The following is a 130,806-nucleotide window of genomic DNA, read 5'->3' on the forward strand; positions in this document are numbered from 1 at the left end:
TTTATGAGCCATATGTTCTTTGTCACAACTAATTTGCTGCAGCCTCAGACAATACGTTTTAAAATATATGTCTGTTTTCCAATAATAATTTATTTACAAAAATAGGTGGCAGGCCATATTTGGTCTACAAGCCATACTTTACCAATCCTGCCAATAGCCAATGAGAAGAATCATTATTACGAGCAAGAGAAATAAGATAGGCTAAGTCAGAAATGCAATACCATAAACCAGTAAAGGAGAAAAGTATTATAATATGGCAAATTTGTCCCTACTGTGATGGACTGTTTTATGAATAATTTTGGCAGATGTCAATCTGAGATTTCCTATAGTGCTGTAAGATCTGTTTTTGCCAGACCTTATCGTAGTGAATTTCATAACAGATCATATCCTGTGTTTCTATTAAGAATATGAGGGTGTGGGTGCAGATTTTGTGTATCTCTTATGGAATTCTTGAACTTCCCCATGAATTCATTATTATTTTATTGTTCTTTTTCTATGAGGCCTAGGTATGAAAACTTTAGTCAATCTATTTAATGTGTTATTCTGTTAAAATATTTCAATAGTAGACTTCTGGCCAAGATGGAGTTATAAATAGACACACTGTGTTTCCCTCACAACTAAGAAGAAACTTATAACCACTTCAAAACTTAAAAAACCCAGAAAATTGAAACTACAAGGAAGTTCGGCAAAGAAATAAAGAAGAAATATTCAGCCAGAAAGGTGTAACAGATCTACTAAGACACAGAGGCAAACACAGAAAGCTGTCAAGATGAGGAGACAGAGAAGTATGTCCCAAAAGGGGGGATCAGATCAAGGTTCCAGTGGAAGAACTAAGAGACAAGGAAATAGCAAACCTAACAGACAAAGAGATAGCCAAATTAACACATGTCGAGTTCAAAGTACTGGTGATAAAGATGCTCACAGACCTGACAGAAAAGATCAAATGAGACAGGGAAGAAATGAAGGCTATACTAAGTGAAATAAAGAAAAATCCACACAAAACTAGTGGCAAAGGGAAGGAAACCAGGGCTCAAATCAACAAATTGGAACATAAGGAAGAAATAAACAGTCAACCAGTACAGAAGGAGGAAACAAGAATTTTTTAAATGAATAGGGGCTTATAAACCTCTGGGATAGCTTTAAACATGCCAACATCTGAATCATATGGGTGCCAGAAGGAAAAGAGAAAAAGCAAGAAATTGAAAAACTATGTGAAAAAATAATGAAGGAAAACTTCCTAATTTGGGGTAGGAAATGGACATACAGGTCCAGGAAGCACAGAGAGTCCCAAACAAACTAGACCCAGGAAGGACCACACCAAGACATATCATAATCAAAATGCCAAAGTTTAAAGATAAAAAGAGAATCTTAAAAGCAGCAAGAGAGAAGGGGAGAATTACCTACAAAGGGGTACCTATAAGACTGTCAGCTGATTTCTCAAAGAAACTTTGCAGGCTAGAAGGGACTGGCAGGAAATATTAGAAATGATAAGAGGCAAAAACCTACAACCAAAAATTACTCTACTCAGCAAAGCTATCATTTAGAATGGAAGGGCAGAGAAAATGCTTCCCAGACAAGGAAAAGCTGAAGGAGTTCATCATCACCAAGTCATTATATGAAATGTTAAAGGGACTTATTTGAGAAAAATAACATCAAAGCTATCAACAACAGAAGCTAGGGAATGGAAACAAAGGCAAACTAAGCAGAAAACCAGAGTGGGAACAGAATCATAGGTATAGGGAACATGTGGAGGGGTGTCAGCTGGGAGGGGGACGGGGGAAGAAGGAGGGAAATGGTGCAGGAATTAAGAAGCATAGAAGGAGAGTGCAGAATAGGCAGGGGGTGTAGAGAAGAGCTTATATGCATGGCCCATGAACATGGACTAAGGGGGTGAGACTGCTGGAGAGAGGGGATGTGCTAGGTGGAGGGAAACAAAGGGAAAATAAATTGAGACAACTGTAACAGCATAATCAATAAAATATACAAAATATTTCAATAGTATTTCTAAAGTGTTTCTGTAGTAGCTGCAGTATGGTATGCTAGCTTCCATGGTACCTCTTTTACTGTAAGTCTCCTTTTATTGGCAATTATTTTAGATATCATGTAATAAATGTATTTGTTTGTTTTTAAGAGTACTGAGTAATACTTTTAAATTATTTTTTTCTATAGCAGTTTTAAAAGTGAATTATTTTTAAAGAACACCAGCTATTAATTTGTATATTTATTATTTCATTTTTGTAATTTGAAATGCCCTAGAGAAGACTACAGTTCAGTCTTTTGAACAATTCGAACAATTTGGTGAGGTATCAGATTTTATAAGAGAAATAGTTTACTTGTTGTAAAACAACCCTAGGTGTTTTTATGGTAAAAAAGAAAACTACATAACATATAATTTAACACCTTAGCCATTTTTAAGGGTACAGTTCAGTAGTGTTAAGTATATTCATATTGTTGAAAAACAGATATCCAGAACCTTTTATCTTTCAAATCTGAAATTCTATTCCCATTAAACAACAGTTCTCCCTTTTTCCTCTCCTCTCAGTCATGGTAACCACCTTTATACTTTCTGTTTCTATTAATTTGACCACTTTTGATCTCACAAATGCAATACAGTAATTTTGTTACTGGCTTAGTCCATTTAGTATAATGCCTTCAAGTTTCATTCATGTTGTAGCATGTGATAGGATTTCCTTCCTTTTTAAGGCTAAATAATATTTCATTAGATGTATACACTACATTTTGTTTATTCATCCATCAATGGACAGTTGAGTTGCTTGCACTTTTTGGCTATTGTGAATAATGCTGTTGTGAAATGGGTGTGCACATATCTCTTTGAGATCCTGCTTGCAATTCTCTTTAATATATAGAAGTGGGATTGCTGGGTCATATGATAGTTTTATTTGTAATTTTTTGAGGAATCTCCATACTGTTTTACCATTTAATTTTACCATAAAAGTACCATTTTACAATCCCACAAACAATGCACTAGGGTTTCAGTTCATCCACATTCTCATGAACACTTGTAATTTTCTTTTTTATATATTAGCCATCATAATGGATGTGAGATGATATCTCTCTGTGGTTTTGATTTGCATTTCTCTGTGATGATCATAATTAATAATATTGAACATCTATTCATATGTTTGTTGGCCATTTGTATATCATCTTTGGAGAAATGTCTATTCAAGTCCTTTGACCATTTTGTAATTGGCTATTTGATTTTTGTTGCTGAGTTGTAGGAGTTCTTTATGTACTATGGATATCAACTTATCAATGATACAATTTGCACGTGTTTTCTTTCCCTTTTCACTTTGCTGATGTATTCTTTGGTGCATAAAAGTTTTTAAGTTTGATGTATGTCCATTTGTCTATTTTTTCTTTTGTTGCCTGTGCTTTTTCTTGGGTTGTGTCCAAGAAAACATTGCCAAGTCCAATGTCATGAAGCTTCTCCATATGTTTTCTTCTAGGACTTTACAGTTTTAGGTTTTAAATTAAAGTCTTTAAACTATTTGTTGAAGAGACTGTCCTTTCCCTATTGACTTGTCTTGGCAACCTTGTTAAAGCTGTTTTAATCACATAAATAAGAGTTTATTTATAGGATCTCTATTTTAGCCCATCAGTCTGTTTGCTGGTCTTCTATTTTAAATATAAGACCCCTCAACAAACAATATTGTCAGCATTTAGTATTGGAGCAACAAAGAATATGTCATAAATTGGTAATAGAGTGTCCAAAAATTCTGTTTTGGCCATAAATTATACAAACACACGAGGAGATTCTCTTCTATTGGGTAAGAGTAATAGAGTTAGTATGGGAAGTTCAAGCAGACGACCGCCTAGCCTGGAGGCTCGCGGTCAGGCAAGGTACGTCACGTGCAGAGGCTGCGCGCAACGAGGAGGCAGTCCAGAAAAGATCAAGGCGGAAGCAGCGTCAACAGCAGCAACAACAGCCATCTGCCTTCACCTGTAACAAGTGCGGCAGGGATTGTCACTCCCGAGTCGGACTGCACAGCCATTCTCGGCGGTGCAGATAGACTCTCGAGAAGCTACACCATCGTCTCTCGAGACGGACGGCTGCCGACGACGACGACGACGACGAATAGAGTTAGTGAAATAAAAATGTTTCATCTGTGGATGATAATGTGAGCACAAAATATCAGTACTTTATAATTAATTAATTGACTAGGACAAAAATGGTAAGTGCTTTTCATTAGCAATAGGAATTCATATATAGGATAAGATCAGATTTAAAGGTGATTACAGTACAAGATCCAAAGATATTTTAACTTATTTAGTTGAGGCTCATAATTGTTCTGAGGCAACTATGCTAAGCTTTGGCTACTGAATAAAGGGATCAGCTTTAACAGGTCTTAAGTGTGTGCCATATTGATGAATTAAGACCTTTACAGTGTGGCCTAACTTTCTCATGTTTGCACACAAAAAAGAAAAGTTTATATAATTCTGGAAGAGTTTTTAAGAGCTCTGTTCTAATTAATCTGTCTGTATCTATGGAATCTTTTGCCTATTATAATTCTGGGACCATTATTTTTTCAGTGATTTCTTGAGTCATACATAGTTTAAATATATTATTAGTCATATCAGGTATAATTTTATTGTATGCATGAAAATTTCTGTGATTTTAATCCTTTTGCAGTACACTTTATCTGGCAGTTCCATTTGCCAAATAAACCCTACCTATTAAATCTGTAGGAACTGTGTCACAGAGAATAAAGGAATGTTTAAAAAATGATTCCAAAGTATCAATTACAGGTTGAGACTTGAGAATGGTCATAGGATTTTTAGAAATTTTCATTATTTTAGTGCTTCTGGTAAACCAAGGCAAATAAAGCTTGTTTTTTCTCACGCCTTCCACAATTTACTGTATACCCTCAAATTTGCCTTTTATAGCTTCATTCACCATCTGGCATACTCATTTTTACTTTAAGATAAAATTTCTCTTTCTCTTTTTTGTTATGGAAAGTCTTGCTTTGTTTTCAAACAAGTTTAAAATTTTACCCTGAGAGATCTGATGTTGTACAGTAAAGAGATTCATGGCAGATATTGTGGCTCCCATAAAAAGAAGAAAACTGTATTAGTTCCTTGGAGCAGCACCAATAGACACATTTTGGATAATTGTTCCTCTGTTTATTAGCCAGTATGAAACATTCATTCTTTCAATTACCATTGTACTCGCAATATCTACATTTATCCTATTCATCGACTCCCAATTTTTAAATGAGACTTTTAAAGTTATTTTTAACTAGTGAACCAAATACTCTGTTGAGTTTCAGTTTATTTACTTCCAAAGGCCCTGGAAATATCTAGCCACACATGAATATTTTCTAAATTGGCAATTTAACATTTTGATATATTTTTTATTATTAAATTCCTATTTCAGATTTAAGCCCACTTACAACAAGAGAAGACACATCTCTCTATCTTAGCTGTGGGTTTACTCCAGCTTTCAGAATATCTTCTAGAGCCTATTTCTCATCTTTGCTTTTTTTTACAACTTGAACCTTTTTACATTTTTTCCTTAAAATAACTGCTTCTGAAATTGCCTTATTATAATTAATTTTTCATTTGTATTGCTTTCTTAAAATAATGTTTTTGAAGTTCATATAACTGGGTGATGTTTTTCTTACTTATATTTCTGCTTATTAAGCATTTTCCCTATCTGAGATGTTAAGCGTTAGCTGAACTATTGGTACAGATTGTAGTCAAGGAAACAAAATATTAAATTCTGAACAAAACTTTTGCCTGCCAAAAGTGAAGGAAACTCCTTAATTATGTCCTTTAACTTGTCTCCAGACAAGAATTTTAATTCAACCTTCTGATCTAGAAATTTTCTAATATAATTGTTCTTTTCCTGTGAAAACACAGAAAAAATAATAGCTCATTTAGGTTAGATAAAGTGGGGGTAGAAAACAAGAGAGAAATGCAAACCAAATAGGTTTCAAAAGGTTACAAAGTCTTTGAGAGAGACTGTCTTGAGTTAGAATATTTTTGAGGCATTAGCATATCAATTACATTAGCTGACTAACAGCTAACATATCAATTAAAGAAAACTATCGATTATTTGGTATGTTGTCTTCTAGTACTTTTAGAGATCCTCTAATGATAGTATTAATGTGATGATTTAGACATGTCAAACATGACATTATCAATTTAAGTCAAAAAATTATTTTGTCATTTACCAAGAAGTGCAAAAGTCAGAATTATGTTGTTTCAGAAGAGAATAGTAGCTCTTCTAGGAGGAAGAGGAGACTTTAGCATAGACAAACCTATAATACACAGGAATGAGAGGCCACTTCAGTCAATCTATATATGGGCTTTTGAAGAGTATCTGCTTCCCCAACCAAGTAGAGACTAGGAAGAAGCCATATAGTCAACAACCTGATAAGCCTTGACACTTTAATGTGGACACAAAAAAAAAGTGAGCTTCTTTCACAAATTAACAAGAAAGAGGGCACCCTCATGAAGGTTTTTATAGGGGGCCCAATAAAAGACAAAATTTGACAAGCCCTATTTTCATAAGTTAATTGATGGTCTAACAGACCTCCAACCATTGGACCTCAGGCTGGTTTGCATTGTGTTGAAAATTTATCAGGCTTATGCTTCAATTTTGTTCCCTATGAAACACTCCCTTATACATTCAAAAGAAACAAAACAACCCAGAACAAAGCAAAAACTCATGAAAGAGACTTTCAACAAATAGACAAATAGCAGCAAAAGCAAGGGAAGCAGCAGGAAAATAAAGAGGTTACTGGCAATAACATTTCTAAATAGCATACTTCCAAAACAAAAAGCCTAACAATCTTATACAAAGACCTAGATCTAATCACTTACCAAATGATGCACCTCTAAACCAAAAGAAAATTATTGCTCTATACAAAGACCTAGACCTAAACGAAGTCCAATTGGTTACAAATCCAAGAATAACAAAATAAATTGAGCAATATGAATGCAATGAAACTACTCAGAGATCAGATTATTGTTGCAATCAACTCACTTGATGACATATCTAAAGAGTAGATAGAATGTTGACACAAGGTGCCCAGTGACTGTACCTGTTGGCCTGAGGGTCCCCTGGAATGCTGCCAAATGAAGGCCTTTAAACCAATCTTAGTGGAACATCCAAAACTGTTCAATGAGGCCATCACTGAACATCTGAAATAAAAAGACAAAGCTAACTTAATGTTTGTTATAGTAAGAGATGCTGGTCAGACACAACCTTTTCAAATGTAACAAATTGCAGATCTTATCTAAGGTTTTGAGGAAGCATGAAGTTCAGGAACTGGTGGACTCTCAGAGGCGTAAGTAGGTTGACATCATCTGTAGCAGCATGGCTACTCATGTGAGACTGTTGTTGGTTGGGTACCACTCATCGGCATGCAGCTGGAGTGAATCTGTCACTGACTGGCTGACTTTTCAGAAGTAAGAGAGTACAACAGTGGTTGGCTTGTAAAAGCGTTTAACAAGGCAAGTTACTGCTTGACAGAACAGGTGTAAAACAAGTTATGGAGGCTACTTATTACATGGCTTCAGAATAATCAGTCTTTTCCTATATTTGTAAGAACATTTTTTATGCTTAAGTTCAAAAATAAGGTAAGGAAAGACAAAAAAGTAAGAGAAATACTGGAAGCTACTCATGGTATCAAAAATGTTAGAATTTACCATTCTGGAACAGGTGCCAGCCTTTGAGTTAGATGACAAAGTCTTTGGCATAAGTGAGCTTTCTGTGTGTGTGGTTGTATTTTATATGTTGGGCATAGAAGAAGGGAAAAAGAGATGCTTCTAGAGGAAGAGCTGCAGTTGAAATCAGTACATATTTAGATAATTTCAAAATTTCATTCCCTACTGGAATTCATACTTATTGTACAAAATATTCCTGTTAGGGAATATATTTGTAAAATGTACATATAAATTTGTTGAGCAGGATTTCCATATTCCAAATTTACATCCCCTGATTTGGTTTTTCTTCCTTATTTCATCAGTAGAAGATTTTCATCAAAGAACTTCAAAACTTCACTTTTTGTCATACCCAATATTGTAAGCCCCTTCCAGTTTTAAGATACCCTGTTCATTTGCATGGCAATTGGTTATAATGTCATTTGGAACCACAGAGTTAGAACTTGATCATACAAGTAATCATTAGAGAAAGTAATACTTAATTTATTTTTGGAATAGTGTCGGTATGGTTAACAGCTTGATCTCTGGATTCAGACAGATCTGGGTTTAAGTCCTGACTCCTTCATTTATGAATTGTGTGACCTGAGGCAATTTACTCAACTTCTCCAAGTTTCTGCATTCTCATCTGTGAAATGGTGACAGAAAATGATAACTACTTTCCATGGCTACTGAGTGGATTAAAAGCAATAAATTACATAGAGAGTTTAGCGTAGTTCCTGACATATAGTAGACATCTAATAAATTAAGATATATTACTGTTTTAATTAATTAAAAAATATGAAGAAACATGCTAAAATATAATTTGTTTTTCTCATTTGTTTATGCATAAATATTGCTTTTAAAATTTTAAAATTATTTTCCTGACTTTTACAACACAAAACTCTACTTAGATCTTCACAACTATTAAGGTAAGAAATATGTTGATGACTTTTTTTACATATTTACAATAAGAAGCAGCCTTACTTAGGTATGGTAACAGGGTGAGAATATGAGGTCAAAGAAATGTATGACTTCATTAAATGTGACTAAAGTATCCATGGAATGTAGTAATTTATACTCCTAAAGAACTTTCATTCCAGCTATACCCAGTCCACTTAATGACATAATATATGGATTCACAGGCTGCTGCAGCAGAAAATAATGGTGTGCCCAATTGGGATGGGGTGTCTTCATCCTTACAAATGGCTCAAAGATATTAGAAACATAGAGAAGGCTTGCAAAAGGACAGGTAATACTTTTGTGAATATCATGGCCCATACCATTTCAGCCTGGGAAAACAAAAGTTCTGAACAGCTCTGATTGAATAATTATTTATTAAATGAATGTACTATATTTAACCATTCCCCCCGAAGAACATGTAGTTTTCCCCTAATTTTTAAAAATGTTATAAATGATGATACTACAAACATCTTTGTATAAGAACTTTGTTCTTCCATTGAAGCAGCATGATGCAGTGATTGTGAATCCAGATTCAGGAGCTTCAAATCTCAGCTCTGCCATTGGCCAACTATGTGATCTTAAGCAATTTATTTAACCTAACTGTCCCTCAGTTTCCTCATCTGTAAAATGGGGATAATAAAAGTACCTACTTCATATGGCTGCTATGGAGATTAAATGAGGTAATTACTGTTGATAGTGAAATCTTGTCTTAGGATGAAAAGACATTCATATATAGATATATATATATATGTATTTTTTTTTTTTGCTTACTGAAAATGCATTTCTTTTTCTTTAATGTATACAATTTTTATTATTTACTTATTTTTAAAATATGTTCTATTGATTATACTATTACAGTTTCCCAATTTCTTTTCCCTCTGCTCCCCTACACCCAGTGACCCCCCCTCCAGTTGTTACCCCCCCTTAGTCCATGCCCATTGGTTGTGCATATAGTTCTTCTCAACATCTTCCTGTCTACTCCACACCCTCCTACTATGCTTCTTAATTCCTGTACCATCTCCATCCCTTTTCCCCCTTCCCCTCCCTGCTGACCTCCCCCATTTTATATTGTTCATGATAGTTATCACTATCTGCCATTATCTTGTTATTTGTTCACATGTTTATTGTCTGTCCCCTATTCATGGGGCCTTTACTTGCTACTTTAAAATCCTAACTGGTTGGATCATCATTGCAATATTAAATTGTGATATACCCTGATCTAGAGTTACAGTACTATCTTGAGCTGATAGAATCCAAAGCTGCTTCCTAAATCCTGGATTTCCTGCAGACCTACATGCAAGTCATCTCTGTGCAAGAAGTGGCCTTTCACTCAGGAGAGTGCACTGCATGGAACTGACATTTCTCCATTTCTGAGCTAAAGTTCAGGCCTGCTGTTAAGTCTTGCCGTTGGACACAGTGAGACCAGGGATTCATATATATTTCTATTCAGAGATTGTACAAATAAAAACCCATCATTCTTCAATTGTTTTAGCAAAATATAAACTATTTATAAGAAAATAATAAAATCAAGATATCAGCACTAGATAAGAAGTAACACTTGGCTTCCAGCCCAGATGTTTTCACTTATTTACCATGTGACCTTCAAGTTATTTACCCTCTTAGGGGTCTCCACTGTAAAATGAGGAAACTGCATTAGATTTATCAATGTCTTCTAGCTATAATTCAAAATAAATATTAGGAAAAAAGTTATAAAATTTATATTAATAAAGAACTCCTTTTTATATCTAAGTCATTAAAATAAACTTTGGTAAACCTTCAGGTATGGCTATCATACCAAAATATGAGAGTAGCTTAGTGGAGCTGTGCACCTAAACAACAAATCATCTCTTCCAATTAAGTCTCATGAATCAAATTATTTGGAGATGTACTTCTGCAGTGGAAAACTCTGAGGTCGTCACTCTAGTCTTCTACTTATTCTAGAAATTGCTCCTCCCTCTCTCTTTCCCATCCCAATACAATACAGCCACAGCAGGGCAGTCCTATTGCACTGTGACCCATCCTTCCTGCCGCAGTTAATCACCTGTGTTACAAGCTGGGCGCCTTATTCATTGAAGGCCAGAAAGTTTCATCCTCAGGACTTTGGGTCTTAGATAGGAAAGAAGATGGGGATTTGGTCCCCAATGCTTGAAGCCATAAAATGTAAACCTTGGTTACCAGACAGCCATATTTTCTATGGGAAGGATGGTCTACAGATACAAGAGGCAAGCAGAGAATCTGACATTGCTGGTCCATAGATAAGCTGTATTTTCTTATCCCTAGATGAGGCTGTTAGACAATTCTTTGAGAAATATACCAGTTTACATTCAATAAGTTCTTTTTTTCCCCTTAGCTGGTCAGGATTTGGTATTGTTACCTTATACCCGCCACGCCCCATCCAAATTTAAAGTAACACAACTTTTATCCAAATAAATTAAAATCTTTCATCTTCAGATAATCTCCTTGCCAGGGATGAGTATTTCTCTCTAGCCCTGTCCATCTTTATGATTTCTATAATACTGCTTTGAATTATCTCTTCACATTACTCCTTCATTTTAAATTGAAAATTTTCCATTATTAACTAGTAAAATGTATTTTCTTTAGCTAAAATTGACCTATATGACTTAGAGATAGTTTCACCTTGTTTCTTCACCCCTGAACCTTTGAATTTTAGATTCTGTTGCACAGAATATTATAGTTTATATATATATATAATTATGCACTCCATATACTGGACATACTTGTGAGGAAGGAACTCAAATTATATGAGCAAAAATATTACTAACTAGCACAGAAAAAAAGGTCAATGAGGAAATAGTAAAGATGTTAAGTGATATAAATTAATAGTTTATCCACAACAATTACTGAAATTTTCTTTTGTTTTGATTTTTTTAGCTGTCTTATCATCTTATATATTCTTAATAAAACTCCCAAATGTTGTTGTGTTTTTTTTTTAGTTTATGTGAATATATACCCCTCAGAAAAATCTGATGCCAAGATTAGAAAGCTTTCCTTCTGTTGAGTCCTAAGAGACCATGAGATGTTTTCCCCCATAGGCAACACAAGTCCTGTGAAATGGAAGCAGAGCTACATGCCTTGAAATTCAATTCTCTGTACAATCACTACCACTATAGGTAAAGCAAATCCAAATTGCCACTTCCACTTCAGGCCAACTAGAGAAGAGACAGCCCTCAATTTAGAACTCTTTAAATCTTCCTTGACAGGAGTGCTAGGAAAAGTATACAGATTACAAACTGGTCTTTTGACAAACTTCCAACTTAGTGGCTCTTAAAGGAAGGACAAAGAACACTAGGACAAAATTAATAGCTATGAAATGCAGTTGAAAATTGAGCTAAAAATCCAGAGGAAGGGAGGGAAAAAAAAGGACCCAGTCTAGCATACATGTAACTTCAAAGGCCCACAGGAAAACTCCATAAGGAAATCTCTTATTGTTTTAAAATTTATGAGTAAATATCTTTATAGCAGAAAGCCCTGTAGATTTGGCAGAATGCTTTGACTGCTTAGATATTATGATCCAAAAATTTCTAGTGCAGAAATTAAAAGTTAGAAAAAACTTTACTTTCTACCTCCAGGGGTGATTTGAAAAGAGATGCATATATATTTAATCTGCAAGATTTGCTATTACATACTGTATTTAAAATTATAAATCTTTCTGGACACAATGTCTTTGTTCTATGAAAGCTGCTGATTTATTTGTAAATTAATTTTGTGAAGGATTTTCATGGCATATAAAACATGAAAAATTATATGACAGTTTACTTGGATCAATTTCATGTAATTCCCCATGGGTTATAATAAAATAGAACACTAACACCTAATACATCAGTAGAATTAAAACTAAAATCAATTTTTTATTGAATTTATTGGGGTGATATTGATTAATATAATTATATAGTTTGGGGGTGTACAATTCTATAATACGTCAGCTGTATATTGTATTATGTGTTCACCACCCCAAGTAATATCTCCTTCCATCACCATATATCCCCCACTTACCTGCTTCTACCTCCCAACCCCCTTTTCCCTCTGATAATCACCATACTGTTATCTGTGTCTATGAGGTTTGTTTGGGGTTTTTTTTGCTTAATCCCTTCACCTTTTTTCACCCAGCCCTGCATGCAACTACCTTCCCCTCTGACAGCTGTCAGTCTGTTCTCTATAAATCTGTTTCTATTTTGTTTGTTAGTTTATTTAGTTCATTAGATTTCACATATGAAGGAAATCATATGGTACTTGTCTTTCTCTGGCTTATTTCACATAGCATAATGCTTTCCAGGTTCATCCATGCTGCCACAAAGGGTAAGGTTTTCTTTTTTATAGCCAAGTAGTATTCTATTGTGCAAATGTAACATGGCTTTTTATATTCATTCATCTATTTATGGACTCTTTAGTTGCTTCCACATCTTGCTGATTGTAAATGATGCTGAATGATAGGGATGCATATATTCTTTTGATTTAGTGTTTCAGGTTTCTCCAAATATATTCCCAGAAGTTGAATCACTGGGTCATAAGGCAGTTCCATTTTTAATGTTTGAGGTAACTCCATACTGCTTTCCATGGTGGCTGCACCAATCAGTATTCCACCAACATTGCACAAGGGGTCTCTTCCCTCCACAACCTTGCCAATACTTGTTGTTTGCTGATTTATTGATGCCAGCCATTCTGACAGGTGTGAGGTGACATCTCTTGGTGGTTTTATTTTGCACCTCTCTGATGATCAGTGACATTGAGCATCTTTTCATAGGTCTATTGGCCATCTGTACGTCCTCTTTGGAGAAGTGTCTATTCGGGTCCTTTGGCCATTTCGTCTCTGATTGCTGTGGCTATGACTTCCAGTACTATGTTGAATAAGGGTGGTGAAAGCAGATTTCTCTCTCTTATTCCCGATCTTAAGAAAATGCTTGTAGTTTTTGTCCATTGAGTATAATGTTGACTATGGGTTTGTCATAATGGCCTTTATTGAGGTATGTTCCCTCTATTCCCAAGTTGCTGAGAGTTTTTATCATAAATGGGTGCTAAATTTTATCAAATGCTTTTTCTGCATCTGTTGATATGCTAATTTTATTTATGTGGTGTATGACATTTATTGATTTGCAGATATTTTACCAAACTTGCATTTGCAGAATATATCCCACTTGGTCATGATATGTGATCTTCTTATTGTATTGCTATATCAGGTTTGCTAATATTTTGTAGAGGATTTTAGCACCTATGTTTATCAGCGATATTGGCCTTAATTTTCTCTTTTTTTGTAGTGTCTTTATCTGGTATTGAAATTAGGATAAAGCTGGCCTCATAAAATGAATTTGGGAGCCTTTCCTCCTCTTCAGTTTGAGAAAAAGAGGTGTTAGTTCTTCTTTGAATGTTTGGTAAAATTCACCTGTGAAGTCATCCAATTCAAGGCTTTTGTTTGTTGGGAGTTTTTTTATTACTACTTCAATTTAACGAGTTGTAATTTGTCTGTCCACATTATCTGATTCTTCCTGATTACGTTTTGGAAGATTATATGTTTCTAGAAATTTATCCATTTAATCCAGATTGTCCAATTTGTTAGCTGGTATTCATAATGTTTTCTTACAATCTTCTGTATTTCTTTGATGTCAGTTGTTACTTCTCCTCTCTCATTTCTGATTTTATTTACTTGTGTCCTCCTTTTTTTTTCTTTATTTGTCTGGTTAAAGTTTTGTCAATCTTGTTTATCTTTTCCAAGAAGCAGATCTTCATTTTATTAACCTTTCATATTTTCTTAGACTATATTTCACTTATTTCTGCTCTGATCTTTATTATTTCCTTTCTTGCACCCACCTTGGGCTTTGTTATTCCTTTTCTAGTTCCTTTAACTATGTTCCTCTCTTTTTTCTCCTCCTTCTTCCTCTTCCCCTTCCTCTTCCTCCTCTTCTCCTTCTCCTTCTTCTCCTCTTTCTTCTTCTTCTCCCCCTCCTTCTCCTTCTCCTCCCCCTCCCTCTCCCTCTTCTTCTTCTCCTTCCTCTCCTCCTCCTCCTCCTCCTTCTTCTTCTCCTTCTCCTTCTTCTAGAAGGCCATTTGCCCTGGCTGAGTGGCTCAATTGTTTGCATCATCACCTTGTGCACCTAAAAGGCCACAGGTTCATTCCCCATGTCAGGGCATATGTGGGAGGCAACCAATGGATGCTTCTTTCTCACATTAATGCTTCTCTCTTTCTATCTCACTTTCCCTCCCCTCCCTCTAAAATCAATGAACATATCCTTGAGCGAGGTTTTTTTTTTTAATTTTTAATACTTTAAAAGGTCGGTTGGGGGGAGGCTTTAATATTTTTTTTTTTGTAATACTGGTAACAAACTCCTTTAGCTTTTCCTTGTCTGGGAAGCTCTTTATTTTTTTTTTAATTTTATATGATAGCCTTGCTGGGTAAAAAAGTCTTGGCTGTAAGTCCTTGCTTTTCATCACTTTGAATATTTCATACTAATCCCTTCTGGCCTGAAATGTTTCTACTGAGAAATCAGCTGACAGACTTATGGGAGCTCCTTTGTAGATAACTACCAGTATTTCTCTTGCTGCTTTTAAGATTTTCTCTTTGTTTTTAACTTTGCCGTTTTAATTTTTATGTGTCTCAATGTGGGCCTCTTTGGGTTTATCTTTTTGAGGAGTCTCTGCACTTCCTGGACTTGTGTGTCTTTTTCCTTCACCAGGTTAGGGAAGTTTTCAGTTATTATGTCTTCAAATTAGTTCCCAATCCCTTGCTCTCTCTCTTCTCCTTCTGGTAACCCTATGATGTGGATATTGTTACGCTGTGTGTTGTGCCAAAGTTTCCTTAAATTATCCTAGTTTTTAAAAATTCTTTTTACTTTTTGCTATTCTGATTAGGTGTTTTTTCTACTTTTTTTTTCTACCTTGTTTTTAAAATCCCTGAGTTGATCCCCTGCTTTGTCGAACCTGCTGTTTATTCCTTCCAGTGTATTCTACATTCAGATATTGTAGTCTTCATTTCTGACTGGTCCTTTTTTATGGTTTCTATGTCCTTTATCATGCTGTTGCACATCCTTATTACCATTGCTTTGAAATCTATATCTGATAAATTGCTTGCCTCCATTTCACTTAGCTCTTTTTCTGAGGATTTTTCCTGTTCTTTCATTTGGGGCCTGTTTCTTTGTCTCCCCACTTTGGCTGCTTCTTTGTATTTGTTTCTGTTTATTAGATAGATTTGCCATGACTCCCAGTCTTTGTGGGGTAGCCTTATGTAGTAGGTATCTTATGGACCAGGTCCAATGGTGCTGTCTCCTTGATTATCTGGGCTGGATGCTCCAGGAATGTCCCTTGTGTGAGTTATGCAGGCCTTCCTGTTGTCATTGGGACTTGATTGTTATTGGCCTGTTCACACACAGGATAGACCCTCAGGCCAGCTGACTGTGAGGCTTATCCTTGTCCATGACATGCAAGCTGCTGTGCAGGTATTGACCACATGAAGCAGAATATGCCTCAGCAGGGTCTGGTGCCTGCCGATATCTCCCCTTCTATATGCCATTTGTGAAGCTTATTGGGTCCTGCTCTCATGTTGTTTGAAGCTGCCCACTGCGTGTGTTGGTTCTGGGCCTCTTGGGAGGAACTCTGATGTTGGCCAATGTCAGATGCTGCCTATGACTAGTGCTGGGCAACATGTTTGGAGCTATAAGTAATCCAGTTTGTGGCTGCCTCTGCTGGGCCTGTGCATAGGCAGGAAGAACCAAAATACACACCAAAGCTGGCTTTTACCAGCACCGGGCCTGGGGACAGATTAACAAAAGTCCCAAGGCACATCAAGATCCATCTCCACCTGCCAGTACCTACTAACTGCATGTTAGGCTCAGTCACGGAAAGAACCTTTGGCAGTCCTTGAGTTGCACGAGGCAGGTTCTCAGTGAGACACCAGGTAGGGCAAGTGGTGTTCACCAGACTGATACAGGGTCAAACTCAGTGTAAATGCTGAGTCTGAGGTCACTCAGCAAATGTCCCCGAGTATAGCAAGTCTAGCTGCCACCTGCTGGCTGCTCACACACTTTTGTGTTGGGGAGAGTTCTGAGGGAGTCATCAGGGTGAAGCCATCAGAGCTTATCATGTCCAAATGTACCATGATTTGGCAGTGTGAATGGAGAGATCCGCTCTGCTTGCACACATGTGAGGGAAAATGGCCCCTGTCCTAGAGCCACACAACTCTGTTCCAGATTCTGCCAGGAGCCTGATATCAGCAGAGTGGGGTCTCTGGACGTCAGAATAATGAGCTAGTGGAACTCCTGTGAGGGGGAGGTGCTGGTCAGACTTTGGGAAAGGTGGGGGGATGGTCCTCACCCCAGAACCACACAACTCAGTCTGTCCCAGATTTTCCCCAACCTTGGCAGAGCAGAGCCACTAGGCGTCAGGAGGGTGGAGCCACCTGAGCCAAGAGGTTAGGTCTGCTGGAAGCCCGGAGGTGGTTTCTAGAGGATCTCCCATGAGAGGGTAGTACCAGTCAGGTTCATGGGAAAGTAGGGTAAATGGTCACTGCCCAAAGCCACACAACTCTGTCACTAATACTTCCTGAGTGTGCCCAGACCTCTACACCCTGGTTAAGGCAGCTGACTCCTCAGCAGCGCATAAGGTCTGTAGGATGGGGCAAGAGGGAGTCCAGACAGAAGGCCTATTGCTTTCCCCCTGGCTGATACCACACAGAAGGGAGTACTTTTCCCTAGAAAGTTGGCATCTGTGGTATGGGAGAATGACTCAGCACAGGAATCCTGGTAGTTGTCCCTTCAGCTCTCTCCCAAAAGCTACAAACCCCAGACTCTCCCCATGTGACTCTAGTCCACTGCATCCTCCCTCTGCCAGAGCCCAGGGTGAGTGGCTGAAATGAAATTTTGTGTGTTGGCCCTTTAAGAGGATACCTGTGTCTCTAGCAGACTACCATCTCTTCCTGATGGACAGAAACATTGCTGCTTTTCACAGACAGATGTTATATGGGTCCCTCTTTCCTGCTCTGGTACTCTGGGCTGGGACCCCAGCATGAGGTTGAGACCCTGCACTTGTTAGCTGAGATATGCCTCCAAAACCTCAGCTACCAACCATGGGTGCAAGGCCAGCCCTTTATGTGTCTCTGCCTTTCCTACCAGTTTCAGTGTGGCTTCTTCTACAAATCCTTGGTTATAAGACTTCCCTTCAGCTAGTCTTCAATTGGTTATTCAGGATGATTGATCTATAATTTAGTTGTAATTCCAGTTTGGTGCTGGGAGAACGTGAGTGTAGTTTCCACCTACTCTGCTGCCATCTTGGATTCTTCCTAAATTTAATTTTTAAATATTTAATACCAGTTGCTAACCTACTGATGCAAAAGTACACACATCAATGCCCTGGCTGGTGTGGCTCAGTGGATTGAGCGATGGCTTGTGAAATGAATGGTTGTTAGTTTGATTCCCAGTCAGGTCACACACATGGGTTGTGGGCCAAGTCCCCAGTTGGGGGCGTGCAAGAGCCAGATGATCGATGTTTCTCTCCCTCCCTTCCCCTCTCTCTTAAAATAAGTAAGTAAAATCTTTTTTTTAAGTAAATAACTTGAAATACTTTCTTACTCAAAATTAAAAATGAAGCCATGTCCATTATATCACCCAACAGCCACTTTTTAAAAGTAGAATAAAAATATCTCTGGTGTAACCTGCTAAATGTATTTTTTCTCTTTTCTCTTTTTTGAAATCCCCTGAAAATGACAGTAAAAAAAAGCCTTTTTAAAGATATAAATCCACAAGCACAAAGAAAGCAGGAAAGACACTACAGCAGACACGGAATGTTATATCTGTGAAGATGGAAAGCAGATGAAGTGAAAACTAACTTAAAAGAACAGAGAAACCTGAAATCAAAGCATCAAATACTAAACTGAAGCAAGATGATTCTCTCCATAGAGCCCAGGAAGGATTCAGGAATTGAAGGTACTAAAAAAAGCAGAGGTGCAGAGTAGGAATGACAACAGGAGAACCAGTTGAAAATAACTCTGGAACCCTACCCCATGAAGCCAGATAACTACTCTTGCCTCAGCTTAGGAAAATGAGAGGTTTATTTCCTAGTAATCAAACCAGAAAGGCCCAGACTTAAGGACTCCAGGCACAGCAGAAGGCAGGAATATGACACCAAAGTGAAAAATAAAGGACTACTCAGAGTTAGGCATAATGAACAATGAAAACTCCCACTTCCATCCCTATAACCCTTTCCAGGTGACAGAACACCAAGAACCATCCTTATTCTTCTCAATCAAGACACCACAAAAGGCCCCACCACATTACAAAGATGCCCTCTGGTATACAAATTCCTCCATCATAACAGAATTTCCAATCTGCTGTTCAGTCCCTTACTCTTAAATACGTCTGAATGGAGAACCAAGTCCCACCAGACATTTAAGGAAAACTCCGAAATGAAAGGCAGAGAGACAAAAACAAAGAAGTTATGGCAGGCAGGGGTGGGAGGGCTACAGGCAGGAAATAAAAAATAACTTTGTTTTTTAACTCTGATTAATATCCTCTAGGAGATAAGATAAGACTCAGTCTTTTCCTCTCATGACCTACATAAAAGAGCTGAATTTGAGATCCTTTTAGGTACCATTCTCACTAACTTTTGCCACTATTTATGCTTTGTTGGAATTAGACAATCTGCCCAACATATCTTTATCTTTGGTAGAGTATAACACAAACACTCAAAACATTTATCAAAACAACAGGTCTAGGGAGCCTAAGGTAGAGGTGAGCTCAATCTGTTGGAGGGACAGTATGGATGGAGCCCAGTCAACAAGTGGGAGAAGAGATCAGAAAGTAGGCAAGGGCCTGACCCTGTAGGCTCTCATAGCTATGATATGGCTTTTATTCTAGGAGTTATTGGAAGATATTGAGGAGGTTTTGAGAAGAATAACAATCCATTTCTGAAGGACAGGCCTTGGACTGGAGTGAAGGGAAACTTGTGGGAGTGGAGTTAGGTTGAGATGCTAAGTTGGGGATATGACGTGTGACAAGTGACAGTGTTCTAGCTAATGACAAATGAAAGTGGTATGTACAACCTCCTTAAAGTGCGGTGGGTCATGTACCTCCCCTTATCTTTTCTTCTTCCCAGTGACTGTGATTTGAGTGTAAACGGCTAAGCTGAAACCTGAGAATTCATATTGCAACACGAGAAAAAAGCTCCATATTAAAGAAAGAAGAGCCTACATCTAATAATTATCAATCTTCCAGACTAGCTGTGAACTGCCCATTGTTTACATGAGAGATAAATTACTATCTTATTATGCATTTCCTGTCATTTTCAGCTGAATCTAATCATTACTAATACACCTCATTCTTAGCTTGCTTGAGACTGCATAATGACTAGAAATTTTGGGCCAGGACATTGACTGGAGTTTTCCTAGCAACAGTGATGAAATATACTGGAACCTATTCATTTCTTATAATGGGGACTTCATAACATGGCAGATTGCTCATGTGGCACACCAACTCCACTTAATAGTCAGCCCTGATCTATTCACTGAAATCTCTATCTTTTATTCTGGTGGATCATTTGATCAGATGTGTTTCTTCAGCTCTTAAGACATGCAGGGGCATTCTCCCTCCAACCCTAAAAAAAAACTTTTGAACTTGATGGGATCTTCCATTCCTTCTCAACTTAGGACCTCACAACTCTTACAAATATTTAAATCATATCTAGTTTAATTCTGGAAAAGTTTTGGATCCAATGGGGAGAGAGAGGCTGAAGATATAGGGGAGAGAAGGCTAGGGGGAGATCAAGCAGAGGGAATGGCTTTTGCTAGAAGAAATCAAGGGTTGGCTTCTTTCATTCATCATTCTTGGTTATTGTTGTATAAACAGTTTGTTTCTTTTTATGGCTGAGAAGTATTTTATGGTATGGATGTATCACAGTTTCTTCAACCATTCATCCATTGAAGAATATCTGGGTTGTTTCCAATTTGGGACTATTACAAAACAAAGCTGCTATAAACATTCGTGTACAGGTTTTGTGTGAAAACAAGTTTTCATTTCTCTGGGATAAATGCTCAAGAGTGCAATTGCTGGGTCATATGGTAGTTGCATGTTTAGATTTTTAAGGAAGTGCCTAACTGTTTTCTAGAGTGGCCATACCATTTATATTCCCAAGAACAATGCATGAGTGATTCCAGTTCTTTGATTCCTTGTCAGATTTTGGTGTTGTCATTACTCTTCATTTTAGCCATTCAGACAGGTGCATAGTGATATCTCTTATGGTTTAATTTACATTTCTCTGGTGGCTAATGATGTTGCCTGGTTTTTGAATATCAAATCAGCCTTGTATCTCTGGAATAAATCCCACTTGACCATGGTATATAATTCTTTTTAGACATTGATATTTTATTTGCTAATATTTTGTTAAGAATTTTTGAGTCTATGCTAAGTCTATATTTGAGTCCATGAGAGATAATAACTTGCATTTTACTTTTTTATACTATCTTTGCCTCGTTTTGGTATCAGGGTAAGAGTAGCTACATAATATAATTCATTATTGAGAAGTGTTCCCACCTTCTCTATTTTTCTAGAAGAGATTGTGTATAATCTATATTAATTCTTTAAAAGTTTGGTAGAATTCTCCAGTGAAACTATCTGGGCCTGGAGATATATTTGGGGGAAGTTTTTAAATTATGGAGTCAATTCCTTTAATAGTTACAGGGCTATTCAAATTATCTACTTCATGTTGGGTAAGTTATAGTAAATTTGTAGCATTCAAGGAATTGGTATATTTCACCAAAGTTGTCAAATTTATGTGTTCAGAGTTGTTTATAATATTCCCTTATCATCCTTTTAATATTTGAAGAGTCTGCTGTGATAGTCCATTTTATTCCTGAGTTTCATAATTTGTGTCTTCTTTCTTTTATCAGTCTTGCTGAAGGTTCATCAAGATTTTTCCCCCCAAGAAGCTTTTTGTCTCACTGGTTTTCTCTATTGTTTTCCTGTTTTCGCTTTCAGTGATTTCTGCTCTTATTATTTCATTTTATTTTTAACCTGTTTATATCATTTTATTTGAAGTGAGTTTCTTGTAATCAGCATATACTGGGGTCATGTTTTTAGTTTACTCTGCCAATCAAAATACAATGATGTAAGACCATTGTGGACTTCCAGCCAAGATGGAGGCCTAGACTGACACACTATGTCTCCCTCCACAACTAGGAAGGAATACATCTATCGCAGAACCAGAAATAACCAAAAGTTCCAGAAAATAAAGCTACATGGAAGTCCAACATATGAAGTTATAAACAAGTGGTGCTTGTCTGGACGGGTGGGACAGGCAAAGCCAGGGTGGAGAGGTCAAGCTGTACTGTTGGCGGGCAGCTGCAGCGATGGTGGCAGAATGGGAATAAGCACAGACACCTGTATTTAAAACACCCGGAGAACACCCCTGGCTGCAGACCAGGCTGGTCAGCACACAATTCCAATGCCAGGGAAGGCAGACCCCCCCATTGCCTTGGACTGTGAAGGCTGGAGGGGGTGGGGATGGAGGAAGAAGCGCCCAGTCTCTCAGCGAGAGTAAATGGCAAGAAACCATCTTGGACTCCCGCCCCCACACAAAATGCCACAGCGTGGTGAGAAGGGTCACCCGGTAGTGACAAGTGCATGGGGCTCCGCCCCCTATAGCATAGGAGGTGTGACAGCCCCACCCAGGAAACAAAGGTAAACACAAAACTGTCAGGATGGCACAGATCATGATAGGATCCCAGTCACACAGCTGACCAGCCAGCAAATATCTGATCTAATGGATCAGCAGATAGGAAATCTTTCTGAGACACAGTTCAGAGCTTTGGTTATAAGAATGCTTACAGACCTGACAGCAGATCTTAAAAAAGACAGGGAAGGAATGAAGGCTATTCCTGCTGAAATGAACAAAAACACATATGAAACAAGTGGTGAGGGAAGGAAAACCAGGGATCAAATCAACAAATCAGAACATAGGGAAGGAACTGTCAACCAGTGCAGAAAGAGGAAACAAAAAGTGAGGAAAATGAGAAGAAGCTCAGAAACCTATGGGACAGTTATAAGCAGGCCAACATCCAAATCATAGGGTTGCCAGAAGGTGAAGAAGAAGAACTAAAAATTGAAAAATTATGTGAAAAAATAATGAAGCAGAATTCCTCTAACTGGGGGAAGGAAATAGACTTACAGGTCCAGGAAGCACAGAGAGTTACAAAAAAAACTAGACCCAGGGAGAACCACATCAATGACAGTAACAAACAAGGTTTCAACACTGAATACTGTGATGCAGCAGCAGCAGTCTTAGAGTTGAATCTTAATAAAGAAGCAACTGCATTCCAAAACAGCTAAATATGCAGGTCCAACAAATGAAGGTATTTCTAAACTGCCACATTCACTCTGAAGCCCATTCATCTCTATCAGCATCCCAAAGATCAAGCACAGGCTCTGCTTAGTTGTATAATAAAGTGACAAACACACTGCACCACTGACATCACAGGACAGTTGCCTATAAAACTAGACTTCTGACACTTGTCTCCAGCTTCACTTTCTCACACGTCGTCATCCTCACTCTGGAGAGCGGTGCTCATAATGTGCTGCCAATGCTGGGTCCGTGAGAACCTCTGGTGGGGCAAGAGCAGGCATGGCAACAAACACTAAGTTAGGGTCTCCAATTACTTTTTTAGCAAGACAGAGGAAGGGCTTTTCAAAGTTGTAGTTACTTTTGGCAGAAGTGTGGTAGTACTGAAGATTCTTTTTTCAGTGGAAGACAATTGGTTTTGCCTCAACTTTCCTGTCCTTAATATCCACTTTGCTGCCACACAACATGATGGGGATGTTTTCACACACTCGTACCGGATCTCTACATCAGTTAGGCACATTATTGTAAGTAACTCTCAAAGTGACATCAAATATTATAATGATACACTGGGCTTGGATGTAGTGGCTGTCTCTCAGCCCATTGAACTTCTCCTGGCCTACCATGTCCCACACATTGAACTTGATGAGCCCTCTGTTGAGGTGGAACACCAGAGAGTGGACTTCCATGCCTAGGGTGGCGACATTCTTCTCAAATTCACCTGTCATATAGTGTTTCACAAATGTGGTTCTCCCAGTCCTACCATTGCCCACCAGTACATGTTTGAACTGAACTTGGGTGGCCATGGTGATGTGACTTCCAGAAGCATCTCCTGTCCCATATGACTAAGAGCTGGAAAGATGGTGGAAACGCCTCAGTAGTGTTTTTGAGTGTATCTCTTTATATAGTTTTTTTGCTGGTTGCTCTAGGTATTACATTTTATATATACATATAGTTATATACATGTTATTTATAATATTTGTTTTAAATGTTCCTATATACTATGTATATAATATATATTTTATATGTATAATTTATCCCACTATACTGGCAAATTTTACCAGTTCAAGTAAAGTGTAGAAACATTATCTCCTTTTATGTCTATTTACTTTCTCTATTTAATAATATAATTGTCTTAAATATTTCTTCATCTATATTTAGAATCACATCAGACAATGTTATCATTTTTGCTTCAATCAACTATCAAACATAATTTGAAGACTCGGGGTGAGAAGGAAAATCCATTACATTTACACATATTTTTGCTTAACCAGCTCTTTCTTCCTTCCTAATGTTACTATATTTCTTCTTTTATAATTTCCTTTCTGTTTAGAGAACTTCCTTTACCATTCTTTTAGGAAAAATATGCTAGTGACAAGATCTCTTACTTTTCCTTCATATTATTTTCCCTTCATTCCCAAAGGATATTTTTTCTGGATATAGGATTCTGGGTTAATAGTACTTCACTTTCAACAGTTGAAAAACAATGTTATTTCTTTTTGGCCTCCATGGTTTCTGATGTGAAATCTGTCATTCAAATGTTTTTTTCTTTATTGGTGAGGTGTCACTTCTTTCTCTCTCATTTCAAGGTTTTTTCTCTGTTTTTAGTTTTTAGAAGTTGAACTATGTGTCTTGGCATGGATTTCTTTGGTAACCTATTTGGGTTTCTTTTGTTTTCTTCTTTTTCTAAAAAACAGCTTTGTTGAGATATAATTTACATATCATAAAATTCATCTGTTTAAAGTTTACCATAAAGTGGTTTTTAGTATACAGGGTAGGACAAAAGTAGCTTTACAGTGGTATGGAAAAAGACATACAGGTTATAATTATTAAAATAGCTTTCTAAGCTCTGTTTCGTGTATTCACAACTGTACACCTACTTTTGTTCCACTCTGTGGGTTTTGCAAACTCCACTATCTAATTTTAGACTGCTTTCATCATCCCAAAAAGAAACCCTATACCTACTGGTAGTCACTTTCTATTTCCCCTCCTTCAGTACTTAAAAACTACTCATCTACTTTGTCTCTGTGGATTTCCCTGTTGTGAATATTTCATATAAATACAATCATATAATATGTGGTCTTTTGTAACTGGCTTCTTTCACTTGACATAATGTTTTCAAGATTCATATTGGAGCATGTGTAAGTATTTTATTCCTTTTTAGTAACAATAAATATTATATTGTTTGAATATACTCTATTTTGTTTGTTCACTTATCAGTTGATGGGTTGAGTTGTTGCCACTTTTTGACTATTACAAATAATGCTGCTATGGACATTTGTGCACAAGTTTTATGTAGACATGTTTTCATTTCAATTAGCAGTGGAATTGCTGGATGGTATGGTAATTCTATGTTTAACTATTTGAAGAGATGCCGAAGAGTTTTCAAAGCAGCTGTGGCATTTTACATCTCCACCAGCAATGTATGAAAGTTATAATTCCTTCACATCCTGGCCAATACTTGTTCTTATCTGTCATTATTATAGCTATCCTAGTTGGTGTGAAGTGATATCTCACTGTATTGATTTTCATTTCCCCAAGAGTTCATGATACTGAGCTTCTCATATGCTTATTGGCCATTTGTACATCTTCTTTAAAGTAAGGTTTATATAGATCCTTTGCCCATTTTTAATTAGATCATTAGAGTTCTTTATTCTAGAATCAATTCCCTCATCAGATATGTGATTTGCAAATATTTTCTCCCTCTTCATGGGTAGTCTTTTTTACTTTCTTTCCTGATGGTTTCTTTAAAGCACAAACATTTTAAATTTTGATGAAATACAACTTACCTAGTTTTTTCTTTCGCTGCTTCTGCTTTTGATGTTGTATCTAAGAAGTCATTTCCTAATTCAAGGTCACAAAGATTTACTTTCATATTTTCTTCTAAGAATTGTACAGTTTTAGATCTCACATTTAGTTCTGTAATACTTTTGAGTTAATTTATATATATGATATGAGGTAGGGGTCTAACTTTATGCTCTTGCACATGGATACTCAGTTGTCCTAGCACTATATGTTGAAAACTCTTTCCCTCTTTTCATTGTTTTGGCACCTTTGTTGAGAATTCACTCAACAGATTTTGGAAGTTTTCAGTCATTATTTCTTTTGAGTACTCTTTTGGTCCGTCCCTCTTTCTTTCTCCTTTCAGGATTCTGATGACACAAATGTTAGATCTTTTCTCACTCAACTAATTCCATGAGACTGTTTTCTAATCTATTTTATCTCTAATGTTAGACTGAGTACTTTCTATTGTTCTCTCTACAAGCTTGATGATTCTTTCCTCTATTGTATTGTTGAACACATCCACTGGGTTTTCTGTTTGTCTGTTTGTTTTGTATTTTTTATTCTACATTTTCTATTTGGTTCATTATATCTTCTATTTCATTGTTGAGACTTTCTATTTTTTCCTTTGTTTTCAGTGTTTTTATAATTGTTTATTGAAGCATTTTTATGTCTGCTTTAAAATCTTTATCAGATAATTCTTACATATCTATCATCTTGGTTTTGTCAACTATTAATCAACTTTGATACACAGTTTGAGATTTTCCTATTTCTTGATATTTTTAATTGAAATCTAAACATTTGGAGTAGCACATTATGACATTTTAGATTTCATTTAAAACTTCTATTTTAGAGGACTTCCAGCCCAGATGGAGACCTAGACAGACACGCTGCATCTCCCTCCACAACTAAGAAGGAATACAACTACCTCAAAACTAGAGACAACCAGAAGTTCCAGAAAACTGAGCTGCATGGAAGTCCAACAGACAAAGATATAAAGAAGAAATACTCATCCAGAAATGTAGGAGGGGCAGAACCGGGGTGGAAAGGATGCAGTGTGGTGGTGGCAGCAGTGGCAGGCTGGGAGAAAGAGCAATCAAACATGTAAAAAAGTCAAGAGGGTGACCTGGAGAGCACTCCCAGAACCAGACCAGATGGCACAGCTCATGGCTCCAGCACCAGGGACAATAAAGCCTCATTGTTTCTGACTGTGCAGACCAGTGGGAGTTGGGGCAGAGGAAGAAACTGCCGGTCTCTCAGCAGAGTCCATTTGTTTAAAGGGCCCTCAAGGTCCTAGAACATCCGCAGACCCACCCACTCTGGTAACAACAGCCAGGGCAATAGCTAGAGAGGTGCCAGTCCCATACAGAAGTGTGAGAAGTGCCTACAAAAGGGGTGAGTGCTAAACAAGCGGCATTGTTCCCTCTCAGACCCCTCCCACACACACAGCGCCACAACGTGGTGAAATGGGTCACCCTGTACTGACAAATACCTAAGGCTCCACCCCTACAATGTAACAGGTGCAACACCTCTACCTAAGGCACAGAGGCAAACAAACACAGGAGCCTGTCAAGATGAGGAGACGGAGAAGTATGGCCCAAAAGAGGGAATGGATCAAGGTTCCAGTGGGAGAACTAAGCAATGAGGAGATAGCCAACCTAATAGATGAAGAGTTCAAAACACTGGTGATAAAGATGTTCACAGACTTGACAGATATGCTTAAATACAGCAAACATATAAGGCAAGAAGTGAAGGCTATGCTAAATGAAACGAAGGACAATCTACACAAAACCAATGATTAAGAAAAGGAAACCGGGGTTCAAATCAATTACCTGGAATATAAGGAAGAAAAAAGATTCAGCCAGTACAGAATGAGGAAGCAAGAATTGAAAAAAATGAGGAGAGGCTCAGGAACCTCTGGGACAACTTTAAACGTGGCAACAACCAAACCACAGGGGTGCCAGAAGGAGAAGAGGAAGAGCAAGAAATCAAAAGCTTATGTGAAAAAATAATGAAGGAAAACTCCCCAAATTTTGGTGAAGGAAATAGACATACAAGTCCAGGAAGCATAGAGTCCCAAAGAAACTAGACTCAAGGAGGACCACACCAAGACACATCATAATTAAAATGCCAAAGGTTAAAGATAAAGAGAGAATCTTAAAAGCAGCAAGAGAAAAGCAGCGTTACCGAATAAGGAGTTCCCATAAGACTATCAACTGATTTCTCAAAAGAAACTTTGCAGGCAAGAGGGACTGGCAAGAAGTATTCAATGTGATGAAAAGCAAGGACCTACAACCAAGACTACTCTATCCAGCAAAGCTGTCATTTAGAATGGAAGGGCAGATGAAGTGCTTCCCAGACAAGGTGAAGCTAAAGGAGTTCATCATCACCAAGCTATTATTATATGAAATATTAAAGAGACTTATTTAAGAAAAAGAAGGTCAAAACTATGAACATTAAAATGGCAACAAACTCACAACTATCAACAACTGAATCTAAAAAATAAAAACAAAAACAAACTAAGCAAACAACCAGAACAGGAACATAATCATAGGTGTGGGGATCATTTGGAGGGTTATCAGCTGGGAGAGGGAAGGAGGAAAAATGGGGAAGTGGTGCAGGGACCAAGAAGCATAATTGGTTGGTACAAAATAGACAGGGGGATGTTAATAACAATACAGGAAAGGGTTAAGCCAAAGAATTTATATGCACTACCCATGGACATGAACTAAGAGGGGGTGGGATTGCTGGAGGGAAGGTGATACTGGGAAGAGGGGAGCTAAGGGAAAAGAAATTGGGACTACTGCAACAACATAATCAATAAAATATACTTTAAAAAAGAACTTCTATTTTAACTGGCTTTTTCTGGTACAGCACTGGAAGAGGAAGTGAGAATGGGGAACGGGAGTCACTTCATTGCTGTCAGGTTGAAGGAGAAGTCCAAATTCTCTACTTGGCCTCCACTGACACCCAAGATGGGAGGCTCTAACTGGCAGTGGAGATGAAAGTCCTGGCTCCCTACTTAACCCTCTCTGACAGGAGAGGAGGGGACGAAGGGTTGGGCCACTATGTAACAGCCTTATTATGGTTAGAAGTCTAGGCTCTCCAGTAGGCCTGTGTAAATACTTTCTCCCATCAGCTATGTGATTTGCAAATATTTTTTCTCACTCTGTAAGGGTGTCACAATTTTTTTTTTTTTTTTTCGTTTCTGGCTGGAGTAGAACAGTTATTGTCTAAATGTTTTCTGTCTGCTCTACAGCTCCTTTTCTGGTCCATCAGCTAGAGAAAGCAGTATTGGGGGTGTTGGGGGTGTTGGTGTTGGTAGTGTTTTGTCTGCACCATTGGCATTTCCAGGCTGCCAGCTTCTTCAGTTTCCAGTCTGGGATATATGAGGCAAAAAGAAAACCCAGTGAACTAACCATCATGTTGTTCCTTTGTTTCAAGGGCCCTAGCTGGTCTGTCTTCTCTTCACCTTTAAGAGTTTCCTTATATTTGTTTTATATGTATGTAATGTCTGGGTTTTGGTTGTATTAAGATTAAGGGGGAGGAATAGGGAAAAATAGGTCTATTCCATTTACCCGGAAGTAGAAGTCTAAGTAGGCCCTCTTATAAACAGAACTATATTTTAATCACTAGGATATATTAATAGTTAAAGGAACTATGAAGTTAACCCTGTCCCAGTCAATAATAACTTCTTAAGTTATATTTTTTTGTACAGTCAAACTATATATTGGGTTTGCTTTAAATTAGAAATGCCTATAGATTATTTTCCCATTTCTGAATATTGACAATAATTGTCCTCTTTCAAAATTTGAATTAAATTCTTCCAAATAATTACTTTTAAAAGTATTTTTTCCTTAATGCCAATCTGAAAATGGTTTGATGGACGGAAATTCCTTAAACTGTCAAGTGTTAAAGAACGTAATGAAAATTCCCACATCTTTCCATAAGTATAAAATGGGAGACAACACTTCTCAGAATATTCATTTTAGAAGTTTCTTGTATCTAAAGGATTATTTCACTTCTCTTACTGAGTTTCTATACACTTATCAACAATTTCCTATTAAAGATACTTATTACCAATTTTTAATTTCTAATCTTATTATTTTTAATAACCATTCCTCCTTTTATATGTATTATCATCTAATAATACTCTCATTGCCCTCTAACTATGTGCCAGGTGCTCTGCTATGAGCTTTTAATATAGTTTATCATACTTAATCCTGTTTAAGACAAGGAAAGTGAAGCTCAGGAAGACTGAGCTGAAAGCGTTCATAAATGGTACAGTCAGCATATGCATATAGGTCCCCTGCCTCCCAACTCCATGCTTGTTTTGACAGCGCTGCATCTGACAGAGTAAGCATCTCCCCCTACTAAGGTGAAAGCGTATAGGTATGTTTTCTCCCTAAATGCTACTTTGTAAATTCTACCCTTCTTTAGTTTGTGCCTTAGTCAATTTTTTCCCCTAAGAAAAAAAATTTAATTCAGAAATTCAAAACATAAGATATCTGTAATAGATATTGAGATTAAAATAAAAGTTTATTTACTATTTTTAATTTCAGTATATGCCATTTTAAAATACCCGCAATTCTTCAAAGTTTTGCCATATGAACATTGCTGCATTGTATTTAGGTATAGAGAAAACATTCCTGGGTGGCTACTATTTTATGTGCAAACTGTGCATAGAGAAAACAATTAACAAGAGAAGTAAAATAAAATAAGCTGCTGTCTTAATAAATCCTTGTCAGTGGTAAGATTTACTGTTTCAAATATGTATTTTTAATTTAACTGAGAAAATGAAGACATAAAGGCTGCATGTCTAAGCATCTCTTTAATACAGAACTGTTTTATTTTTAAATTTCAATTCACTTTCATTTCAGTTTTATAAAAGAATGGATATTTGATTTGACTGATCTCAATTTCACAGCATCTGATAATCAACATTTTTTTCTTTCAAAAAATTTTGGCCAATAAATCTTCTTACATACACTAAAAAATACTTGTTTCCAATTCATTTCAATTAATTCCAAACTGTTAATCAGATGAATACCTTATTAATTTGCTTAGTCATTAGTTCTTTACATTTGCAAACTATTACTATTATTTTTCTTTAGCAAAGTAGAATGCAGATATCACACATCCCATGATTTATACAAATCAGGGGCTCCCTATTCCAAGATAGAACCTTGCAAATGCAGCAATAAGTCCAGTTTGTTATCTGGATATAAATTTCCTGCAGCTAAACTAACCTACAATTTAGGAAGGTTTACATTATATATTTTTCCTTAGGAATGTATTCCTCCTGGTTGCGGGGTGGGGGAGCTCTTTTCGCCATACACTACTGTATCCACTTGCTATCAAATTAACATTAGAAAATGATGAAATCATAAGTAACTTAGTTATTTGAAATATTTTTCTTGCTATGTTCAATTTCCTAATGATAAAAAATATCCCTTTATACTCAAAATTTATGTTAAATTAGTTGGTTTTTAAAATAACTTGTTGCAAATGAAATTTATTAACAATTTTACTAACAAACAAGCTATCTCAGTATAAATTTAAAAAACTTTCTAATATTGGTACTATAATTTTATCTAGAATATGCCTGGAAGGCAGGAACTGCTACACATTTTTGTAACAATACATACAGCACTTGCAAGTAGGATACTCAGAATTGCTGGCACTTTTACACATTGATCATGTGAGAAAGAATGTAATCACAGGCATCACACCTTAGGAAATAATGATTATTTATGCAATTTTTAAATATTCGTATGTAGTAAATTTATATATGAGTAACGTGGGATAATGAAATTGATATTTATTCATAACCATCAAAATGATTGAGTATAAACAGTCTACCTCTCCCTTTCCGAATTATTTTTTGTTCAGAAAATAGAAGATATTTTAATTTCTCATGATGGCCGGTTACAAAGAAGAGGACTTTTTCTTTCTAATAGCAAGAAACTACAGTTTTATATTAATACACACCTGGAGACGTAAAATTTAATTTTATAAATCATTTAATGTCACCTACATAGCAATTTATAGTCTAGCTACAGCATACACCCAAAAGCCTATCCTGTAATATTAGCAAGCAGCCGTCCGCCGCTATCTGCTGAAGCCATTTCTGCTTTTTACTAGCGATGTTAGAACTGTACTATTGTGGGATACGGGCATGTTCGGTGTGAAATAGGCTCCGGGGCAGGGCTGTAACTTAGGAGGTTATCCTGGGGTACAGAAGTTAGGAAGGGCTGGGATCAAATGCCAGGAGGGCCCTGGACAGCCCCTCATCAATCACACTTACAGGGCCATTTTGGTGGAGACCTCATGATGCAGTACAGCATTCGCGGCGGCTCCTCCTGCGAGCCACAGGCTCGGACCAGCGCGCCGGCCACAGGGGGCGCGAGCGTGTGAGCGCGGGGCAAGCAGAGGCCCGAGGCCGGAGGCACGAAGCTGAAACGCGGGCTTAGAAACCGCTGCCTCGCGCCGCCGGGTGCAAGTCCGCAGGCCTGTCGGGCCCTGACAGGTTTTCCCGGTCCCGCCGCCGTTGCCAAGGCGACCGCCGCCGAACGTTCCTGCGGTGGGCTCCGCCCCCCGGCCAATCGGACCGGTGCTCGCAGCAGCCCAGATTCTCTTTGTTCCGCAGCCATTTCAGGCCCGGGGCAGGAGGTAGCGCCGCTTCGGCAGAGGGCCCAAGCGCCGGAGGCCTCTGGGATGGTGTGGGACCGGGTAGGTGAAGAGAGGGTGTGCAGCCCCGGACTGGAGGGCGGGAGCGGTGACTGTATGTTCTGAAGCTTAGCTGACAGGCCGCCGGGAGAGGCGCCTGACTCGCCGCCCTCCGGGTCCCCGCCCGGCCGTTTGGAGCCAGGAGGCAGCGGCTGCGGCTGCGCGGTTCGAAGCCCAACAGCTGCCACCCCGCGCGTCTTGCGGGACCAGGGCGGGGAGCGGGCGGCGGCTCCCCAGGTGTCCTAGGTCACGGCCTGGGGCTCTCTAGGCGGCGGGAAGGAAAGGGTGATCCCCGGGGAGTTTTTGCCTCTGCCCATTAAACGGCGGCGTTTGAGGATCCTGGGTGGCACAGTCGCAGCCCCTGGATGGCTATTTCCCGAGGGCTCTGGACACTGTCCGGCGCCGCACCTATGGCCGGTCTTTGTCCCCGCCCGGCCCCATCTGCCTGGGAGTCCAGGGCCCGCACACACCATCGCCTGCACACCCAGTTGGCTAATCGCTTTCTCCAGACGGTTCTTTCCCCTTGGGGCCTGCTGGTGCAGATTTTCTTTTTTGCTCCCATGTTTACATAATTTTAATGTTTATAACTGTATGGGTTTTGCGTGGGTTTGTTTTTTGCCCTTTTGTACTTCTCCCACGCGAATACGCAACAGGGGAAGCTGCTGAGAGGCAAACGGGCTACCACAATCAACTTGTTTTGGGAATGGCTGTCTTCTTTTAAAATGATCGCCTGTTATTTGTTGACAGATTTTCAAAATCAACTGGATTTTGCAAGGATTGCTTACAGTGTGTCCGTTATCTTAATCGCTAGTCACTTGAGTCCATCAGCAGATATAAACGTAGAAATGTAAAGTTGGAGGCTATCCACAAATTGATTTTGACAGTTGTATTAAGAAAATACCAATCCTGCTTTGAAACAGTGATGACTTCAATGATGAATGCATAAATGGCACTTATTTTTTAACACCCTAAAGAAAAGATGTTTTTAAGATACAAGTTGTATCATGTAACAGATATTCTGAAATGTAAAGTTGTCAAATGACTGGCCGAATGTGCTTATTTTCAGGATAAGTTCCTTTTGGATTTTAAGTTTCCCTATTATATCAAAGTTTTAATGTCAGAATGATAAATAAGTTATATTTAGTGAAGCAGGGAAAGATTCAGATTTTTGGGAAACGATTCTATTTTCCACTTTTACCCTGCCCTGCATCCCATTCTTCCTAGAGAAGGGCTCCACCAAGTTGAAAATTTGCAATTACAAAAGGGGAATATAATTTGAAGGTGCCAGTTTTCTTTTTTACTCCCTGGCATATGTAATGCATAAATGTATAACATTTGACAGTATGGTTTTTACTTCTTTTTTAAAAAATACTTTATAATAATTTTATAAGCCAAGGATTTTGGACTTTAAAACAGATAATTTAATGTGAGCCTAATGAACTCCATTAGTGCTCCATTTTCTTTTTCCTAAAAGAGGCCCCACCCACCCACCCACCCAGATCAGGCTTGCTGTGGTCACATCTTTGTCCTAGGTATTCTGCCCACTGATATTTCAGTCTATAAAAATATTTTAAAGTAATCAAGCTTATTACCATTATATAATGTAAGCAGGATAAGATTTTGGTAAAAATGTAACATTCTGATTGTAAATATTTTCGTTGTTAACATTGTTATTGTATTTGTTTTTATGACTAGTTTTTCTTTAATGTTAAAGCTATCACATAAACTGAATTTGTCTAAATACTGTAAATGAACTGAATTGAAATGTAAATGTACTATATGTAGAAGAATTGCTTGCATTTAACCATGTTGGATTTTGCAAATACCGTTTTTAAGAAAAGAAATTTGGTTATAAAGGAAGTTGAACCAAGTAACATATGTAAAGAAAAAATTTATCAACTGTAAACTGCAGAGGAGCACAGCAGTAAGTGGGAGTTATTTTTATTGTCCAAGGTATAAATTCTGAATATTCTTGGAATTGGTATTTGAATATATATTATTGCCAAAAAAGATCTGGTGTCTCCCCCCACCACCACCACCACCAAAAAAGAAAATTTGGTTTACCACCCAAAGGGTAAGAAAGGAGAATCATAGTGATTAACTGATGACATTTTCAAAAACAGTTGAGAATAATGCCACCTTCAAAAAGGAAGGATCAGAAACAGCAAAATTCTCCAGATGCTGGGGATCTTTCTCAGTTGGTACCATTCAGCCAGTGCCATGGTAGATATATGGTGAATGCTGGCAGGTGAGAGTGGTCTCCTGGGTTGCAGAGGGGCGAATTTTACAATGGAAGGTGTTTGCAAGGGTGGTAAATTTAGATTTGCAGTTATGTAGGTGGTTATTAGTGTAGGAGAGTTTCTAGAAGCCAGTTTGGTTGCTCCAAGACCTCCTTACTAGAATTCTTTGAAGTACTGTCAGTAGGTATAATAAGTAAGACTGTTAGAGTTCCAGAAACTCAATGATTAAGTGAGATATTGGAACAGGAAATAGGGGTGTAGATTTGTCGTAGAATTTTCTGCAGAAATGGTGGCATTTTATTTCAAAATAGCACCCAATGACGGCAAATACTTGAAATCAAAGCAATTAGAACAGGAGCTCTAGAGCCGGATTTGGCTCCTTCCATAATTATCTTTGTAACCATGGGCAAGTTACTTAATCTCACTGTGTCTCAATTTTCTCCTCTCATAATGTTACGAGGATGAATTAGTTAAAACAATAAACTCTTTAGAATTGGGCCTGGCATGTAGTAAACACTCTCTAAGTAATAAGTGCTATTATTATCATCATTGTTATAATCATTGGTATTTTAGAAAACAGCCAGAAAATAATAATCACTAATATCAGGACTATGAGATAATTTCTATAAACTCTTTGGTGCATTTCATGCCAATATTTTTTTTCTTAGCTTATTCGATTTTTTACACAGCAGAGACATTACTATATACATAATTTCTCATTTTGCTTTTTACACCTAGCATAATAAGCATTTTCTCATGCTATTAAACTATTTTGTCAGCATCTTTTTAAATAACCACCTAATGTCTGTGTGATTTCTCATTATTATAAACATTTTTCTGTTGGACAATTAGCAAGTTTCTAATTTTTTTTTGCAGCTATAAGAAACACTTCAATAATATCCTTGTATTGTACCAAAAAACAAAAACGTTTTAGATTATTTCATTAAGATAGATTCCCCAAAGTGAATATGTTGGGTCAGAGTATATGACCTTCAAAGCTCATAACCCATTTCACCAAATTTCTTTTACTTAAGGGAATTTAATAATGGACTTAAAATAATTTGAAGAACACAGCATTTATTACTCTTATTGCTTGAGATGGGAGGGAAGAGGGAGTGAATTAACATTTTTTCTGTGTAATATACTGGGCATTATTTGTAGGCATTACGTGTACTTTTACATATATTATGCTCATCATAGCCCTGTGTTACACAATGTGAGTTATTTCCATTTTACTGATGATGGGAGAACTGAAGTATAGATAGGTAAGTACATTGCCCAAGATCGCAGTGTTCAGAGCTGGATCTGAATCTAAATCTGTCTGATTGCAAAGCTCATGTTCTTTCATTAATAAAGTTTTATGTAATATACATATTCAAATCCTTATAATGAGTACATAACATTGAATGAATATGAAATCTCACAATGACTCTTAACTGTAGATCGTAGACCACATTGTTAAAATAGTGAAACTGAGCTGGAATAATGAATGGATAAGTTAATTAAACCAGACAGAGCTTAACTATCTTTTAAATTTTAGAAAAGGAAAAAAAATAATCCTTACCTGGATGAGATGTAATTGGTAACAAATATATAAAGCTGGTTTCTAGAATTCGTGCAGCAAGCATCTATGGGTGAAACACCTCAACACAAATGGGAGGGGGGGAGTCCATCAAATTTAGGGGTTAAGAGAAATGGCAAAGGTCCTTTAAATATGATAACTAAACTGAAAAATACACTTAGTAAGACTGCTGACAAGGTAAACTAAAGTCTTTATAATAGAGATATAAGCAAAAAACTAATAAAGATGTTCCGGATAAGGAGAATAACACTACTCGCAAAGTGTGGGAGATTAATTTTATACTGAAAACTAAAGCAAAAAACATTTGAGTTGCATTTTTATAATTAACTTTGAAGTACTCTAAAGCCATTAGTAAAATAATTATCAGTGGAACCCCTTAATCCTCGGGTGCAGAAGTGACTGCCATAGATGAAAAGGTTGATCCCAGAAGGGCCAAGGTTTCGTTGTTTATGTCTTTACTAAGGAAGGAGTGGGTGAAGGGGTTTATTTCAGCAAATCATGAATGTACTAAATAGATGCATATAAATTATTAGGAATAGGTGGTTTCCACCAAAATTGTGAAGAAAATAATATAAAAGTTGTTCATTATGCTGCCATTAGTAATAATGTTTTTGAAAAATAATAAAAATATAGTTTATTTTGGTTAGATAACAGGAAAATACTGAGAAAGATGGCAAATTATGAGGGACTTTGTGTGCCATTTATATATTCATTAAATATGTATTAGTGCTGGGATTGTCCCTTGTCCTCAAGAGATTTAAATACTAGTGGAGAAATGAAAACAAAAAAGTATAGTTACAACTTTTATGATATGAATCTTGGTGGCACCCAGGAGGGCTAGTAGTAGATTTCATTATGAGTGGGAAAAATGGTACAGGCAGTTCAAGGGACGAGGGGCCACACTTCAGGGTCTGTCAGTAAAGGTAAGGACCTATTGAGTTCCTGAAACTCAGAGGCCCTAAAAGATACAGAAGAGGAGTCCACAAACCTGTTCTGTAAAGGACCAAACAGTAAGTGTTCTGCTTTGTGGGCCCTACCAGCTCAGCCATTTTAGTGCAAAAGCACTCAGACCTTATTGAAACTAATGGAATAACTGAATTTGAGGAAGAAATAACCAACTGAACCTGTGTTGCCCTAGCAGGAGCCATTGAAAGATTTGAAAGGAATTTACAGCATTAATTTGTATGAATCATTAAGAGCAGAATAAAAACAGAAAATACATCATTTTTAAGTACTGTAAAGCAACAAAATAAAAGACAACTCAATGTTTTAAATGGGTAAATTCACAGAAGAGGAAATATAGTTAGCCAATAAACATGAAATATGGTTCTGCCCCAGTAATAGGGAAATACAATGTTGTAGGGAAACTCATACATTGAATAAATCAGTGCAGCCATTTTAATTTTAAAGTAAAAACATTTTGACCAACAATTGCCATTTCTTAGAGAAACAAGGATGTATCAGGAGTCAGTTGTGTTCAATAAGTCTTTGTCAGTAGCAACAGAACCTCCAGACTTCCAGATCACCTTTCATCCCTACACTCCAGTTCTTAAGTGGGTCTGTATTTGTCTGTTTTATTTTTTAACCCCTTCCCAACTCTTCATGTATTTTTACTGTGCCTGCTGGAATTTACAGTCTATCACCTGCAAATTCCATTCTGAACTTATGTGTAAGACATTCCCTTAACTTTGTTGATCTTACAGAAACCTGAGTTTTTGCACCATGCAGTCTGGCTGTTTCATTTTTTCCATAGCTCTTTTCATTACTGTTCTTATGGGTGGGAAAGCTGTCTGCCATGCATCTCTTTGCTGCTTTCAGACTGTTCTCCCTCCCTTCTTGCTAAAAATCCTCAGTGTTGAGTTATGTCAGCAGACTATGTAATCCACTACCCCTCACATTTGCTACCAACTACTAACCTTGTCTCAATTTTTTTAGCTCTTGGCTCATTGCCCCTGTTCCCAATACCATCTCAATCTTCATATTAAAATTGAAACGAGTATACACAACTGATCTTTCCAGTACCCTGGCCTCTCCAGTGCTCTTCCCATCTACCCTGTCTCTTCTGATCACTCCCATAGTGATGCCTTCTTGCATCAATAACTGCAGCCCCTCTGTAGTTCCCATTTTGTGTATTCTACTATTTGACCCCACTTCCCATTTTTGTGATTCACTTCTTCTAATTAGTATCTCAGTGCCAACCATCTTTTGACCCCAATGGAATCTCTGATACATTCATCCTATTACTGTTTTCCTGCTACTCATCTCTTGATGTTTTTACTCCCTTTCTTACTCCACTTAAATTCCATGTTTAATCATTTCAGTCTCTTCTTTGGATCCATTCCCTTGCTCTTTGCTTCTTTGTGAGACCCACAGCCCTAGTTAAACCAATTCTGCTTTCTTTGTACCTGCTCCTATGTAACTTAATGTGGCTGGAAGCAAGCACACAATCACATGTGACCACATACCTCAAGTGGGTCCTTCATGCTGCTGTTGATTGTACTTTATTTTCCTAGTCTGTTCACTTTCCTATGTGACTATTTCCTATTTTCTTCTCTTCAAATAACCAGTATCTTTCTTCCCATCCTCACTTTCAGTTCATGACATTGGTTCCTACTCTGCTAAAAAAATTGAAGCAATCAGAAAATTTACACAGATGCCCACCACCCTATGTATGTACCAGCATCCAGTCAATGCATGTGCTAGCTTCCTGCTTGTTACATAGGATAGATCCCATCCTATCATCTGCTCAGGTACATTGCCTCAGCTTCTCTTCCTTCCACATCAGTTATTTTTCTTTATTGGATTTCTGTCAGCAACAGACATCATAATATTTCTCCCATCTCTTAAAAATGCAAAAACAAAAAAGACTTGGTTCACTCTTTCGTTCCCCACCTGTTCCCCACCTCGTTCTTTTTTTCTTTTTAATTCCTCAAAAGTTTTGTCTATACTTCTCATTACCAAGTTTTCTCCTTCCATGTCCTATTAAAACCACTTCCAGTAAGGCCTTTGTACCATTCCCACTAAAACAGCTCCTCAGATTCTCTAGTAACTTCCATGTTGCCAAATACCATATAGTGCATTGATTCTGTCCAACCTGAGCTATCCACATTTGACACAGCTGTTTGTTCCTGTATCTTTGAAACACTTTCTTCTTTGCTTTCCAGGTAGACAAATACCCACAGTTATCTCCTATGTCACTGCTGGCTCCTTGTAATTCTCTTGCCTTTCTTCTCACAGACCTCTTAATTTTGGAGAACCCTGGGGTCAGTCCTTGTTTTTGTTTGTCTGTTTTGTTTGTGTATTTTTTTATTTTCCTATCTATATTTACTCCATTGGTAACCTCACTCAGCTTTATGTCTTTAAACACCATTTAAATGCCAGCACTGCTCAAATTAAATCTGTAGCTTCTCTTCCTAACTTCAGTCTCATATGTTCAACTAACTGTCTATTCAACATCTCTATCTAAATGTGATAATACAACACATCAAACTCAGCATGTCCTGAAGTCCTAAATTGCTTCCCTGTTCTGTACGTCATTGGCAACTCCATCCTCCCAATAGTTTTTTCTTTGACTTCAAAAACATTCTCTCAGAATAACATTTTTTTTTCTTTTTAAAAAAAAATATCACTACATCCAGAATCTTGCTATGTCTCACCCTCTCCTCAGCTGCCACCCTGATTCAAACCACTACTGTTAGGCCTCCTTGATTACTTAAATGGGTTACTACTTAGTCTCACCATTCTACCCTAGTCCCTCCTGACAGTCTGCTCTCAATATAGGAGCCAGAGCAAACCCTTTTCAAGTTAAGACAGTACCTGTCACTTCTCTGTTCAAAGCCCTGCAATGACTCCTCCTTTCACTCAGAAATCCTAGTCCTTAGAATGGCCTACAAGGCTCTCCATAGTCTGTCCAACAGCCTCTCCTTTCACCTGACCTCATTTCCCATGACCACTTTAACTCTTTGCCCACTGGCCTCCTTGTTATATCATAAACAGCTCAGTCACACTCCTACGTTAGGGCCTTTGCTTTAGCTAGTTCAGCTGTCTGGAGTGTACTCCCAAATATCTATTAGGCTCACTGGCCTTACCTCTAGGTCTTTGCTCAGATTTCACCGTCTCTAAATACCCTATTTAATACTGTATCCTACCCTCTCCCATCCTCCTTATCCTGGATTCTTTATTTTTTGCATAGCACATACTGCTTTCTAACATACTTATCTGGGGTCATCAATCTAGAGCTACATTGCTTTGTGGCCAGTGTTTATACAGCCTGTGAGCTAAGAATGGTTTTTACATTTTGAAAGGGTTATAAATATAAAATGAAGAAGATATGCCATATCTGCAAAGCATGGAATATTTACTGATGCTTTGCAGGGAAAGTTTGCTCTGAATATTCTGTTTATTGCCTTTCTCCTGGAGGAATATAAGCTCCCAAGAGGGCAATGATCTTTGTTTTATTTATTGCAGTAACTAGAACAGTGCCTAAAATATAGTAGGCACTCAGTAAATATGTTAAATGAATGAATTGCTTATAATGGTGCAAAATTCTGAAGAAGTTAAGTGTTCATCAATAAGCTGTACTGCAATTAGTAATGAAATAGAGCTATACAAGAGGAGACCAAAAAAGAAGAAATTATCTTCTGGAGGGCAGGCCCCTTGTAGTGCAGGCTTCCCCCGCTAAGTGAGTGTTCTAGGAACCCATCTGTATCCGTGTACGAGCTGGTGTTGTTTTGAGAGGCTGCATTCAGCTTCAGTGAATTTTTTTGAAGACTCAATGAGTTTGCCCATTTCATGATGGGTGATTTACGAGTGTACCTACCCACACCACGCTGAGTGTTCAGCAGTTTTTGACTAAAAACAGCACGACCCTCATGTTCCACTCCCCTTATTCACCAGATCTTACCCTTAGCGACTTTGTTTCTCCATGAAAATAGTCCTCAAAGGGAATAGTTTCGCCACTGTGGAAGAGGTGAAACACAAAACGGCTGACACACTAAAAGACATCAAAATCGACAAATTCAAAAACTATTTTGAGCAGTGGAAAAAATGCCTCAATACCTCAATTGGTGTAGTGCATCATATGAGAGTACTTTGAAGGTGACTAAAGTTTAAACATGTAAGAATAAATGCACAATTTTTATAAATACTGGTTTTGAGGGGGTTTCCCCCTCATATACAATGAGTAGGAAAGCTAAGACATTTTGAACAAGTTTTTATAGAACAGAAATAAAACTATTTATTCAGAAACGTATTTAAATTCACAAAAGACAGCTCTATTGGTTATATTAGACTACCTTCAGGGAGGTGACTAGGATTAGGAGAGGTGCTTGAAGGGAGCTTGAATTTCATCTGTATTGTTTACTTTTTTTACATAGATACAATGAGAAACAGTCATATAATTTTTTCTTTAAAAGTATTTTTAATGAAGAGAAAGGAGGGCAAATAAATTTCAAACTAAAACAGAGAGGAAATAGAGAATGATGAGGTAGAGAGAGAGGGAAGAGAACACTGCCTTTCTTAAATATAGCTGGCCAGCAATCTGACTGAGAAGGCATGAACAACATGAATATTTGAAGAAAGAGTATGCAAAAATACTCTTGGGTGAGAACAAGCATAACATTAACAGAGAACTACAAAAATAAAAATAAACAGAATGGAACATAGTGAAAGGGAGGGCTGAGACTGCTAGGAGATTAGTTCAGAGATAGGCCGAAGCCCAAATTATGTGCCACTTCATCGGTTGACGTAAGGATATGAGGTTATACTTTAAATGTGAGGAGAAACCACCCTGATTGGTGTGTCTCAGTAGATTGAGCACCAACCTGCAAACCAAAGGGTTGTGGGTTTGATTCCTGGTCAGGGCACTTGCCTGGGTTACAGACCAGGCCCCTAGTTGGAGGCACGCAAGAGGCAGCCACACATTGATGTTTCTCTCCCTTCCTCCCTCCCTTCCCCTCTCTCTAAAAATAAATAAATAAAAATTTTTAAATAAGTAAATTAATATGAGAAACCATTGGAAGGTTTGACAGAAGACATGATTTAATTGAAACTTTTAACAGGATCATTTTTGTTACTTTATCTCAGAAATTGAACTATAAGGAAACTGAAGGCAGGGAAGCCTCCTGTAGTACACCATACTCTTGTAGCTCATGGTATCTGGACTAGGGTAGACAGTGGAGAGGGGGAGAAATGGTCGGAGGCTGTATTTTGACAGTACTGGCTGATGGTTCGGATGTGGGATATGGGGGAAATCAAGGATGACGCCTTAGTATTTGGCTTGAACAACTGGATATTAGGCATTTAGTGACTTTAGGCAACTAGAGGAACAGATTTGAAAGGAATGGGAAAGAGAATCGAGTTCTTCAGCCAGCAACGATTGAGATGCCCATTTAAGAAACTAGTGGATATGTTTTATAAGACATTGGATACTTGAGTCTGGAATTCAGACTTCTACTCATGGCACAAACATAATGAGATTATGTAGGTACAGAAAAGAAAGGGGCTTAGGATATTTAGAGGTGGGGAAGCCAGCAAAGGAGACTGAAAAAGAGCAGTCAGTGATCAGAGGCAATGATACTCATCAAAAAAAACGGTTTTTAATGTCTTGATCTGGATTATAACTTTGTAATGATGGATCAGGGTTTATTATGTCACCTGTTGAGCATTAGGACAGAAGGAAGAGCCAAAAAAGTGAAGATATTTAAACTTTATTTGTAAAATTTACTAGACTTTGTCAGAAGTGATATGTTTTCAGAGTTATTGGTGTTGATTGTTTGGAAAGATAAAATAAAACACCTGGATTGATTCTTTTGTGGTAGGATTTAGTTGGCAGTATATGGACATGGCCTAAGAATCCTGATCTGTTTCAAAAAAGTTTGTTTCATAAAATGCTGCTTGTCACACCTTTATTAGAAAATGTTATGAAGTATTAGAAATAAACTTAATTTAGGAAAAGAGCATTAAACAGTGAATCATTGAAACCACAAGTGCTCCAGAGCAGGAATTGGGACTTTAAGTTCAATAATATTTTATACAGTTTTTTGTTAAACACAGTTTTAGGGCGATAATGGGTAGAGACTTCTGTTGGATAGAGACCTAAGTTATGATGAAAATTTTTCTAATATTTTCAACTAGAGATTGTTCTTAATACTGAATGTGACTTCTGTAAGAAGTGACCTAAGCCTGGTACAGTACTGTGCCCTTTAACAGGAGCCCAAGTATTTGTCGAAAGAATCAAGTGACATGTAGCTCTCACTTAGGTAACTTAGTAGTCCCAGAACTATACTTGAACAATGGAATTGAATTCAAGTTTCCCTGAAGGCTTGGAGAATTTCAGTAGCAAGTAAAGGAAAAAAGAAAAAGTAAGGCTGGCTTTTATATGTGGAATATGACCAAATTCATTATTTACGGACAACTAAATGTTTTACTTCTAGAAGCTGAAAGGACCATAGTCTTTAGTCACTTTATAGGTGAGGAAATGAACCAAATGAGTATAAGTGATTTGTACAGGGTTGCCCAGCTAGCTATTCTTCACGCAGAGAAGAACTGAGACAAGAGTCCCAGATCTCTGACTCTCCTTTTTTACTGATGTTATTTTGGCTCTTCATGGCACGGAAGACTTTTTAAGAGCTGGGGTCAGAGGCATTTTGTCCTGAAGCCCTATGAAGTTACACTGCACTTGTTAACTTCAGAAAGACTGCGGCAGAGACTTCTAAGTGTCTGGGTTGCCCCCCCAAATAACATTCTTCCCCTGGTCTGACACCCCCTCCCCCACCTATTAGTCAAGAATCAACCAGTGGAGCAACTATAAAGGTAGGAGGTTTTCCTGGAGTCTTAAAAGCTCAGAATCAAGAGAGTGGTATAATTGTTTAAGATTTAATGTAGGAATTTGTTGGGGAAGCTTAAATAAACAGTTGAAGCAGAAAAAGGAAAAGGCTGTCATAAAAACACTAGCTTTATTTTAACCTTATATCTTAGTGGGTTAAAAGCTTTTGTTTTGATGTTAGTACTTGCTGATCAGGTGCACAACAGGCAATTTTTATTTATAAAACAGAATCTACACATTCATACTACAGGCAGATTCTAGTAGAGCTTAAAAATTGCTCAGCAGCCAGGACATAATTGTCATTTCAGGTAAAAGGATCATTTTCCGGTTCTGGAAATTATAAGCACCTATACATCTTAAATGCTTTTGAGTCAAGTTTATCAAATGCCCAGCCACACATTGAATTACTGAATTTAGTAGCACAGATCTTAGGAATTTCCTAGTTCATCCCTCTCCTTCCAGACTTTTATTTTATTATAGTTGTACTTTTCCAGCTTTAAAATTCTGCACATACAAGTGTCTAATAAATGTTTGTGTGTTGATTTAATTTCTGGAGTTTCTTCCTTCTAGAATATGCATGCTACTCTGGTAAGAATGTATAATGACAAGTTGACTGGAGAATGTATTTCATGACTATAATAGTGATTAGTTACTGTATGAAATTTTTTTAATTAAAATATTATTTCACATGACTGTAGACAAAGAACTTGCTTTTTGTGTCTCTAACCCTACTCCAGGAAAATGATTAGAAAATTTTATTTAATAATAAATGAATTTATTTATTTTTCTAAGAATCAGTTCAGTGTAATGGAAATAGTGTGTGCTTTTGAGGCAGTTCATTAGACTCCTTTGTCTACCAATTATAAGTGTACAGTCATAGATGGCATCTACCTCATAGACTAAATAGGCACACAAACTATACCATATGTAAGCATATATTTTCTTTCTATCTCTTCTTAGTTATTGTATTAGCTTCCTTAGAAAAAAAATTTAGAAGAAATCATTGACAATTTTAACATAATTTTTAAATCTTGCACAGTTTTATTTACTATTTTATAATAAATAAAATACTTAATCTTAAATTACTTAAATGACTTATGAATTATTTTCTTGAAAAATAAAATAGCATATGATCCAAATGACTGATGTGCAAAATGAAAAGTACTAGAACTCTAATATTTTCAGTTCAGGATATACTAACTGACAAATTTAAATTATTTGTAGTATGCTCATTTATTTTTGCATTTGGAATTTTCTTATACATTAGTGAGTAATTTTTGCTTAAAATATAGTTATGATTATTGAGAGACTATAGAACTACTTACTGCAGACGTCTCAAGAACCATTGGAAATGAATTATAGAACCTCTTTTCTAAGCTAAAGTTTATTTTAACTTGCTGTTGGCTTTTTTACGTTTTTGTGGGATTCTTTTTCTAGTTCAACATACAATTTAACTGAGCAAGTTAATTATTTTTTCTTAAATGATATTTCTGAAATTATGCACCGATGTTTTGAAAAATTAAGAAGTTCATAAGAGATGCTTAAAAAATCTTAAATTATATATTTAGTTATGTAATAGGTATTTCAAAACATTTTTCAAAACAGTTGCACTAATTTAGAAATTTTTTATAATAAAGAAAGTTGTATTCTTTTAAATTCTGTAGTCTTAATGTGTCTGTATATCTTTAAAGTATTTTGCTTAAACATTTGAATGTCTTAGCATTAACTTGTTATTAACAGCATTATTAAAAATTATTTCCAGCTTGCCTCTCTGTCTCTTTCTCTTTCCTTTTAGGACAGCCTTTTTCTTATGCTAGGTCTCTGGGATTATAAAATAACTTTTCTGAAATAATTCTGTTTTGAGTCAGATTTTTTATTACTATAAAGATTTTATCTTATTTTCAAAATTATCTTTATATAATTATGTCTATTAATTTTAATGGCATAGTCTGGGCAAAAGTTGTTACAAGTACATCAGTTTTCTGTAACTAAAACTTAGCCTTTTAAGTACCATAACCTGTAAGCCTTTTTACAAAAAAAACTTAGCTATATTTCACACCTTCTTGCCGTCTTAAAAAGTAAAATAAAAAGGTATAGTTTAAACTTTTGATTATTCTGTCATTATTATGAGTAGCAAGCATTGTACCTTAATATAGTGAATCCTCTGGGGTCTTTTTCTCTGCCCTATTTATGACTTCAAGCAATTATATTGTTGAAAATGTTCATTATTTATTTTTCTTATAAAGGTAATGTATCTACAATATTGAAAAAAAATTTTTAATGTGTTTTATTGATTATAATGTTACATTTGTCCCAATTTCCCTTCCCTCTTCTCCCCTCCACCTGGTGGCCCCACCTCCCTCCAGTTGTCCCCCCCTTTTAGACCATGTCCATTAGTTGTGCATATAGTTCTTCTCAACCTCTCTCTGTCTATTCCATTCCCTCCTACCATGATCCTTAATTCCTATACCATCTCCGTCCCTCTCCCCCTTCCCCCTCCCTGCTGACCTCCCCCCAATATGCTCCCCATACCTATAGTTCTTTTTCCACTCTCGTTGCCTGTTTAGTTTGCCTTTGTTTCAATTCCCTAGCTTCTGTTGTTTCTTGTGATGCAGTTTTCATTTTAGATTTCATAGTTTTGATCCTCCTTTTTCTAAACCAGTCCCTTTAACATCTCATAACAGTGGTTTGGATCTAATGAACTCTTTCAGTTTTGTTTTGTCCTGGAAACACTTTCTCTGCCCTTCTATTCTGAATGACAATTTCGCTAGATAGAGTATTCGTGGTTGTAAGTTTTTGCTTTTCATTACTTTGAATATTTCTTGCCAGTCCCTTCTTGCCTGCAGGGTCTCCCTTGAGAAGTCAGCTGATAGTCTAATTGGGACCCCTTTGTACATGATTCTTTTCTTCTCTCTTGCTGCTTTTAAGATTCTCTATCTTTAACTTTTGACATTTTGATTATAATGTGTCTTGGAGTGGTTCTCCCTGGGTCCAGTTGTTTTGGAACTCTCTGTGCTTCCTGGACCTGTAAGTCTATTTCCTTCCCCAAGTTTGGGAAGTTCTGCTTTATTATATTTTCACTTAATTTTTCAATTTCTAGTTCATCTTCTTCGCCCTCTGGCAAACCAATGATTCTTATGTTGGGCCTTTTATAGCTGTCCCAGAGGTTTCTGATCCTCTCATCATTTTCCTTGCTTCCCGTTTTTTCTCTCTGCACTGGTTGACTGTTTGTTCCTTCTCTGTGTTCTGGTTTGTTGATTTGAACTCTAGATTTTATTTCCTCACCATCTGTCTCGTATGTGGTTTTGTTCCTTTCATTATGAGTGTTTTTCGATTCTTTCTCATCTTTTTCCAGATCTTTTGTTAATTCTGTAAGCCACCTGATAACAATGGCCCTGAACTGAGCCTCTGACAGGTTTCTTATCTGTTCATCTGTCATGTTCTTCATCTGCTGCCTGGTGAGCTGCGCCACCGGGATTTCTATAGTTGTCTGCCTCATTTTAACAGATGCGTTTTGTTTTCTTGGGCCGGCTGTAGGGGGCAGTGCCTGTGTACTCGTCACAACCCAGCGACCAGCGGTGGTCCAGCAACCTATTTCGCAGTGCTGTGGCCCTTTGTCGTCACAACCCAGCGACTGGCGGTGGCCCAGCAACCTTTTTCACCGCGCTGTGGTGCTTCGTGGTCACAACCCAGCGACCGGCGCCATTCCGAAACCTTTCTCGCTGCGCTGTGGCGCTTTGTCGTCACAACCCAGCGACCGGCTGCGATCCGCAACCTATTTCGCAGCACTGTGGCGCTTTGTGTGGGGGCGGGGGTCCAAGATGGATTCACACAGTTATTCTGCCCTCTGGGCCTCACTGTTCAAGGTGATGTGGTGGCTGCTTTTCCCAGCGTTGGGGTTGTAAGCTGCCGGGGTTAGACTGCAGCTGAGATTGCTCTCCCCGCCGCTCTCCTTGGTGCGACCGCAAACAGCTCCGCCCCCTTTCTCTCATCCTACCTGCCCAAAGGGCGCCGCTGGTTTATAACTTCATACGTTGGGCTTCCGTGTAGTTTTATTTTCTGGAATTTCTAGTTATCTTTTGTTTTGAAGTAGTTGTATTCCTCTCTAGTTGTAGAGGGAGGCCAAGCATGTCCGTCTAAGCCTCCATCTTGGCCGAAAGTCTGAAAAAAATCTTAAGAGAAATTTAAAAAGGACCCATAATCCTAACATTCTTAACACATTGCTAGCTTTTCATTATTCATTCCAGTCTTTTTCATTTAATAATTTTGTATCTATCTTACACATTTTTTTACTTATTTGTAGTTCTCTAGATACAACTTTTTAAATCATTTTTTACTTTCTATTGATAAACATTTTTCATGTCATTATAGAAATTACTTAATCATTTCTGAATTATTTTCGTAATAGCCCAGCAGTTGAATGTTGTGTTATTTACCCATATGTTTATAGTTGTATTAGAACTTATCTTGGGATAAAAATATTTGAGATAACACTTTTTTTTTCCTGTATTTAGGATTCTTAGGATACAGTCTCAGAAGTATAATCATGAGGACCAAGGATATAGAAATGCATATGGCTCTCAATATAGATTGCCAAGTTGATCTCCAATAGGTTGTATTAGTTTATATTACGATCAGTAATTTGTTAAAGTTGATTCATCATATCTTTAGCAGTGTGGTATATTATTGTTATAAAATTATCTTTGCTAATTAGTCTGACAACACTACTTCATTATTACATTTATTAGTAGCAAGGTTCAGCATTTTTTTCATGTTTGTTTACCATTGTATTTCCTCTTGTGAATTTTTTTCATGTGTTATCTATTGGTTCTAAATTAGTTTTCCAGAAAAGTAAAGTTATTAATGTATTATATCTTGTTATATTGTGTAACTTTGTATTGTCATAATATGCTAGGAGCTCCCTTTTATATTTGTTCAAATAAAGTGTGTTTGTCCACCATATATGTAAATAGCGGTGCCTCCTGGAAATGCATGATAAGAGATGTTGTAGGTTCTTTGAGATGTGGACTGAGTCTTGGGAAATAAGAACTCCTTGAAAGCTGGCACTGTAGTGAGGATAAATTGCCACTGTTCTACTGTTCTTACATCTTCCACTGGCATAAAGCGTTAATAAAATGAATATTGTGAGCTATTCTTTCCCTTGATGGCAGCAGGGGCTGTGGTTGCAATTGCTCAGAACCAAAATAGTATAATTTGGGAAGGGGAAGAGAGAGGAGTGGTAGAAATATAATAGATGAGTAAGGAATTCTGTTGTCTATAAAGAGGGTGCACACCTGAATTGGCAGCTGGCTTTATTCTTAGTTCTCTCTCTTCTTTCTACTCAGTTTATTCTCTACCATCTGGGTATATTCATTAAACTCAATGCCTCTCAGAGACTTCCATGTCTGCTCTCAAATTTACTCTGCTGTTCAATTTAAGGAAATTGACTTCCATGATAGTCATCAGCCTTCATTGTACCAACCCCACAGTTTCTAGAGAACTCCCTAAAACATTCAATTCCTTTCACTTAAAGCAAATACATTTCCTATATTATTCTTAACTTCTCCCTCTCTATTTTGTAACTACCAGTTATGCTTCTTCATCCCTGAACCATTTCCCCATTATCCCCTTCTCTCTCTCAGCAGATAACCCTCCAAAGGAGCTCCATACCTATGATTCTGTTTCTATTCCGGTTGTTTGCTTAGGTTTTTTTGCTTTTTGTTTGTTCATTTGTTTTTTAGATTCAGTTGTTGATGGTTGTGAATTTGTTGTCATTTTACTGTTTATAGTTTTGATCTTTTTCTTAAATAAGTCCCTTTAACTTTTCATGCAATAAGGGCTTGGTGATGATGAACTCCTTTAGCTTTACCTTGTCTGGGAAGCACTTTATCTGCACTTCCATTCTAAATGATAGCTTTGCTGGATAGAGTAGTCTTGGCTGTAGGCCCTTGCTTTTCATCACTTTGAATACTTCTTGTCAGTCCCTTCTTGCCTGCAAAGTTTCTTTTGAGAAAACATCTGATAGCCTTATAGGCACTCCTTTGTAGGTAACTCTCTGCTTTCCTCTTGCTGCTTTAAAGATTCTCTCTTTTATCTTTAACCTTTGGCATTTTAATTATGATGTGTCTTGGTGTGGTCCTCTTTAGGTCCAACTTGTTTGGGACTCTGTGCTTCCTGGACTTGTATGTCTATTTCCTTTGCAAAATTAGGGAAGTTTTCTTTCATTATTTTTTCATATAAGTCATCAGTTTCTTGTTCTTCCTCTTCTCCTCCTGGCATCCCTATGATTTGGATGTTGGCACTTTGGGAGATGTTCCAGAGTCTTTTTATACTTTCGTCATTCTTAAAAATTCTTGTTTCTTCTTTCTGTTGTGGTTGAATGTTTATTTCTTCCTTATGTTCCAAATCATTGATTTGAATCCCTGCTTCCTTCCCTTCACTGTTGATTCCCTGTGGATTCTTTTTATTTCACTTAGTGTAACCTTCATTTCTTCCCTTATGTTGTTGCCGTACTCGATGAGTTCTCTGAGCATCCTTATCACCAGTGTTTTGAACTTTGCATCTGATAGATTGGCTATCTCTGTTTCATTTAGTTCTTTTTCTGGGGTTTTGTTCTGTTCTTTCATCTGGGCCATATTTCTTTGTCTCCTCAATTTAGCCACCTCCCTGTGTTTGTGTCTGTGTATTAGGCAGAGCTGCTGTGACTCCCTATCTTACTGCACCTTTAAGTTATATGGAACAGCAACTTAGGCATTGATCAAGGCAGAGTAAACCACCTCACCACTTTGTGGCTCTGTATGGGGGGGAGGATTTGGAGAGGGGACAATGCCACTGCTTGGTTTCTGGAGGTTTTCCCAGCACTCGCCCCATTTCCAGTCACTTCACCCACTTTCCATATGTGACTTGTGCCCTTCCAGCTGTTGCCCTGGTGGTGAATACCAGAGTAGGTGGATTTGCATATGTTCTAAGTCCATGTGGGCCCTTTAAACAGACTCCTGAAAAACTGGCAAGTTTCTTCTGCTACCCCAGCTCCCACTTGGTTTGAAGGCCAGAGGTTATGGGGCTTTCTCTTCCTGGTGCTGGAACCCTGGGCTGTGCGGTCTGGCCAGGGGCTGGAATTGCTCCTTCCCAAGGTATCCCCCCCTCCCTAATTCTTATCCACCACACATCAATGTGGGACCACCCATTACACGGCTGCCACCACCTTTCCACCCCACACTGCATCTCCTCGCCTCTCCGCCCCAGCTCCACATCTCCACCCCACCTACTTGTCTGGATGAATGTGGCTTCTTTATATCCTTGGTTGTTGGACTTCTATACATTTGATTTTCTGGCACTTCTGGATGTTATTTGTTTTGGGTTTAGTTGTAATTCTTCTTGTGGTTGCACAAGGAGAAGCATTGCATGTCTACCTATGCCTCCATCTTTACCGGAAGTCCTATTCTAAGGATTTTGTTAATTTTTTTTATATGTTGACCTTGGTTGAGTCTCATTGTTTCTTTGTATAGTACCATCTGTTGAAGAACATTATTTCCTGCTTTTTTTCCCCCCATTTGTGGCCTATATAGAACTTATTTTGTGGTATTCTTTTCATATTTTTTTGCACACTATGAGGACTACCTTCAATCAACTACATAGTTTTCTCACTTAGAAAGTTTTTATAGATTGTTGCATTCATACTTGATTTAATATTTATCACTTGATTTCTGATTCTTTTCTTTGTTCCTCCTATCCCTCCAGTATTTTTTTATTGTTCTATTCCTTTAGAATATTACCTCATTTAAATGACAGATCAAACAGCCCACTTTATTGCATATTCTTTGATCATACAAAAATAATTTATTTTTCATATTAACTCTATCTGACGGTACAAGCTGCCATCAGTAAATCTAGATTTTAATGATAATTTCAGTGGCAGAGAGTGAAGTGTGAAGGGAATGAACACTAAGTACCCACTATTACAGCACTTTCCATTCTGATATCATCTTTTCATCAAGACCATTTCACAGATGACTAAACTATGGCACAGAATATTCATCCACTTTACTAAAAAATAAATTTAGAGAACTGGAATTTGAATTTATGTGTATATAACATTTGGAACCCATGCTTCCTTTACTGTATCTTCCTGCTTACCAGCAATAAACAGTGTAGAACAATATTTGGCTCAGGATCTAAAATTGTAGAATTTGATTTTCTTTTATAACTTTTTTCTGCTGTGTGTCTTTCCACTACTGAAATTTGAATATATACCCATTATGTGTGAGCAAGATTTCAATGTACAAAGGAAAGATTAGATAAACACTAGTGATGATTAGCTTACTGACCACTCAACCATTTATCCCCTTTCTACTTTACTGTCTAAACTGCTCTGACCCTTTTCCAATTAACCCCTTGCCAGTGAACATAGTACTATATATCTTGTCTTTTTACACTTGAAAATGTGGAATATTGAATCAACTCATTATACTTTATCAATCAAGAATAGTTTGGGACATGAATTAGAAACTATGAGGGCCCTCGCACTTCAGAACTTTAAGAGCAATCTAGCAGCAGTGAAACAGTATACTTGTTAGTTACCAAAATGAACTGTAATGGCTGTTCCCATGTGTTACCTAATTTTTCAAAAAATTATCAGCTTAGCCCCCTGTCAAATTTACAGGTATGTCTCACTTTATAAATATGTAGATTCTGAGATATTGAACCATAGCTACTCTTTTAATTGATCTGTGAATTAAAGAAGCAGTTTGAAGTAGAAGAAATATTGCACCAGGAATAGGAAGACATACACTGCAAATAAATTTCCTTTTTTGAGAAGTAATAGTAAAATTTCTTCTTTCTTTTATTTAAATTTTTTTCACATTTGAGATTAAATCTCATGTATAAGTTCAAAATGTACAACATAATGATTTTATATATACATATTGTGAAATGATTACCACACAAGGTTAGTTAATACATTCGTTGCTTTACAAAGTTACTTTTTTTTTAATGGGGTGTGTGTGTGAGAACTTTTAAGTTACTCTCTTAGCAACTTTTGTGTTATTAACTATAGTCACATGCTGTACTTTACAACCCCAGAACTCACTCATAATTGGAAGTCTGTACCCTTTGTTCCCCTTCTTTCCACCCTTGGCAAACTCCAATCTGCTCTGTTTCTATGAGTTTGGAATTGTATTCTGTGTCTTTTTTTTTTTTTGGTTCCTCATGTAAGTGAGATCATACAGTATTAATCTTTCTCTGTCTGAATTATTTCTCTTAGTATAATGCCTCAAGGTTCATCCATGTTGTCACAAAGGGCAGGATTTCCTTCTTTTTATGGCCAAATAATATTCCATTGTATATGTATATTTATACATATATGTATATACCACATTTTCTTTATTCATTCTTTGATGGACATGTACATTGTTTCCATGGCTTGGCTATTGTAAATAACGTTGCAGTGAACATGAGGACACAGATATCTCTTGTACATAGTGATTTTATTTCCTTACAATATACTGTATACCCAGAGTGGAATTGGTGGATCATGTAGTAGTTCTGTTTTAATTTTTGAGGAACCTCCATCCTCTTTTCCATAGTGGCTGCACCAATTTATATTTCTACCAACAATGCACAAGGGTTCCCTTTCTCCACACCCTGGCCAGCACTTGTTATCTCTGGTATTTTTTGTTTTGTTTTGTTTTATTAGCCATTCTAACAAGTTTGAGGTGTTATTTCATTGTGGTTTTCATTTGCATTTCCTTCATGATTAGTCATGTGGAGCACCTTTCCATGTACCTGTTGGCCATTTGAATATCTTCTTTAGAAAAATATCTATTCCAGTCTTTTGCCTATATTTTGATCAAATTATTTATTTTTAAAAAATTTACTAGTGAGTTGTACAAATTCTTCATATATTTAGATATTAACTCCTTATTAGTTATTTGCGAAGTTTTCTCCTATTTCATAGGTTGCTTTTCATTTGGTTTCTTTGGCTATGCAGAAGACTTTCAGTCTGATATAATCCCACTTGTTTATTTTTGCGTTTATCGCTTGTGCTTTGGTGTCAGGTCTTATATTCAAGTTTTTAATCCATTCTGGGTTAATTTTTGAGTAGTGTAAGGTAGGGGTCCAGTTTCTTTCTTTTGCATGTGAATACCCAGTTTTCCCAGCACCATTTATTGAAGAGGCTATATTTTTCCCATTGAGTATTATTGGCTCCTTTGTAAACTATTAGTTGACTATATATGCATGGGTTTATTTCTGGGTTCTCAATTCTGTTCTACTGTCTATGTGTCTTTTTTTAATGCCAGTACCAGCCTGTTTTTATTGCTATAGCTTTGTAATATAGTTTGAAATCAGAAACTGTGATGTCTCTACCTTTGTTCTTTTTTCTTAGGATTGCTTTGACTATTCAGGATCTTTAGTCGCTCCATGTGAATTTTAGGATTGTTTTTTCTATTTCTGTAAAAAAAAAAAAAATGCATTGAAATGCTGATAGAGATTGCATTATCACTGGATGGCTTGAGGTAGTGTGGACGTTTTAATAATATTAATTCTTCCAATCCATGGAATATCTTTCCATTTGTTTTGTTTTATCTTCAATTTCTTTCATCATTGTCTTACAGTTTTCAGTGTACTGATCTTTCCCCTACATGGTTAAATTTATTCCTAAGTATTGTATTTTTTATGTTATTCTAAATGTGATTACATTATTTGTTTCTTTTTCAGGTAATTTTTGTTAGTATATAGAAGCACAACTGGTTATTATATCCTGAAACTTTACTAAATTTATTTATTAGTGTCTTGGAAGAGTCTTTAGGATTTTCTATGTATGAGATCATGTCATTTGCAAATAGAGATAACTTTACTTTGTAATTTCTGAGTTGGATGCATTTTATTTCTTTTCTCTTGCCTTATTGCTTGGTTAGGAGTTCCAGTGGTTGAATAGGAGTGGTGAGAACAGGCACCTTATCTTGTTCCTGATCTTAAAGGAAAAGGTTTCAACCTTTCACTATTGAATATGAGACTACCTGTGGGTTTATAATATATGGCCTTTATTGTGTTGAGGTGCATTCCTTCTATACCATTTGTTGAGAGGTTTCATCATGAATGGACATTGAGTTTTGTCAAATGCTTTTTCTGCATCTATTGAGATGAGCATATGATTTGTATCTTTCATTCTATTAATGTGATATATCACACTGATTGATTTATATATGTTGAATCATTCTTGCATCCAGGTATTAATCCCACTTGATCCCGGTGTATGGTCCTTATGTGCTGTTAAATTTGATTTTCTAATAATTTGTTGAGAATTTTTGCATCTATATCAGGGATATTGCTATCTAGTATTCTTATCTGGCTTTGCTATCAGGGAAATTCTGATCTCATAAATGAATTTGGAAGTGTTCCTTTTTCGTCATTTTTTTGTTAAGAGTTTAAAAAAAAAATTGATGTTAATTCTTCAGTATGTGTTTGATAAAGTTTGACATCTGTTCCTGAGCTTTTCTTTGTTGGGATACAATCTGATTCAGTCTACTTACTCATTATTTGTCTTTTCAGATTTTCTATTTCTTTATGATTCAGTTTTGATCAGTTTTGTGTTTCTAGGAACTTATCCACTTCTTACAGGCTGTCCAGTTTGTTGGTGTATGATTGTTCATAGAGTCTTTTATAAACCTTTGTATTTCTGTGTTATCAGTTGTAATATCTCCCTTTCATTTATAATTTTATTTGGGTTCTCTTTTTTTCTGGTTTATTTATCTTTTCACAGAATCAACTCTTAGTTTTGTTGATCTTTCCTATTGTTTTTTATTCTCTATTTTGCCCTGGTCTTTATTAACCCCTTCTGCTAACCCTGGAGTTAGTTCTTTTTCCAGTTCTTAAGGTATAAAATTAGTTTGTTTATTTGATATCTTTCTCTCGATCTCTGTGCTTATGGCTATAAACTTTTGTATTAGAACTGCTTTTGCTGTATTGCATACATTTGGTATATTGTATATTGTTTCCGTTTTCATTACTTTCAAGATTTTTTTTTGAATTTTTTAAAACAATTTTATGTATGTATGTATGCATGTATGTATGTATTTTTAGAGAGAGGGGAAAGGAGAAAGAGAAGGAAAGAAACATCACTGTGGTTGCCTCTCACGTGCTCCCAACTGGGGATCTGACATGCAACCTAGTAATTTGCCCTGACTGGGAATCGAACTGGCAACACTTGGTTCAGAGGCTGACACTCAATCCACTGAGCCACAGCAGCCAGGGCTCAAGATATTTTTTAATTTCTCTTTTGACTTCTCTTTGTTCCTTTGGTTGTTAAAGATTGTGTTGTTAATTTCCATGTATTTGTAAATTTTCTAGCTATTCTCCTGTTACTGATGTATAGTTTCATACCATTGAGATCAGAAAGATAATCAATGTAATTGCTCTCTTGCATTTGTTGAGAATTATTTTGTTGCCTAACAGATGATCTACCCTTGAAAATGTTCTGTGTGCACTTGAAATGAATATGTAATCTGCTGCTGTTGGTTGGATGAAATATTCTGTGTATGTTAGGTCCATTTGCTGTATAGTGTTATTGTGCAAATCTGTGCTTATTGATTCTCTGCCCAGATGATCTTTCCATTGTTGAGAGTGAGATATTAAAGTCCCAAGCTATTATTGTTTTGCTGTTTATTTCTCCTTTTAGTTCTATTAATGTTTGTTTTATATATTTAGGTGATTCAGTGTTTGGTGCATAAATATTTACAAACAACAATTATATTTTTTTGATAGATTGACTCTCTTTTAAAGATTTTACTTATTTTTAGAGAGAGGAAAGAGAAGGTGAGAAATATTGATGTGAGAGAGATACATGGATCAGTTGCCTCTCATATGTGCCTTGACCAGGATCAAACCTGCAACCCACTCATGTGCCCTGATCAGAAATCAAACCAGCAAACTTTCACTTTATGGGATGACACCCAACCAACTGAGCCATGCTCATCAGGACTAAGTTGACTCTTTTATCATCATATAATGAATTTTTTGTCTCTTTAGACCATTTTTAGTTTAAAGTCTGTTTTGTCTGATGTAACTGTAGCTACCCTCTGCTTTCTTTTGTTTACCATTTGCTTGAAATACCTTTATTCATCTCTTCACACTCAGTCTCTGTGTGTGTCTTTAAAGCTAAAGCGGGTATCTTATAGGAAGCATGTAATTGGATTTTTATTCATTCTGCCATTCTTTGTGTTTTGTTGGAGAATTTAATCCATTTACATTTAAAGTGATTATTGATAAGTAAAAGCTTACCGTTGTCATTTTGGTCATTTTGATAATTTTCTGACTTTTGTAGAGCCTCTGTTTCTTCCTGTCTTGTTGTCTTCCTTTGTTATTTGATGGCTTTTTATAGTGGTATGCTCTGACTCCTTTATCATAATCTTTTGTGTATTTGCTACAGATTTCTCCTTTGTGGTTACTGCGAGGCTTACATAAAATTTATTTGTATCATCCAGTTTTAAGCTGATAACAACTTCAATAATATACAGAAACTTTATACTTTTCCTGCCATCACATTGTAGGTTATTGATATTGTAAGTTATATCTTTTTTATGTCATTTATCTAATAACAAAGTATTTTAGCTATGGTCATTTTTAGTACGTTTGTTTTTTAACTTTTAAACTAGAATTGCAAGTGAATTACATACCACTATTACAATGTTGTAGAATCTGTGTTTTGCTATGTATTAACCATCACCAGTGATTTTTACAAACTTTTATGTCTTTACAATATTAATTAGCATTATTTTATGTCAGCTTCAAAAATGCCGTTATCATTTCTTGTAAGGCAGGTCAAATGGTGATGAAATCGATTACTCACCTTTTGTTTGTTCAAAAATGTCTTTATTTCTCCTTCATTTCTGAAGGACAGCCTTGCTGGGTATAATATTTTTTCTTTTAATGTTTTAAATATTTCATCCTACTCTTTCCTAGCATGCAAAGTTTCTGTTGAGAAATATGCTGGTAGTCTTACAAGGGCCCCTTCTATGTGGCAAGTTGGTTTTCTCTTGCTGCTTTCAAAATTCTCTCTTTGTCTTTGACTTTTGACAATTTAATTATAATGTCTTGGTGTAGCCTTTTTAGGGTTTAACATGTTTGGGATCCTTTGTACCTCATGAATCTGGATGTTCATCTCTCCCCTCAAGTTTGGGATGTTTTAAGCCATCTAAGCAAACTCTTAACATTTACTAGCCAAGTGACTGTTAGCAAGTTAACATTACTGAAACTTTCCTCAACTCATAGTGTGGTTTTGAATATTAAATGAGACAAAATAGGAAAGTACTTTGAAAATTATTAAGCTCTGTATTTATCTGAAACCACTTGGCAATGATCAGTCAACATTCTGAAATGAAATTTATAATTATGTTATAATACGTAAGAAGACTTATAAAAGAGTATTTTCTTTTTCTTAAATTGATATCACTGAAATGAAAACTCCTGGAGTAAGAATGACATATTCAATGACAATAGTCAATTAAATGTAACAATGGAAAGATTCCTAATAAGACTGATTAATGAATCTATAATACTAAGAGGATCAAGAGCCTCATTTACTTGTTTTGTATACTTGTATTTTAATATGTGGAGTTATTATTTAGAAGGGTTTACTTTCAGTTTCATGAGTGACAATATAGCCATTTGAAGAAAGATGTGGTTATCACTTGCAGCATAAGTTTATTTGATGAATTTAAATATGAATTTAAATCATATTTGACCTGTCAAGGACCAGTTACCTAGTAAGTTTTAATTTACTTAACATATTTAGTTCATATAACAACAACTTATGTTGTTTCCACATATTTTGACTTTTCCCAAATTTTCCTTTTCTAAGAACTTCAGTGGAATTCCTTACCCAGCCTCTGTAAATTACAAAGTAAATGAACATTGCACTTAATAGCTTCTAACACATGCAATCTTTACCAATGTGTAGCACAAATTATGATGTGACAGCATGTTCTAATCTTTTGGATTTCATTAAAGATATTTTTCTAGTGATTAGTGATGTTTTCATATTAGTCAGTAGAGTCTGCATTGTATTCCTCTTTCTCCTATTCTCTGTCATTTCTAGTGTAACTAGAATACTGCTGCTCATTAGAGTAAGACACTAGTGAAAATTTCTAGGAGCAGATTTACTAAGTTAACATGATGATTCTCAACTGCCTTTATATTAGAACTACCTTAGAGTTGTTTAAAGCTACCCATGTCCAGGTGCCTAGGCCCCACCCCTATATTGTATCAGGGGGAGACCTAGGGAATGGGAATCATTTGTTTCCCCCAATGAGAATAATGTGCCGTCAGGGTTGAGAACCATTAGTTTAAATAGCTTGACATACGTGGAGAGTGAGATCAATTCTGATAGTTACATCTGTTGTAGAAATCATCAGAGAATTGGTGTTTTGATGATGAAAGTGATGTGATCAAAAGTTAAATGTATGGGAAGTAATACTGCTATCAGTCTTGTACTTTAAATAAAAATGAAGAGCTTAACCTCTGAAAAGCAAAGTGCAGTTTTCATACCTGAACTGAAGAAAGCAGACACTAACCATCTTGGTGATGCATGGAATAGATTAATAGAGACAGCAGAATGACGATAATGGTAGCACAGGTGCATCTTGAGTTAGGTGCATCATGGCTTGAATCTGCCTTTGTCCATTACTATCTCTGTGACCTTGGACACATTACTTAATTTTTATTAAGCCTGTTCCTTTATGTAAAACGAAGATAATACTAGTCTCTACTCATGGAATTAAATGAGATCCTGCATTTAAAGCACTTAGTATAATAACACATAACTTCATAAATGAGAACAGGATTGCTGCTACTACTAGCCACAGTCCAGACTTTGGAATCACACAGATTTGATTTTGAATGCCCAATCTGCCACATACTGGCTAGGCAAGCTACTTCACCTCCCTGAACCTTAGCTGATATAAAATAGAGTTAATTGCTACCTCATAGTGATGCTGTGAATATTAAATAAGCTGAAGTGTTTAGGAAGTACCTTGTTGTAGATTGGGTTGACTTTTAAGATCATGTTTTCTTTCTTATCACTGCTGACTTTTAATACTATACTCTCTTTTTTAATGTTTGTTTGTAAATTTTAGCATTTGAGTCACATGTCTAGTCATCTGCAAAGGTCATCCTGAAAGACAGCTCTAAAACTACATTTTTTAAATTTTCTTTGTACCTATATTTCATTTTTTTCTATTAATCTCTCAGCTTATAAATAACAAGTTTTAATGGCAGAGGATTATAATTTTTAACTCTTGGCATAATTCTTCCAAGTGGTGAATGAGATCATTAACCCTAATAAATCAATTAAGGATGATTTAAAAACTTCTTTGTGCCTAGCATCATATAACATCAAAGGGTCTGTATACTGTGGTCCCTGCCCTTTAATCTAGTAGAGATCATTTTCTCAAGTACCTTGGGCTCTATGGTTGGTTTTGCTTTTTTCATTTTTCTTTTTGATCCTTCACCTCTGATTCTCTAAAGACTTTCTTGTTCCAGTGATACCTATTATTTAACAAGCCTGTTGACATTTTGATTCTTTGACATTTTAAAAGCAGGTAATCAACTGCCTTTAGATTTTTTTCTTCTTTCCCTGCATTCCTGAACTTTGATTAAAGTTCTCAGAAAAGTTTTACTAAATAACTTTTTTTTTTTAATCATGCTCTTTTTAGTCCTTTGGATATCTGTAACGTTTTCAAAATTTTTTTTTTCTTTTAGTGATTCTAGAGAGAGAGGAAGGGAGTGAGAAAGAGAGGGAGAGAAAAACATCAATTGGTTGCCTCTTGCTTGTGCCCCAACTGGGGATTGAACCCACAACTCAGGCATGTGCTCTGATTGGAAATTGAACCAGTGGCCTTTGAGTTTGCTGGACAACGCCCAACCAACTAAGCCACACCAGTCAGGGCTAATTTTGTTTTCTTTTTTGTTTATTATACCATCATTTTGTGAAAAACCAGCATACGAGACATTGGAAGTCTACAGATCTGATTCATAGTCAGCAAATGATTCAGCAAATTACTTCAGCTGTATTTTCATTTGCCTGCTTGTCAAAGAAGAAAATACTTGCCTCTGCCTGCAACAAAGGGACATTGTGAAGATTAGATTTAGAGTGTTTGAACTCATTTACCCAGTGCTCTTGAAATATTTTACTATCTTTTCACATACATACTGCTTTTAAGATCTATTATAATTTTTCAAAAGTAAAATACAATTTTTACTTTTCTCTTTACCTCACTACAAAGGTGTCAAGTACAGGTTATTTCTTCAGTATACGAATGGTTTTACTTATGATCGGTTTCCAGTTTACAGAAATTGAAAGGCAGTATATCAAAAGCATAGAGACTGGACTCTGGAACCAAATTAGTTGGGTTTTTGAATCATGGCTCTGTTACTATCTGCCTGACACTGAGCAAGTAACTTTTCTGTGCCCCAATTTATTTAATCTGTAAAATGTAGTGAATATTAGTACATCATAGTGTTCTGAGGAATAAATTAGTTAAACTTATTAAGTACTTAGGACACTGCCTGGTACTCAAAAAATATTAGCTATCAGTATTATTGACAGAATAATGTGTTTAAGTCCCTAATATTTAAATATTTCAAAGTTTTTGGTAGTATTTGGCTATGAAATATGACAGCCTTTTCTCTAACAAATTAAAGCTTTATTTTAAATGCATATTGGACTGTTAGGTCTTCTTGTGGCTCCTCCTGCTCCTCTGGAGATTTCTTACGTTGCAGCCTGATGGTTTTCTTTTTAAGATTTTTATTTGTTTTTAAAGAGAGGGAGAAAAACACCAATGTGTAAGAGAAACATTGATTGACTGCCTCTTGCATGCCCCCAGCTAGGGACCTGGCCACAACCCAGGCATGTGCCCTGACCTGGAATCAAGCAGGCAGCCTTTCACTTTGTAGGACAATGTCCATTCCACTGAACCACACCGGTCAGGCCTGAATGAGGTTTTTTAAATCATTTTTATTATAAAAATATTATGCTTGTTGTGAAAAGTAACATAATATTGCCCTGACTGGTGTCGCTCAGTGGGTTGGGTGTCGTTCTGCAAAGCAAACGGTAGCCCGTGGGATTCCGGGTCAGGGCATGTGTCTGGGTTGCGATTAGGCCTGTCAGGGCGCATATGCGAAGCAACCAATTGATGTTTTTCTCCCTCTCTTTCTCCCTCCCTTTCTCTCTAAATAAATCTTTGAAAAAAGAGAATTAACAAAACCATAAGTAGATGAATCTCTTCTTCCCATATCTACTTCCTAGGAGGAATAATCCTTTTCCTTATTTTTATTTGGTCATAGATTTTATCAGTTTATAACCCCCTTCACAAGTTTTCTGTTAGAGCTTAGGATAAAGTCCAAACCTCCTAAGGAGGCCTATGAGGTCTTCCTGGTCACTGCCTCCCTCTCACTTTCACTTTTTGGTAATTCCTGTTAGATCCCAGGTAAAAAGTCACTTTCTCAAGGAAGTCCCTTCCTGACCTCCTAACCAGGTTAGCATATTGTCCCCTCAGCCTCTTGTGCTTTCCCTATTGTAGTCCTTCACTGAGGCAGTGTTCCTCTCTGGATAGTGCCCTAATTGGGAGGTGCTATTGTCATTTACTGTGTAAGGCTAAAGGGCGCTAGATGTTTACCATTAAGAATTATCTTAAGCACTGCATGACTTTTGAATGTCTCACTAGATGGTCACATGGGTGAAAAAAAAAAAAAAAAACCCTTTTATAACTATAGTCAGAACCTAGAACGTCACACAATTTTACATATGCACATGGAATTTTTTCAGGATTTTTAATTACATGCTGAGTCTTCCAGGAACAAAACTGTATTATTGAAGGAAGATTGTACCTTGTTTTGTTTGGAACTCTACCAAGACTTGTTCATCATTATAGGAAATCACGTCATTGATGACAACATTTATCACATTCATAGTGATACATTGTATAGGTGAAAACATCTGACTTCTTAGTAACTATTTGTTTGAATTTAATTGAAATTAAAACAAACAAACAAACTTCTGAACCAGATGGGGGAGAAGCACTTCTCTCTTTCCTAGCAGAATATATTTGCTTTCCTCCCTCTTCCTATTGCACTTCATTCATATACTCATAGGTAGTGCATCTATCTATCTTACTAAATAGAATTTAGTGAGGGCAAGAGTGATGTTTTATATACCTTTGAATCTTTAATGCTCATTGAGCATATGGTAGTTGCTCAACTTAATATTTACTCAGTTGAATTCATGGCAGCAACAATAATATTTTTTAAACAACTATTTATTGACTCAAACTCTGGTATGCAAAGAAGGCAAAAGAACACTCCCTGCATTCAAGGAACACTTGATCTAATCTTAAAAACAGACCTGGAAATAACTAATACAATATGACAGTTTCTAAGGTGAAAAAAGCTATCAACTACAGATCTGTAATGAAAAAAAACACTTTAATCTTGGGAGGTCCTGAAATAATACCACAGAAGAGAAATGGTATTCTGTATCAATCATAGTGCCAAGGAGGACTCGTAATAAATAGTTGGAAATTGAATAGGTGAGCATAATTCTGAAGAATAAGAGGAGTTTGCCAAATGGTCACATTCAAAGAGGGTATTACAGATCAGCAGTCCCTATTCAAATGCTCAGAGGTGTAAAAGGTGCAGCGAATGCTGCTGGAGCATGAAGTTGGAAGTCAAGTGATGAGATACTAAAACTGTACCTGGAGGTGATGTACCAGATCATGAAGAGCCTCTTCCATGAAGAGAAGTTAGATTGTATGTTGTAGGCATTAAAAACCATTGATGTGACAATTAAAACTACTGTATTTTAAATCATACTGTATGCCAAGCAGGTACCTATAATCCTATTACGGAGTTAGTATATTCTCATTTTACAGTTGGGGAACTAAGGCTTAGAGAGATGAACTGTTTGGTCTTCACAGCTACTAAATGGAATAACTAGGATTTCAATTTAGGTGGGTTGAATCCAGACCTCCTGTCTGCTTTTTAAACTATATTTTATAACCCCTTCAGTAGGGAAGAAACTAGATATTTTTACATTTATCAGCCAATCTGGAGTCTTTACTTCACATCATTCTCAACTCAGGTAAGTCAGTTTTTTATGTAAATTTCAATTTTTAACAGTTTGGGACTTTAAGTCTTCTGATGACCCCAAAATGATATCTTACAGTAATTTGCCTCTTGCAGGATACTTTTTATTCTGTCTAGATAGTTCAAATAACTCTTGACTTATTGGTCCTTTTTTGGGGGAAGAGGATCACCATTGAATGTTATCAGCATGACTTAAGTACTCTAAAAGAGAAAAATGTGAAGTACTACTCCCCCTTTTTTTTGAAACATTTAGATCTCTCTTCAACATGCAAAAAAAGTATTTTAAGAAAATTCAGTATTAATCTGGGTATTCTATTAATATAAATATAATTTATTATTTGAATTATTTCTGCCTCATAGTTCTGGTGTGCCTAGTTAGCTTGAAGAACTTCAGACCTTATCTAAGTAACTGTGATCGTTCTGGCTATCCTAAGATAAGATTATTCCTAATTTTAAAGATTATTACAATATGGTAAGTTCTAGAGATAAAGGAGTTGATGGTTGTACAACAATGAGAATGTACTGAATGCCATTGAACTGTACAATTAAAAATGTTAAAATGCCAAATTTTATAATTAAGAATATTTTACCACAATTTTTTAAAAATGTGGTATAGTAGCGCAAAGTGGCCTGACATCTCTTGTCTCAAGGCATTACCAATCAGATATTTTTGAGAGCCTTTTGTTCCAGAGAATTTTAGTAAGATGTGAGGGGACAGTTTATCTGTGCTCCTTATCCCATCACCATAGGCTGATTGAATTAAATGTTCTTAATAATAAGCTGTTTAAAAAGAAAACTTTCTATTTATTTGAGTGCAGGGATAAAGAAGGAAGCGTGGCAATGATATAATATTATGGGACAGTCATCCTCAGGATGGATATGCTGGAGATGCCTTTGACTGGTATCATTGACCCCTGGCTTTAGTTTCTTGTTCAGAAGGGAAACTAAGGAAATAAATAAGCTATTCAAATGTCACCTCCGCAGGCATGATGTGCACGTAGCAGCTCCAACTCTGAACTAAGGCTCAGACTTTTAGGTTCCCCACCCATCCCTATCCCACCAGGAGAAATGAAATTTTTACCCATTAGATTCACAAAAAAATTAAAAAACAAAATAAAATAATGTGCAGGTGGAGATATGGGAAACATATTATTGGTGAGTGTGAATTGCATAACTGTTTTTGGAAAGTAATTAGTAATAACTGTTCAAAAATTTTTAGTACACATATTTTTGTTCTAATAATTCCACCGTGTTGGCCCTAATGTGTAGGGATATTAGTACAAGAATGTTTTTTGCTGTATTGTTCGTAGTGGCAAAAATAAATAAATAAATAAGTAAAAGCAACATGGAAGACAATCAGGAAATGATTGAACAAATTAAGTTTTATCAATGCTACAGACCAATGTGATCTATTAAAATGTGAGTTAAATCTGTGTGCATTGGGTTGGAATGATGGCTTTGCTATATTATTATGTGTTTAAAAATATATAGAATAATAACATGATTTTTTAAAATCTTTTATTTATTTATTTTTAGAGAAAGGGGAAGGGAGGGAGAAAGAAAGGGAGAGAAGTATCGATGTGTGCGAGAAACATTCATCGGTTGCCTCGCACGTCCCCAGCAGGGACCTCACCCGCAACCCACACATGTGCCATGACTGGGAATTGAACCAACGACTCTTGGGTTTGCAGGCCAGCACTCAATCCACTGACCCACACCAACCAGGGCATAGTATGTTCTTTAAAAAAACTACAACTCTATGTGTGTTTGAAAATAGAGAAAGGTATGAAAGGATTTTCAAGTTTTTTGAAGTAAAAAAGAAGAAAAGAGGGAAGGGGAGAGCTCTATAATGATAGAAATGATAAAGATAACTTTGTGATGGGTTGATGACAGAGTGTGTACAAGAGGAACTTCGGTACAGGTAATGATCTATGTCTTGATGTGGGCATTGGTTGCACAGGTGTATCCACTTTATAAAAATCTATCTAATTGTATGCCTATGATGCAGGTTTGTGTATATATTATGCCAAGTGAAAGTTTATTAAAATTATGGCACAGCAGTACAGTGAAATGCTATGTTTTTTTAAAATACTTTAAACATTTACTGAATAAAGTTGAAGAAACAGGACAATCCCATTATTATAAAATATAATGTACATATAAACACACAAAATAAAGACTGGAATAGAAACACTACAGTGTTGTTAATAGATATTATGCCCAGATGATCCTTTTTTTTGTTTGTTTTAAATAAGGACAGTTTGGGGGGGATTGAGTCATTTAGGAAGTTTGTAGGAGGTGGTGAGCAAAGCTGGATTTCAGGGGATTAAGCAGAAAATAAGGGTGAGGAAGAAGAGAGGAAAAGGTTAAAAGAAAAGGAAAAGAAAGAAAAACAATGCTAATGAGAAAGGTGCAGAAGGTCAGGTAATTTTTTTTAACCCCTACCGAGAAGGTACTTCTAACTAGGAAGGGACTAATTTCAGCTGTCAAACCATCAGGTTAGTGATAGGGCCACGTGAAAAATCCTCTCCTTCAGTAGACTCAATTTGATTTTTACAGATAATTCATGCTTTGTAGTTAAGTTTTGTTTTTGTTTGAACATTTAATTTTAATGGAACTGTTGTTGATGTAATGTTTTGATTGATTATAGCAGATGCAACTTGTAGTAGCTGAAGAAACCTGTATTCTCCGAATTTTTGCTACTTATAATAACTGGCTCAGATCTTTTTGTCCCATAGCTGCCGCATGGGGCAAATAATACCTCCCCAGTGAGAGGATCAAAATGAATAAATGTACATGAAAACACCTTAATAAAATTAAACACTATCAATTGTATATTTCAGTATTTTTGTTTTTCCTTCAGCCCTAAACCCTTAGATGTAAAGAGTGGTTATTTCATATGGAATTTATTTCACATAATGAGTTCAAAAGTTGAAGTTTAGGAAAGTGCATTTTTAAAATCAAGTTCTGCAAATGTAAATGCAACATTTAGTGTTAATCGAGATATGGGGTGTAATTGAAATGCATTTTTTATATTTTAGACCAAATATTAGTATTTAGTGATGATATACCGAATTGCAGTGTAAACGTTTTAATTCTTCTAAGTATTGTTGAGGTATCAGGGGAATTATCAGGCTTTTTTTCCCTTATTTCAATCATCCTTCATTTTTCACCATGTTAACTTAAAATGCCTAATAACCGAAATTAGATCTCCACAGGTGTTTCGTAGGGGTGAGGGGTGATAAGGATTTGACTTTTAATTAGCCCTTAAATCGGTAATAATCTGGACGGAACTCGAGTTCGATTGGGTTGGAGAAAACTGCGTGGCATTAGGACCCAGGGGGTTCCCGTGAGCGGATCTAGGGGCCAGATTGCAAATTCGCGGTGACTCAGTCTGGTCGGCTCCTTGCGCTCGGCGGCCGCGGCGGCAGGAGCAGCAGACATTGGCGGCTGTGCCGCAAGGATCAGTTCCCCGGGTTTCGTGGTCCGAGACTTCCTTCGGGGCGTCCAGAAAGGTCCGAGGCGTCTGGGGAGAGCAGGGGCCGTTCGGACGGGGAGAAAGAGGTTACTTGGCGCGGGGAGCCCTCGGGCCTGTGCATGGGGAGTAACATTTGCTCCCTCTCTTCCTGTGTCTGGCTTTATTTGCAGCAAACCAAAATGGAGTATGAGTGGAAACCTGACGAGCAAGGGCTTCAGCAAATCCTGCAGCTGCTGAAGGAGTCCCAGTCTCCAGACACCACCATCCAGAGAACCGTGCAACAAGTATCCTTTCCGAGGCTTCGCCGCCGCCCGCGCAGCTCGCCCCGCGCGGGCCCGCTCCGCCGGCGGGATGGCTACCGCTACCCCTCCCCCTCCTCCCGCTCCCCGGATCCCTCCGCCCTCCGTCCTCCTGCGGGGAGAGGCCCGCCCACCCCCAGCCGCCGCTCCTGCCCGTAGCCTCGCGCACGCGGCCCTTGTGCTCCGTCCCGGGCGCCGCCGCTGTCGGCTTCCGGCCCGCGGGAGGCGGGGGCTTGGGGTCGCCTCCCGTGATCGCGACATGTGCACCCATCAGGCAGCCACGTCCCTGTCGCTCACCTCTGACCTGCCAAGGGGGTGGGGAGCAACGCGGGCGGGATGGCCCGGGTGCAGACCCCCGGCACCCCGGCCCACACAATACTCGCGGCGCGGTGGGGCCTGCGGGCTGAGCGAGAGAGCGGCTGTGTGTGCGGCCGGGCTCGTCCGCGCAGCGTCCGGCCGGAGCTGGGGTGGAGCTGGCGCGGGGTTTGAACTGCTTTCGTGTTGGGCCTGGGGTTACTTCCAGGCCTTTGCCCTAAAAGGGTTGGCGACCTAGAATTGGGGGGTTTCAAACCTCATCCTTGGACTGCTCGTGGTAATACCTGTTGCAGGCTCTCTGGCTCCCAAATTAGATTTTTTTTTTTAATCTTTGGCTCAAAGCTGTTCAATTTATACAAGCTTTTACGGACTTCGCCGATGTAGCGGTCCTATTGATACGGTTTTAAGAGAAGAAGCAAAACCTGCTGTGGGTGCTTTCTGTAGTGCCCTAAACTGTGGACAACGGGTGAATTCTTGGAGCCAATAAAGGGAACATTCACTCACCTGACCATAAATAACCTTTTTATCCCTGTTATTTAAGACCGAAGAAGTTATTCTCAAAAAAACGAAAAAGAAAAAACTTAATGCTGCTATTTTTTGCAGAAAAAGCCTCTTGATTTTTATTGTTAGTAAGCAAAATTGTTTAGTAGGAATTTGGTAAGTCAGCTCTTTCCGTGTAGTTTGCGTCTACAGTATTTACATTTTAAATACAGTAAAGGTGAAGTTATATGTATGTATATACATATATACAATCACATGAAAAGAAAGCACCGGTAAGTTTCCAAGAAGTACTGCATTGCCTTAACTTAAAATCTTGAGTAGATGAATAAGTACTTAGTTTCTTAGTTAATATGCTGCTCATTTAAAAATGGAGGTCTGCTTGAAATTTGTATAAAGCCATTTCTTTTGAATACTGTTAATACCAAGGAAAGAATAGTTTTGGGGTGTATTGGAGCTTGTATCCTAAGTCCTATTATGGCTTGGATCCTAATCTGTGTTGTCATAGCTCTGGGAATGATAGAAGTTGATGTTTAATGACTATTAAGTTAGACAAGCCCAAAGCCACGTTGCAGTTTCTAATACAGCACTGAATATCAAAATTTCTTGTTTTTGTATTTATTAAATACTTTTTATATGCCTGTGTTCAGGCTAATAATCAAATTTAAAGTTTTTTCTGTGTGCCTGGAGCATTGCATACCCTCTACTTAAGGGGCAAGTTAAATTTCAGTAGGTAAAAGCGATCAGTTTTTAAAACCTGCACTATATATTTTCAGAGTGCCTAAGGATCTTGTTTTTTGTGGTCTCTTTAGGAAGGAATGTATTAGTGTTTTTGTATAGGCTTGAGAATTTTTTGAAAGATCATTTTAATAGTATCAATAGATAGTACCAGTTGTGAGAAAGTAAACCTTGTCAGGAAATATTTATGAAAAATTTATTAGTCTATCAGCATGCTATTAGTCTCGGCCATTCACTAAAAAAAAATCACTGGATTTTTCTTGGTCAAAGGAAGTAATCACACCTTGGAATTTTTGTAAGTAAAATGATTTTGCTAGTTAATTCACATTCTGACCACTGAACATTGAGGATATTCTAGTATGTAATAAATAGATAATACAGGGTACCTGTGTTTGCGTCATGGGTTTAATTTGAAAAAGGGGGGGGGCATTGAGTGAAAACATTTGAATATTTCTGTCTATTAAAACACAATTAGAGATGTTACTAAAAGCATATTAGAGGTTAAGAGAGCATGAAGAAAGATAAAACAGTATTATGTCACTGTTGCCTGCCAACAGTAAAATCCCTGCAAATTTGTGTCACTAGACGTGTTAGATCTTGGGGGTGGTAGACAATTGTAAAATTATTGCAGTGTAGTGATTTCATAATACTGACTTTATGTTAAAGTTGGATATGTAGGCTTGTGTATAAATTACATTTTATCTTAATGTTTGAAATCTAAAGAACAAGCAAGTAATAAAAGCACTTTTTGAGTTAAAAATCTTTCTGGTTAGGGTTTTTAAAGTTGGAGTCAAAGAAATTCTGTTTTGAAAAATATTTTTGCAATTGTGAGCATGCTGAAAGTGGAATTTGGCTTATGTTGTAATGGGTATAAATGAAATAAAATAAGTATAATATTTCAGCCAAAAAAAGCACCTGAGAGTTTTAACACAACTACTAATGTGTTCTTGGGATAGCGTATTGATCGTTTTAATAAGATGGGGGGGGAGGGATAAACTTACCACAAAAAGGAATTCTTGATTTTACATTAAAAATGCTTAATTTTTTCCTAAGATTACATTAAGACGTTTCCTTAACTACTGTTTGTTCTAGAAACTGGAACAACTCAATCAATATCCAGATTTTAACAACTACCTAATCTTTGTTCTGACAAAATTAAAATCTGAAGGTAAGTAGGGGCTATATTAATAACTAAGTACTTTAAGGCCTGTTAAAATATACTGGGAAGTATTCCTTTCAAAGGATTTCATTTTGTAATAACCACCTGCTTTACAGATGTGGAATGACCAGACTTAAGTTACTACCACTCTTAAGCATTTAGACGCTTATTAATAAGCATTCAGTTATTGGTTGTCTTTATAATAAATTCCCTGATTCTTGCAAATGAAAAGTGTGTTGCAAAGTCTACTTTGGAGTTTTGCTTCAATCTTTGTATAAGAATGTCATAAAGAATTCCTTTTAATACACAGAATGAATGCAGAATCTACCAGTTGACTGAATATATGGGTGTTCATAGAAAAGAATTGACAGTTGATATAACCAAAATGAAAAGTCACTTATAATCCCATTACCCAGAGATAGTAATTGTTCATCTCTTGATTAAGTCTACCCTTTCTACCCTTTTGTATGGCTATACACTATTTTTAAATTTAACAATAAAATGGGAACATTTTATTTATAGATAGTGGTAGCTTTTTTAAAACTTAAAACATTATACATTAAACTTTTTTCATTATTCTTGTACAAGTTTTAAATTTAAATTACTTCTATGATAGCTTAAAGCCTGAAAACTTGTATGGTTTTTAAGTGACAATCATTTAATTTTTTTTCAAATACACTTCTTGCCAAGCAGTATGTAGGCTCAGGGGCAGTAGAATCTCTGCCCTCAGGGAGCTTACATTGTAGTGAAAGGTGTTCATGGAGTTCTTTGAGTTTGAGTATTTCCTCCTTGGAACATTATCAGATATAGAAGGCGCTCGGATATTTATTGAGCAACTGACTGGCCTATAAATGAAGTGTTACAGTATCCTTTAGGACTAGTGTTTCAGAAGCCATAGTTGGTTAGTGAAAACATTGCACTTGGAGTTAGGAAATAAGTCTCTGACACTCATTTCACCTTTTTTTTCAGCTCTAAAATGCCTGTGTTTAGACTACCAGACCATCTGTAAGGTTTGAGCTCCAAGCTCTAGTTGGTTAATGGCATTAATGTGTAGTAAAATCTCACTAATAACTGTATTCAGATTTTGATAGCCCATACAGAGCAGAGTGACTTACTTTGAATTTTTTTCAAATAATTTTCTAGTTAATTGTAGGGGTTTTAATTTGTGATGGAGGGATGTAATAGAATCTTTAAAACTTTCTAAATCTATGTTTTAAGAAACTAGAAATTCCATCAGCATATCGTTAAATTCAGCCATTAATATTTTTAGTTTGATAAGTATACTTATGATAACATTGTCTCTTAGTACAGAAAGTTTATTTTCCCTACATACTACAGTAGTTTGTAATTAAATCAGTGCTATTTGGTTTTAAAAGAACTTATTTAGTAAATGAATTTTTCTAAGCTGTAATTGTTTTACTTGAAAAATTTAAACTTCACCAGCTGTCTACTCTGTCATGTCCTCATCCTAAATTCCAAATATTAATATGGTTAGAATACAGTCTTTCTTAAACTTTTCTTGAGGTATAAAGGTACACCAGAAGTATTTGAAAAGGCAGACAAATGTATTGAAATAGCAAGAGAGGTTGGTTTAACTGCCTTCAAAAATACCTCTTAGGTGCAAAGCCACAAAATTTTGGAAAGGATTTTATTCAGATTTTCCTGACACTGACGAAAATGTATTTCTTCTGTTTATTAGTCATTGTTTCTCAAAGGACATGGTGGGAGCTTTACGTTGTATAGCACTTGATATTTCTTGGGTTTTCTTATTTATTTTGGACAAGTTAATTATATCTAGTTTTCTACTAAAATGTTATGACCATCATATTAAAGAAGCATAAGTAGCATCTTAAAATGAAGATGCTTATTTAGTAATCTTTTTACCATTCCTTATGTATATTTGTTTACACTGAATCATGAGTGAAATTTTAAATCTGGAAGAGACCTCAGAAATGAGCTCATCTAATTCTCTCATTTTACAGATGAGCAAATTGAAACCCAATAAAGTAAAGTCTTCCTTTTTTTACAAAAAAAAAAGTGGTGCCCTGGCTGGTGTTGCTCTGTTGGTTGGAGCAACAGCATCCCAACACCAACAGGTTGCGGGTTTGATTCCTGGTCATGGCACACACCTAGGTTGCAGATTTGATCACTTGGTTGGGGTGCGTACTGGAGGGGATCAAATGATGTTCTGTGTCTCTCAGATCCTTAGTGAGGATTTTTTTATTTTTATTTTTTTATTTTATTTTTTTTACAGAAAGTGGTTACTTTGTGGCTCTTTTAAATGGATTTTAGACAGGATATTTTTATTTTAATTAAAATGAATATTTTATTTTATTTTTATTTTTTTAAAGATTTCTTTATCTTTAGAAGGGAAGGGAAGGGAGGGAGAAAGGAAAAGTGAGAAATATTGATGTGCAAGAGAAACATCAATGAGTTGCCTCTCACAGGCCCCAACTGAGGACCTGGCACAAACCCAGGCATGTGCCCTGACTGGGAATCAAACCAGCAACCTTTTAGTTCACAGACCTGCACTCAGTCCACTGAGCCACAACAGCCAGGGCTAAAATGAATATTTTAATATAAAATATTTTAAAATAATTTCACTGTTATTTATTGAAACTCTTCATCTTGTAACCTTTATTGTAAAAACAACAGTATTTCTTATAAACAAATACACGTCATTTAAAATAAAATTATATGACTGAATTAATGGGCCAACTTAAGGCAAAAATGTTTATTGATTGAGGAAGTTAAATATCTGGGTATTTATTATATGGCAGTTTTAAACTTTGAAGAGAAGTTACAAGTGTTTTTGTTTCATTTTAATCTACTCATTGAAATGGGTTGTAATTGAAACTGGAAAGAAGTTTTTAAATGGTAACAAAACCTCTTTGGCTGTTTTGCTGCGATGGCCTGAATAGGGTTTATTTGCAAAGAAACTTTACTATCTTTTTGCCTCTCTGTGTGTCTCACCATTGATGATTTCAGTGCCAGTCAGACTTGAGGGGCATACTAATTAGGACAAGCTAGGAGTATTTTATTTTTTAATAAAGTATGTGATAGCATATTCTGTTTAGCACACCAGCTCTTCATGTCTTCTAGCCCTTTGCGGAGGGTGAAACTACAGTGCATCACGTGTGGGGTCTGGAGCCAAACTCTGGAGGTTGATATTTTGGCTTCCCCACTTAGTAGCTTTGTGGAACTTTGGCAAAGGCCTCAGTTTCTTGACTTGTGCAGTGGGAATAATTTCCGTCTCATGAGGTTGTGAGGATTAAATGCAAACTACTTGGAAAGCATTTAGCAGTGTTTAGTATCTGATAAACATGCAGCAGATGTAAACTATTAATATTATGGATGGTGATGCCAGTTGGAAGTGCATCAGTTGTATTCTACAGGTATTAAAATTGTTCTTGGATTTAACTTTTTTAAAGTAAATTCTGTTTTTAAAATACTCCTGGGAAATTTAAACTTGTTTTACCCTTTTTGTTTTTTTAGCTCAGAGGCAAGTGAAAAACATGATATAAATGAACAGCAATTATTTGTATGTGAAGGTGATCCCATATATTCTTTGTCCATTTAATTTCTTAAGGGGATATATTTAGTGACTAATGCTTTCAGATCTGTAATTTGATGTTTATATCAGGTTTTAATAAAGCTTGAGTACAGTGGCCATATATAAACTAAATTAACTCTTAAACTGAATCAGTGGTTCTCAACCCAGCGCAATTAATTCCTCTCCCCTCCCTGCTCCATTTTCCCCCAAATTTGACATTATCTGGAAACATTTTGGTTGTCACAACTTGGAGAGGTGATGTTGGCTGGCATCTGTGGCCATTGGTACTGCTAACCATTGCACAGTGCACAGGGCAGTACTCTCACCCCAGAGATTACTGGCGCAAAATGCCAATCATGCCAAGGTTGAGAAACCCTGAACTATAAATCATGGAACTAATCTTTTGAAATCATTTGATATATTTTTCCTGGTTATAGCAAAATAATTGGAATGCAGCAATCAATTTTTGAATATAAATATTTTTAACGTTACTGTTCATGGTACATTCTGAAATGAAAACTACTTTAAAACTCAATACTATCGTTATTTTACTACAGATGAACCCACTAGATCATTGAGTGGCCTCATTTTGAAGAATAATGTTAAAGCACATTTTCAGAACTTCCCAAATGGTGTAACCGACTTTATTAAAAGCGAATGTTTAAATAATATTGGTGACTCCTCTCCTTTGATTAGAGCCACTGTGGGTAAGTTATAATTTTATAATTTTGCTTATATTGTTTGCAACTGGGTTTTTTGATATGAGTTTTTGTCATCCATTTCAAGTTGAATTGTGATGGGATGGAATTTTTTATTGCTACTCAAATGCTTTTGATTTAATGTTTATGATTACAATAAAAGCTCAGTTATCCTTTGAGACGAGGAATGGGGCCTTAAACAATAATATTGATTGAGGGCCACTGCCTTTTCTTTGAGTTCCTTTTTACCACCCGTCTTCCTATGTAATACATGGGGTATGATTTTCAGTTTCATCTTCTTTTACATGGGAAGAAAAACTTCTTGGTAAAACAGCTGAAATACAGGGCCTTAGATTTTTACTATTTTTCCCTCGTTTTTAACATTTGACTTGTCTACATTAATTATAGCAGGTTCTTAATGTGGCATTATTATAACATTGATGAGATGCCATAGGAACCCTCTTTTGTTTATGTAATTAGCCTGTGGTAAATTGGTTTTGGTATGTTATTTCGCTTAGTCACGGTACCTATCAGTGACATTGAGGAGTTCATATACAGCAGTCTTTGAGCCTTCAGAGTGTTCAGCTTGTTTTCAGTGAAAGAATGACTTTACCATTTTAAATAATATTGAGTTAAAATGCTTAATTATAGGAACTGGTATAAATAGGTTTGGAAGCAAACACAGCTAACTGTTGGTAAGTACACGCATCACCTGGTAGAAGCAGAAATAGGCAGGTGTGCTCTACTAATGGGCAGCATTCAGTATGCCATGGGGCTTAAGCAGTTAATTTTACAAGGATCTTGAATTTCTGTTAATCTGGCAGGTTGGCTAGACGGAAGTCTGTTAACCTTCAAAAGGAGTCAGTTATTTTCATTAAAAGTTCTTTAGTATATTTTGTTTCATGGTGGGTTTGAAAAGTACCCAGTTCATCTCTTAAAAAGCAGAGGCTCTGTGACTCCCCTCTAAATATTCATGTATTAAACACTGCCATATTAACACTGATTTTAAATGGGATGGGTAGAGGGCATTTGTAATTTTAGAAAAGGGGCTCTGTAAGTTTTCTGGTGAACCATCATGTAACCTCCTAATGCGCTACCAACTCTTGACACTGCTAAAAAGTGTATGCTAGCCTTTTTTAAGTGTTTTAACCTTAACAGTACATTTTGGGAATCTTGTCAAGGAAGAACCACATTTCAGTGGCTGTGTGGTAATTTATATTAGATGAATGTAGGTTGGTTTGTAATTTTATTTCAGTGAACATCCTTTTCTGTGTTATTGCACTTGTAGGAAATTTTCTCTAGAATTAATTCATAGAAGTGGCTTTACTAAGTCAAAGTGTGTTGTTTAAACATTTAAAATGTTAATTGGTATTGCCAAGCACACCAGTTTTCAATCCCACCTTTTTTTTGTACACAAAATATAATTTTTCACTTTTTGCAACTCTGTTAGGCATTAGAAGACTTTTCAGGAGTGAATGAGATTATATGGAGCCAGATAAATTTGAATTTGTTAGTCTATCAACATTCTTTTAATGCTCTCTCAGCAAAAGTAATGGGTGTCAGCAGCCTATTAGTTACCAGGGTGTTACTTATGTTTATTTTTTATCATCACTTGTTTTAAGACAGTGGTCCTCAACCTTTTTGGCACCACAGACCAGTTTCCTGGAAGATGGGGGTGGGGGTTGTCAGGCAGGAGGCAGAGCTCAGGTGAGCTTTGTTGGCCCCACTGTGGGGGCAGGGGATGTGGAGCTCAGGTGAGCTTTGCTTGTGCCAGGTTCCTAACAGGCCACGGACGAGATAGGACCAAGATATTGGTCTGCGGCCCAGGGGTTGGGGCCCCGTGTTTTAAGATATGGTTGGTTTCCGTTAAGCAGATCCAGAGCTTTCTCTTTCCCTAAATTCTTTTATATTTTAACTTTGGGAAAGAATAATTGGCCAGAGAAACAGATCTGTTATTAGTTTTTGCTGCTTTTTAAAATCTTACTAGAAGACTATTTTATTGTAAGGGTGCTATTTTAAAAGTACTATCCATACATTAACCCTTACCATATAATTTAATTTTTTTTAGCAAAGAGTAAATATTGGCCAACAACTTTACATTTTTTGGCTCTTTACCATAGAGATCAACCTTCTCAAAACTAATGATGGAAAATTCAGAGAATTTATACACAAACAGTGGTGTTTGCTATTTAATAATACTCATTAAGCATTTACTATATACCAAGCATTTTGTGTGCACTTTACACTGAATTCTCAAAATAACAAAGAAAGCACTTTTTAAAAAAATTTTTACTGATCAGTATTTTGAAGCTTAAGGTACATATAATTTGCCTATCAGGTTATATATACTCTTAATAATGATACTAAAAGGTCTATAATTTCCAAGTATATTTGTTACTAATACTAAATTTACTAAGAGAAAATTATTAACATAAAATTTTTGTGTTATTACTGCATTTGTATTAACACAAAATTTTGTTTTGCATTTTTGTGTAATTATCACAACTAAGCTGCAGTACAGTTGAGATAATTAGTGTGAGTGACATAGTCAGCATGTGCCACTTGGTTCTCCAAGAACACCTTGACAGTGATTCATCCTTAGTCCCGTAAGTGGGAAACTTTGTAGGAGTGTGTCCAAACTAGAGGGATTGTTGCAAAGAGAGTGCCACAGCATGTAGGATTGTTCTCCATTAATGTTTATCTACTTTCTCTATATACCTCGGTCCCTCCATGGCTGAGATCCTGGGTTAGGTTAGGGAGCTGTTCTTAGCTTCTTGATGTATTTTTATTTGAACCTAACAGACTTTTATATTCATCACCCAGCAATAAATGATACTCATTTTCATATATTTTTCTTTCTAATCATTTCTGGTAATTTCTGTAAAATAGGAGTGATTTTAATTAGTGAAACTATTGGTATATTTTTGAAACAGCATATTGTAGTCTTTGGTACAGATGATTATTAAAAATTTAAAAAGGGGGTAAAGTGTTAAAAAACAAGATTAGAAACATCTGATTTGTGCTGTGGTGTTATGGGGGTCCTTGATGAATATTATTGTTTTGGAAGTCTTGGGCTGATTGGGGACATGTAGGTAAGTATGTATGGTTTTGCACATGTTTGTGTGCAGCTGTTCACATGGCAATATCTAACAAAGTGCATTAAGATTTCCTAAAGGTACGTGTTTTCTTTCAAGGTATTTTGATTACAACCATAGCCTCCAAGGGAGAATTGCAGAATTGGCCTGACCTCTTACCAAAACTCTGTAGCTTATTGGATTCTGAAGATTATAACACTTGTGAGGTAAAAGTATTTGCCTTGTTATATAATTTTTCTTGCCGTATTGTATGTTAGTAACCTTTGAGAGTTTTTCTTTGAAAATATTTCAAAATTTAAAAGCCCAAAGTTACCTTTTTTGTTTTAAATTAATGATCTTTTGTCTTAACTGTTCACAGAAGACTTAAGTTTTAAAACCTCTTTACTATATTTTCTACAAAGAAATATCTTCTACTTTTGTATTTGAAAACTTTTCTTGGGTGTGTGTATATATGTAATAAACAGAGCTGTTGTCAAGCTTAATCAGTTGATATGGTATTTTTAAGATAGACTTAAAATTTACCAAATTGCCAGACCATGAGTATTTTCTCAGCTTCTCTAAATTGGTTTTGTGCCCCTTATTGTGTGATCTCTAGTCTACCATTAATCACACATTAATGGTAATCTCTCATCATTTGCCACTTACAAATCAGTGGCAATCTTCCTGTTTGGGGAAGTGAAGGAGTCTCGATTTCTTTTATCATTTCTCCTTGTTGATGAGTACTTTAAGCATCTCTTTAATTATCTGGGCTTCCAGTTTGGGCAGAGATCTGTTTTAAGTGGACACCATTTTAGGAGTTTTGCATAAGGCAGTGACTTCTCTTCTCAAAAAAGAGAAAGGCTTGGAGGCAGGGCAGGCGCAGAAATGACCTAATGTTAAGAAACCAGGTGTCTTCTGATGTGACAGTTTGTTGCCAGACCTGACTTGAGGAAGGAGGAGACTAGGGAGAAGGACAGTTAGCAAAGGAACGTTTAGAAAAGACTAAAGAAAAAAAAAAAAAAAAAACATTCTCATATATATATAAATATGTTTTCCCTTAATGCCTTATAAATACACTGATATAATTACAGAAAAATTAAAATAATATTTAGCTATCAGGCCACAGGTGATTAAAATTTAGTGCTTTGGTTAACAGTAAAAGCATGAAGGGAGATAAAATTTTATGCAAGCACTTTACAAAAATAAAAAAAATTTTAAGCTGCTATTGTCATAAAACTATGTAGGAATTACTATGTAAGTCATTTAAAGAGACAGTATTCTTAAATTAACTGTACTGTGGAGACTTAAGTTCCAAGGTGCTGCTGCTGAAATTTAAAGCAGTTAAGTATGTAAATAGATGAGCTAACAGGTTATATACAGTGTACAAAAGCTCTAAATTGGCCCATTGGTGTAAAAAAAAAAAAGGCTATAGAGAAATGGTAGCCAATTTGAATTGCCTGACCTTTTAACATATTTTGTCATCATTACCCAGTGAATGATTTACATATAAGTAATATTTTAACTATATTTAGACCTCTTTTTTTTTTTTTTTTTTTTTTTTGCTTAGCTGGATTTTGTTTTTATTTTTTAGATTTAGTTGTTGATAGTTGTGAGTTTGTTGTCATTTTAGTGTTCATAGTTTTGGTCTTCTTTTTCTTAAATAAGTCCCTTTGACGTTTCATATAGTAATGGCTTGATGATGATGAACTCCTTTAGCTTTATTATCTGGGAAGCACTTCATCTGCTCTTCCATTTCAAATGATAACTTTCCTGGATAGAGTTATCCTGGTTTCAGGTTGCCTTTCATCACATTGAATACTGCTTGCCAGTCCCTTCCTGCCTGCAAAGTGTTCTCTGAGGAATCAGCTGATAGTCCTATAGGCACCCCCCTGTAGGTAACTCTGCCTCTCTCTTGCTGCCCCCAGGACTCTGTCTTTATCTTTCACCTTTGGCATCTCAGTCATGATGTGTCCTGGTGTGGTCCCCTCTGGGTCCAGGTAGCCCGGGACCCTCCGTGCTTCCCGGACCTGTATGTACATCTCCTTCACAAAATTTGGGAAGTTTTCCTCATTTTTTTAAATTTTTGCTTCCTCATTCTGCACTGGTTGACTGTTTTTTTCTTCTTTTATGTTCCAAATCATTGATTTGAACCCCGGTTTCCTTTCCTTCACCATTGGTTTTGTGTGGATTTTCCTTCGTTTCACTTAGTGTAGCCTTCAGGTCTTCTCTTATGTGTTTGCTGTACTCAAGCATATCTGTCAAGCCTGTGAGCATCTTTATCACCAGTGTTTTGAATTCTGCATCTGTTAGGTTGTCTATCTCCTCATCTGTGAAGTTGGCTACCTCCTTGTTGCTTAGTTCTCCTACTGGAACTTTCATCTTGATCCGTTTCCCCTTTTGGGCCATACTTCTCTGTCTCCTCATTCTGACAGGCTCCTGTGTTTGTTTGCCTCCACGTCCCAGGTAGAGCTGTCACTCCTACTACATTGTAAGGGGCGGAGCCTTAGGGATTTGTCAGTACAGGGCAACCTGTTTCACCACGTTGTGGCGCTGTATGTGGGGGAGGGGTCCCAGAGGGAACTGTGCTGCCTGCCCAGCACTGGCCCCTTTTCCAGGCACCTCCCACTTCCGCACCAGACTGGCGCCCCTCTAGCTGCTGCCCTGGCCGTCCTTCCCAGACTGGGTGGGTCTGTGGATGTACTAGGACTGTGGGGGCCCTTTAAACAAGCGGACTCTGTTGAGAGACCTGCAGTTTCTTCTTCCGCGCTAACCCCCAGTGGTCTGCATAGTCAGAAGCAATGAGGCTTGATTTGCCCTGGTGCTGGGACCGTGAGCTGCTAGGTCCAGTGAGGAGCTGGGAATGCTCCCCAGGTGTCCCTCCTGACTTTAAAACGTGTTAACTGCGCTTTCTGCCGGCCTGCCGCTGCCACCACACTGCGTCTTCTCTGTCCTGGCTTCGCCTGTCTGGATGAGTATTTCTTCTTTATATCTTTGTTTGCTGGGCTTCCATGCAGTTTGATTTTCTGGAACTTATGGTTGTTTCTAGTTTTGAGGTAGTTGTATTCCTTCTTAGTTGTGGAGGGAGGAGACGCAGCATGTCTGTCTATGCCTCCGGCCAAGACTTCTTTTTCTGCTTCAAAAAGAGATGTGATACGTTGGTTGAATACATTTATATGTAAATACAGAGTTTTACAAACTTATATTTAAAAGAGAAAAATTAATGTTGACATAAAATTGGCAAGACTGTTTCAGAAGTTAGGTTTTTGAATTATATATTACAGCCCCTGCCAACCAAAATATCTTCTCATTATAAGGTACTTAATGCTAAAATAAAAATGTATCACTATATTTAAACAGATTTTAAGTAACTCATAGATTTTATAAGGAAGCATTTTACGTGGGCTGAGAACATTAATTCATACAAATTAGTCACTATTCTTCAATCTGCTTTTTAAATAGCTTCATTTTTAGTTTTGATCATTTAAATGTGTTTTACAGGGAGCGTTTGGTGCCCTTCAGAAGATATGTGAAGATTCTGCTGAGATTTTAGATAGTGATGTTTTAGATCGTCCTCTCAACATCATGATTCCAAAATTTTTACAGTTCTTCAAGCACAGTAGTCCAAAAATAAGGTATCTATATAGTCAATATTAAATTAATTTATAAACTGATATAAATCTGACCACTTTCTTATTTTTGCATTACCTAATATTTTTGTGACTAGTAAAATATATAAGATATTCCACAAAGGTGAATTTTGATAACTGAAATTCCTTTGAAAACAAAGCCTGTGAAATGTTGACTTTTTCTGGTGGAATTGTCATTGAATGTGATACTTCTTTATCTTCTACATGTTTAAGTATGTTTGTAATAGTTAACGTCATGCTTTTAAGGTCCTTTGTGAAAGGCTAAAACTCAGTATTTGTTTAATTTTTTAATCTTGCCAAGTACAAATACATTCATTTGTACTTGTGTACTAAAAGTCCTTCCAGTATGACACCTAAATTATTAAGCAATTTTAGTTTAAGGAACTTACATCTACTTATAAAAAACATTTTAATCCTAAAGGTGGAAGCATTTTTGAGTACACTCTGAAATCACATCCCTAGTAGGCCTGGTTGGCTAGTCCTGAAGTTAACCTGGTTTGATTTATTTTGTTCCTCTATATTCCTAGTTTCTTGAACACTGCCTAGCATATATTTTTGAAATATTATATTTGGAATATTAAATTAGTTTTTGTTGTTTTTTTTTTAATATATATTTTATGTATTTATTTTTAGAGAGAGGGGAAGAGAGGAAGAGAAATATCGATGTGTGGTTGCCTCACGCACACCCCTAACTGGGGACCTGGTCTGCAACCCAGGCATGTGCTTTGACTAGAAATTGAACCGGCGACCCTGTGGTTCGTAGGCCAGCATTCGATTCACTGAGCCACGGCAGCCTTTGATTATTTTATTTTCAGTTGTCCTGTCACGCTATAATTAGCATGATGCCTTTATTATATTGTTGAAGTGTGAGAGGCTCTGTAACTTCAAGTTTTTCAGCCTGCTATACTTTATTCCCTCCCGTTAGGTATATTTTTTTAACTTATAGTATTTCTGTGGAAAGGTCATTGTTCTTTCTTCTGATTGTCATTTGACTTTTGGTTTTTTACAGTTGTCAGTGTTTGATGCTTTTATGTAGAATAATTAAATAGATTACTTTGTAAAGTAGAAATTATGTAGTTCCTGGAGGTTTTAAGGGTATCCAACTGAATGAATGTTAGTTTATAGGCTGTACCTGTTAGTTAGATGCCCATTGGGACTTACTTCAAGATTCCAATCTGTGTTTTCCCTCTCACAGTCACTGTTGAACTGAGAAGGTAGAATGAGGCAAACAAATACAGATTTATTCACCACGTGACTAAGCAATTTAAAAATCAGCCATTTTATTTTTTAATTATACTAGAGGTACACAAATTGGGTTATTGTTTCTTAGCTTATGACACATTCTCATCATTTTCCACTTCCATTCAGTCGTAACCTATTATTTATTTATGGTTTTTTAAAGATTTTATTTATTTGTTCTTGAGAGAGGGGCTGGGAGCGAGAAAGAAAAGGAGAGAAACATCAATGTGTGGTTGCCTCTCGTGCGTTCCCACTGGGGACCTGGCCCACAGCCCAAGCATGTGGCATGACAGAGAATCAAACCGCGACCCTTTGGTTTGCAGGCCAGTGCTCAATCCACTGAGCCACATGAGCCAGGGCTATTAGATAGTTTCAATCACTCAAATCCACCACTCATAATAAAAGCAAAGACCTTGAAAACAACCTATATCTAATCCCAAATTTATCCTTTTCTTGGAATTTTTAAAAAATAATTTTATTGATCTTTGTTTTTAACTTTATAAAAAGTATTATACTGAATTTAATCTTTGACTTCTTAAATTTATTATGTTTCTAAGATTCATCCATATTGTGTCACTCTAGGTCATTTGTTTTGACTACTGTATATTTTTCCTTTGCATGACAATTACGCAATTTATTAATCTCTCCCAGCCTACCGCTCCAGTGGCCTTCAGGTGGCTTCCAGGTTTTTGCTATTGCGGGTAGTGCTGTTGAAAACATTCGATGCTTGTCTCCTCTTGTCTGTTTGCAAGAGTTTCTCTTAGGAAGACAAAACCTTGAGAAGGAATATATAAAGACACAGGGCATGTCAATGAATAACTCAAATAACACCAAACTTTTTCAAAATGATTGACTCAGTTATACTCTTTATTAATAAAGCAAAGGATTTCCTGGGTACGCATATTCAGCTTTTAGTATTGTTACACATTTTAATTTTTGCCAATCAAATAGATATAAAATGTTATTTCATTATGGTCTTGATAGTTTACTTCTCTGTCATTAATCACATTGAGCATCTTGTCATGTTTGTTGGCTGTACAGGTTGACTTTCTCTTCTGTTTTCTGTCTTTTTTCTGTTGAGTTATTAGAAGAGGAGACACATAGGACAGATAATAATTGATAACTAATATAATTCCATGATAAATACTGTGGAAAATGAGAATAAGGGGTTAGTGATTCAGAAGTATTTTATATAGAAGGTTTTCTGTAAAGGTAACATTTGTGCAGACTCTGAACAAAGTCAAATAGACTTTGCGAGATCAAGGTAAAGATCAGGGAATAACAAGTACAAAGGCACTGGAGTTAGGAACAGGACTTTTCGAGGAACTGAAGAAAAATTTTTTGTAGCACAGTAGGAAATGAAGTTTGGGAGTAGCCATGTTGTAGAGTAATGTCTAGACTGGTAGTCAGTAAACTGACCCATAGGACCAAATCCAGCTGTGGCTGTGACCTGTGAGCTAAGAATGATTTTAGGTTGTGCCATTAAGAACTGCTGTGGAATTGAATGGGGTGTGTCAGAACACATAGACTGTAGACTGTTCCCTGGTTTTAGCTTCAAAAGGAATTCATACTCTTTATTTTCTGTAAGTAAATAAAATAAATTCCCATTATGCCTCCATTCAACCTCCCATTCTTCAGAGGTATCCACTATTAAAAATGTGCATGTGTCCTTTCAGACACTTCACTTTCATAGACGCAATAATAGATTGCTCTGCAACCTGTGTTTTTCACTTAATATAGTATTCATATTCTTTCTGTGTTATTACATAGAGATATTGAACTCATTGTGTGTGTGTGTGGCTGTGCATACGCCATAATATTTTTATGGAGGAATGTTTAAATTTTGTTTCTAGATCTCATGCTGTTGCTTGTGTCAATCAGTTTATCATCAGTAGGACTCAAGCTCTGATGTTGCACATTGATTCTTTCATTGAGGTAAGATTTATTGCCCTTCCCCTTTGTTTTTGAGAAGGTTAGAAAATGTTCATTGCATGTAGGTTTATAACTGGATTTTTTCACTTGTATCATGATAATAAACATTGACTATGGTGTGTTTAATATCTTTAGTATAAAAATTTCTCCTTCGATATACTTTTCAATTGTATATGGAAATTAAATCTCCCAAGTCATTTGCAATATTTGAAACAACGGTGAGACTGAATAAACTTAACTTGATAAAGAATCTTAAAGCACAGACTAAAAGGACAGTACAGTAATTCTTCACTTTACTTAAAAAAAATAAAATATAATGAAACCAGGTTCACCATACACAATTGATACACACAAGACTCAAATTCCTGCATCTCATCAGTGTTCTAATGAAGTGATGTTATTCGAGGACCTGCTGTATTTCTGGTTTTCTGTTGGTTTCTAGTTATGAAATTAGAGGTATTGGGAAAAAACTGGCTCTTAAATTAAGCATTTCTAAAGACACTTAACTTTTTTATGAAAGCAGAAAGATGAGAGCATAATTTTCTTGTTGTGAACCCTAACAATAGAATTCCTTTTCAGAACTTGATAGTAGCAGTTATGAAAGAATTTTTTAAGTTCCTTAACCATTTAACTTTTATTTTCATCCAATAAAATTAAGTAGTCTACTTCTTTTCAGCTCTTCTTTTAAATTTTTGTTTTATTTTGGAGAGACAGGAAGGGAGGGAGGGAGGGAGGAAGAAACATCAATGTGAGGGAGAAATATTGATCAGTTGCTTCTCGAACGCCCCCAACCAGGGACTTGTCTTCCATCCCAGTCCTGTGTCCTGGCCAGAATCAACCAGCGATCCCTTGGTTTACAGGCTGATGCCCAACCAACAGAGCCATGCTGGCCAGGGTTCAGCTCTTTTAAAAAATCCTTCAGAGGCCATATTTTTGTTGGAAAATTATAGGGGGGTGGGGAATCATGTGGGGGTTTTTTTAGTTAGTTTGTTCATTTGCTGAGTACCTACTATAAATCAGGCACTGTGCTTGGTGATAGGGATATATAAATAAATTTTATACCTAAAGGTGTTTTCACTGTAGTTTGATATAGAGGGTAGTGAGTAAAATTAGAGGACTAGAGTAAGACTGCCTGGGTTCAGATCCCAGCTCCACAGCTTAGTAGCTGTGAACGTTGGGCACCTTAATGAATTGATGTATTCTATTTCATCATCTATAAAATTAGGCTAATAATAAACATAACTTGTTGGATCATTATATCTTTGTTGTAAATAAATTGGAACAGTGCCTGCCACAGAGTAAGCACTCTACATGTTAACTACTGCTATTATTACTTGTAGAAGTTGTAATTATAATAGCATTTCCTCTTAGTAGTATTAAACAGCTTAAGGAAACTGTGATGGGCAAACCAGCATCTTATACAGGAATATAATGTAGAATAAAAAATTAAATTCTCTCTAAAAATAAAGATTGTGTAAGACCATGCTCCACAAATGAAGCAAGAACATGTCCCAGCATTTTGAAATATTTTCTATTAGTGTTATATACCATATTAACATTTCTCTGTTACTTGATAGATGTATAAATTTCCCATCCTGTAAGAACAGTAACCTCCAGAGCAGGTGCCTGACACATAGTAGGCCCTCAATAACTATTTGCTACATTAATAAATGAATTAAGTTGTTTTCAGTTACCAATATTTTCATCAGGAGCTGATGTCATGTCTGCTAAGTTTGACATTATATATGATGGTAACCTACTTCAGCAAAGCTAGGTATTCATATTAAGACGACATCAAATTTAATGAAGTTTATCTAACACATAAAGCAGCACTTGATGGAAAAACAGTATTCTCTGACCTTGTAAAATATATCTAATTAAAAAAGGAAACAGGGTTTTGAAAGCATCAGGGACTTGGGGAAATTAAAGACTTTAAAATGCTAGAAACAGCCCTGGCCAGGTAGCTCAGTTGGTTTGCAGGAGTCCCCAACATCTGGGCCACAGACCGGTACTGGTCCAGACCTGTTGGGAACTGGGCCACACAGCAGGAGGTGGGCTTGAATGCAGTGCGCTTGAATTATCCCCAAACCTGCCCCCCGGCTCCCTGTCAGTGGAAAAATAGTCTTCCACAAAACCAGTCCCTGGTGCCAAAAAGGTTGGTGACCACTGGGTTAGAGCATGTCATCTGATATGCCAAAGTTACAAGTTTGGTTCCCATTCAGAACACATACAGGAGTCAACCAATGAATGCATAAGTAAGTGGAACAACAAAAATCAGTGTTTCTCTAAAATCAATAAAGATGCTAGAAACAGTACTTTGCATACTCTCACAGTTAATATTTGAACTTCTCCATTGTCTTAACCCCTTTCTTGTAATAAGATTTCAAGTTCATTTTTTGGAGACCTTTTTTGATTTCCTGGAAAAAGACAGTGGGTCACATAGAATTTTATTTTTTTAATGATGTTTTTACTTCTTTTAATATGTGTATTTTTGTACTTAAAGTAGAATTTCAAGAGTGAGATCGGGAAGGTTTATTGTTTTTTCTTCTCACATACCTGCTGGCAGACTCTTAAGAGACAACTTGTTCTTCTAGTGGAAGCTTCTTGATAGAAATGTGGACGTACTCATGAGTCCATGAAAATCAAATTCAGACTCTCCTCACTGACTAGCAAGTTAGTTAAAATCTAAACTTCCATGCCTTGGAGTTGTGAGGATTAAACAGGATAGTCTGTTCGTTCAGACTTTTTTTTTTTTTAACCTTGTATAGAGAAAGTTGTTAAAAACAGTATGAGATTGATTGCATTTATTATTTTTTTAAGAGTTGACCTGGTGAACAATGGTACTTTAGGGTTAATTTTTTAGAAACTCAGTATATATCGTCGGCAGCCGTCCGTCTCGAGAGACGATGGTGTAGCTTCTTAAGAGTCTATCTGCACCGCCGAGAATGGCTGTGCAGTCCGACTCGGGAGTGACACGGCACCTGTCCCCTCCCGTGTTAAATCGACATCTTGCGATGACGCTGGAGTGTCCTCTCCAGTGACGCTGAAGCCACAGAGCCTGGGCAGGGTGATATGGAGGGTCCGCCGCTGCCCACACCCGTCCGTCTCGAGAGACGATGGTGTAGCTTCTTAAGAGTCTATCTGCACCGCCGAGAATGGCTGTGCAGTCCGACTCGGGAGTGACACGGTATCTGTCTCCTCCCGTGTTGAATCGACATCTTGCGATGACGCTGGAGTGTCCTCTCCAGTGAAGCTGAAGCTACAGAGCCTGGGCAGGGTGATATGGAGGGTCTGCTGTTGCCCATGCAGCAGACCCCCCCTCTCTTCGCAGCTGAAGGGTCCAAGGGAAAGACGGAGTCAATACAGCTTGGGTTCAGGTGCGCCGCAGGAGTTGCCGGTGTTGACTACAACGTCAAACCGCCTTAGGGACTCCGGCTCCGGATTTTCTGTCGGGGTTTACTCCCTTAGCCTTTCCCCTGAAGAGGTATGCCGCAAGGCAGCGGAGGTTTTTTGGTGTCAGAGTTTTCCTTCTCTGATGTACCCTGACTGGAAGATCGAACCAGCGACACTTAGCTCGCAGGCCGACGCTCAATCCACTGAGCCAAACCAGCCAGGGACTCAGTATATATAATTTCCCAATTATTAATGTTTTTGTAGAACTTGCACCTGTTACCACCTTAATAATCAGAGTTGGTAGGACTCTCTTGACAGTAGTAATTCTGAAGGGTAAATCAAATTTTATTTTGATGATTGCATCTACTTCTGGACCAACTGGATGAGTGCCCCTATGTCCTAATGAAAGGTTTTATTCTCACTAAAAATTAAAATACGAGTCATACTCTTTCAGAAAGAATGGTTTTTAGATCATTCACCAAAATCATAATTTTTGGCAATCATCATTCTATGTCTTATTTTATAAATAATATTATAGGCCAGTTAATTTAATCTTTATTTGTACTATATCTTAAGGTTTTTATTTTATTTATTTTATTTTATTTTTTCACTTAGGTCATTACTTACTACCTTAGAATGCCAAACTCTGGAGGGATCAGATAGGGAGAAAAATACACAGTGTGAAGGAAAATCCTTGTCCTTCTAATATTCACTGAACTGGCATTTCCATTCTTCATATTTTCATTTTTCCCCCACTAAAAATTTTTTTGTTTGTTTTTCCATTACAGTTGTCTCACTTTTTCCCCCTCTTGCTTCCCTGCACCCTGTCTCCCGCCCCCCGCCCCACATTCAGTCCCCATTCAGTTGTCCATGTCCATGGGTCATTTATACGTGTTCTTTGACTAGACCCTTCCCCTTCTTACCTTCTTCTCTCCCTCCCATCTCCCCCTTTGTTACTGTTAGTCTATTCCTTGTTTACATAGCTCTGGTTCAATTTTGCTCATTTGTTTGTGTTGTTCATTAGTTTCCTGTAATAGGTGACAGCATAAGGTATTTTTCTTTCATTGCCTCATTTATTTCGCTAAGCATAATTCTCTCTAGTTTCATCCATGTTGTTGCAAATGGTTAAGGTTTTTAAATGTTAGCATCTTGCAGGTTACTGATTATTACTTACAAATTTTTCTAATATATTGGAATACTTAACTAGAAAAAATGTTTCTTGTGCGATAGAATCTCTTTGCGTTGGCTGGGGATGAAGAACCAGAGGTACGGAAAAACGTGTGCCGGGCACTTGTGATGTTGCTTGAAGTTCGAATGGATCGCCTGCTTCCTCACATGCATAATATAGTTGAGGTAACACAGGCAATTTAAAGGCTCTCTCATCTTCTTTCCCTCAAGCAAAATCTTGAGCACATAGTGCATAATGGGAAACCACTGTTTTCTAATGTTACTTACCACATTTGGGGAGACTGCAAAAATAGTTACGATTGTCTTCAAAGGATAAATTCTCTTTATGGTTACTTTTCTTTCATGAGATTTAAGATGTTTTAAGATTGATTGCTTTTATTATTTTATTGCTTTTATTAAGATTTTTAAAAGAAAAAATTCTTTTAAGTAGTGGATAGCTTTTCAACCAGAGTGACTAGGAAATATTTAGGTTGTGTTTATTAGGTATGGGTTAGGCTAAAATGATCAATAAACTGTGATAGAATAACAAGATTAACTATTACTAGAACAAAATAATTTGTAAGTGGATTAAATAGTGTATCTAGTTCCTGTCTTTGATTTCCAGAGTCCATAGTGTATGGAGAGGGAAAATCTCCATTTCCAAAACATAAGGAAAGATAATTGTGAAGATAAAAATATACAGTAGTGTAATATGGGGATAATAGGCTCTCTGTGTTCAGGAGAATCAGGTGGAGTTGGTTGAAAGTTTAACTAGAGAATAAGTAGTTAACCAGAAAGTTAACAGCATTTTATCATTTGCTAAGGCCATGTCACAGCTGGGGAGCCTAATCTGTAACACTGCAGTTCTTTCCTCAGCAATAGTCAGTGCAGTAGTAGGATATGGTGTGGAATGTAATAGAGTTGACCTGTCACGCCTATTGCATTGCCACATTTTGCCAGTTGAAATGTTGTAATCAGACAGCGGATGTATATGAAGAATTTATCACTTAACTCCAATTCAAAGTTCCAGGTACTTTGGGAAATCATTTGTGACTTTAAACATACAGTTGTTTATGTTTATTTTGTTTTTGCATATAAGGGTTTTTTTTAGAGGGTTAGACCGTGTGCCCTTGGATAGATTTGGAGTCAGATGTTCTTCCAACTAAGAGTGAATTTGGTTTGCTATGTTCAAAGGACATGATAAGCCTATTTTTTTGGAAACCGCGAATTACAGTTGCATTAAGAAATGTTACTGCTTCTTTCCAAATTAAAAAAATAGCTTTTGTGATTATGCATATATGTGTGTGTGTGTATATATCCTTAAATATGTGAAGTGTATACTTGGAAGAGACAGCTTGAGTAGTGTTTCATAAAAGGATTTCATTTTAAGACAGGTTTAATGGATTTTTTTATTGTGCTGACTTTACAAAGACAATGTTTGATTATTAATACTCACATTTTTAAAAATCTCAGTGGTTTCATAAAACAAAATACATCCATACAGAAGCATCTAAACAGTACATGCATTGAACACTTTTCATTAGGCAATATTCTAAAGCAGCAGTTTTTAAGTTTGGCTGCATTTTAGAATTAACTAGGAAGGGGGTTTTTTTGTTTGTTTTTTGTTTTGTTTTGTTTTAATTTAAACCCTAGGTTGAAAATCAATATAACGTCAAAGGCCATAGCAAAGTACTATTAACTTGATTAAATAGGATGAAGTTTATTTTAATTGTATGATTTTAACTGATTAAGGCTCCTCTGTTTACAGTACATGCTGCAGAGGACCCAAGATCAGGATGAAAATGTGGCTCTAGAAGCCTGTGAATTTTGGCTCACTTTGGCCGAGCAACCAATTTGCAAAGATGTACTTGTAAGGCACCTTCCTAAGTAAGTATTCCTTCTTATGAGTGCTTCCTTATTCTTAAATTTAAAAAGGATTCCTCATTTTTATGTTTTTAGGTCACTTGCTTCTATCATCTGGAAGTTAAGTTTTAAAGTCCAGCTTTATTGTTGGTGTAAGTAAAAAGTTTTTCAAGCAGCAACTACATTTTCTTAAATTATGTAACATGGACTCTGGTGGGGTTTTTTCCCCAAAGAAAATGATTTCCCACTGGTTGTGATGCTATGGAATTGGTTAACGTATTGTTTAGGCTATTTTTAACCCAGTGAATGCTGTTTGATCAGTTTGTTCATTTGTTATTTTAATATATTTTTTCAGTTTTATTGAAATATAATGGACATAAACATTGTGTTAGTTTTAGCCCTGGCTGGTGTGGCTCATAAGTGGATTGAGCACCAGCCTAAGAACCAAAAGGTCACTGGTTCAGTTCGCAGTCAGGACACTTACTGGGTTTCAGACCAGGTCCCTAGTTGGGGACGCGCAAGAGGCAACGGGTGGATGTTTCTCGCCTTCCCCTCTCTCTAAAAATAAGTAAATAATATCTTTGAAAATATGTACATATTAAAAAAACATTGTACCAGCTTTAGATGTACAAAGTAATGATTTAACATGCATTAAAATCAGTTACATAAAAGTGATGCTTGCTAACTTGAAAATAAGTGATACAGGCCCATGGAAGCAAATAAAAATCCAGAAAACTTAAAATCTCTCAGAATTTTACCACCCTGAGTAATCACTATTAGTATTTTTGATGTGTTGTCACCATACACCAAATACTGTATGTTCAGTATTTCAGGGAGAATTAAATTTGATAGTATGTAAAACATTTAATGTAGGATCTAGATATAGTTAGTACTTAAAATTCTGATTATACTGTTTTGTGGTTTGCTCTTTTCAGTTAACTTGAATGTTTTGTTCTTTCCTCCATGTCATTCGTCTTTACACTTTTGAGTATTCTTCCATCGTAGTGTGCGTACCACATGTACATGATTGACTGTTGTTCTGTTGTTGAATATATAAGTTGTTTGCCCCTTTCTCTTTTCATCAGTCCTGGAGTAAGCATCTTTCTTTGTCCATAAGTGGTTGTTTCTTTCAGGTAGAATTCCTAGAAATGATTTTATCAAAGTGAAAGGGGTGAGCATTTCAGGATTCTTCATAAATATCCCCAAGTGTTCTCCAGTGAACTTGTGCAGATTTACACCCCGCCAGCAGTGCCCCATCCTGTCACAGCTTTTTACGAGCCAGCCTTCAGTTACACTTCTCTAATCTTAGCCGTCTGGATGAGCAAAGAACAGAACCACCTTATCGGGATTACATTTTTTTAGATGTTTACAGTACTTGGATGTTCTTATTTTCATACGGTTAGTTACCTTCTTTTCTTTTTCAATAAATTCTTTCCCTACCAAGAAAGTAGCAGTTTTACCTATGTTTTATTCTAGTCTATCTGGAATTTATTTGGAAATAAAAGTACAATATCATGTGCTAAGTGGAATTTTTTTCTTTAGGAAATCTATATATTACTCTTCCTTTTCTCCATTACTTGTGATTACAACTTTTATGATATGCTTTTTCTTAGCATAGGATTGTATAATTCCAAGAGTTATGTAAACCAATATTATTTTTTATAAAAACTAAAGAGCTATTTATGAAAACCTAAACTCTGTGACTTTGGGAGAAACTCATAATACACAGTTATAGCTAAGTGCTCAATCTCTCATTATACTAATGAAACCTAAACATTTTTAAAGCAAACAGGACTTTGGTAGTAGCAGGCTAAAAAATTAGCCTTTTCAAACAAACAACTCAATCCTATCATAACCATTTGACTTATATGGCTGCTTTTATTTTTAGTTGAAATAATTCATTGTGAGGATGGGAGAATGTCAACATCACTCTGATGCTAAGATAAAGAACATGATAAAAGAACTTCAGTTTCCTTGCTCTGTTAACCATACTTTTCTTTAGTATGAGAAAAAAATGTTTGCTTAGGAATCAAAATTATATATGTAATGATATATTTTGTATTGATATGAACTCACATAGAAAGCACTAATGTAACAAGGGATGGATGACATGAAATTCTTTTGTTTCTGGACTATATAGTCTATTCTCTTTCCTTTTAACCAGTACTATATTCTTGATTATTGAACATGTAATAATATATTTTGTTACCTGGTAAAGCAGATCTTCATTTCTTTTTTGAATTTTCCCACATTTGTTCTTGTACATTAGTATCTCCTGGCGCTAAAACATCAAACCCATTGCCCAGCACATATTTAAGTAAACGTTCATTGTTGATATTAACATCATTGCTTTTCTGCGATACTGTATTAAAAAATTTTTTTGTGTGTCTGAGGGCTACTTGAAGCTTCAGGAGAAAACATCTTAATAATTAGACCTGTTCAGAAACCATGGGCTGCCTTGCATGATTAGATTTGTCAGACATGTCATATTCACGTGGTCACATTTAACTCCTGTGTCTCACTTTCCAACCTTGCATTTTTTTTAACTTGTGCAGCTTTATCAGTCCCTTATTTTCTGCACATCTTTTTATTCTTTTACTATCTAGTGCAAAGATCATGATCTACAAATTAATTGTACTGACCAAAAACCCCAGCTACCCTGAATCTCCCTACTCTGGATTAAGTTTAACTTTTTGTTAAATACTGCTGGGAAAAAATATTGCACTGCCAGGAAATTGATGGCTACAGAAATCCATGGTCTTCAGACCCTCCACACACTCTGCCAATTTTTCTTATTCTAGATCAGCTTTTATTTTCCATTCATCAGAGCAAAAATTTCAAACCTTGGTCACTCTTCTGAAGTTCTCTTCACTCATTTTGAGCATGCTGCTTTATCAGGAAATCAGGTGACCCTTATTCTCGCCCTGAAACTTAACAGATATATTTTAATGTGACTTGTCTTCTTCCTAACCAGTCTTTTTATTTATGGTCTTGGATAGCTTTTTTTTTTTTTTTTAATACTCCAAGACCTCATTACAGATAGATATATTATCTCTTTTAATTTTCACTTCTCTGTTGCCCTGTTGCCTCTTTCTCCATTAACCTTTTAACTTGCTGCAGCTTCTCTTCCATCATAAAAAGATGCAGAGTAGATGGGGCTCACTGTCTTCTCTTCCTCACCTTGCCTCCTGTTAACTCTTCAGTGTTTTCACAGTCTGCCATCTGTCCTCACCATTCTCCTGAATTGTTGACAGAGATCGTAAATAATATAACTACTGGTAATCCACATGAACCCAGTTCTGCAAAAAGTCTGTAGCTTACAAAATATGGTTCTGTATATTATAAGTTCTGTCTAGGTACGTTGTACACTTGTAATGTTAAGTTACTATTAATCTCCCTATTTTAAATTTAAAAGGACTTGGAACGTATATGAAAGTTTGGCTGGTGCACCTTTTATAGCTATCCAGGAAATTCTGAATCTCACTGCTTCTGTTTCCCTATTAGTAGTCCTTTAGTTATGAAGGCTGATAATATTATCTCATTGGTAGTAGAGTTGTACTCGGAATTGGTTTCATACATATTTGAGGTAAGGCCTCACCAAAAACTGAAGACATTAGAGAGTGAGAGTTGCTTACATGTGGTGTAGGGAAAGAAAGTTATCTTTGTAGTCAGACAAAACTGATTTTGAATTCTCTTCTATTTACTTAAAACTCAGGACCTGATGGAAATAATATAACCCTGAGCCTTGGTTTACTTGTATGTAAAATGGAGATCACAATACTCTCCTCACTAGTTATGAGGGGGGTGCTTACTATAAGCCCCCAGCTGGCACTCATGAGTGTGAGATTCTCACCTATTCATACTTTTCCCAAGCTGCCCAGCACAGTTAAAGGTAGACATTGGATGCAGAGGACTGTGGACATTGTTAAATATAGTAGTCCCTCTCTATATTGCGGTTCACTTGTCACAGCCTCACTATATTGCGGGATTTTTTTAAATATTATATTTAATTACTTAACACATATTTTTCAGTATACCACAGGATTTTGCGGTACTGTATACGTATGTTAAAGTTACATAGGTTTAAGAGTGTAGAATCTGTTTAAGAACATAAGTAGTGTTTATAAAAGTGTGGAAAAGGTTAATAAGGGAGTGGGAAAGGTTAATCAGGGGTTGGGAACAGTTTATAAGTGTGTGGGAAGGGTTTATAAAGCCTTAAAATATATATAAACACTACAATAAATGTAAGATTCCTACTTCACAGATTTTCACATATAGCACTAGAATGTAATACCCGCGATAAGTAAAGGAATACTGTAGTTCCAAAGTATTCTCATTCCTTTTATCCTCAGGCTCTCTGAGGTGTATGTAATGGTTCAATGAGAAAACAAATCATCAAAGCTTAAGAAAACCTGTGAAAGCTTTAAACTACATAGCTACAAGAGGAACTGAAGTTAGTGTTTTGACCTTTACTTATGTGCTTTGATTTTTTTTTTTTTTTTTTTTTTAGCTGGACATCATAAATATTCCCATGTACCTGGAATTCCATGTTTATAGACATGGTTCTGCTTTAGTGACTACCTAATACTTCAGATTGGATATGATATCCTGATTTATTTAACTATTTTCTTAGTGAAAATTTAAATTCCCTAACTTCTTATCAAAGGCTACAATACTTTTGTCCATAGAACTTTTCATTTTTGTGTTATTTCTTTTGATTAAATTCCTTTAGACTTAACGGGGTTTTTTTGGTTTGTTGTTTTTAAACACTCTCTTCTATTAAAAGGAATATAGATATAAATTAATTTTCAATTGAAAATGGCCCTTCAGCTAACATTAAATAAAATTTCTCTACCTAAGCGACAAAGAATTGGTAGTTGTCGTTATAAGCAAAAATAGAAAGTACTAGATAGCATCATCTACATCATCACCCCTTACAACACCAACTCAAAGGACCAGAAATGCTTTATAGAAGTTTAGTTGGTTTTGAACCAGCGAATGGGTGTGGGTTTGGGGTAGGGGTCGGGGGTAGGGGATGTTTGGGTTTTTTTACATTCTAGAAAGTGTGCCACCATTGCTGTTTCTGTTGCAGAGATGACCTCTGTGGCTATCAGGGTAAGGCAGAATTTAACTGCACAGGCACTGTGCACAGTTCTTCACGCAGCCTTGTGTTTCCTGTACAGGGTGGGGCAAAAGTAAGGTTACAGTTGTAAGTACGTGAAACAGTTTATTCTTGTATTATTATTAATTATTATATTCCATATGAATAATTGTAAACCTACTTTTGCCCCACCCTGTATACTCAATTTTCTGACATGCATTAGGATACATAACGCTGTAATGCTTGTATTCTAATGATTTTATGTTTGATTTTACAATGTGGGAGAAAATTGAGGAAGGACACAACCTGGGAAAGAGAAGAGAGAACCATTACCATAATGAAAATCGATACGTTCGTACCCAGCTATATAAGAATATCCATTTAAGTTTCCAGAAATACACATCTCAAAACTTCCCATTCACTTATGGGAAACATCCTCCTGTGTCATTAAGTGGGAGGGGAAATCAGTTTGTTTCAATAGAAACGGTTCAGCACAACAGGAAAGAGTTTAACTTCGGTCCACTTGTCTGTTAGCTCAAGGATAGCCACACTGCAACCCAGCACTTAATTTTTAAAGTATATTCATTTGTTCTATTATTCTAAAACTGGCATCGGTGTTCGGCTCTCATCTCCTGCACTTTCAGCGTGAGAACCCACTGTTGGTGTGCTCTCTAACCCTCAACGTCTCTGTGATCTTCTCTGGCTGTCTCAGCAGTAGCAGCTTGGCTCCCTCTCCTGGTTCATCGTGTCAGGGGCCACTTGGTCCAAATCTGCTTCTAGAAGCTCAGTTTATACTTTCATTGACATAGTATTTTTAAACATTATTACTTGGAAAATAAAATATAACAACCAACCCCTCACAAATGGAATACAGATACTCATTGTAGGCTTATTGTAACAATGTGACACCATTTAGAAATAAAGTAAAAGATGAATTTTGCCTCTTTTTCACCTACTCACTTCCCTCTCCAATGATACCAGTTTCTCATATATCCTTCCCAGGTAGTCTGTGATTATAAGTAATTACATGGGAAATCTCACTATTTTAACGCAAATGGAAATTACTCTGTGTGCTTTACACATGAGGTTTGGGGGGGTTTGTGTTCTTAGTGTTTTTGTTGTATCAAGGAACATTGGTCTTTAAAAAATGGGAATGTTTGTTGGTATATTTGGGATAAATTCTTAGGGAAGAAATTGCTGTATTTTTATTGTCTGCATTTCTAAGCACTATTAATCTTATCTCCACTAAGATTATCTAGCGGATCTCATGCATGAATTATGAAAAGACTACAATATATATTAGGAATGCTCATCATTTGAAAAGGGCATACAACACAAGATATGCTCTAAGACAGTATTGGTGGTTATCTGTTGGTGTTATTGGTATATAAAAGTGTGTTAAGACTTCTTAATTTTATTGGTCTTTAGATCTTTGGTTCATGAGCTCATTTTTTTTGTAGGTTGATTCCTGTGTTAGTGAATGGCATGAAGTACTCAGATATAGATATTATCCTACTTAAGGTAAGGAAACTCCTGGTGAATAGGGAAGATTATTTTTATTGACCTAGTAAATTTTTGAATTCAACCAATAGAACATTTATTTAGAATAGACCCTATGTAAATAGGCTCCTGTTGTATATAATATGCTACACAGATCAAAGATAGGAACATTAAAATAACTTAAATATGATCTGAATGGGACTTAAGTTCTCTGGGTTACACCAGCCTGATAGATGGCAATATAACGTGTTTGAATGTACCTGGTACTCAACAGGTCTTATTGTAATGGTTTCTTTTTTCCCTCACGAAGAAAGGGTGTGTGTACTTCAGCATCCTGTGCAGGACCCCGTCTTTGGACATTCTGACCCTTTCACTCATGTGCGTATTACCCTGTAATGAATATCATCAAAATTCTCCCTTTAAAAAATACACAGGGTGATGTTGAAGAAGATGAAACAATCCCTGATAGTGAACAGGACATAAGGCCGCGCTTTCACCGATCGAGGACGGTGGCCCAGCAGCACGAGGAAGACGGCATCGAAGAGGACGATGATGACGACGACGACATTGATGACGACGACACGATTTCAGACTGGAATCTGCGTAAGTTGGGGGTGCAGGCACCGCTGTCTACTTCGGTGGCCACTGTAATGGGCAGCAGTTCCCATGCCATGCCCTTCACCCATTAAACGGCGTACAGTGCAGTGGTTTTTAATGTATTCGGAGTCATGCAGCATTTTCATCGCTCCCGGAGGGGAGCTCCGTTTTCATTATCAGTCACTGCCATTGTCTCCCAGTCCCACAGCCTAAGCCACTACTGGTCTGCATTCTGCATGTGTGCTTTTGCCTATTCTGCGCTTTTCTATCAATGGATGGAGTCCTACTGTACAAAGTTCTTTATGACTGGCTTCTGTCACTTAGCCCGTTTCAGGATTCATCCATGTTATAGCCTGTATCAATACTTGATTCCTTTGTATTGCAGAAGAATAATTCATTGTATGGATTTATCATACCTTATTTATTCATTTATCAGTTGATGGACAGTTTGTTGACTTTTTTTTAATTTTTTTTTTTTTTTTAAGTTTGTTGACATTTTGTTTTTTCCCCCTTTTGGCTCTTGTGAGTAATGATGCTGTGAACTTTTCTGTAAAATGTATGTGTGGAGATGTTTTCAGTTCTCTTAGGTATATGCCCAGGAGTGGGATTCCTGGGTCATATGGGAACTGTGTTTAACCTTTTGAGAAACTACCAGGCTCTTTTCCAGAGTGGCTGCACTGCTTGCTTTCTCACCAGCAGTGTCTTAGATTGCAGGTTCTTGCCAACAGTTGTTAACCTTTTTTTCTTTTTTTTTTTAAGTATATTTTATTGATTATATTGTTAATGTTAACCTTTTTTATTATAGCTATCCTAGTATATCTGAAGTACATAGGGTTTTGGTTTGCATTTTTCTGATGGACCTGTTTTTATGTTTATTATTTATTATGTTCTTTAAATATATCTCAGACTGTCATTTCTCAAAGGCTATATGTTTTGTTTGATACTATAAAAATAGGAACATTCTGTTTTCTTTACATAAACTAACTTTTGTGATCATTTGCATGAGAATTGGCTGATTATCATGGATAATTCTAAAATAATGTAAATTGCTTTGTCATATTTGAACTTACAAAATACATGTTTTTTTAATCTGTTAGTTTTCAACCTTAGCTGAAAATCCACATCATGTGTTGCACCGGCACTCTGGGCCCCACCTGAATTACCTGACTCTGGGGAGGAACCTAGACACCTGGGTTTCCCTTACTTACTGGTTTTTAAAGTTCCATTGCTCTAGTTCAGGGTTACTAAGCCTCAGCAGTAATGACGTTTTGGGCCACATGATTTTTTGTTGTGGGGGCTATCCTGCACGTGGTAGGGGGTTGAGCAGCATTCCTGACCTCTGCACAGTAGCTGCCACCCACACCCCAACCCCCCTACACACAGACACACACACACACACAAATGGTGATAACAATGGCCTCAAACATTGCCAAATGTCCCCTGGGAAACAAAACTGCCCCCCACTGTTATAATTCACAGTATTGGGGTTTCTAGTGACTGAAGTGGTTAAGGACATATCAGCCTGTACTGTATAATTCATTTGACTAAGTAATGCTAATTCCTCTGCTGCCCATGTTTTCTATAACTACCAGTTACTTAGCATGCCTAATGCGCCCAGCTGTAGGCCAAGGACTTTCATGCATATGACAGTTAATCTTTCCAACAGCCTTACATAGGTAAGGAAACTACAAAAAGAGAAACTTGCCCAAAGTCACCATCTAGTATTGGAACCCAAATCCCACTACTATCACAATTACCTCCCACTGTATCCCTACTTTCAGGTTGAGGGTGGATTAACATTATAATATAATACAGATAACACTTCAGAAGTAATAATGTACATTGGATGGCCGGGGGCATGTCCTTTTCATCTCACCCATCTCTATATCCTTCCAGATGTTTTCCTGTGTACATACAGAAAAACACATGTATATCTTCATTTTTGTTTGTTCATTTCTTTTTATCCTCACCCAAGGATATATTTATAGATTTGAGAGAGACATCATTGTGAGAGAGAAACATCAATCAGTGGCCTCCTGTACGCACCCCCGCCGGGGATTGAACCCACAACCTTTTGGTCTATGGGATGACGCTCCAACCAACTGAGCCACCCAACTAAAGCTATATCTTTTCTGGAGAGGAGGCTAATTTTACAGAAGTGGAAACAGATTATATATCTACTTTGATTTTTCTTTTCTATGTATAACATAAGTCATTCTATATGAGTACATAGAGATTTCATTCTGTTTTATGGCAGTACAGTGTTCATTTCTATGGCTCTACCGTACAGTGTAACTTAAGAGCCTTATTGATTAGTGTTACTTCTGGCCAATGTAACAGCTTTTTTATAAAAAGGATTTTACTATTGTCTAATACTTTGTGATTAACCATTTATTATGCCTAGTTCACATTGGGAAAAATTTGGATGCTTAATTATATTACTGTTCTTTTTAGGTTTTTTGTTCTTTTCTAAATTATTATATTAAATGAAATTTGAATTGATATGTAGTCCAATACTTACTGGTTCCTTACACGGTAAAGTTGTTTTCCAGGATATTTTATATTTTATGCATCACATACTGGTGATTTTTGGTTCCAATTTATTGTTAGTTTGCTAATTTTTGGTCATAAAAAAGTACTCTTGTTAATAGAATTTTTTTACGTGACAAGACTGCCTCTTATTTAATTGAGTTCTTTGAAACTGGAGAAGTATGAATAAAACACACATGCAACAAATATTCATTTTACATATATAACTAAAAGTTTATAGAGGCTAATGTAATATTTTTGAATTACATATTTTCTTAGGAAAATGTTCTGCTGCTGCTCTAGATGTTCTTGCAAATGTGTATCGTGATGAGCTTTTGCCACATATTTTGCCCCTTTTGAAAGAATTACTTTTTCATCATGAATGGGTTGTTAAAGAATCAGGCATCTTGGTTTTAGGAGCAATTGCTGAAGGTAAGTGTTTAAGTCACATTTGAACTGTAAAGCCCTTAATAAGTAGCACTAATGTGTCTAGGCCTCTTTAATGAATTGTTACTCTATAAGCAAAAACTTACTCTTGAATTTACATACTTTGGTCTTGTGTTGCTGATGTGGGTTTGAGAAGATTATTATGCACATTAACCTTAAAAGGGATGTTTGAATCCAAAATCCAACAGCAATTAACTAAACAGCCATAGGCTTATTTCTGACCCCAGCCAGATAATCTAAAAATGCTTCTGTTATGATAAAGGTAGCAGAATGAGAGGACAAGGACTCAGTTACCAGAAGCATTCTGGTTGCTAGAAAAATAACTTTGTGTTCTATAGGTAAGCATAGGATATATGATGAAATCAAGAGTATCATCATTCTCTATGGGTTATTATTCTTTCCAAGCTATAAACATCTATCTAGAAAAAGGGGAGCATTTTAAAGGCATTTCTGAAAGTCATAATTTGTGTAGCAGAAGTAAAATGAACTCTTCTGACCCTGCTGGAAGGTACTTAGGAGCAGTTAGGTCTTGTTTTCTGATAATTTTAGATCAGATTATTATAGTATATTTAATACAATGAAGATGATCTGAATATTTTTCATGGTTGCATGTGTCAGTTTAATATTCATATTTTAGCACTTTCTGAAAGATTTCTGTTGTTGGTTTTTCTTCTAGGTTGCATGCAAGGCATGATTCCATACTTGCCTGAGCTCATTCCTCACCTTATTCAGTGCCTCTCTGATAAAAAGGCTCTCGTGCGTTCCATAACATGCTGGACTCTGAGCCGCTATGCACACTGGGTAGTCAGCCAGCCCCCAGACACGTACTTGAAGCCATTAATGACAGAATTGCTAAAGCGTATCCTGGATAGCAACAAGAGAGTACAAGAAGCTGCCTGCAGGTGGGACAAATTCATAGCAAAATGTTCATTGTGAGGGGAAGGAGTGGGTATTTCAATGGGAAACTAATTTTCAACCTTGTGATGAAATATTGGTATTAAGCCATTAATGGGGCTTTGTTTTATCTGTAGCTTTCATCTTATGATTTTGTAAAACAATGTGACTGACTATAGACATCAGCCTTTGCTGTTTCTTAAACTTTTTATTTTCTCGGTGGCTATGATAACACTAGCAAAGTTAGAGCAGATTCACATTAGTCTACTGCTCAACTACCATGACTCCACAGAAAGTCCCACCACAACCTGTTGTCTGTCCCTTAGTGTATCTACTTAAGCAGCTGTTCTGTCAGTTGAAGTTGGGGGTTTTTTGTTTTTATATCAGACCAGCCGTTTTATTACTATAAATATTCCAGTTTTGGGAACAAGAGGAAGGTAAATTTAAGTAGAGTTGGACTTTTCCAAATCTGAAACAAAACTATCTGGAAGAAAGAGTTTTTAATTCTTAATAAGATAAAGTTGAACAAGGGGGCTTTGGTGGTTGATAGCACTAATTTTTTTTTTTTTCAATAGGGACAGGATACAGATTATATTTGGTTTCATGTAGTTTATTTATTTGGCACTTTTTTAGCTCTACTAATAGTTAGGCATATTCTAAATGCTCAGCTTACTTTCTTGCTGTCTTGAAACTTACAGTCTGATAGAGAGCACTAAACAACTGTATAATTTATGACAAGTGCTATGAAGGAAATACCCAGTTCCCACTGCTAACAAACAGGACTTTCAGTAACAAATGACTTAAGCCTGCTATTTTTAGGAAATTCCTGACTTGGTAGAACAGAAGGTAATACAAACCTTAATTTTAGAAATAAAGAGCCAGGACAAAATTCAGTCTAAATTGAAGTCATTACATTGGGACTCTGGAGACTCTTTCCTTTCTTGTACATTTGTTCTAATAGACTAGCCATACATAAGGCAAATTTGTAGTAACAAGTGTATTTTGCACTCTAATGTAGTGTGGGGCTGAGAGAAACATTAACCTTATTGAGAAATAATTGACAAATACTGCATATATTTAAAATGTGCAACATGATTTGATAAACATTGTAGAACGATTTCCAAAATGAAGATAGCATTCATCACCTCGTATAGGTGACTTATTTTTCATGACAATTTTTAAGATCTCTTAGCAGCTTTCAAGGAATACAATACATATTTTTTGTTTGTATTGTATCAGAGAAAGTTTATTTGGAAAGTTACAACAGTATTAAGTGTTAAATATGTTTGTCATTTTGTTCATTGCTATGTCCCAGTGCTCAGTGATTAAATAAATAGTAAACACCAAATAAATTTGTTGAATGAATTAATATAAGAACCAACAAATTTTAGTTTTAGATTTTAGCGTTGTAGTTAAATAGATGCCCATGGTTAACAGTCTCTTTGAAAGAGGTAATAAGGAATGGGAAAGAAAGAATAAAAATCAGCACTGGTATGATGAAGTTAGGAGATACTCTTTAACTATAAACTTAGTTTTCTGTCTCTGTTGTAAACTATTCCTTTTCTACAACACTATTCTCTTTAATTACAGTGCCTTTGCTACCCTAGAAGAGGAGGCTTGTACAGAACTTGTTCCTTACCTTGCTTATATACTTGATACTTTGGTCTTCGCATTTAGTAAATACCAACATAAGAACTTGCTCATTCTTTATGATGCCATAGGAACATTAGCAGATTCAGTAGGACATCATTTAAACAAACCAGTAAGTACTGTTATAAAAAACAAAATTTATAGCATGGTTACAATCAATAGATTAAAATGTATTTTGAAATTAAAATGTTTTGGGAGATATCAACATTTAGTGTTTCCTACTTAAAGAAGGCAGCAACTGTATTAACCTTTTAAATGGTATTTTTAAAAATATGTGCTTGGTGTGGTAATTGCATCTTACATGAATGCAAAACTCTTTGTAAAGTGACTAAAGGAGAGGAAGTGAAAGGTTTTATACTTTGTGAAGTTTTTGTAACTTTTACTTAATTTCAAGGTTTTTCTTGTTTGTTTGTTTTTAATCTACCACTTCATAAACACTAACTTTTAAGTACCACATCTAACATCTTTGTTTTCTCACTGGAACTTAGAAATATGGGGAATGCACTAGATAAAACAATTAGAAATTAGGATAATAGGTTAAAAATGCTAAATAGTACAGAAGCAGTATGACTAGGGAGCCAAAGTGTCTCTAGTAGCGTTCAGAACAGAAGAGGATGGGATTGGATTTATAGTACGTATTAGAATTTTAACATAGTTCAAAATTTCCTGCTGAAGAATAGATTCTGTTTATGAATGCTATATGGAAAATCTCAAGAAATTGTTTATACTTAAAACTTGATGCAGGCCACTGAGTTTATGGGTTTGCTTTGTGATGGTTGGTTTTGTTTGGTTTGGGGTTTTTTTTTCTGAGTCTTAGATTAGACCCTTTAACATCAATGCCCCTTGTTTCCATTATTATTACATTTATTTACTTGATTTTATGGATTCTTTAATTTGAATAAGGACACTTAAATGATGATGAATCTTTCTACAAATGTGTCTGTAAGGTAAACCTGACATTTATAACATACACTACAACTAGAGCTATATTACATGCTACTAGTCCCAGGACTAAAAAAATTCAGTCCCTGGAGAGTAGAACTATATGAATCATCTCTGATTGTGAGCAAGTTTTAAAAGGATGTAAGATGACTTGGAACAAAATCATATAAGTTAAAAAGGTAGGCAAAATAAATAACTAAAAATTTTAAAGATGCAAAGGAAGTCAAGATACTTTCTGTAATGATTTTACACAATTACTCTGGATTTTAATTTTCATAGTCTCAAAATGGACTTGTTTACATATAATAGTGGAGCTTTATGTGTTTTTCATCATTGTAAATAGGAATATATTCAGATGCTAATGCCTCCACTGATCCAGAAATGGAACATGTTAAAGGATGAAGATAAAGATCTCTTCCCTTTACTTGAGGTATGCTATATATGTTTTCTAACCTACTCTCCTTAATAGATAATAAATTATGGAGATTCTTCTTATGTCATATATGTTGAGCTCTACTTAATCATATTTCTTGGTATAGCTATATAGCTAAACCATAATTAATACACAGTTGACCCTTAAGTAACGTGGGTTTGAACTGTAAATGTCCATTTATATGCAATTTTTTTTTTCCCCATAAATGCCTGTACTGTTTTTGATTTAACATTTGGAAGTCAGTGGATGTGGAGGGGTGACTAGACACATTGAACTACCCCATTTTATATAGGGAACTTGAGCTTGGGATTTTGGTATTCTAGGGTGTGTCCTGAAACCAATCTTTTGTGGATACCAAAAGACAATTTAAGTTTGCGGGGAGTCAAAAGTTATATGCAGGTATTCAACTGTGCCAGGGGGTTGGTGTGCTTAACCCCCACATAGTTCAAATGTCAATTGTAGTTTAAATTATAGATATATATTGTACATATATTAGACACATGCAATCATACATATGTGAAGCAGCATTGGGACTCAATGCTAATAAGGAGAGTTCACTTTATACCCTTTATGTCTAGTTTGAAATGTTATTCTGTGTGTACTAAATGCTTTTTTTTAACCAAAAATAAATTTTGTATGATATTTAAATAACTAAGCACACTATCAGATGTGGTAACTTAAACCTAATGACTCTGTATTGGTAGAGCCAGTTCGGTCATTGTCATTCTTATTCCCCCTATCATTTCAGGGGTCACCACTTCTGCCATGGATTTTCCCTAGCCAGAGAAATAACTTCTGGGACCAAGGAAATGGCTAATTCTGGGCCCAACAACACAAGAAGAGTTGTTATGGCTAAATATATTTCTTTTCAGGCAGGGGCTCAGAATGTGCCAAGTAAAGTTCATCTACATCATTGACCAGGATAGGAGGATAAATAAATATATCTCTTATATTTGAAGTGGTGCGGGAAGGACTACATACACTTAATCTGTTCTTGAAAGACAACATTCATTGTAGAAACTTATATTTCTGAGGAAACCTCCCCAATCAGCTGGCAAACTTAAGAGCAATGAATGGCATCCAGAGGAGAGACTTAAAAAGAAACCTGCTGCTATAGACTAGTAGAGGAAGCTCAGAAATAACCAAGATCCTAATTAGTACACTTAGAAGCATTTCTTGTAATGTTAACTATACCCAGAAATTTTACACATGCACTTTATTTTTTCTAGTGCCTATCTTCAGTTGCCACAGCCCTGCAGTCTGGCTTCCTTCCCTACTGTGAACCTGTGTATCAACGATGTGTAAACCTGGTACAGAAGACTCTTGCACAAGCCATGGTATTTTTAAAATTTTGTATCTCTCCCTTCTTGGCATCATAAACATTTTTCTAAGGATAGGTGTATAATGTATACAAACTATTTCAATAATTGATTCAAAGCAAGTTTTGAAAAAAAAAATGTGTCTTATTTCAGCTGAACAATGCTCAACCAGATCAATATGAGGCTCCAGATAAAGATTTTATGATAGTGGCTCTTGATTTACTCAGCGGCCTGGCTGAAGGACTGGGAGGCAACATTGAACAGCTAGTGGCCCGAAGTAACATTCTAACCCTAATGTATCAGTGCATGCAGGTGAGACTGGTTCAATGAAAACAAATTCAAACTTGGTTCTCTGGGTCACATTGGGGTTAATTTCTTTTTATTTCTTGTAGGATAAAATGCCAGAAGTTCGACAGAGTTCCTTCGCCCTGTTAGGTGATCTGACAAAAGCTTGCTTTCAGCATGTTAAGCCTTGTATAGGTATGAATATTTTCTACTGTATGGTATGATTTTTAACCCCAGCTGTATTTTTTATTATTAAAATGTGATGTCATGGAATCCCAGCATTTATAAATATACATTTGACTCGTTAAAGCTGCTCTGATTGAAGCAGGCAGAATGGGAACTCCTGTTCGTTGTTCCCTTGAACTGACTATTTATAAAGTCAGCAGCTTGTTAGGCGGTCATATGCTGGAGAAGAGCTGAGAAAGCGTTAACGAAGAGTAAAGGACATGCCTGCCTTTGAAGCCCTGGTGTACTATGTGCATAGTTCATGGATACTTTTGGAGCCTTTTCTTTTTTTTTTTTTTTTTTTTTTGTGAAGGTACCCAGAAATAATAACTAAGTTTTCTCATGATAAAGCAGCATATTTTTTCAGCTATCATAGGAAACTTTTCGAACAATTTACTTAAAAAGTAAATAAAGATTTCTTTCTGTTTTAATAGCATAGCATTTGTCTTAAGCCTTCTGTGAGGATAACAAGGGATTCCTTGAGTAATGTAACCTGAATTGCTATCAAACCCATGGATTAAATGGGATTTGGGTTTGTTTTTTGTTTTTCATCTCTATATCCTCTCATTTTGTTTATACATGATTTAATAAACCTTAGTTCAAGACCTTGATTTAAATATTTGGTTTTTTTTTAGATTTTGTTTATTTTTAGAGGTAGGGGGAGGGAGAGAAACATTGATGTGTGAGAGAAACATTAATCGGTTTCCAGGATGATGCCCAACCCTCTGAACCACATCAGTCAGGGCTAAAACGTTTTTTCATTTGATACAGTTGTGCTGTGGGGATTTTCTTTACCAGTTCCACTAAGATATAAATGACACACAATATTCTATACATTTAAGGTATGCAGCATAATGATTTGCTGTGTTTTACATCTTATGTATATATTGTGAAATGATTACCACAGCACATTTAGTTACCATCCATCCCCTCACACAGTCACAGTTCTTATAAGAACTTTTAAGATCTACTCTCTTAGCAACTTTAAAACGTACAATACAGAATTGTAAACTGTAGTCATCATGTCATACACTACGTCCCCGAAACTTATTCTTCCCCCAATTCCCAGTTGTACTTTGGAATAATAACTATTTCTGAACTTTAAGTAATAACATTAATTATGATATATTAAAATAAGTTATCAAGTTCAGACCTAATACTCTAAATGAAAGTATGATGCATTCTTATTTTATAAGACTCAATTGATCATGAGTCCCTTCTTTAGAGGATACTGCACAGATCTTCTTCTTTCTTTTTATGTTATCAACTAGTGATAGTGATTCTCAACCAGGGCCATTTTTTGTGCCACCCTCTCCCACAGAAGAACATTGGCATTTTGTTTAACTGGGGATGTGTTACTGCTTGGTATCCAGTGCATAGAGGCAAAGGATGTTGCCCAATGGCCTGAAGTACATGCAGCAAGCGCCCCACACGAGACAGTGAGCTGGCCTGAGTTATCAATATCACTAAAATTAAGAAACCCAGGTTTTAGATACACTAATTTTATTAAGGGTTTTTAAAAATGATATTCTAATTCTTCATTTAACAGTGAAAATACATATATAGAAACATTTTCCATATGAATAAATTATTTTCCTGAGGTACACATCATATAGGAGAGGCAGGATAATTATTTGATATTTTTTTCTTTATTTACCAGTTTCAAAATAATGAATTTCCCAGCATCCTCCACTGTTATCTTTTATGTTTCACAGTTTAGTTTTTGTTTGTGTTTGTTTTTTGAGTGTCAGAATGAACTCAGTGATACTCAGATTGTCCTACCTATAGGCATTGGGAGCTTAAGCTGGCTTCTCCTGGGTTTTCTCTGTTTTAACAAAATAGATTTGTTTGGTACATTTCCTACCTTTAAGCTACAGTGAAACATTTCTCTGAGAGCCCTCATTCCTTCTAAATGGAAAATGATATTTTAGAGACCACAATCTGAGCATTAGGGTAAAGGTTATTTTAAAAACCAAAATTACTGATTTTTTTTTTTAATTGTGTGTGTGAAAAACTAGCTTTGAAGAAAGTTCTAGTGTATCATACTTTTCTTACTTTCAAGTTTTCGCAGTCTTAACGACGGGAGACAGTACACTGACTATCTCTCTAAAACTCTGAAATATACCAGAACTTAGGTTTTCTGATCTACTTCATATGAAAGTTCAGATAGTGTCTTTCGTTTTCTTAAGATAAATATTTACCAGCACCTCCTACGTTTCAGTTTCCACCTAGTAGATTTTCTTTAAAAGCACAATACACTGCTATTGATAAGTTTACTACATGTTTTTTAAAACATTTTTTTTCTAGCTGATTTCATGCCAATATTGGGAACCAACTTAAATCCAGAGTTCATTTCAGTCTGCAATAATGCCACATGGGCAATTGGAGAAATCTCCATTCAAATGGGTAAGACTTTTTTTTCTTTTAAGTTAATTTTTACATGTCTTAATATTTTTTGTAATTCCCTTTCTTGTGTTCTGTTTTTAAATGTAAATGTTTTATATATTTATAAGTAGTAAATGGAGCAAATTTGCTATTTTAACATTGACATTTTTCTTTTGTTTTTCTCTTGGGGACGATGTAGGCATAGAGATGCAGCCTTATATTCCTATGGTGCTGCACCAGCTTGTAGAAATCATTAACAGACCCAACACACCAAAGACGCTGTTAGAGAACACAGGTACCATATGACTGAACTGTTGGTGAAGAGAAAATTACTTGCCTTCTATTATTAAATTAAGATGCGCAGAGAAACCAAAGCTAGCTTTAGAAACCTAGTTTATTATTAACAGCTATTTTGAATCCTCAGTAATGAAATGTAATATTCTGGTTGCATTCCATAACACTTTTCTCCCCTATTCTAGTGTTTGAAAACATCTTAAAATAGACCCCAGCTAAAATAATTATGCAACAATATGAATTTTATTTTTACATTAATTTAGGGAGTAACTGGGAGCTGGGAAGTAATGAATTTTTTAAAAATCTGTACAAATGTGGCCAAAAGCAGATTGCAATGTAGTGACTAATTGGTTTGCAATGGCACATATACATAGTATTTTCTGTTTTGTTGTATACTTTCTTTCAAATTGGGATCTTGAGCAGTACCTTGTGGGATTTTTATTCAGGAGGCTTGTTTCTCTTTTGCATTTATTGAGAGCATGTTTATGTTAAAGAGTACCTTCCATACTATAGAACACATTTCAGGGTGATTTCTTTCCATCTTCTTCGATTTTTGCTAATAATGATAAAGGAGGCAAATTTTGTTTTCAATCAGACACATCTCTTTCTTTATACACTAAGATAATTTCAGTATATATTCATAGTCTTTGGAGGTCTTTATCAAAATACTGGACAAAGATTAAAATAAGGTTTTCTAAATAAGAAAATGTATTTTCCAAGGGCATCTTTAATTTTTCTTTTTATAATTATGGAAAGTTTATTGTACCCTTATATGATTAAAATTGATGTTTATTGGTATGGAAGGAAATCTTTTTAATTATGAAACAGTTATATGGCTGTTTGGCTGTATGGGTACTGTTTATACCATAAAGTGAATTAGATGAAAAGCACAAAAATCTATGTATAGGATAGTTATGAAATCTTGTCAGGTTTTTATCTCTTTAGAATGCAGTACCTGTACATGACATTCAGATTTAAAACACTTGTCATTATAAAATTACTGTTGAACCTAAGTAAACTTTCTATTTATTTTTAAATGTGAATGCATAACTGCAAATAAATGTTGAGTGTAATATATATTAAAGTTTCTTGTGGGATATCAACTGGTAAACTTGTTATAGTTCCTTTAACAAATTGGCTTTATCTATAAGATTATATTCTAAATATGTTTCTACCCTAAGTGAATCAAAAGGTAGTTGATAATACCCTTCAAATTGATGGATTGAATTGATCTCATTAAGAAACATGCTTCGCATTTACGGGATTACTTGTAATACAATATGTGACCTTACCCAAAAGGGGGGGGGAATTATTAAGTAAAATCATTGTCAGTGGCTAATATCTATAGATTTTAGCAACTTAATTACCATTATCTTAATATTTCATAAAGCCAATTCCTTAGTGTATGCAGTTATTTGCTTTTTTTCTAAATGGTATATCCTACACTGAACTTTTTCAATGGACCATCATCTGCTTTATTGCATGTTTCATTGGATTGTTCATACTTGCCTGTTTAATGAGAATGTTGCGTAGTTTGTGTCTTTTGAACATAGGTTTTCTTTCTCTTGCTTCATATGAATCTGCTGGATTTTAGTATTATCTGTGTAGTTTGCTTCAAGTAATCCTTAAACATTTTTCTTTACCCCCCCACCCTTTTTTTATGAAAGGTTAACCTGTAAGTTTTTGAGAGAACACCATTAAAGCACTTCATGGTTTGTTTTCTGTTTGTATTTTTTTCCCGTTGTGTATAAATGTATTTATATGTATGTACCTTTGAATTGCAGAATGCAGTTCTGAATTACACTTGCTTTACCCTTTTAAGTTTAAGGACTTCCTGAATTTTAATGGTGAATATATGTTTGATAAATTCCCGTTTTGCACAGAATATTAGCATGTAATAAGTACAATGTTTTATCTATTTTGTGCTATGCCTTTGATAGCAAGAACAGAATATTTGTTCCTTTGGTCCCATATCACACATCATTACAGTGGACCATCTGAATTTCCTTATGTCAAAATGGTATGAAATTAGCAATTTTTTAATGTATTCAGGGTGTACCCAACACCTAAAATTTGACAGTCGATTTTGATAACAGGCAACAAATAGTCCACTGGTTTGTTTTGGAAATGTTAACAAACAAAAAGACTTAACCAAAATTTGGATTAAATTTCTAGATAATTTTCAAAGAATAGAAATCACTTATGAAAACAGAGGTGACGAAGTGAAAGACAAGTTTTAACTGAGAAGTGTGTTTAAATAGACAATTCAGAAACGTAATCATTCTCATTTACTAGTATTTCTTTGGGGAAAAACATAGATTTATTAAATTCTGAAATTATAACTGGCTTTGACTGAAAAATGTCTAAATCATCCATTTAATCACTCGCTCATCTTTTTATTAACAGAAAATATGATATATTGACACTTCATTGAGCGAGAAAAGCAATTCATCATGGTTTTTGGTGTTCTCTCAATCTTCAAAGTTTTTTTAATTCCTTTTGTTTTTCCTTTTTCAAGAGTATGCCATATATGTTGCTGCCCCTTATTTTAGGGGGTGGTAATAAACAGCACTGGTGAAATCTTATGTTTATTATCATACACAAATTCTGTTGGTTTCTGTTTCTGAGTTATTTGTTGTTTTTTCTTTATTTTTTCTCCTTCCCCCTCATTTGCTCATGTCTTGGTTGGCGTTTGGTGGTGTATAACCGTGATTGCGTTACCTTAGCAATAACAATTGGTCGTCTTGGTTACGTTTGTCCTCAAGAGGTGGCCCCCATGCTACAGCAGTTTATAAGACCCTGGTGTGTATTATTCAATCTTTTTTTTTAATTCATTTTTCTTCACTCTTTCTTTCTCTTTCTATCTCACTTTTAGATATATTTTCAGTTGGTTACAAAAATCACAATCCTTAATCATTGCCAACCATGTGACTAATCTTGTCCTATCAGGTTTGTGAGGTTTTCAGTAGTATCGTCATGTATATTTATTTTATGTTGTGGCTAACGACTAATTGATGCATGGGATAAGATTGTCACATGCTTGCTGTGTTACAAAGCTTGATAATACATATAAAGCATTTAAATATCCACCAGTAAAATAAAAATGCATGCAAATTCTATAAATTTAGGTTTTTGCATTATGTTTCTTTTTTAGAATTAATTTGAAAACTTGGATTGCATTAAGAAATACATGTTTAAATTTGTTATGTATAAAAATCTTGCTTGTTAATATAAAAAACATTACACCATAAGTTCTAAAATAATAGTTTATATTGTGGCACTATATTCTATATTCTGCCTTTTTCAACTGATAATCTTTCAAGTCATTTTTAGTAGTGTTTAATGGAATACAAGTCATAATGAAGTTTTTTTTTTTAATTGGTAATTTACTCTTGGCTAAAGTTCATTAATAATTTAAGTGGGAGATTTAAGATCAATTGTCCATTTCATAGATTCAATCTATTAATAAGAAAATGTGAATGTCAAGGCTTTCACTATTTGAGATTAGATGGGCCCACATACAGGAAGTGTGAGAAACTTAAGCTTTATGAAAATTCTTTCAATATAAACATTATACTGTGGTGCTTATTCCATTAAATACTGTCCATTAGTATTGTAATTTAACCTGCTTCTTACTTAAATGTTAAACTCAATTCTGTAATTTAATAGGTGCACCTCTCTGAGAAACATAAGGGACAATGAGGAGAAGGATTCAGCATTCCGTGGCATTTGTACCATGATCAGTGTGAATCCCAGTGGAGTAATCCAAGTAAGACATTCACAAGACTTTGTTCTTAATTTTTAATGTTCTGAATAATCAAACTCTGGAGGGGGGAAATGTTTTAATGCTTTTTATAATTAAAATATTATATATATTACATATTTTTTTCCAACATACTAAAACTGTATATTAAAAATGTTGTATATTTCCTAATATCTTGAAATGACAGTGCCTGTTTTTTATTTCCTAAATCTTTTTTTTATCATGAAATACAGTAGGAGAAGATTAGGAGATAAAGTTGCATTCTTGTATTGAATTAAGCCAATGCTTCTTTCATTCACATTTACACCTTATTTATTTACTTTGTATATGCTTCCCATCCCTAAATATCAGTTCATTGAGTTTGAGGATATCTACACTTCAGAGAGTGACCGACGAGATAGTAGGATACTCTCTGTTACTTGGAATCAAGTTTATGAAATCAATAGTGAGTAAAATAGAATACTGAATCAGCCATTGAAACAACTTTAATTTGAGAGCTTGTAATTTATTTATCCTTATTTTGTTTGTTTTCTGTCTTAGTTCTTATTATATTTAGACAATTTTAGCATTTAAAAATTTTTGGCAGTAGTATCAAACATGAGTCTGACCAAACCTCTGGATACAACTGCCAATTTCCAAGACACAAAACAGAAACATGTTGATTGATACCATGTATGTGATCAACAAAATGCAAGCTGTACAACTCCCAGTTAAAAGCCCCAAGTTCCTCAACAGATAAATTGTAAAGGGGAAAAGTATAGGCAAGGTTTTCAAGAAAATGACCTTCACATCAAAGAGATAGGTGCTTTGACCATTTTTTAATTGAGACCTCTTGATATTTCCTGCCTGGTATTAATTACCATGTTTTTTTAATTCAGGTTTAGCATTATCAGCTTTTAAATTTTAGAGTAATGTAGGTGATAGGTGTTGAAAATTTACAAATTAGAACTGGAAAAATTATTTTGACATTTCACATTTGTAAGACATTAATAACTTACTATTAAAATGAGCTAATACTGTCTTTAGAGATGGTCCCTAGTTGCAAAATAACCTCCTGGCGTTGAGTTTCTTTTTTTTTCCCCCCAATATTTAAGAACTTTGCGTCACCTTTAATGTATTTTAGAGATACCATATGACATGTACCATGTTAAAAAGGAAGAATTTCCCACTAGGACTTTATAGTTACTTTCATTTTTCTGGTTTTTGAGTTAACATTTGAAGTAGCACATGTGTATGGTCATGATATCACTACCAACTTCAGAATTGGTAGAAATATCTACTTTTTACATATGTATTTGGATATGGTTAAAAGAAAATGTCTTAAGGTTTTTCTAAGTTTAAAATTTTAATTACAAATTGTAGAAATGTGTGTGTATATTTAAATTTTTAACATCATACTTTGCTATTTGGAAGACATAATTTGAATAAACCATGAACTTAGGTACATGGTTGTTTATTTGCTTCAGTAGGTGTTTTATACACATATGTTAGTATTAATAAATTTTGAAATTAATGAGGTTTTCTGAATTTAATAGTAAATTTTAAAGTAGTTGACATGTCAGGACATCAGCGATGTCTTAAATTTTTTCAGTTATGATAATCTATATTTAAAAATACCTCAATGAAATATTTAAAGCATGTACCTGTTGTCACCTTGTCCTCATAGTCAGAATAACCTGATTACCTTTTAAGCATATGAGCCTTAGGTTTTTTATTCTCTTTGAGTTGGATTGGGTTGGGTAGTGTTATTTGTAGGTACATAATTTGTTTTTCTAACTTTTGGTCATGTCATTTAAGTTTCTATCTGAAGATGGGTCCTGGAATTTAGATTCTAGTAATTCCTATACTTCAAATCAAGCTTATTTGGTGTATAATTTTAACTAACTCTAGATTATTTTTAGGCTACTCAGAATTGTAAGATTATTGGATTTATATAATTCTTTAATAAATAAAGGCTTTTTTCATTGATGCTCATTTGGTACTTTCAATCCATTGCTGATACTAAACATTTACTAGATGGGTTTTGTTTTGTGATGTAAAATAAAATACAAAGGGCATTAAATTGTAATATAAACTGAATTAGTAGAGGTTTATTCATGGTGAAGTAACAAGGACAACCATTAATTGCTTACAAGTTTTATGATCATGGTTGACCTTTTATTTTTTTTTTTATTTTTTTTAAGCTAGGATTCTATCATGATATATCTTCTGAAGTTTACATATGTTTTTTTGTGTGTTTGACAAATATAAATCAATCTAAAATGTATTTCTTGCTTGTTACAGGATTTTATATTTTTTTGTGATGCTGTTGCATCATGGATTAACCCAAAAGATGATCTGAGAGACATGTTCTGTAAGGTAACTAAAAAGGCTTTATGATACATATATTGGGACTGTTACTGTCCTAGTTGGAAAGTTTAAATTATTTTTATATTTCATATGAAACTAGGCTCTTCAAATCAATATTGTTAGACTATATAACCTGTAACCTTTGTTCTTGGTAAAAAAGTTGACTTGATCTTTCCTTAAGATACAGTGACTTATCAGTAGAGCGTACACGTTGAAAATATTTTCTCAAGCAGGACCACTGATAGAGATGGTCCCATTATCCCAATTATGCAAATTAGAATATATATTTTCAAAGGCAGCTGACTGGGATTTAGAGTATAATATAAACTGTTGAACAAAGCAAATCCAAGTGGTCTCAACAAAGATTAAACTTACATAGTTTTTTATTTTAGTAGTGCCCCCTTTTTGATGAACTCTGGTTGGTACTCAACCGTAACCAAATAAGAAGTAAAACACTGTTACACATTTGAATCGCCCAATAACACTAATAATAAAATTAGTAACCTAAAGTCACAGCCAGGAAGCCACAGCTTTGTATATTTCCAACTTGAAAAACTTAGTGTGGCATAGAAATTTTATTCCTTGGGTGAATGCTATACTTTTCTGTTTGTTTTCCCTAAGTATAATGCCAGAGATTGCTTAGTGTCCATCTGTTACTGGGACACTTGCTCAATTCTAAACTTCTCTAAACAAAGTTGAGCATATTCAGTGAGGTGCTTTTAGGCAAGACATGGAATGGTGTAGAACCCAGCAAAGTTTGAGAATTACTACTTTACAGTGAATAAAATTTTAGAATAATAAAATCAACAGTGTTTGATTTCCAAAGCTATGAAGATCTGAGTTTTTATATTTTGTTATTGATAAATTATTTTATTTTTTTATTCTTTGCAGATCCTTCATGGATTTAAAAATCAAGTTGGGGATGAAAATTGGAGGCGTTTCTCTGACCAGTTTCCGCCTCCCTTAAAAGAGCGTCTTGCAGCTTTTTATGGTGTTTAACCTCATAAACTTAAGCTGCAGTCCCATAATTAGGGGTAAGTTGGAATTTTTCAGGATAAAGAAAATTAGGACTGCAGTCTAAATGAAACTGCTGAACAGAATAGAGCTATTTTTAAATTGCTTAAGTAGAATTTTTTAGGGAACCATAAAGCAAGATAAAATGTATGGTTCCACTTTGAATCCTCAGTAGAAAGAAATCTGAGCTGGTATGCTAATTAGGTTATTTCACATTGCTTCAGCTGTTCCTTTTTTACTCTTATTTGAGATCACCACAGTAGAAATGGTTTAGTTGTCAAGTATGAATTTAGTCTGATACATCAAGGGCTTTGTGTGTAGTAAGCTTTAGGGAAAATCCAAGTAGAATTGGAAGTGGGTTTTGGCAGTAGCTAGAAATATTTAGTTTTCAGTCTTCAACATGCATTTTTATTGAGCACCTACCATGGGTCCAGCACTGTGTTTTAAAATGGGTAATGGAAAAATGTTTTGATTTAGGGTGACAGAGGGGTAAGTCCACTTGCACTCTTACTCCTTGAGATTGTCTGCACTTGTTAAGTCGAACTAAGCATTCTGGTCTCTTAGCCTCATTTCCTTCATTGAGTTCCTTGGAGGATTAAATGCTGTACTATATGTGATGCCAAAATTGGGGATACTGCCTAACACACTAAGTTGGTTCACTAAATGTTAAGAGCGTGGGCCAGTACAGTGAACCACGAGTTATACTCCTTTAGGTTTTCAGCATAAACTGAGACATATTTTACAGAGAAGGTCCTTAAATATGTGTCCAGCAGTTGTATAGCAAATTGAATTACTTTTATGTTGGAATTTTTGCTTGCTTGCTAGTCTTCTCTGAGCTAGGTTTTAAACCTAGAAAGATTTCAACATCCAGGTTGTCTAATTAACCTAAGAAGACAGTAGAAATAGACTTGCAGCCTCTGGAATGTCTCAGGTCCTCAGTGTGTGTTGTCCCACTGTGGTCTTGAGTCCTAGTAGCTATTCTGTGGCCTTAGCATTTTGGAAAAGTGCTTGATTAACTTATGTTAAATCATGAGAATGCAATAGATGGCATTAAGGACTGAAAGATTCAGCTGTGAACTAAGTCTCAAGCACTTTCAGATTTATTACCTTCTGTGGTCTCTGTCATATCATCAGTTATGAATTAACTGTAGTGACCATGTTCCTAAGACAAAGTATGTACTAATTCTTAGTTTTCTAATTAGAGATAAAATCACATAGTGCCTTTTCCTGCCTTTTTTGTGTTCTTCCCTTTTTTCAGAACCAGAGGAAAAGGATTGCTTGTACTTCTCCACAGATGAGCTGATTTTCCTCTGTGAATTCACATGAACCTTTATGTAAATGTCTAGTTTGTCATGAGTGGTTACTAGAGTTTTGTTGTGAAAGTACCACTGTCAAGTACTAGTTGCAATCTCCCAGTAATCTATCTTTATTTTTTGTTGTTCTTTACGTCATTAAAACTGCTACCAATGAGCCTAGCCAGGTGGCTTGGTTAGTTGGAATGCCGTCCCGTACACCTGAAAGGTTGTGGGTTTGATCCCTGGTTGAGATGTGTATGAGAGACAACCAACTGATATTTCTCTTTCCCTTCCTCCCTCTCTAAAATCAATAAGCATTTCCTTGGATGAGGTGTTTTTTTGATTGTTTGTTTGTTTGTTTGTTTGTTTTTAATGCTACCAATGAGAAAGTCCTCATCAGGAAAATCAGGAGTCCTGCGAGTGTAGGAAAATGGCTGAGTGAAATAGGGTCAGAAGAATTGTTAATTAGGAGCATCGAGAAGTCAAGTGTTAAAATTTACTTTATGGTATTTATTTGCTGGACACCTTTAGTACCTTCTAAGCAAAAATATCAGCCTCTCAAAAATAAATAATGCTCTTTGATATATATTTTTTTTTCTTTTTTTTCTTTTTTTTTTTTTAATGGATTGGATTTTTGTTTATACTAGGAATACTGGCAAAAAGGGATGAGTTCTAATTCTCACTAAGGAAAATGATTGTCCTAAAGAAAGTGCTATTTAATTTTGAAGGAAGTGGACCAGATTATTATGTAAGAAACAACCAGTTCTCATTGTAGCCCATTACACAAAAAGAGGTAAAGAATTAGACTGATAGCATCCTGCAAGGTTCATTTTATCTATATTCCATCTGTATAAAGTGCTACACACTCCTCTGTGCATGTCCCCAGCTTGGCATCACTTTTTTTTATCTGATGCGGGTGACAGTTAAGAGCAATAGGAGAAGGAAACAACATGGTTATCATTGACTAGATGACCTTGGGCAGTTTGTCCAATATCTTGTTTTTAGGTAGAAATATAGCATCGTTACTTGATTGATTTTGTGATCCACTGACTTTAAAAGAGAAACAATTGTTAAGAATATAAAATTGTTTTTTTTTCTCACAGGTCCTTCAGTCTTGGAGACTATGAGGGAGCCTCTGCACCCAGGGAAAATGTTACCCTTTACAGGGGGGAAGGGTAAACCAGTAGGGAATACAGTCCCAACCCTACTGGGAGGGGCGGGAGGGAGGTGTTGCCGTCACTGTATTAAGTCGATGTTGGGAAACGTTTTAACATCTGGAGCCTTTGTGGGTGGAAATCTGTCTTCAGTTACAACTCCGCACTGGATGTGAAGAAGCAAAAACTATTCAGTCTGCTCACAAAACAGTACATTCTGGAATATTATGGGGAATTGTACCAAAACAAGAACCATATAAATGATGCATAGAGATAAAGGAGAGGAAAATTTCTATAGCGCACAATAAAGGAAACCTAAGAAAGGGGGTCACAAACAGTAAAGAAGCTTTTTTATTTTTAATTTAAAGGTTTTTTTACAAATTTCCCCACATGATGGGAACTTGTTTTTGCATGCTGATAGAGAACTACACAGATGAAGCTAATAGTGTTAAAAATCAGCTTGCCAACCCATAGTAGAAGCAGGTTCTTGGAAGCAATTGAAGGTACCCCCAGAAAAGTTGGAAATAAAAAAAATATAATTTAAACAAAGAAACACCCTGTGAAATGCCAAATGAGTCACTCCTTTTACGTTTGTGGGGTGGGCAGGGCGGGAGGAATAAATGGGGTTGGACATATCAAACTAAAGATTGGACTCTTGATTTTGCATTAAAACATTAATGTAGTGGATATAATTTGATGGTTGTACTTCATTAGATTTAATTTCTAGGCCAAGACGTTATTTTTAAAGTGCAGTTTAAGGTTCAGGCATGCATTCTGGCTCATAGTGATTGAAAGTAAATTAGTGGGGAAGTAAGTAGCATGCTTGCATCACGTAGAATGAGATTGGTATTCATTTACCTCTGTTGCGCCAGTTTGTGTTGCAGTTTACCAATTCAATATAGCCCTGCATTTAAAATTCCTTTTTAAGATTAGTGGATTTTATTTTTACTAAGAATATAGATATATAAAGTACTGTAGTTTACAGCTAGGCCTTGAGATATCTTATTAGGATCTGTTAGGAATAAGATTGGTATTGTATTGTGTGTAACCTGCACAATGTGGAAAGCTGATATACCTGTGCAAAATCTTTGCCTCTGTGCTGTCAGTGTGATGTGCTTTCTGCATGGTTATATACTACTAGTGATTTTATCAAAACTCCTCAAACTTAAATTACATGGTAAAAGGAATGTAAGAGGCTGCGTAAATGTTAGTTGGCACATAAAGACAATTGTAGAAGTTGAAGACATGATTGCTATATTTCAATGTTTATTCCCACTCAACATAATTGCCTTCTAAGCATTTTTGTTTTTGTTTTTGTTTTTTTCTTTTCAAAGCATGATCTTAAAGATATGTTTAAGTTAATGGATGTAATGCAGGGTTCCTACACTGTTTTGGCGCATGTTGGTGGCCCTCTGTGCCCTAGATATATGCACACAGGGTGCAAGTAAAAAGCTACAGAGTGAAAGTTGATTTGGATCCTCTTCATTTCATTTGTTTAGCTTTTCTGTTATTTTTCTCTACTTACATGTATTCCTGTGAATAAATCCTTGTTAAGTTAACCCTTTACTTTTCCTTTCATGTGTATTTTCTTATATACTGTGAATGTGAAATCCTAACTGGTACACTTGATCTTGTCTCCATAAGAAAGTGCAAGTCTATTAATTTGGATTGCCTGAACAGTGTATCCCATGATGATGAAGGAAAATGGAGAGATTTTCTTTTTAACTCTGCTGGTCAGAGATGAAGCCACACCTTTCCATTTTTCAATGCTGCATATTTAATCTGCAACAAAAATGTTAAGCCATAACAACCTTTTTATATTTTAGTTTGTCACCTTTGCATTGCAGAATAAATACTGAATAACCATTTTTATAAGCAGTCGCTCCTCTTTGCATGGTTCTATTCTTCTAAAGGTGTTGAATGATACAGCCATTGCACTGAAGTTTGAGCTGTATGTGTGTGAATTTATAAATACCATTTTAAAATTTTCAAATGCATGGTAGCATGCAGAAAGATTTTTGTTGTATGTGTGTATGTTTGTTTTTTTTTTTAACATGTTCTTTCACCTTCTTTCCTGTACTTTGGCTTTGCAAATTTCAGTCTGTAGAGCCTGAAATTAAGTGATATTTTCTTATCCAATTTTTTTTTAAAGTGTAAGTTGGATCCAAAGGGTATGTAGCATTTTTTTCCTCTTTCTAGTACCATTGCTTCACTGGGAGCTGAAAATCTGCTTCCACATTAGTCTTTAAAACCTAATTAGGGTATTTATTTTATCCTTAAATTCTAGTGATATTCTGTAGGGTTTGTTTTTTTTTAAACACTTTTCAGAATTTAATATGGGAGATATTTTAATATTCTAGAATAGGTAGTAAATATTTAAATTGAAAGAAATGGCAAAATTCTCTAAACAGTTCAAACATTAAACAACCTTCAATAAAATTATTTGGACTTGTAATTCTGTATTGACTGAAAAAGCCACATTGTCACCTGTTTGATTAAAAATTGGTTTCCAGTTAGGCAGATATGTCACATAAGAACATGCTCATTTGGTAATCACTTAACTTGTTTTTAAATTAAAAGGAGACTTAATTTAAAAATAGAAAATAAAATTAGTAAATATGACTAGCAACCTGAGATTGGGTTGGATGTTTTTATTCCCACGCCCTACCCATTTGAGGTATTGTTTTCCTAATTTATATTTCAGATACTTAGTATAGCATAGGAATTTGCAGAAGCCATTTAAGTTATCTTTTGGGTAAGCTCCGATTTAGCATTTATTATTCTGATAAAACAATACATCATGGGATATATATAAGCAACTTAATTCTTGTGGTGTAGTCTTAATAGTTTTGAATGTTGGCTGAATGTCTGTGAAATGTGAGTTTGTCTTTGTTACATTCCAGTGTTTCTGCCTCTTGGCATGCTCGAAGCACGGCTTACTTCATCAGCTCCTTACACACTAAAGTGCTGTTAGTGTGCTCAGCTACAGAACAGCCGCTGCTAAGTGATGTAGATTTTCTACTTGAATATTTTTATGTTGTAGGAACCTCAGGAGGTCAGTGTTTACTGTTTTTATATATGCCTTCTTTTTCCTGTTTGAGCTTCTCTCTTTGAAGGATTCTAACAGAACAAAAGCTGCTGATCAACCTAAGTTGGAAACAGAAAGTGTGTTTAATATAGTTCAAATGCATGTTTGGCAGTTCCAGGTTTTAGTCCATTAGTAAATAAAGTTAGTGCCACACATATTCATTTATTCAGGAAAGGACTTTGCTTTTTGTATTGTCTAATCTCTTTTAATAACTTCATACTATGTAAAAAAAAAATCACTTTTTTATATTTTTTGGTTGATTATTTCCCAAATAGTCAACATGTAAATAATCTTTAAGAGCCAGTTCTGATGCTTTACATTATTGCTACTTGATTTTGTGACGCAAGTTAGATTTCAGAAGAATAGATTTTAAAACACTTAACCAAGCCATTACATCTTTAAAAACAAAATAAGTAGCATACATTTTGTAATTAACATTGGTAAACACTGTGATTTTTTTTGTTAAGACTTTTTCATTGATCTGAATTGCTTAAATTGCATATATTGTAAAATAGTATCAGATGTATATTTTAAAATAATTTCAACTGACTTTCCTCTATTGAAATGCTTTGTCTACTCAGTTACAAAATATTCAGATACAAGTTTTATCTCAGGTGAATACTCTTGTATCCTTTTTGTTTTGGTGACATATGCTTATAAGGGGTCATCATACTTTTATCCTTTGTTTTTTAGTGTATTTCCTGAAGAATCTTTCCATTTAGTCTGATTTTCCAGTCCTTATTTTGGCAGACTTGGGTGGTATAAATCCCTCCTGGCAAGCCTTTTGCATGTATTGTAGGTTTACCTTGAAAGTGAGTTTAAATTCATCCTTTTTTTTTCAAACCCTCAAGATAGGAAAGTGGAAATTTTTCTGTCCTGTATTAAATTACCCTGTGTAACTGAAATGCCAGAACTTAATTGTCTTAAACCCTTTAGTCTAAATTTAACTGAAATACTTTGCCATAAAGGAAGTGGGGTTGTTTTTTTGTTTTTTGCTTTATATGATTATATTATTCATATTGAATGTATTAACAGATAACGGTGCAAAATCATTCTTCCCTAGAGAAGAGTGTGTCATGCATAACTGCAATTTAAACCCTTCCTTCAGTAGTACTTTAAAATACATACAGCTTTGCTTTTTGAGTTACTTTTGCAAATAATACAAGGGGAGAAACACTAACTGTTGATTCTAGTACTGTTATTGAAGTGTAGTCATTGAAACCTTTAAGAAAACTGATCTTCAGATTACTAAAGGCCCGGGATAATCTAGATGAAAAATCAGATTATTAAAGAACTGTGTGACAATATTATCTAGCAGTAATACCATGCAAGAGCATTATATACCTACTTAGTACCTTTCATACTGTACTAAATGTGGAGATATTTCTAATGCCTCTTAAAAATTAAATTTTACATAAAAGTTTCATTCACTTGAATGCTCTCCAAGTGACTTGTGACTAATCTTTTTTAGTCTTAATGTAGATCTTTTCCCCTATTGGTATTATATGTATAGAGTTCTTTATCTTTATGCCTAATTATTATACATTAATTTTAAGGTATGCATTTAAATTATAGCAACTCTTGTGATTTGTATCCCAGAATGTATTGTGGTTTATTTTTTAGTGTATGCATGATTTTGAGGGAAGTTAAATGATCTTTTTTTTCCTCCTCTTGTACATTTTAAAACCAAATCAATTTGCCAAGCATTATATCATTAATTAGAATTTGTTTATCATAGAATTCACTTATACTGTGGCTTGGTATTATGCAGAATTAGCTATTTTGCAATTCTAATTACCTTCCTAAAAGCCTACTATATATCATGGTTAGCCTACAAGGCAGTGTTGGTCCCCTCCCCTGTCAAGCCTCATGAAAAGGTCCTGCTGTACTTCCTCCCTGTTACTTCATTACTGTTTTCCTCTGTGGATATATAACCAAATTAAGGTGTTGGATGATTTTTTTATGGAGGTAATAATTAGATAATACTGTATAATTTTACTTAATAGATTATCTGAGAAAAGAGATGTTTAAACGTGGTTAATGATTTCACTTCATATTATAAAAACAGTTTTACACTTAATATTCATGTTAACGTTGGTGCAATAATTTAGTAGTTTTAGCTTTAGTTATAAATAACTGGATCTTTCTGCTGACAACTTAGGTTGTATGAGTTATGCTTAAAAGCTTTAAATCTGATGTTTCCTGTACCTGCCACACTATGTTAGAATGTGTCCTTCAAACATATCCTCCTGCAACTTCTCAAACTGTACTAAATTGATATTTCTTGAAGTCTAACTCTGTGCTAACAGATCTTCATTTTAAATAGAATACGGTTTTAATTTTTGATAAGCTGCTGAATTTTAAAGAGAGTTTTTTGGGGCCACCAAATATTTTGGATCATGCAGAGAATATATATTGTACTGTAGTAATTTTGTATTTACATTTGTATGATGTGACATAATAGATGTGAATGTTAATCACTGCTTGACTATGTTAATAAAGTTGTTTAACTATAGATGTTTCACTCTGATTTTTAATGAAGGAAATGAGCTTTCTCTCCCTCTCCCCATTTTGGATCCACATAGGTCTTGTGTTTTTGTTGTTTGGGTTTTTTGAAGTTTTTTGGTTTGTTTTTTTCCTCTTAGTTTAGTGGACTCTTGCTTTTTAAATGATTTTCTTATCTATACAGTGTAGTTAAAAACTATTTCCCTCACATTTTAACTCCCGTTGATAAGTGTCTAAGCAGTTGATTCTAGGTTTCAGCTTTTGATGGGGGAGGAGGGAAAGATAGCACTCTACACAAAGAATTAAAAGGTGAAGGTGTAAATAAAGCATTGTAAGGATACAGTGCATGAATGTGTATGAATGTTCTATTAAGGCTTGTTTATCCTTCAAAAATTAAAACTTAGGCTTGTTTATCCTTCAAAAAATTAAGACATAATATTTATAAAAGCAGTATTTTCCTCTTCAGGCTGTAATCCATTATTATAGTTGCATGTTACTAATTAACTGTTAATACATTTCAGGGGAAACGTGTGCATAACTAGAGTAGTCTGTTTTGTTTTGGTTTTTTTTTTGAGATTTACATTTTCCAACAAGGAAAGGGCTCCCTGCACATGAAAATATTTGAGATAGCTCAGTTGTGTTGGAGAGGAGGAGAAAAAACTGAAACTTGGGTATCATGTTCTAAAACATCTTCAAGAAAGAGTTTAAAACTCCAAAATTTAGGACTTAGGTTATAGGAGAAGATAATCAAAACCAGCCTACTAAATAGTTTTTCAAGATTTTTATTTGCACCTGTAATCTTAAACTATGCTGAAGCTAAAAAGCTTTTGTAAGTCTTCAACATTTTCGTTAAAGTGCAAACTTTAAGTTGTCTATATTACACGTTTTTAAACTGACAGGCATTTTTCCTTTGTAATGAGTTAAAATAACCCAATTCCAATAATTTATATTACTTGTGATTCTTTAGGAATGTTTGGAAATGTAACAGTTGAACTACATGGTTTTGATTTGGGGCTGCCTCATTACTATATGGTTGAATATAGAGACTGCTGAAGCTGTGACTATCCTATTGTAATCCTTAATCTTAGTCTTCTGATAACTTGATGTAAAAGAATCTCCTGAAACATCCACGTAGGTCTCCAGTGTTCAGTTCAACACAAATTGCAAATTACAATTTGGGAACTAAACACAATCTCTAAACCATTGGCAGAAGTGATACAGTAAATATTGTTATACCAAGAACCTTTAGGTTTTTGTACCAGTCGTGAATGAAATTAATTTCTATGCATACAATAGCACTATTGGTCTGACTATTTAAATTATATTCAAAAGTATTTTTAAGCTTATGTTGCTTTTTTGAACTTAAAGCAATTTGAGACAAATGAACTATTTTTAATGAATTTGTGCTTGTTTAGTATATATTTGTTAATACATGTTGACATGGTAGCTACACCATATTCTATGAACAGTTTACACAGCCATCTTACTATTGTTAGATATTCAGAAGTTATTTCTTGAGAACATATTCACCAATGATACATCTGATAAGGGATTAATACCCAAAGTTAATAAGTCTTTTTAAGGGAGAGAAACACTGATATGCTGATGGATTGCCTCTTGCGCGCCCGCAAGTAGGGAACCTGGCCTGCAACCCAGGTATGTGCCCTAACTGGGAATCAAACCAGCAACCTTTTGGTTCACAGGCCGTCACTCAATCTTCTGAGCCACACTAGCTAGGGCAATGAAGAATTAAAAAAAAAAATCCAATTAAAAAAATGGACAAAGGACACTTCTCCAAAAAGAACATGCAAATGGCCAATAGACATGAAAAGATGCTCAGTGTCACCAATCATCAAAGAAATGCAAATGAAAATCACAGTGAGAATCACCTCACAGCTGTGAGAATGTATCATCAATAAGTCAAGTGTTGGCAAGGATGTGAAGCAAAGGGAGTCCTCATGTGCTATTGGTGGAAATGCAGATGGGTGCAGTCACTGGAAGACAATCGAGTCTTCTCAAAAAATTTAAAATGAAACTTTTTTACAACCCAGCGATTCCCCTTCTGCAAGTGTATCCGAAGAAACCTGAACACTAAAAAAGGAGTGGGCAAAAGTAGATTTACAGTTGTAGTACAAATAAATAACACAAGAATAAGTTGTTTCCCATATAATTGTAAACCTTTTATTCCTCATTGTTAAATCATTTTTAATTGTAGGTATATATTCTATTAGTTTCAGGTGTACACCTCAGTGATTAGACATTACATATATAACTTAGTGATCATCCTAATAACTCTCACAGACATCTGACATCATACATAGTTAATTAGAATATTACTATCTTCCCTTTGGTGTACTTTACATCCTCATGACTATTCTGTAACAACCAATTTGTACTTCTTAATCCCTTCACCTTTTTCACCCATTCAACCCCCATCCGATCTGGCAATTGTCAAAATATGCTCTATTAGTCTGTTTTCTGTTATGCTTGTTCATTTATTTTGTGTTTTCGGTTTAACTGTTGATAGATATGTATTTATTGCCATTTTATTGTCCATATTCTCTTTTTTTTCTTTTCCTTAAAGATAGTAATTTGGTGATGATGAATTCCTTTAGCTTTTTCTTCTCTGGCAAGCTCTTTATCTGTCCTTCAATTCTAAATGATAGCTTTGCTGGGTAATTACCTTGGTTGTAGGTCCTTGCTTTTCATCACTTTGAATATCTCCTGCCAATCCCTTCTGACCTGCAAAGTTTCTGTTGAGAAATCAGCCAACAGTCTTATAGGAGCTCTTCTGTAGGTAACTAACTGTTCTGCTGTTGCTGCTTTTAAGATTCTCTCTTTGTCTTTAACCTTTTGCATTTTAATTATGATGTGTCTTGGTGTAGGCCTCTTTGGGCTCATCTGCAGTTCCTGGACTTGTATGTCTAATTCCTTAACCAAGTTAGGGAGGTTTTCTGTCATTTTTTCAAATAGGTTTTCAATTTCTGCTCTCTTCAGGCACCCCCATGATGCAGATGTTGGCACACTTGAAGTTGTCCCAGAGCCTCCTTACGCTATCCTCACTTTTTTGGACTTTTTTTTCTTCTTTTTGCTTCCTTATATTCCAAATCACTGATTTGATTCTTACCTTCCTCTATTGTTGATTCCCTGCAAATTATTCTTCATTTTTGTTAGTGTATCCATCATCTCTGACTGGTTCTTATTTATGCTGTTGAGGTTCTCAGTAAGTTAATTGAGCATTCTCATAACCAGTGTTTTAAACTCTGCATCTAGTAGATTGCTTGCCTCCATTTTGTTTAGTTCTTTCAAGCTGAGCACTCAAGGTGCATCCCCCATGTGGGCTAGGTATACCATCTTGTGGTTAAGCCTTGATTGCTATTGGCACATCAGTGGGAGAGATGTACCCCCAGGCCAATCAGCTGCAAGGACTGGCTGCAACCACCAAGCACTGACCTCTGACCACCGTGGAGGATTTGCTGTGCAGGGGCCCGCCCAGAGAACACGACTTAATTCCAGTGGGCCCTAGTGCCCTCTTAGTCTTCCTTTTGCTTTTGTTGCTTATAGAGGTGTCTGGGCGATGTTGCTTTGATGTGGTCTGAAGCTATCCACTGTACGCCAGCTCTGGGGCCTCCCAGGAGGTGCATGCTGAGATCAGCTGCTGCCTGTGTTCTGCCCAGGGCCACCTGGCATGAGCTACAAAGCAGTCTGCAATTGGCTGCTACTTGCATTGGGCTCAGAGGTGCCCAGACAAGGCCAAAATGCAAACCAAGGCTGGTATAGGGCACACTGAGGACAGATGCTGCTTGTTGGAGAGATTTTAGAAAATCTGAAGCATGAGCCAAGACAGGTCATTTGTATGGAAAAGTCACTGGAAACAGCTTGGTTGGGCCTAAAAGTTGGGTGGGTGGGATGGGGCTTCATGGAATCACGAGGACCAGGAAAATGGTGTGAGCCAGGTTCATGGAGTCTCAGATACGGTGCCCACCTGCTGGCTCTGGGTAGAGAGCTCATCAAAAGAGCAATGACCGCTGCCAGCACTTCTGTCTGGGAGAAAACTGCCCATTTCTTGCTATTGATGCCAGACAATTCATTTCCTTTCTATAAGTTTCTGGTGCCTTTCAAGGTGCTACCCCATTACTGGAACTCAAAAGATTGAGTCTGAGAAAGTCTGTACTGGCCCTTTAATGAGGAACTGCCTGGAACCCCAGCATCCTCAGTCTCTCTCAGCCTTAATCCCTGCTGATTTTTACAGCCAGAAGTTCTGGGGACTTCTCTTTGCACTGGAACCTCGAGATCAGCATCCCGGTGTAGTGCTGGGACCCCTCACTCCTCAGGGAGACCTCTGCAGCCAAGATATCCTCCCAATTATAATTGCCACACGGGGGTGTGGGACCAGCCCATTCTGCGTCTGCACCTTTTACCAATCTTAATGTGACTTCTTTAATTCTCTAATTGTATGACTTCCATTCAGTCAAATTTCCGGTGTTCTGTGTGATGGTTATTCTGTAGTTTAGTGTAATTTTGACGTGGGTGTGGAGGAAGTGAGCATGCTGGCTTGCCAGAAAGGCTGTAAAGCTACTTCTGCCCACCCCTGTGTATGCAGCACAGTTTTCATTACAGCACTATTTACAATAGCCGAGATTTGGAAGCAGCCCAAGTGCCCAAACTGTATGTGGTACATTTACACAGTGGAATATACTTGGCCATAAAAAAAAAAGAAGGAAATCTTAGCTTTTGCAAAAGCACCGATGGGCCTGAAGAGTACTAAATGAAATAAGCCAGTCAGTAAAAGACAAATACTATGATTCCACTCATATGTGGCGTCTAATGAACAGAATACACTAACAAAATAAAAATATGCATAGATACAGAGAACAGACTGACAGCTGTCAGAGGAGTTTGGGGGTTAGTGGGATGGGTGAAAAAGTGAAGGGAGTAGGGAAAAAAGCAGACAGACAACTATGGTAATTATCACAGGAAAATGGAGATGGGAGAGGTAGACGAGGGTATGGAAGTGATTTAACCACAGTGGTGATGGAAGGAGACTTGACGGGGTAGTGAACACACAATAAAATATACAGGTGATGTATTATGGAATTGTGCACCTGAAACCTATATAATTTTATTAACTAATGTCACGCCAATAAATTCTATTTAAAAGGTGAAAAAAAAAGTTATTGGGTTGGCCAAAAAGTCCATTATGTTTTTTCCATAAAAAACGTTTTTTACTTTCACCAATAACGATTGGATAATTTGAATATGTTGCCTATCTCCTGCTATTGGCCTCTAGTGGGTAGAGGCCAGGGTGCTACTAAACATCTTCCAATGCATAAGACAGCCCCATAGCAAAGAATTATTTGACCAAAATGTCAGTAGTACCAAGAAACTTTGCAAACCACTTTTGGCACATTCAATCAGTCTTAGCACCTTCTCCATACGCTGCATAAATCTTTTCTTTTGCATTTCAGTTGTGTCTTTACCTTTTTTGAAATAATAAAGCATAATATAATATACCAAAAACGTTGCATATTTTCTTCCATCTTCAATATTAAAATGGCTGCACAGAAATTCACCTATTTTGATGTTTTTAAAAAATGCACACTGATATGACAGCTGTCACAACCTAACAAAATTGTTTCAAATGAAGTTCAAGACAACTAAGCACTGCTAGAGCCATTATACAGAAAAAACTAAATGAACTTTTTGGCCAATTATTTCTCATTTTTCACTCTTAG

General features: G+C 36.1%; 1 protein-coding gene and 1 pseudogene across 1 annotated transcript; one reads left to right on the forward strand and one right to left on the reverse strand.

Moving 5' to 3' along the window:
- Positions 1-23,165: 23,165 nt before the first annotated feature.
- Positions 23,166-23,762, reverse strand: LOC150008504 (GTP-binding nuclear protein Ran-like; annotated as a pseudogene).
- An 8,560-nt stretch (positions 23,763-32,322) lies between these two features.
- On the forward strand, positions 32,323-120,033 carry TNPO1 (transportin 1). Its single transcript, XM_090276372.1, has 25 exons — positions 32,323-32,469; positions 67,898-68,011; positions 70,670-70,745; positions 74,847-74,996; positions 78,182-78,288; positions 81,560-81,693; positions 84,801-84,882; positions 89,503-89,625; positions 91,208-91,326; positions 97,864-97,924; positions 98,338-98,506; positions 101,309-101,461; positions 102,153-102,378; positions 103,961-104,132; positions 105,306-105,392; positions 106,625-106,732; positions 106,868-107,026; positions 107,107-107,194; positions 109,532-109,630; positions 109,809-109,904; positions 112,630-112,705; positions 113,573-113,672; positions 115,950-116,024; positions 116,907-117,049; positions 119,428-120,033. The coding sequence occupies exons 1-24, from the start codon at positions 32,455-32,457 to the stop codon at positions 117,012-117,014; spliced, it is 2,697 nt and encodes an 898-aa protein (XP_090132498.1). The 5' UTR covers positions 32,323-32,454; the 3' UTR covers positions 117,015-117,049; positions 119,428-120,033.
- Positions 120,034-130,806: the final 10,773 nt, after the last annotated feature.

This window comes from Furipterus horrens, unplaced genomic scaffold (genome assembly GCF_987537825.1).
Source record: "Furipterus horrens unplaced genomic scaffold, mFurHor1.1.pri manual_scaffold_5, whole genome shotgun sequence".
NCBI lineage: Eukaryota > Metazoa > Chordata > Mammalia > Chiroptera > Furipteridae > Furipterus > Furipterus horrens.

Bases quoted from the DNA above. Each gene is read 5' to 3' on its own strand.
- TNPO1 (XM_090276372.1), top strand. The intron at 81,694-84,800 runs GTATCTATATAG...TTTTGTTTCTAG, and splicing joins CACAGTAGTCCAAAAATAAG to ATCTCATGCTGTTGCTTGTG. The intron at 112,706-113,572 runs GTGTGTATTATT...GTAATTTAATAG, and splicing joins CAGCAGTTTATAAGACCCTG to GTGCACCTCTCTGAGAAACA.